Source organism: Micromys minutus (assembly GCF_963924665.1).
Source record: "Micromys minutus genome assembly, chromosome: 10".
Lineage (NCBI taxonomy): Eukaryota > Metazoa > Chordata > Mammalia > Rodentia > Muridae > Micromys > Micromys minutus.
Window position 1 is genome coordinate 54,984,056 of NC_137979.1, and position 134,044 is coordinate 55,118,099.

At 46.7% G+C, this 134,044-nt stretch overlaps 1 protein-coding gene across 2 annotated transcripts; it reads right to left on the reverse strand.

Annotated features, from left to right (window-relative positions):
* Positions 1 to 26,392: 26,392 nt before the first annotated feature.
* RGS9 (regulator of G protein signaling 9) lies at positions 26,393 to 93,134 on the reverse strand (the record flags this gene model as incomplete). 2 transcript variants are annotated; one of them, XM_080923294.1, is made up of 19 exons in its annotated part: positions 26,393 to 26,543; positions 27,810 to 28,294; positions 36,173 to 36,290; positions 39,246 to 39,331; positions 41,377 to 41,515; positions 42,063 to 42,150; positions 47,521 to 47,636; positions 49,179 to 49,292; positions 50,067 to 50,128; positions 51,068 to 51,097; positions 58,681 to 58,743; positions 66,646 to 66,727; positions 70,270 to 70,346; positions 72,478 to 72,536; positions 72,782 to 72,833; positions 73,035 to 73,141; positions 73,784 to 73,834; positions 78,127 to 78,223; positions 93,078 to 93,134. In XM_080923294.1, the coding sequence occupies 19 exons, from the start codon at positions 93,132 to 93,134 to the stop codon at positions 26,393 to 26,395; spliced, it is 2,034 nt and encodes a 677-aa protein (XP_080779420.1). The 2 variants fall into 2 exon arrangements, with proteins under 2 accessions (XP_080779420.1, XP_080779419.1); XM_080923293.1 differs by having other exon boundaries at positions 58,672 to 58,743.
* Positions 93,135 to 134,044: the final 40,910 nt, after the last annotated feature.

The following is a 134,044-nucleotide window of genomic DNA, read 5'->3' on the forward strand; positions in this document are numbered from 1 at the left end:
ACAGATGGACTGCTTAGCACATTTGCTCTGGGGATCCCTGTCTCCCGCTCCTAGGGGTTAAGTTTTTAGTAGGCCACCATGCCCACTTGGGAATTCTGAGGACCTGAACTCCTATCTCAATCCTTGTCCAACAAGCACTTGGCCCACCGAGCCATTTCCCCAGCTCTTACCACAGATTTTTAGTCAGAACTACACAACAAGAGGAGAAAATCCTTTCCCACAACTTGGTGGACAGTGGATGAGTTGTCTGACAGGTCCTGTCAGACAGCTTAGGGAACTGGCAAGGAATGGGTACCAGCTGCGCATCAGATCCCAGACCTCATAGCCACCTGGGTCATGTGGAGTCACAAGCCAGTACCTGTACCCTCAGCCCCAACTGCAAACTATATCCTATACATCTGCCCCGACAAAGCCCAGCCAGTGACAACAACCCACCCCCCAAAAAAAAGCTGAGCAGGTAAATTGGCCTTGAATGCTTCATGATTTGATGAGCCTCAAAGCAGTTTGATCACCAAACCTAGGCTTTGAAAGTATGTGTTGTGTATATTTTAAGAAAGAAAAGGAATGAGAGTTGGTATGAAAACATACACACACACACACACACACACACACACACACACACACACACGAGGGTGGGGAGATGGAGAGACAGAGAGACAGAGAGGGAGAGACACAGAGACAGAGATACAGAGACAGAATTCATATGCCAGAATGCAGGCATCTCATATACCTCATTTATAGCTGGTATCTCCAGGGTAAAAAATTTCCTGGGGTCCTCCCCTGCCCCATTTCCTTCATCCCCTCCCCCTTCCTCTCTCTCCTCTTTCCCACCACTTTGCTTCCTCTGTGAACCCCTTGAGCCCACCTGGCCTGGGTCCCGCCCCTGCAGTCTGGGCCTACAGCTGCTTGAAGAGCAGAGAGGGCTGATTCCATCCCATGTCACCCCCTGGGCAGTTCCTTGGCAGAGATTTGAAACATTTCTATTTAAATGACATTTGAACAAACGCAGAGGGTTCGGTTGCCCTTCAATCAAATTCCGTGGGATCCAGTTGGGAGCCTGGTCCCTGTGGACAGTGCGCAAGGGGTTCCCTGCGTTTTCTCATTTGAATTGCTTTGTTCTCCTTCCAGCGAGGGGGAAAGAGGGGGATACATTTGGCCGAAAATGAAACATTTCCCTTTTAAGTCAAAAACTTGAACGTGGCTTAGAGGAGAAGGTTTTAAACTCCATAATCCCTGGTCCTGAGCAAGGCAGAAACACGCCTGCCATTTCCTCTCTGGAAAAGGGAAGCCAGGGAAACAGCTACTGGATAGAGCATTCTGGACCACTTTGAGAGGCTGCGTTTCACGTGCTCAGGGGACACTGTTCAGAAATAGCATTCTGCGAGGTAGCTGGACTCTGCCTTTGGAAGTCTACCGGCTGTGTTTCAACTGTGGTGGAAAGGAAGAGAGAAAAGAGGAAAGGAAGTAGGCGAGAAAAAAGGGTAAAGGGAGAAAAAAGGGAGAAGAAGGGAGAAAATAGGAAAAGGACAGAGATAGGAAAAGAAGCCAGGAAATGGCAGAAGGTGGGAGAGAAAAGATTTGGCGACTTCATCGTCATTATGACACACTTGTGACGTTAAGCAGCTTGAAGGAAGCGATTGTTTGGATCCTCGTGGTTTGAGGCGACACGGTCCATTCTGGTGGGAAGGCGCGGCTGCAGGCGTATTTGGCAGCTGGTCACGTTGCTTCTGTAGTCAGGAAACGGATGCATTCTGTTTGCTCTCTCCTTTTCATGCTTTTATAAAGCCCAGGGATCTGCCTATGAGGCAGGGCAGCACGCATTGAGTCTCCGTTATGCCTCTTCAGTGAAACCTCTGAAAACGCTCTCACGGCACGTGTAAAGGGTGTGTCTCCTAGGTAACTCTAAACCCACCCAAATTGTTGAAGATTAGCTGTTGTAAAAGAAAACGTACGGGGAGGTGTGCTGTGCCCTTTCTCCTTTCTCCCGCTTTCCATGCCTGGGTGGACACCCACAGTACGAATTCCCACGCAAGCAACTTCCAATCTTCATCGGACCAGATGCCTGTACCTGTGAGTTTGGCCCACGATCTTCTTCGGTCCACGGGTTCATGAGCCACCACAGCACTGATGAAATGGTCACCACAGGAAGGAAGAGAACGGCAGGTCTTTAAGGAAATCCTCAAGTCTGGATTTCAGGAGGAAACTGAACCAGACCTGTTTTGAAAATTGTTTGAATCGAGTAATAGTGTTCAAAGGACTATTCAAATTAAAGAACTCAGATGGATTTCATCACTTTGCAAGCAAAAAAGAGGGCACCTGAATGAACCCCATCTTCTAGACAGAAAAGTGCCTTATCAGTTAAAACTCTCTCTCAAGAAGCCTTATACTTAGCCCTTAAACTCAGAAAATTTCTAATTAATAGGCATATGGATAGTTGGATGGATGGATGGGGGCTGGATAAATGGGTGGGTAGGTGGATGGATAGATAGATGGATAGGTGGAAAAAACTATCCTTTTTTAAGATTTATTTATTTATTATAAGTACACTGTCTTTAGACATACCAGTAAAGGGTGTTAGATCTCATTACAGATAGTTGTGAGCCACCATGTGGTTGCTGGGATTTGAACTCAGGACCTCTGGAAGAGCAGTCAGTGCTCTTAACCACTGAGCCATCTCTCCAGTCCAACACTATCCAATCTGACAACTATTTTCTATCCTCCTCAGCACCCACATCTGTTGTTCCTCCCACCCCCTCCCCATTCCCATGTTGAAACTATCCATCAGTGTGCCTGAGTTGGCAGGATCTTTGGGATGTATTGGGGTCCTGAGCATGGAGCCCTGTGGAATCTTCAAACAACAGCCCCTCCCCTTCCACCTCCACCATTGGAGGACAAACTTGAAATCACTGTGCACACAGCAGAAAGTAGGGTTACCACACACCAAACCTGCTGGGGCTGTGGTTTTCGACTGTAGTTTCCAGAACTGCCAGATGTGGTGACAGTCACAAGCTACGTGGTTTGTGGTATTTTCTTGTAGTAGTTGGAGGTGGACTGGGACAATCAAATGATAAAATGTATAAGAATTAACTGTCAGAAACAAAGCAGAACCAACCCAGGGTGCCTCATCTGAAGTCTCCATAAACCAGAATTCCCTTGCTTTGGGGCCCAGCCTTGGTTCAATTCATGTACTCAGAGGAGGAACACTCGGGGATTTTCATGTACTTAAAACCTTGAAAATATCCCAAGGAGAACATTGCAACCTCTGATCAACAGTCTTCACGTTAATGTCTATGTGTGCAGCGGGCTATATTAATCAGAGTGCTGTGGGTTACAGGAAATAACTCAGTCTTGCTGAAGCTGCATGAATTTATCAGTGTACGTAAACCAAAAAGCCCTGGGGTCAGTTTGCCTCCTGTATAGCTGAAATCAAGTCTATGAACATCACAGTCAGAAGTTTGCTCTCGTGGGTGGATAAAAAAAACAAGTTGAGTTTGACTGGTGCACCGTGTTTGCATATGTGGAAATATTCCACTGAAACAGATTGGTATGCACAACTGATGCTTGATAATAAATAATTAAAGAGCAAACCCTGGGGACTGGAGAGACAGCTCATTGGCTACGCTGCCAGGAGACTTGAGTCTGATTTTCAGCACCCACACAGTGGCCACGGCTGTCTATAACTCCCCTCTGTATTCTGACATCCTTGAACATCAGACCTGTAAGGACTACCAAAGCACCCATACTGGTGAAACAGAATTAACTTTCTTTTTAAAGTTAAAAAATAAACTGGCTCTTCTCCACTAGAGGATTGTTAAACAGGTGTCCTTAAAAAGATACTTTGTAGCAAATAGCACCAAAGCTTCTAGTCCTCTCAGCCAATGACCACTGAGGAAAATATAGGTGCCTTTCTCAGTGGTTTTCTGTCTCACCACCGATCCTATAGGCCTCGGTTGTGTCAGGTGCCCATTTCTGAGCCAATCACTACAAGGAGAAAATTGCAATGAATATTCTGATTGGTCAGATCAGATCAATGGGGACAGTTAAGAATGAACAAGGAGTAATTCTAAAGATCGGAAAAAGATGCTACATCCAGAAGGAAAAATATGGGGGTGGGGGAGGGAAGGCACAAAAATGCTTTTTCTGGCTACTACAGTCACTTAGAGACTGCCCCAGACCACATATTTCTCTCCACTTCTCCTTGGGTATCTTAGCTTTCATACAAACCATAAGTATGTAGGAATACTTGGGCTGAAGAGCACTGGGGATCTAACTCAGTGGTGTGATAATTGCTCGGTGTACACGTATGTGGCTTTGGGTTCAAATGCACACACAGACACACAGTCTACTAGAAAGGTAAAGAGTCCTACATACTGAAAATTGGCAGAGGAAGTTAACGGTGACACGGATGGATAAAATAGTCTGTGTTGACGGACTGGAAAACGTAGTATCATGACAATGTCCACGCTGACACCTACAGTGATCTCTAGATTCGGTGTACTCTTTGTCAAAAACTCCAATGGCATTTTCTGTAGAAATAGAAATTTAAAAAGCAATTATAGAATTTGATTGGAACCCCAAAACTCCTGACTGGTCAGAGGAATCTGAATGAAAAAAAAAAAAAGAGTAAAGCTGGTACTCAGTACAAAACTATATCGTAAAACTATAGTAGGCCAAGAGCATGCTTAGCTGCCCGTCATCACAAGGTGAAGGACCCTTTTGCTGAAGATGACACACAGTTTGCTTGAAGGACCTAGTGAAATCAAGTCCAAACTGACCTGGAAACTTTTCCCCTTCTGGCTAGCTTTCACAGAGCCAGAAGGGGTTCTGCAGCTTAGTAGGGGCGCTGTCAGGTCTTTCTAACACAGAGATGGACAATTCCAGTTTGCTATCTGCTGCAAACACACACACACACACACACACACACACACACACACGGATCAAGAGCAACCTGGACAGAAAAGCGTTTATTTCTATTTACAGGTTACAGCCTGTCCCTGAGGCAAGCCGGGGCAGGAACCTAGAGGCAGAAACTGAAACTGTGATAAAGCACTATGACTTTAGAGAAGGAAGAATGCAGTTTGCCTTACAGAAGGGGGTGGGAGAGGAGCATGCAGAGCAGGGGAAGAGCAGCTGTGGTTACCTGCACAAGACCTGCACAAGAACAAGCCATTCGAATTTAGCGTAATGGGGGAGGGGCACTTGAGGCTGACCTCCACCTGAAGAAAGGAGAATAACAGTAAGTTAGGTAGAGGAATAAACCCTGGTAGGTTTTCCTTACCCTGGTGGATAGTCCCATACCCATGTGTATGTGGGCAGCACATATCGGAATCTGTGAGTTAGAAAGAAAGAAAGAAAGAAAGGGAAAGCATGAAAATAGGAGGCATGTATAAGGAGCGGGTCTAGGAATTGGACACGGGATATGACCGAGATACACCATTACATGGAGGAAATTGTCAAAGAATAAATGAAAAGTAATAGTGATATTAGCATAGAAAAAGATTAGTAAGCTAACTAACTAAACAGAACAGGGACACAAAAAAAATCACACATATGTGGTTAACTGTGTTTTTCTTCCTTGGATTTTGTAGGTTTTTAGTTTTTTTGTTTTTTTTGGGGGGGGGGTTTCTTTTTTGGTTTTGTTTGGGGGGGTGTTTTCGTTTTGTTTTTGGTTTTGTTGGTTTTGTTTGTTTTTGAAACAGGATCTTACACTATAACTCAGACTGATCTGGTGCTCACTCTGTAGCCCAGGCTGTCCTTGAACTCATGATGATACTCCTGCTTCAACCTCCCAACTGATTTTTGACACGTTTGCCAAGGACGTACAATGAAGGACAATATGCTGAGAAGGCGGATATTCACGTACATGGCTACTGCTGAAATCAAGGCTTACAGAGAAATCGAAAGGTGTAACGGATGAGTCGGGGGCAGCCATGGAGAAACACTCAAAGAGAAGACTTTTCACAGAGACTGTGGGAGCTGCTGTGTGGTAGCATTCGGCCAGAGGGAGGAAAGTGACACCCAGTCACAGCAGCTGTCACATTCATCAGCTGTGCAGCTGACCACGGAGGTCTTCAGCTGGATGACGGAGCTGCTGTTGAAACACCTGGCAGACCGGAGGATGCTGAGACTCTCATGAGGCCTGGCTGGGACAGCCGAGATACCTCCTGTCTCTCTCAAAGATTGCCTTTATGGCCCTATATCAAACTCCCTTAACTGTGGTAATCAGAACGTACCCTATCTCCACACCACTCAAAGGGACCTGCTATGCTTTCATTCTGTTCCTCTGCTAGCATGAACAAGCTTAGACAGGTAGCTAAAGTCCTAGTGCAAAGGAAGTCAATGTAGACATATTGTACTTTAGTGAAAATGGGTAGCTGAGCTACTTTAGTTGGGGAGAAGAAGCGGGCTGGAGAGATGGCTTAGTACTAAAGAGCTCTGACACTTCCAAAGGACCCAGATTTGATTCCCAGCACTCATCCAAATTGACTGTAATTACAGTTCCAGGGGATCCAACACCCTCTTCTGGCTTCCAAGGATCTGGAATGTAACTGGTGCTCAGACATACATGCAGGCAAAAGACCCACACACCCAAAATCATATTTTTAATTTTTTTATAGTGTGTCTGTGTGGTGTGGTAGCATATACACTGTGGCATGCTGTGCAACTCATGGAACAACTTTGTGAAGTGGGTTCCAGGGAATCAAACTCCGGGTTGCCAGGCTTGAACTGACAGGTATCACTTTTACTCATGAAGCCTTGACAGTGATCTGATTTATACATGCACTTTTGGGCAAGGGGAAAAAAGTCACCTAGATCAGTGTCTTTAAAAAAAAATCAGTAGAGGAAGCAAAATTTCTACCGTTTAGGAAAGATGGTGGTAGCTATTGTTTAAAATAATATTGTCACAGGGTATGTGTCACACACCTTTGATCCCAGCACTCAAGAGGAAGAGGTAGTGGAGCTCTGTGAGTTGGAGGCCACCCTGGTTTACATTGTGAGTTCTAGGCCAGCCAGGAATACACGGTGATACTCTGACTCAGAAGTTTAAAATAGTGTTGTCTACAAAAGGCTTGCATAAAAAGAGAATGTCTAAGCAGCCAATAACCATAGCAAAAAAAAAAAAGTTATGTGTTTAAATTTCTTAAAATAATATCACGGGGCCAAAGAAGAAAAACCAGCTAGAAACCCACACACTTCGAGCTTGGTCTGATACTTTACAAAACCTTTTGATAGTAATGAATCATGTAGAACATATGTGTACCCCACAACAAAGCGTTCTGTTCCTCAGAAGACGTGCACAGATCTGTTCCCTAGGCAACATAAAGGGGGAGGGGAAGAGATGGATAGCAGAATTTGTAAATTTTATATTAAATTCTACTCTGATGTGTTTAAGTGTGTGCAGATGATAGATAGACAGACGGACAGACAGACAGACAGACAGACAGACAATTATCTGCTCACTGAACATGAATCAACATTCTATACATATATCATAAATAAATCTCAACAATGCACTTTTTGATCCATTTAGATAATATTCAAGAAGTCTCATCATCTAAAACTCAAAAACATATTAAATTAATCTAAAGTATTAGACACCAGGGTCATGGCTACTTTGTTAAAGGGAACATCACTGGGTAAAGACCCAAGAGAGTGTCGGGTGTCTCAGAAGGCTCACCGCCAGAGCAGGAAGGCCCTTACATGAGTGACTTCTCTTTGTGAAGGATCCACCAAGCTGTACCTTGGTTGCTCTACGCACTTTTTATTATCTTATTTGTGTCAGACTTCAATGACAATCTACCTTTCAAAAACTACTTACTGCCTGTTCAGAAAGTACACGGAGCAGACCAATGCTTCTGTGATTCATGTGCCTTTGCCTTTTAATGACAGTTCCATTCTTTCAGAAAAACGGTCCTTTCATTGCGACATCAATGTCATCCATCAGGCACGTCTGTCTTTCCCGCTGCACAGACAGCTGTGGCCTCCGGCCCCACGCTGACCAGCCCTTTGTGTGCTTTCTTGCTGTTTATCGTCGGGGCCAGCGCTGCTCAGAGCCTTTGCTCATTTGCAGCCTCTAACCCCTTCCCCAGACGCTTTGGCTAGTTTGACGTTCAGCAGATAAAGCTCTGCTGCTACACAGTGGATGAAACGGAAAGATCATAGGACTCCACAAATCTCATGCCTCCTGACTCTCGCCACCTTGGATCAGTTGTTTGACTTTTCCCAGCCTCCGATCTCTTAGCTATAGAACACAGTAATGGCAGCCGGCACCTACCCCATCTGAAGAGTCACGAGTTAGCACTGTTACTGTCGTCATCGGTGGAGTAGGAGGAGGAGAAGGAAGATTTTAATTTAGCTTTTTTTTTTCTCCAAATTTCGAATTTAATGTTATATTGGGGAAAAATATAAAAATATGTAAAATGTGCATTAAAAAACAACAACAGGGGCTGGAGAGATGGCTTAGTGGTTAAGAGCACTGACTGCTCTTCCAGAGGTCCTGAGTTCAAGTCCCAGCAACCACATGGTGGCTCACAACAATCTATAATGGGATCTGATGCCCTTTTCTGGTCTGAAGACAGCTACAGTGTACTCATATACATTAAATAAATAAAAAAATTTTTAAATGCAAGTGTTCTAGAAAAGCAAAAACAAACAAACAAACAACAACAACAAAACCCAAGAGCTTAAGAGACCACTCAGCTAATTAAGCACTTGCATCACAAGCATTGAGATCTGAGTCCAGTCCCTAGAACCCTCACAAACCACTGAGTAGGGTGGTGCACAGTCCTAACCCCAGGGAAGTAGAGGCAGGAAGATCTGTGGAGTGTCCTGGGTAGCCACACCAGCCTAAGTGATGAGCAGGGAGAGAGAGCTTGTCTCAGACAGGTAGATGGAGGCTGGAGAGATGGTTCAGCAGCGAAGAACACTTGCTGCTCTTCCATAGAACTGAGGAGTCACAAGGTGGCTCACAACCTTCTGTAGCTATAATTCCAGGGTAAATGACCCTCTCTATCCTCTGTAGGTCCCAGGCACATGAAACATACATATACACATATATACACATGAATACACATATACATACACATACACATACATATTAAAGGTGGACAATGTTCCTGAGCATACCAACCCAAGTTTGTCCTCTAACCTCCAAACATTCGCATTCACACCTTCATACACATGTGCACCTACATGTGTATGCATTTGCATACACACACACACACACACACATGCACAGCACTAGTCACTGTTTTCCTTGCATGTATGTATGCAGCTGGAGAATAAAGCCAGGAGAAAAGCTGGTAGTAAGACATGAAAGAAGCCAGCTAGTAGAGAGACACTAGCTGCCTATCCCCACCTGGGCTACATAGAACAGAGCATGCCAAGAAAAGCACATGTTATACAAACAAGGGAAGGGTGGGTACTGTGTCAGTGTCCTATAACTGGACATGTGGCTCAGTGCCTTTGGGGATTTCCTTCCCACCTACTAGCTCATGCCTATCCTCAGAGTGTGTCCCTTTCTTAATAAACTGCCTCTCTTTCCACCTCTAGCCATGGCTTCCTTGCTGTGAGTCACAAGAACCCGGACACTTTAGCAGCTGCCCAAGGACTCACATCCACACCGATAACAAGTATCTATGTGTGAGGCGTGCATATATGAATGTGTGCGTTTGCACATGAGGGAGGGCACGTCTGCCTATACGTGCAGGTGCATCTCAAGGTCCCAGGTTGGCTTCAGGAATGTTCTTCTGTGGTACTGCACCTTCCCTATTGAGGCAGTCTCTCTCAGTTGAACCACAGCTCACTCATAATGGTTGATTTAGCTAGACGGCTTGCTCTGAGGATTCCCTGCCTCTGTGTTCCAGAAAGGAGAATTATAGGCCGCTGCCACACACACACACACACACACACACACACACATTCATACACACATGGCACTTATGTGGGTACCTGGGAGTCAAACCCTTAGGAAGCACCTTACCCACAGAGACACAATGCTAACATAAAGCTCGAAGGCCTATGTTTTCCATCCTGTACTGTGCTATGAATCCATCCCTGATTCATCATAAAATCTTTATCAACTGCACATCATGACATTCCATAGAGGTAGTGTCTACTCTGCTGTGCTCAGTGTTGGAGAAATAGCTTGATCCCAAACCTCAATGGCTATAAGCAACACAGCGCCAATCAACATCCCGGTCATGACCTGCTCAAACGGTTCAGAAGCTCACGGGGCTTCAGTCTGAAAGCCTGAATCTAAATGTGATTAGAATCACATCCAAATGTGATCAGAGATGTCGAGAAAAAGACATGCTCGACCAAGGATGCTGGAGACTATTAAGTTGGAGAATACAAACAATAAAAACATGTTTTATTTTGCTCTTGAGACAGAATTATCCCAGGCTGGCCTTCAGTTTGCCATGGAGACTAGTTTTGATTGATTTCTTAATGCTACTACCTACAAGGAAGGTACCACTATGCCAGGGTGACGGCAGAACTTCTTTTAAACCCATGTATGTCTTCCTTGAGATTTAGGTTTACACTTTGCAGAGTTCTATGCTTGGCCCTCAGAACCTTTGTCAGCCTGCCTAGGAGCCCTCCCTGTTCAGGCTGACACACCATCTCCCAGCTGCTGTGGTGACTGCAACAGGCTCAGAGCAGCCCCAACTGTTGTCTGCAAAACTGTCATGGGCCTAAGGAAGCAGTTAGGTTGGATCTGTTTGAAATGTCAGTACCCCAGCACCACTAGTATATCCACAGCCAGCAGACAGTTGACACAGAATACATAAGACAGCTTCCTTACCCTCAATGGGACCACCATTCATACTGCAAAGCTCCCCTGCAGAAGGAAAAAAAAAAAGAGGCTTCCACAGAGACCTCTTCATCATCTGCTTCCTTCATGTTTATACAAGTTTCATGTCCAGTTTCTCTCAAACTGCTTGCATGAAGACCCCTGTTTTGAGTGACTCCATCCTCAGAATAATTCCTGGGGAAGTATCTGAGGTTAAAATGGCCCTCGTGTCAAGGAGCATAGCCCAGCAGCACCTTGGTGAGATATCATTGAAACGGGGTTGTCCATCTCCTAACTTCCTGCCTAGAAAACCCTCAAACAGATATGCATCGGGTTCCCTCATCCAGCCAAACAGGAGCTGGTGAACCACTTAATGGCCAACAGCAAGCCAACACTGGAAGAAGAATATGATGTTCCATGACCCTGCACAAAGAGAGGCCAAGCAAGCCACCTAAACAGGACCCGAGAAAGCCGAGGTGCTTTGCAGGGCTGACAGGCTACAGGCAAACAGAGATAGCATCAGGACAAAGTTCAACTCAGTGCCAAGGTGAAAAGTGAACTGTGTGACCTGGGTTCATAGGCACCAGCTGGACAAGGATATGCATTGATACTAGGGCCATCTGAGGCTTACAAATAATAATAATCAAAACACCAGGTACCGCCTTTGGGCAGATAAGCCAATGTCTTTAATCTCTTCCTTCCTTTCTTCCCTTCTTTTCCCCTCAATGACTGAAGTACCCACTCTGTGGGGCCTTCTGCTAGAGCCACACTGGTAATGGTGACAAGACTTTGATGTCCCCCTCATTCAACAGAATGTTGTTTAGTTCAAAGTGAGGAACAGAGGCAATTCTTTGCTTTTAAATTATTAGCTCCCTAAGTCTTCCATAATGATATAGTTTGACTGAAGTGTGCAGTTTATTAACTACATAAAGACGACATTATCAGAGCGGAGAAAGGCCGCTGCGAGTTTTGCCTTTCAGTCGAGCAGCAGGGGTTCCTGATACTTTGATCTCCATCAATGCTAAATGTCTTTGTAAGATGGAAGGAGCGGGCTGAAATTATCTTTAGCAGGGTGGTGGCATCAATTATTAAAGCCCTTTTCCTTATGAATTAAAGTGTTCTTCAACTTCTACCCCACTTGTGGGCTTGGGTGGGTACCCCCCCCCTTTATTGTTGTTTTTCTAGTTGGGAAAGGCACTTGGAATAAATCTCCAGGCAATAGCTAATCATACTCCGGCTGACCTTTGAAAATCCACATCTCCTCCTTCCTAATTGCTCTCTCCACCCTCAGTTCCCAGCCCCGGTCTTCTCTGAGGTGACCCAAAGGACTATTCAGAGAAAAGGGCACCATTGTCCCCGCTGGGCTTCATGCCAAAATGGTCAGCGGAGACCAATGAAGGAGCCTCTTGACAAGAAGTGTTCGTTTGAAACTCAATGAAGCAGAGGCGCCCACACGCCACTCGAAGCCCTTTCTGGATGCCCTCGGCGACTCACTGGCTCCCGGTGAACAGCCCCATTCTCAGATTGCCAGTGTGATCCTGAACTCGGTCCCCTTCAGGGATGCGATCTTGAAGCTGTAGACAAACATCCAAGCGTGAACCATCAAAAGGAACTAGGAAGGTATACTAGGGAAGGGAAGCCTGTAGGGGGAAGATGCTCAGCCATCCTTCAGTAGCTGCAGGGAACTGGTCTAGAACACTCTTTCCCCCCCTGCCCCGGGGTACCAAAATCTATGGGTGTTCAAGTCCCATATACACTTGCTATGATTCCAGTTTGTTGTTGTTGTTGTTTTAAATTTGTAAGGACTTGTTCTGAGCCCTGTCCCCTAAGTGAAGTAGTGTACAGTCTGCATGGAACCTTTACACATCTTTCAAAACCTTAAGTAAGCCTAACCCATCTCTAGGTTACTTCTCAAAATAATGATTTGTTTACTCTTTGTAAATCTCATACTACTGGAGTCCAGGAGTCACCCCCACACTTCACCCAAACACAGCTCTCAGTCAGACAGGAATGGTTAATTGAACATACACCTTAAGACTGATCGATCAGGGCCATAGCTCAGAATTCAGAGACCGAGGCTAAGACCCATTTTTTTATGTCCGCATATAAAGGCTAAAACCACAAACACCGCAGTGAGCACATATGCAGGTGCTGGAAGGGCTGCCCAGTGGTCAGCCCTTACTCAAGCCATTTTAGACATGACAGTTCGTATTGGCCTTTAATTGGATGGGTCATACTTTTTTTTTTTTTTTTTTTTTTTTTTTTTTTTGTGGAATTTCTGAAGACTAAGAAACCTCAGAACATACAGAACATATCAGGGTATGTGGTGAGCATGACCCTGCTCTGAGTCAAGTGATTTCTCCTGCATCGGTGACTGGCAGGCATATTACAGCAACAGTATGAAACAGCATGGGACCAAATGGCTGCAGCTATGCTAGAGGGCAGGCCTTAGCGATACAATATACTCTGATCTGATTTATCATGCTCACTTTGCGTTGCCTGACTCCTCCTGAGTGTGAGCCCTGCTCTGGCGGGTGTTACCACTGTCCCTCCATTGAGGAAAACTCCTTTTATTTTTTCTTTTCCCAGCAGGGATCAATTGTGAATAGCTTCTTGGCTGGGATGGGATTTCATCACCCACAGCCACACCCAACCCGTGCTGGGATTTTTATCTGGCTCGAGCGTGTTAGGGTCTTGCCAATGCTGTCCTAGTTTCTGTGAGTTCGTCTGCCCTGTTACATCTGGAATACACTGTTTTCATCCACACCTCTGTCTGGCTCACACATCTTGGTGACATCTCATACCTGATACATAAGTACTACCGAAGAGCTTGTCCTTCATGCTGCCTAGGGAAAAATGACAAAGAGGGAAATTCTCTTCCTGTTGAACAGATTCAATTGTTTTCTGAATGTTTTCCAGCTTGGGATTAGTCGAATCTACATATGCAGAATCAGCAGAGAGAGCTCCTCTGGAGTATGCATGGTTTCTGGATCACTAATCTTGTTCCATTTCTGTCCCTTCTGGTGTGGGTCTAAAGTTTAGTGAGGGGCTGAAGGAGAGGCAAAAAATGAGGAAGCTAACAAAGTGGGTACTGTTGTTTCCTCAATGATTAGGGGTCACAGAGATGAGTCCCACCAGGAACCCTTCTGAGACGCTATGGGCCATGGCTCGGAATTGTCTCATTGAAGGTGATTAAGCTGAAGTACTGCTCCTCAAACTTGGTCCTCTGCTGAGTTGGACCTATTCTAGGCATGAGGATGAGGGCCCTAGCTCTAAACATCAAAAATACCAAACATGAACACATGGTCAGAGATGGCCCTCAGGCAGAAAGATGGGGCACAAAGCATCCCAGTCATACTACAGGGGAGTGTCTACCACAACTCTGAGGTACACTGAGGGGACACATGTGAAACACCAACAGCACTGCTGCCCTTCGATTTCTCAATGGCAGTCAACAAACTCTCTCCTCTTGACTGTGGATGTGACCAGCTCCCTCAGGTTCCAGCCCCATTGACTTCTTCCCAGTCATGATAGACCATAGCATAGAACTGTGAACCAGACAAAACCCTTCCTCTCCTCCTTTTCTTTCTCCAGGGTATTTTACCACAGCAACTGATAACACGACCAGAACACTACCTGTCAGCCACTTAGGAGTCATCGCAGTAATCAGATTTGTTTTCCCAGTGCACGGAATTAAACTAAATCTCTATTTTTATCTTATAATGACCCTAACCTGTAAGCATCATGATGCCCATTCTCATATACCAAAGGGAAGCCATTCCTTGAAATGTCATGTTATGTGTGTGGCTCAGTTAGGATTTCCACTGCTATAAAGAGACACCATGACCAAGGCAACTCTCATAAAGGACAACATTTAATCTGAGCTGGCTTTCAGATTTAGAAGTCTAGTCCATTATTATCATGGCGGGAAGAATGGCAGCATCCAGGCAGACTTGGTGGTGGAAAGAGCTGAGAGCTCTACATCTTGATCCGCAGGCAGCCAAGAGGAGACTAGATTCTACACACTGGCATAGCCTGCGCATAGGAGGCCTCAAAGACTACACAGTGACACACTTCCTCCAACAAGGCTGCACCCACTAATAGTGCCACTCCCTGTGGCTAAGCACTGAAGCACATGAACCTATGAGGACCAAACCTATTCAAACCACCACAGTCTATATAACATATATAAAATAAAATAAAACATTATATTGGGGGGTATGGGGATATGGTCCGTGATGTCCACTATCTACTGATGGTCTTGGGATGTGTCCCCCACTGACAAGTGGGGTTTCTTGCAGTTAGGCCAGGGCATTTGCCCATGAAAATTTTTGTGACAGCAATGTCACCCCACAGGATACAAGTGCATGTTTTCCAACCACAGGTGAATCCCATATGCTCCTGAGCAGCACCCATACTCACCTTGTTCTCTCTGGCTCATGCCTCCAAGACTCGCCTACAGATCCTCTCTCCCCACACCATCAACCATCCTTCCTTCATGTCTCCTCTCTGAGCTCTCACAGGACTCTGCAGAGATGCCTGTGAGCTCTGCCCTCTCCCTTCTTCCTACCCAAAAGAAGCCAATCCCACCTTAAGCAGAAGGTCTCATCCCCTCACACACAGTAAGAGACAGTTACCCGTCCTGTTTCCCTTCTACATCTTCATCTCACACTTAACTCTTAGATCTTTTCCACCAAATTACAGGCAAGGTATTTTTTTTTTCTCTCCCACCTTGAAACCTCCCCTGTCTGGTTCCACTATCCTGTAGTCAATGGTCTCATTTTTCTTCTCCAAACTTCTTGGAAGTTTTCTTGATGCCCCGCCTTCTATTTCCCTCTCCATCTCTCTAATCAAAAAGTCCACTGGCCACTGCATGCCCCTCAGTCCACTGCAACTGCCATTATTGAGGCTGCCAGTGCCCTCGACATCACCTTGTTAGTCTTATCAAAAGCACTGGACAGACTCAAGGGCTTAGCTCAGTGCACAGAATACCTACTCAGAATGCAGAAAACCTTGGATTCAATCCTGAGCCTCCACTGTGGTGGCGCCTGCCGAATAATCCCAGCACACAGAAGGCCAACGTGTTAGCAGGTTGTTGATAAAAGTGTTGCAGTTTTTGTATGTTATCAAGCTTTAAGGGGACAATAACTGAGCAACACTACTCTACATTAGTCCTTTAAGCTAATCTGTCTTCTAGCCAAAATCCCATAGTGATTAGAGTTTCTTGGCTTTCTCTGCTCTAGGTATTTTTCTAATGGTATGTCTTGGACTCTCTTCTTCCCTTGGCTAATTGCCACTTCTCTCTCTCTCTCTCTCTCTCTCTCTCTCTCTCTCTCTCTCTCTCTCTCTCTCTCTCTCTCTCTGTCTCTCTCTGTGTGTCTCTTTCTGTGTCTCTCTGTCACTCCCTCTCTGTCTTTGTCTCTCTGTCTCAGTCTCTGTGTATGTGTCTCTTTGTCTCTGTCTCTCTGTGTCTCTCTCTCTCTCCTGCCCTCATCTCCTGGCTGAGAGGAAGTCCAGCCCTATTCTCTTCCCTGCTCAGTCATTGGCTGATCAACTAGCTTTATTAACCAATCAGGAATGACTGGGGAGCAATGTTTACACAACATAGAGAAAGGAGGTTCTCAGAATAAGAATTGCAGCCAGATATGAGAGCACAGAAATCAGCATTTGAATGATACAAGGATAACCTCTACACATGGGCACAATAATACGACACACACACCAAAGCATCAGAAGTCCAAAGTCAATGGTTACATAGTGAGTGGAAGGCCAGCCTGGGGCACATGAGATCCTGCCTTAAAAGATAAAAACGGGGGCTGGAGAGATGGCTCAGCGGTTAGAGCACTGACTGCTCTTCCAGAGGTCCTGAGTTCAATTCCCAGCAAGCACATGGTGGCTCACAACCATCTGTAATGGGATCTGATGCCCTCTTCTGGAGTGTCTGAAGACAGTGACGGTGCACTCATATACATAAAATAAATTTTAAAAAATGAAAACAATTTTAAAAGAGCATCGAACACAGGCTTCACTCTCTCCTCTGTAAGATACTTCCTTCTTGAGCCTCCAGTGCTTTGTTCTTGTGCCCCCCCCTCATCCATTTTTGCTCCTTCTCAATAGTCTTTGCTGGCACTCCCTGGCCTCTACAGAGTGCCTCAGGACAATCTTAAAGACCCTCTAGCCAATTGGCACTCGCTTGAGACTTTTAACTCAGTCCAAAGAGCTCCTGAACCACAGACTGATACTTCTATACTATACACTACTAGGTGTATACTAGAGATCTACATGTAACGAGAAATGCCTGATCGTCTCTTCTCAGTAAGTGCTCTCTCTGACCCACCCCCACCAACCACAAGGGGCCACATTGTCATGTGTGTCTGTCTCTCTGCTCCTCCCCCAACTCTTCAGTCTTTCTGTGCTTATGATTCATAACCAGTTCACACAGGGATTTAACATCAAAGCAAAGAGATGGGGGGCCAGCTCAGCGGGTCAATCACCGGCTACACAGGCATTCAGTCCCTCATAACCCATCTGAATACCCCAGTGTGGTGGTGCATGCTTTATATCCTTGGATACACATGTACACACACACACACACACACACACACACACACACACACTGCCTCTTTGCTCGCCCTGCTGCCACATCATCATCATCATCGTCATCGTCATCATCATCATCATCATCATCTCTCACTTTGACACTTGGCAGCCTCTTGGATCCATCCCTGCGTCCACTCCGCCTTCACAATCCAGCCTCAGCATGATAGCCTCAGAGAGAAGACAGCAGCCCTGCAGGTCAGCTGGTATAGCTTTCCCCAAAGAGTGTTCTCAATGGCTCTCCTCTCCTTGGGTCCAGAACATCTTTTCCTCAAATGGGTCTTCTAGGAGATGTCTTCCCAGGCCACTCAGCCAGACTCATAATGCATGCCCTCTTCTGTATTTGTCAGTTTCCTTCCGATGTTGACTTCAGGTCGGTACTTGGTTTCCTGGAATCCAAAACAAGCCACCTTCCTGCCATACTCCCCACCTGACGGGGGAGGGTGTCCCTGGCTGAGTTGCCAGTTCTCAGCTTGTACAAAGGAAATCGGAGGACTCAGCAAGTGAAGCGATAGGGAGGTTTGGGTGCGCATAACCAGTCCCCTTTCCCATCTCCATCCCCTTGACATCCTTGCCCTCTGGAGATGAGCTGTCATGCAAGGCCCGAGTGGGTGATTCTTGACTGAATCTTTGTGAGCTTCTCTACCGCTCATCTCTAACCTTCTTTGCATGGCCTTCCCCATCGGTGTTCTTCGAGGTCTGACTTCTGAGTGTCTTTGCTGTTACTCGGCTCCTCACAACCATCTAGTGACTCTCCTTTATTCCTTAAGTCCTCCAGTGTCCCTCAAGACTCTGACTCCAGCCTTATCCTCCATCCTGGAAACCAGTTCAGCATCCGCTAGCTCAGGTCGTGAACATATCTCCCTAACTTCCTCCTCTCCGTTTTCCTGACCCCTCGGAAGGGCAGCACGGCTCCCGAGCGGACCAGGCCTCGGTTTCATCTCTCGCTGACTTCATTCCTTCCTGTGAGCCATGTTCACAGAGTCCACACTATGCTTCCCTGCTCACCTGCCTCTTCCTTTCCAGGGTTGTCACAGCACCTGGTCCCTTCCGCCTTTGGTTCTATGAAGGTTCGAGCTTCTCAGCTCCTCCTTCATTCTTCTTCTGCTTCGTTCTTCTAGGTATGGCTCCAACCAGCCACTGCATGGCTCAAAGCCCCTTGTCACTCCTGGTCACCTGTGCAATCCAGTCCAGGTGGCTCTGAATAACCAGAATGCCTCTCTCTTCTCAAAGTCATTGATGCTTCAACCCAACTTTGCCTGTGAACAAAGCCACACTTGGGTGTTGGCTCCCCACGCTGAGTTGCTATCGCTTCTGGCAAATGATCATGTGGAATACTTTCTAGAATGCACTCTTGTTCTCCTGGCTACTGGGAAAGTCCTTGAGGGTTAGGGTCAGAACCAATGAGAGCCATTTGCATCCCCCACTACTGATCACATGATGTGTCCTTCACTGATGAGTATGGGATGAATGAATAAAGTCAGTGTGTGTGTGTGTGTGTGTGTGTGTGTGTGTGTTGTCTGTCTTCCTGTGCTTCTCTGTGTCTGTGTATGTCTGTATGTGTGTGTGTGTGTGTGTCAGTGTATGTTAGTGTTTGTGTGTGTCTGGATATGTGTGCGTCATGTGTCTGTGTCAGTGTATCTTTATGTGTGTATGCATGTGTGTTGGTGTATGCATGTGTGTATATGTCTTTGTGCATGTGTATCAGTGTTTATGTGTGACTGTGTGTCAGTGTTTCTGTGTCTATCTGTGTGTGTGTCTCTATGTGCATGTGTGTCTGTGTTTCTATGTGTATGTGTCTTGTGTGTGTGTGTGTGTCTGCATGTGTGTCAGTGTGTGTATTCCTATGTGTCTTTGTGTGTCCTGTGTACTCGTGTGTGCACATGTTCATGTGGAGACCAGAGGCTGACACTGGCCTTCTTACATCTCTCCAGTCAGATGTCAACTCACTCAACATCGAATCCACTGATCCTCCCAGACTGGCTGGCCAGCAAACTCCAGGGTCTGGAGCCCATTTCTGCTTCCCCAGAGTCTTTATTGCAGATGCCACCACATCCAGCTTTTGACCTTGGTGCTGGGACTCTGAATGTTATGACGGAGCCATCTCTCCACCGGGGCTGAATGATTAGTGATGGCAAGACTTGCTGAACTAACCCACATGTTTTTATAAACCTCCCTCTTCTTTAGCTCTTTTCCTCACAACCCACACAGACACCTCATCTGAGCTTGCCTCCTGTCAGTCTGCGTGTGCACAGCCCCTCATTAGAGAGCCATCTGACCTCTCTTCCTTCAACCCCGATCCTTGCCCTCAAGGGTTTTGAGCTGATCCTTCAGATTAGAATCTCAGAGTGGAGGCTACTTCTGAGAGTCTCCTCTGTCCTGCGACTTTCTGTTTCTGGGATGATCCTACCGCCCTGGAGCAAAGGCAAAGCTTGGTCCCAAGGCAGTGACCCCCTTAGAACCAGCCAAAGAGCAAAAGAAACCCTGCCTTTCCTGAGATCAAAGCTTTGTAAGGCAGGATCACCATGGCCTAATGCCATGCTGCTATGGCAACGTGAATTTTAAGCAGTCACCAACAGAACCCTCTCTTCAATCACAGCAGCTGTGGAGCCAGCCTCTCCAGGTGGGACTCCCTACAACAAGGGAAAAGGTGGGCCCCAGGCATCTGAAGCATTTTCTGAGGGCAGGCCAGCTCACCTTGTGGCTGACATCTGAGGCCTGACTGAACTGGGGAGGGGTAGCTCATTTATGTCTTCAGAGACAGACCATTACTAAGGAAGATACAGGGGCACCAGCAGCCTCAGAGGCAGAACCCGAGTGAAGAGACTGGTAGAGATGGCACCTCCCTCTCCTCAAACACAGGCTCCTCTGTGAACGTGGGTCGTCATAGTCTTCAACCTCAAAGACACAAACAGACAACGTAAGCGATGTCATATGAAGGTTCTCTAGCTGACAGTTCTGGGACCGGTGATGACAACAGCAAACCCACAGCCAGAGACCCACTGAGGCTGGGTCACTTCCATGGGCACAGATGCTCTTGTGGTTTGAGTGTAATATGCCCCCTATAGACGCATATGTTTAGCATGTGGTCCCCAGCTGGCTGAGCGGAATAAGAAGGGGGTGGAGCCTTGCTGGAGGAAGTACCATCACTAGGGGGTGGGCTCTGAGATTTTATAGCCCGGCCCCTAGTTCTTCTTCACTCTGTTTCCCTGCTAGGGAATGAATGTAAGTAGCCAGTTTCCTGTTTCTGCCGACATTCCTTGCCTGCCTGTCACCATGTCTCCCAGTCCATGACAGTTCTGGCCAAGATGTAAGATAATAAGTATCCATCATTGAGAGAATATTAATTAGTATAGATTTCCAAAGAGGCATTTCCGTGTGGTGGGTTGATTAAAATGGGCAGTACTTTTGTAACATGAATATCCCAATCCGTCTTTTTAGTTTCTGTCCCGGGAAGACGCAGAGGCATGCACAGGGATGCTTGTTGCTGCATTGTTAGTTTTCACGAAAACTTGGGAACAACCCAGCCTTCGCCTTCGGGAGGATGACGTCAATCCCTTGTGAATGAGGCATTCATTTCCCAGAACCACCCTAAGGTAGCATCACGAAAGAGGAGCAGGAAGTCACTGTGGAAGACGAGAGAAATCAAAGTGTCCATAGCCCCAAAGTGTCTTCCTGGCCACTGTGGTCTGACTTCGTCCGTCCCCATAAGGTTCCAGGCCTTGCTCTGATGACCCACCCTAATCTAGTGTGGCTCAAAGCTCAGTACCGTCAATCACTTTAGAAAGTTTTATTTTAAAAAACAGTGTCTTGCCACGTACCCCTGGCTGGCTTGGAACTTGCTACGTAGCACAGGCTGGCCTCAAATTCATGGCAATTCTTCTGTCTCCGTTTCCCAAGTGCTAGGACCACAGTTGGAGGTAAGATTGCCCACTGGTAAGGTTGGAGCCCACTGGGACTTTCTAGGTCTTGTTTCCCAGGACAATTAGACAAGGATCCACAGAGAATGATAAAATGATGCATGCCACCTCTCTGGCTGTGACCTTTATGGGACATTGTATAGTGCTCTAGCTATATCTGCATAAGCTCTTAACGAGTCAGCCTATGGGGGGGAAGGGTTTCCAATCTTGCTTCTTTTGTGTGTGAATTTCCATTCCTTTCTGCCCTGCTTTCCTGCCATACCACTATGCCTTGCTTAAGGACTTTTTTTAAAGATTTGTTTTTATTCCCCACCACCACCGCCTCCCCCCACCCCATGAGTGTGTGCTCGAGCACATAGGTTTGTGTGTGTGTGTGTGTGTGTGTGTGTGTGTGTTTGCTCTATATGTATGCAGGTACCATCAGAAGGCAGAAGAGGTGCTGGATTCCCTGGAGATGGGGTTGTAGGCAGTTGTGATACTGGAGAATTTCTATTCCTGGTGGTGATGGGTCACATTAGCGCATAAGAGCTGGGGAGGGGTGATATTATCCCACAGTAGATGGAGGAATAAATGTTGAGCGCAAGAATTCACCAAGAGCTCTTTCAATGAGTGTATAAGTCTGTGGGTGGCCAACTTCCTAACTCCCGGAGACCAAGTCCTGCAGAACAAGTCTACCTACAGACAGAGCTGAGGGGACAGAAGTCAGCAGATTGACTACTGACAACCTTTTCTACCCATTCTGTGCAGACAACTGCTGTCACCTGCCTGGGACTGGGCCACATAATGACAGGGTCACATCAGCTGAATCCCGGGGCACCTTAGCTACCTCAGCTACTGTGTTATCAGTGAGCTTCCCTCTGGCTCATACACCTAGATCTAGCTTTACTACTGAGTTGTGGTTGTCATCTGGGATTCTCTGGCCTCTCTAGAGATCATATGAATCCTTCTTTTTTTCCCACTGGGCTCTACACAGTGTCCCTGCTGATACCAGTACCTGCCAGGTTCACAGGCACACACTCCCATGAAAGGATGTCTATTCCTGCATATAGATGGGATATGTACGCATGGCCAGAAAGCCTGTGTACCTAAACTTCCCCTATGCAGGGGTTTGGCAGGGACTCTGAATTCTCCTTCCCAAGAACAGAAGACTAGTGCCTCCCCGGCCCTGCCCCATTCTCTTATACAGAGAGTCCCTCCCATCAGCTGAGAAGCTAAAAAGCAATTCTTGTTGCCCTATGCTGGCCTGGCTGACCTAGCTACCCCAGTTCCTCAGCTTCCTTCTCCACAGAAGAGTTCATGAAGCCCTCGGGCTGGAAAGTCAACCATGAATGAGACTCTGTTGGTCTTCAGTACAGGGTTTTCCTGCTGGACACAAAGAAGCATTACCCATCATTCCGAAGCTGGGACACTACTTGGCAAAGATGGAGGAAGTTTCCTTCCTTCTGGAGAGTTCCCAGCCTCTCTTAGAGGATCTGTGAGCCCGAGACTCCCCCTTCTGGTGAACTGTGAGGACAGACACCACCATGGCAGGCTGGGCCTCCGAGTCAGAAGTATTTAAGGATCCCCATTCCCCTCACCCACCCTCCGCAAACAATCCATCCAGCACCCAGAGACCTCCCAAACCATGGCCACCACGGACTTCATATTTCTAACAAATATGCCCACTATCCACTCAGCTCAAGGAATTCGGACTTTTCTATGGGCCATCCAAAGGTCTGATACCAAGAGGGCAAAGGGACAATTGCTTAGGGGTCCGTGGAGAAAGTTGCTGTGTTTGTTTATTATCAAGAGCAGGAAAACAAGCATCTCTCTGAGGCTCTGGCAAGTGGGATTAGTTGCTGAGATCAAACTCTGCCCCTAGTTCTGCTGTGACCTAAAAAAGCAAAAACACACGGGAGGTAACAGCTACCCGTTCCTTAATGGGAAGGCCTAGCCAAGGTGAAGGTCTGGAAGTCACTCGAAAACTCATCTACTGAGAAAGGGGAGCTCCACTCTCTCTTACAGAGACCATTTATGTGCTTCCAAGCAATCCCAGACACAACACAACAGAGCAAAGTGAAAGAATACCCTCTGCTGGAAAGAGGTCAGACCCTGTGTTCCATCAGGGACCCAGTTCCTCAGCTTACTCCAGAGCAAGGAGAGCAGCCCCATTCCTGGGGTTAAACTCAGAACCTCTCTCAGGGTTTGTCATCTTTTGAGATCTTATGCAACTCAAGCTAGTGAGAAAAAAAAAAAAAAAAAAAAAAAAAAAAACAGCTATGCTGGTTAGTGTTTTGTCAACATGACACAAGCTGAGTTTCTTCTTTTCCTTTGACCCTACTTGTCCTCGACCCTCCCGTCTTTGGGCAGCTAGCTACATGTCTAAGATGGAAACTCTCTGGACATGAGCCGCTTCCTACCTTCTGAGTTCTGTTTCTTACTGAACTTTAGACTAGACTTTACCACAGGTGCAATCAGTGGATTCCAGAGCCTTCTATGGTTAGTTCTGAGGATCCAGAATGGCTTAGTTCTCCTCAGGACTGTGATGGCTTAAAAGTATTGTCTCATAAGAACAGATAGTCAAATCTATACTTGAGAACTCCCTTGTTCCTGGACACTCTGGTTGGTGGTAGACTATGGGTCTGGGTTGGCTTCACCTACAATCTCATTTTAAGGTGATTCTACAAATCAGAGTATCAGATAAACCAGCCCCACCCCCTTCACTTCACGATTTCAATGACAGAAGATGAGGAGTGACTGTCTTGTGGGTCTGGAGGCTGAGACTTGGTAGAATTTAAAGTGAGCAACGCCTCTGAAGAGATGAAGCATTAATGGGTGCCCCGCCAAGGTTGGCAAGCCCAAGTTTTGCCTCACACACTTGTCCAATAACCATTTTTAGAAGTGTGTGTGCAGTAAGATTACTGAGCAGCCCCACTCTTTATGCCTCAAGTATGATAAATTGTCAGAGACTGAAATCAAGCCAGGAGCTCTTATCTGCTAATTGAATTCCGATGCACTTAAGGGCTAAGAGGGAGCAATGGAATGGGTGATTTAATAAAGCCACTGGAAGCTCTTCTCCTTCAAGGACTGTCCATGTGAGCTCAAGAGCTGTTTTATTCGGCATTTACCCTGAGTCTCTGTCCACTGAATTATGGTCAGATCCCACCACCATCACTGGACAACCCAGTGGGGTAATACTTTAGGGTTGGCAGAAACCAAAGTCAAGGGTATAGCCCAAAATCCAAGTTTGTTTGTTTGTTTGGTCATTGGTTTTCTTTTCTTTTTCTGTTGAAAAATATAATTTTAAAAAAGAGACTTATTCAGTATGGTCATATTAGGAAGAGGGACAAAGAGACTGTGCTGTGGCGTCTCTTCCTCACCATTCAATAAGAACCAAGATTTCTCAGTAGTGGTGCCTCTCACATTTTGGACAAATAGTCTTTAGCTAGGAGTTTGGACATCACACAGCATCCCTGACCATTACTTACTGGCTTCTGGTAGCAATGCCCACTCCCTGTCCCAATCTTAACTTTCTAAATTGTTTCCAGGCACTGCCCAACACACAGGGGGGAACAAAATCGACATGGTTGAGAACCATTAGATGAAACCATGGAGCCTTACCGTTATCTCCTCAGACCTGGCCCAGTGCCAGGCACCCAGTAGGAGCTCAGTTAGCAAATATCTGCTGCATGAGCACCTGTGGGGAAGGTGAGCAGTGCATACTAGGTCCACACCTCCAGCCTGATGCAGCAGAAGAGAAAAATGACCAGCACACCCCGGCTGCAAGGGGTAAATGATTGAAGATCTGGTTGCTGCAGCATAGACCACTCCAACAACCCTGCAGGTCCCAGCCAGTGACCATGCACAGCTGAAGACTGATGTAGGACCATTCGAAGTCTCCATGTGACTTCTTGGACAATGACTTTGATTTGAGAGTGCCCTATGGGTGGCCTGGTTCATCCAGGTCCCACTCTGGGATGGTTAACCTGCACTGTCAATTGGATGGAAAGCCTTCCTCTACATCTATCCATTTCCCAAGAAAGCTGAACTGAGCAGGGAAGACCCATCCTGAATATGGGTCTTCATACGAACAGCACCACCCCATTGGCTGGGATCCGGGACTAAATAGAAAGAGGGTGCGCCAAGTGCTACCATCCAGCTCTCACTGTAGATTAGATGCTACCAGCTGCCTCAAACTCTGGCCACCGTGGTGTCTCCAGCACAAGCATCTACAAACGGTGAGGCAAAATAAACCCTTGTTTTTGACGAGTGTTTTGACAAAGCAGCGGGAGTAGAACTGGGGAGATGGTTCAGCAGCGAAGAACTTCCAGAGGCCCCAGGTTTGGTTCCAAGCATCCGTGTCAGGCAGCTCACCAATGCCTATAACACCAGATACCGGAGATCTAACACCCTCTTCCGGACAACTGCAGGCATCTGCACTCAGATGTGCACACACCCACACAGAATCTCACACAGATGCACATAAGCTTAAGAAAGGAAAGGTAGAAGAAAGGAAAGTAGGAAGGAAGGAAAGAAGGAAGGACGGATGCATGCTTTCCCCTCCCTCCAAACAAACCCTGTCTTGTCTCTTAGAAAATACAGTGTTCCAGGTGACCCTTGGCCTAGCTATTGCCCTTTCTGGGTGATGCCACCCTGAGGAACTGCCACCACGCAACTCAGTTAATAAAACATCCTGTCCAAAGGAGTTCAGACAGCAAGGGACTTCTTTGAAGTGACTTTGGTGCTCCTTGCCCACAAAACTGAAGTCATGAGCTTAACTCACAAGTAATAGGTTATGAACACTAATAAACCCAGGATATGCCAGTGCCCCCAACCCAAGAAAATCCTCCAAATGACCCTTTTATTAGTTTTAAGGCAGCAAGGGATATCTTCTGGCCCACATGCCTGTCTGGCCAAGCAAGGGAAAGGCAGGGAAAGGGGAAAGGAGGCCGTTGGGAGTCAGCCAGAGCACAGGTCCCTGTACTCCACCCCATTCGATTTTTCCAGTCCTCTGATGCCATCCTAATGCACTTGGGATTGAGAGCAAGTGTGCCCCAGGTCTGATGGGGTCTGCCAGGACCATCTTCCTGGCGCAAGGCCCTGCTCAGCCCGCCTTCCCTTCTGCCAGGCTCTCCCAGGGGCAGATGACTTCCTTTTCTGTGGTCTGGTCACCAGACTCTCCTGCTCCGGGGTCATCCGAGTCCATCAGGCAGGGCCCACTGTCCGTAGGCATTTCCATTTTGATCTGGAAAAAGCTTCAGACAGAAAGGAAACAAGTGAAGAAGCTGAACGGCAGGTAATCCCCCACGTGATCTCGAGACAGCAGACAGTCGCGCCCATGAGATCGGGAGAATCCCAAGGAAGGCATGCCACAGACACTGACCCAGAGTGGCATGTGCAGCCACTGGCTCTGGGGACTCCTTCGACTGGGGTTTACATCATTTTGTTGAATCAAAGACAATCCCAAATATGCCTCAGATTGGTTTTTCAGTCCTTATGATTTGGATTAAGTTAGCCTGTCCCTGTACTGTTGTCATACCAGCGTGTAATTCTCAACCCCTTCAAGCTGTCTCTTGGGGACACTGGAAAAGAAACCTTTTCAAGGCCCCCATGTCCACATATGAAGTGGGACAGTAGCCTCGGAGCTAGAACATTTTCCCCACAGGGCCAGCTGAGGAGAATCAACAAAGCCACCTGATCATTTCATAAAGCAACAGAAGTAACCTCTCTTCCTCCCCCACCCAGCCAGGGGCAAGAAGGGGACAGTAGCCAGTAATCCCTGCTGTCCCCACACTCTCTCTGGGTCTCCATAGCAACCCAAGGCTCCCACATAGCATTTCTTTCTCTGGGCCCAGGTAGGGCCAAATGTAGGATTGTGTTGATTGGTTTAGGGGTGCCTCTGACTGTCCCCTCCCCCTCCCCCACACTCCCTCACTTAGCTGTGGATCCAGGTTTTCCCAAACACCCCTCTAGACTTCTGTTGTACACACAGTACCGGTTGCCTTGGGGCACTTGGGTTCTCAGATTTCAGACTCGGAAGCTGACCCTCCAGATCTTAAACCACTACAGGAACAGGTATCTTTTTAAGGCCCTTTAGGAGAGCAGGCAGGTGTCAGTGAGGACCAAGGAGACCATGACACCTAAGCTATGGGAAAGGACTGGAGTACCTGGGGACTCATGTCTTGGGACTAGTGCTGAAGCCCGTTTCAAATGCAGTGAATTCACTTGACTAGCCTTCTTGGGATGGGGCGGGCTTGTGAAGACTAAATATAAAGAAAAAAGACTCCTCCCCTTTCCCAGTTCTAGAAGAGAGAGAGAGATGATGGGACTGGGTTGTGGGGGGGCATTTGTTCACTTAGGGATATGATTAGGCTACTTGTGACTGGTCCCCACAATCCTCATTTCAGCCCCATCTGTCCACCCTCACCACGAAGTCACAATCCCCACCCACACCCTTACCCTCATCCACACCCACACCCTCTGTCCACATGCACACAACACCAGTCCCTTCAGCTTCTTACTTGGCTACTTTCTTGGGTTTCAGCCTGGGCAGCTGTTGGCCCATGTCCCCCAGAGGCTGTACCTTCCCGTGTGACACAGAGGGGCACTTGGGTGACAGCCTGGCAAAAACTGGTGATGCCAAACAGCCCCGTCTCAGAAACCTGCCAAGGGACAGAGCTGCCCGGGCTTTTTGAGAGGCTCTGGGCTGGCCTTGTGGTCTTGAGTGCTCTACCGAGGTCTCGCTGTTCTCAGTGACCGGGGGCCCAGAGTTGGCACCAGACCAGCTGGCTTCCCCCTTGGGCTCCAGTCCTGAAGAACCCTCCAAAGCCACTCGGATGGGCGAGGGGCAGATGGCAATGCTGGGCCGCCGGATAAAACGACTTGGGGAAGCAAAGGGCTTCCTGGGGGAGCGGCAGGATGGTGAGAAGGGGCTGGAGGGAGAGGGAGGCACGCAGGTCCCCGTATACACGGCCAGGTGAGGGCTGGGAGCCAAGTGCTGACCTGGCTGTGGGAAAGGAAAAAAGGAAGTTCAGTAAGGAGGCATGTCTCCAGCCACCAGGGCCGACGGGCTATCCTCATCTAACCAGATCTCCTTCCAGCCACCAGAGCTGATGGGCTATCCTCATCTAACCAGATCTCCTTCCAGCCACCAGAGCGGATGGGCTATCCTCATCTAACCAGATCTCCTTCCAGTGATGCCAATGTGTTCTGGATGCCTCCAGGAGGGACTGATTGAAAAAGTTACCCTGGGGTACCTGTGATAGTGGTACTGTGAACCATACAAAGACCTCTTGCCAGGATCCATCTGCCACAAACTGACTTTCTTCCAGACCTGGGATGCTGGAGTGCAACCCTTGATAAACTAGATTTCCCCCCCCCCCAAACAGAGATTTTTTTTGTCTTTCCTACCTCAGGTCACCTCTTCATTGAACACCATAGGTTTAGACCTGGAGTGTTTGACACTATTCTGTTGTTGTTTGGTGTGTGTGTGTGTGTGTGTGTGTGTGTGTGTGTGTGTACACACTGCTGGGAATTAAACTCATGACTTTGCCCATGCTAGGCAACTGCTTTCTCACTGAGCCATCCCCATCCAGACTTTTAACTTCAACAGTTTAACTTTAACTAGTCATTGCAAATGGGGAGACCAGCTCAGCCTCCGTGTCTGAGACCACACCCACCCGTGTCCACACTGGCAACCAATCCTGCCCAGGTACCTCTTCAGACTGGAAACAGAGGAGGGAAATGGCTGGGTGTGGAGCCTGAGGAGCTCACAGGAAAGAAGCAGGTCTTACAAGAAGACCAGCCAGCATGGCCCCAGAGTTCAGAGTATTGTACAGAAAGGGTTGGGGGCGTGGCATTTCTTCAGCTCAGGGAACCTGCAGGAGCATTTTCCAAGTTGAGCAAGGAAATTAAAGCTGGGATTTCGCTAAGCTCTTAACTGTCTCTCTTCCTTTGTAGGCCACAAGGGCCGACTGGTGTGGGCTGCTGGGTCCCTTCTGAAGGCCTGCCATAGGCATTTACCACAGGAAAACCTGGCATGGGCAGAGGTCCTGAGGAGAGGTGGGTGGTGTCTTAGGGACAGCTGAACCACTACTGCTTCCAAGAGAGGCCTATGGAGAACTACAATAAGGAACAGAACTTCCCTGCAACAACCACACAGCTGTCTTGCTCAGACCCCAAGACTGAAGGAGGGCTGCCTGAGCCCTGAGCAGGAGGCGACCGGCTTCAGAGTAAGACCTGGTCTCAAGGTCATTAGAACAACCCGGAACCAGTGGCAAGTCAAGACTGAAGGACAGCTGAGGGGTATGAGCTCATTTGTAACACAGCAATAGAAAATTAAGACAGTGACAAAATGTACTTCTGAGCCTAGGTGTGTGACCCAAAAGCCCCTGCTGTTACTACTAACACAAGTTGCCATCAAACTGCCTGAGTGGTTTCTATGTCCTGGAAAGTGAACTAATGGGGTAGGGGTAAGGTACCTACTAGGTGCATTTGAACCTCTCTGCCTTGGATTGTGTCGTGAACTCCTGAGACCACCCCACCATACAGACAAGAAGTCTGAGGCTCCTGGAGATAAAGTAACTTAACCAAGAGTATATGGCTTGACTATTCCTTTCTCCTCCTCTTTCCTTCCCCCTCTCTCTCCCTTCACCATCTCACCTTTTCTCTAGAACCTTCTCCCTTTCAGGATGAACAAGCCTGGTAAGGAAGTCGGCCACTGTCTTCCCTTCATCACCTACCTGGACAGAAATGGTCTCTTCTGGGCCAGTGGCCACTTTCCTGGTTGGTTCAGGACAGTTTTTTTTTCTCCCCTAGCTCTTTCTCTGAGTGTCCACTCCATTCCTTCCCATGGAGGCCCGGGCCTGCACTCAGTAACCCAACCCTCCAGTTCCTGCGCCTCCTACCAATGATGTGAGCAGCAAAGCAGCGGCGTGCAAGACAGGTGGTGCAGACGGCAGAGACAGGACACAGACGAAGAGAACCTGGTTTGGAACCGGTGTGAACAGAACTTTTTTTTTTATTGTTATGCAAGAGAGAGGGATGGCAGGAGCGTGAAATGAGGAAGACACAGTCATGGAGTTTTTAATGGAAGACGAAGCAGATGGTTCAGCGTCTCCACTCATTCTTGTCCCGTCAGAATCTAGCTGAGAAGTCAAAGACCAGTGACCATGTTCAGCGTGCAAGGACCCAGCCCCCCTTCAGTCTCTTCCTGTCGGCCCCTCTCCCTATTCTCCAAGAGCAAGAAAAGCGGGTCCCGTAAAAGACAGCTTAGGTGACCACATTATTTCTTCGGCTAGCCATCCTACCAAACACAGTCTAGCACAAGACCATCTTAGCCAGGACTGACCCTTGCTTCAGCCATAGAAATTGGTCCCCACATAGTTACTGAGTCCTCTCTTAGAAGCCGTCATTAGAGGATATTATACCCTCACACATGATGGAATGCTGTCTAGACACTGAGACAGCAAAGAGCTAAGGTGGTTTGGGATGACAGTAATTTAAGTATGCCTCCGTTTATAACTGAGTAAACCAGAAACAACACTAACAGAAGAAAGCAGCTGCTCACTTCAAGACCATGAAGCATATAGGGAGCGTAATGAGGATGGAGGGAAGAGTAGTGGTGGTGACCATGGTGATGGAGGTGGTGACAGTGCTGCTTCTGTTATGGGGGTGGTTGGTGGTGGTGGTGGAGGTAATGATGGTGAAGATGGTGGGAATGGTAGTGGGGAGTGACGGAAATGGGGATTGTTACTTTGGTCGTGACGGCGATGGTGATGACAATGATGACCATGATGGTGATGATGCTGGTGGGGCCGATGATAACAGGATGATGGGGATGGGGATGGTGAGCATGGTGGTGCTGATGATAACAGGATGATGGGGATGGGGATGGTGAGTGTGGTGGTGATGATGATGACAAGATGGTGATGACGGTAATGGCCGTAAAAATGATGTTGGCAGTAGCGATGGTGACTAGCCGTGATCAGTTGCTGAGCGTTTCCCATGTGCTGGCCATGATTCTAAGTGCTTTACCCTTATTTTCCTGCCCCTGGCTCTTGTGTCTTTTACTTAATACGCATAATGAAAGCAGTGCTTTCTGCAAAAGTCAAACAGGAAAACAGAATTCCACAGAGGACATCCCATAACCTTAGAAAAATGATATAATCTAGCCTAGTTAGCCCCCGTGGGCAGAGAAGCTTGTGATGTGGTTAAATTCCTCCGTTAATGAGATGGTGTCTGAGAACAGGACACAATCAATGGCCACTGTAGTGATTTAAATACAGTAATAACATTACCTGAGTATGTGCTACTGGAGATACAAATGGGCCCCGAGGGGCTGCTGTTAGCTTTGCTTTTGGTAACAACTTAGCAGGAGCCATTGACCCCATTAGAGCTGTGACAGCAGCCCCAGATGCTCTTTAACATCTAAGAATTAAAAAGGAACATCTGGCCCCTTTGCCACCAAGCCTGCGAATCTTCTTACAGAACTTGAGACAGCACTGTCAGACTCTGACACTGAGGTGGGGTAGGAGTGAGAGAGAAGAGCTGATGCTTGGAGTTGAGGTTCACGGAGGCCATACAGACATACGAAGTCCAGGTTACCCACTGGGACACGTACACCAACTACCTGCCTTAGGGACCCTCTAGTCACCTTAAAGCTTTTACTCTTCCACAGGCTAGTGGTTCCTACTATGACCTCCCAAAGCATCATGGGGCTTATAACTCAACTGCCCACATTCTTGTCTTTCCTGTTATCTGTAAGTAAGCAAAGGGGACCTCTCTCTTCTCCTCACCCCTGTCTCCTGTCCCCAGCCCCTGACGGCAGCACCTGAGTGGCTGGAACACAGGAGAAAGATGGTGCTGGCGCCCAAGCCTCTTCATTGTTCGTTCTTTGTGTTGGCTGAGAAAGGGTCTCACTACGCATCTCTTGCCATCCTGGAAGCCATGTGAAGAGCAGACTGGCCTCTCACTCATAGAAATCTGCCTGTCCACCGCTAGGTTTAAAGGTGTGTGCCACCATACCTAACCTGAGCCTGACACATCTTCTGATCACACAGCTTCTGGAAGCTTCTCTCAGGCCAAACAACTCCCTCCTTACTCTGGCTTAAGCTATACACACAGACAAGTCTCTAATTACACTTTGGTTTATGGTACAGCTATTTGCACCCACACATCATTAACCCCTTGAGGACCAAGACCACTTTGCATATTGTTATCCCTCATAATCTTATGCTGATCCTTATTTTTAAAAAAGCTGTTCTTTAAAAGCTACCTGTGGTGGTACATACCCTTAGTCCCTGCACTTTGGAGGTAGAAGCAGGTGGCGCTCTGTGAGTTCAAGGACACTCCATTAGACATAGTGAGTTCTAATCCAGCCAGAGCTACATATTATGACCTTGTCTCAAAACTAAATTTTATATATATATATATATATACATATATATATACAATGTAAGTATACATATATGTATATATTTAGTCTCTATTTGCATACATTTTCTCACCCCCGCCTCTTCTCCTCTTCCTTCTCCTTTTCTTCTTCCTCCTCCTCTTATTGTGGGTTGCTTCTGTCTTGTATCTCTCCTTTGGATAATGCTCAGGCCTCTGTACCTTCATTCACTGTGTAGAGAATGTTCACCTACTCTACTGCCCATGACTCACTGATCCTAGGACCTTGTACCTCCAAAGCTGAGTAGATTCCCACGTATGTGGGAAAGAACCCGACTCTGTTGTCATCCGGAGAATGACAGGTTCGAGAAGCACAAGCGTAGGGAGCAGGGTGGCCGATGGAGAGACCACAGATGAGCCGGACCTTGGCAGCGGTGCCCTGAGTAGTTCCTGACAAACTCATTGGTTCCACCATGCTGCTGGCATGAGCTCAGCTCATGTGGACTGATTAGAGGGAACAACAAACACTCTCTGGCTTCTAGCTTCTCCAGCTTCCCCCACTTAAGTAGGCCAAACAGCAGGAGAGCTGGGTAAACACGCATCCCCCAGGAGTCTTAGGGGGGCAGCTCCTGAACCTGCATAGCCAAGCATGAAATGACTTTGATGTCTCCAATGTTAGCCTTAAAAATTCATGTGCATCTTGCATTCTATTTCATAATATATTTATGGTTGTCTTAATGTAAATTTTTAAAAGTTACCTAAATTTCCTCCTCCTATTCTAAATATTCAAGTAAAATTGGTATCCCAGTTTTGGAAGGGATCTTGAGACAGTCTCTCTTTCCATAAATGAGTAGAAAGCAGAGAGGCCCTGTGAGTTGCTCAGGACTACATGGCTTGTGTTAAAACTGGGACCAGGACCCAAGAATCTTCCTCAGAATCCAGAGTTTTTTCCATCCATCCATCCATCCATCCATCCATCCATCCATCCATCCATCCATCCAACCATCTATCCATCCATCCAACCATCTATCCATCCATCCAACCATCCATCCAACCATCCATCCATCCATCCATCCATCCATCCATCCATCCATCCAACCACTCACTCATTCATTCATTCATTCATTCATTCATTCTTCATTCATTTATTCATTCATCCATACATCCAGTCATGTGCCACACATGTATAGAACTTGCTAGATCTTGGGCATTAGACTCTAAGAGGGGGGCTAGATTTCTGTCCCCCTCCTTATATCACTAGGTTTATAACCTGAAGCTTCTTCTGGGAAACTCCAATATAAATATCCAAAAAAATATTTTTAAAAGACATGTCTCTTGGTGACATCTCAGAGTAGCTTGTGAGCTTTGGAAATGCTTGTTCTCCCCTTTGAGGTCGGGATTATCTTGCTAGCATGGAACCAATGATTGCAAACTACTTGTATTGGCTAGACAGTCTTGAGTGACCTGACCCGCCCACTTCTCAGTCCGGTCCATCTATCTCCTGGTACCATTTCTTCCTCATCCACCAGACTCCCTCCACCTGGCTTCTCAGTTCACCCTGAACCATTTCCCACACCTGGGCTTTGTCCTTACAGTCCCTCTCTCTCTGTGGAAAGTTCTTGTTTGGTTCACATCCTGTGAAAATTCTTTCTCATCCTCTGTTCCTTAGCCACTGTTTAAAAGAGGCATAAGTCTACTTGAACACAACTTCTTTATCATGATATCATACCTGTTTCTTTCATAACCTATCAACAGGTTTTATCCTGTTTTGAGTTAACAGTTACTACAGTGAACTCGATTCTATACACGTCCCATTATCCACGTATTTTTCAATGGGTCTCTGACATATTTTTACTAAAAATAAAATTGAGTCTATTTCCCTACTCCTTTTCCCTGTTTAGACACAAGGTCTCATGTAGCCCAGGCCGGCCTCAAATTTATTATGCACATAGGAATGACCGTGAACTCACAATAGTCCATAATAGACCTCCACCTTCCGAGGTCTGGGATTACAGCTGTGTACCACCATGGTTGGTTTTATATGGTGCTGGGGATTGAACCCATGACTTTATGTACACAAGGCAAGCACTCGACTCAGTCATCTGCAGCCCTAGCCCTGTTTCCTCACTCCTTTAACCTAGGAGGCCTCTGTGACTTTCTCTGTCCAGGAAAAGATAGATGAGAAAAGCCATAGGCATGCATCTCTACTTTGTCCATGGTAATCCTGCCGCCACCCTAAGGTCACACCTAGGCGGGGCTGTTGGAGGATGGGTTACATGAAGCAGAGCAAACAAGTCCTGTTCCTTCCAGCTTAAGCTTCTGTAAGCCAAACTCCAGACATAGGGAAAAACCAAGCCATAAAACCAACAGGGCCACAGAGATGACCCCATCCATTTGAGCAATAAATGCTCATGTCGGCAAGTTTGTGGCCCACTCCTAAACCACAAAGGCTACCTGAGAGGTTAACTTCTTTGGTCAGACCCGGACCACAAGCCCTACATGAGAAGAACAGTGTTGCTTTTGTTCACCCAAGCCTTGCACATAGTAGGTACTCAATGAGTGTGTGGGATGTGTGAGTGTTCCTACTTTAGAAGACTGTTCTCCTACACTGGTCTCATTCTTCTTTGCAGTTATCTTTGAAAACAACCTTGTGGGACTCGAAGTCATGGATTGAGCTGCTTCTCCAGAGTGCTGAGATGGTATTGTCTATAGCTGTAGAGAAAGGTAGCTCCAAATTCTAGAAAATATTGCCAGAAATATATCTGACATCCACCATTCTCCCCCCACGCCCCCCCCATTGCAACCATCATTGCCTTTCTTCTTTGAACAAAAAGATACCCTCAACAGGACACTTCTCCTAGTCTCCTCTGACCTGTGTCTTTCATTCCTAGAAGTTATTTATCCATACATTATGCCTAAGGGGGATGGGAAAATAGAAAGAAAAGAAGCAACCATGGCTAAGAACAAGCTCTCTAGGAAAGGTATCTCTCCCTAGGCAGATGTAGCAGGGGAGACCAGGGAAGGGCCTTCAAAGTAAAACGGCCATGTGGAGGGATCACAAGTTGCTTCAGAAGTGGCATCTAAATTGGAGAGATGGTGTGAGGAGCTTCACACAGCTATTCTACATACACACTTCTGGAAAAGTAGCCTTGGAAGATGAAGGGTCAGTTTCTTGAAGGTAACATACAATGCCTTTTCTCCTACACTTCTAGAACACAAGCTCCCTAAAGCAATGTGGGCGGGCACTGCTACTAACTTTGTGACCTGGAGTAGGAAAACAAAGCCAGGTAACTCTTGATCTGGGAAGTCCCCTCTGAACCCTACATTTTGCTGACAAAGAATGAATTTTCTAAACTCGAATCCTTTTGGTGGGGGGGGGGTTGTAAGTGCCTCTCCTAAGTGCATGACTCCCACCCCATCCCCAGAAATCAGACGTTCATTTAGGAGGCAGCTCCTTTTTGAGTAAGCTCCTGCGGTCCAGCTTGCTCATGACCTGGGTGATATCCACGGTGTTGGCTGCTTCTCGAGCTTTCTCTTCTTCTTCTAGCTGACGAAGAACGACGGGGCTTGGGCTGGAGCGTAGGTGACGCCTCATAAATGGGAGGGTGGAGCTACAGAGAAAGACAGGCGAATGGTTGGTAGAAAACCCCATCACTTGCTTAGTGACAGCAACACACCTGGGGGAGGTTGGGCTAGAAGGTTAGAGTTTGGACATGTCCTCTCATTTTCCCAGTGACCTTCCAAGATCTCCAGAACCATGGCTCAACAGTTGGAACCATAGTGAAGACAACAGCCACCAGACTTCAGGTGAAATACAAGGAAGACTCTTTGGAGATGATAATGGTTACAGACACACCTTCTACTTCGATGAGTGATCAGTTTGTTCTATCAATACAAGATCTTCAAGATCTCAATGAGATCTTTGAAAGATCTTTAAAGAAGAGGGCATGGTGGGGTTGGGTGATAGACTCCTGGAGTCTTGAGGAAGAAGGCTTCAGAGCACTTGTTTTAAAAGCCAAGCTCCAAGGGTGTGGCGATAGCTCCCTTGACAGCCAGAGCTTGGTCCCCAGACCCATATTAAAACAAACAAACAAACAAACAAAACCAGAAAAAACAACAACAAAAACCCAGTGTAGTGGTTAGTGTTGTGTTTTGTAAAAAAAAAAAAAAAAAAAAAAAAGAAGAAAGAAAGAAAGAAAAGAAAGAAGCCAGGGATATATTTGGTGAACACACAGTATGATGTGGGGGAAGGAGGTGCCTCTGTGGGCCCATGCTGGGGCATCCTTTCCCCGAGGGACCAGACACATGATGGTATAGTATAGAACAGAATTTATTTAGGGCATGGAGAGGGGAGTTGAGGGAGTAAAGACAGAAAGGCAGCGAGGTGGGGAAGGGGCATGAGCACATGGAAAGAGAGGGGGATGGGAATGGAGAGGGGGAAAGGGGTAAGGAACAAGAGAAGAGACAAGAGAGAGGAGGGGATGAGCAGCCCCTTTTATAGTGAGTCAGGCACACCTGGCTGTTGCCAGGTAACTGTTGCGAGATAAAATGCCAACAGGTAGATTAGAAGGGGAAGAGAGAAGAATGCAGAACACTGGGGTGCTTGTTAGCTATCCAGCCTTACCTAACAAATTAGCTCTAGGCCAGTGAGAGGCTCTATCTCAAAAAAAAAAAAAAAAAAAAAAAAAAAGAATAAAAGAAACAAAAGAGAAAAGTAAAAAAAGAAAGAAAAGAAAAAAAAATTCCAACAAAACAAAACAAACAAACAAACAAAACAACATTAGAGTGGGAGGAATAACACCTACAGCTGTCCTCCGGCCTTCACACACATGTGCAAACATGTGCAGAAGTAAAGAAAGCTGAGCTGTCCCACAGGGCTGGGCTGAAGTGCAAGTTTCCTTAGAGGTAAGTAGGTAAGAGGCTGCAGCCACCCTTGCCCCGTGCCGTATCTCGGGATGTATTAGAAATTTATTCCAAAGCCAATGTGGATTCCTATGACCAAACTGGCTACCACATCCTAGGAACCAGGGCAAGGTTTTAAGGGCTTAAAGCATGGAGCTGAGACATACAGTCTCAGGGACCCACATAGTTTTGGGGAGCTAGCATTTTTGCAGCAACGACAGACTAAAGATCCAGGACCTACCCCTAATTTCTAGATTACTTGAGCCCCAGATCCCTTGTCTTTACATCACGGAGGTAGGATGCTCATTTTAAAAACTGGGCACCAGCTATGCTGACAACTCTGCCAAAGAGAAGGTCTGCACCTTAACTTCTAATAGATTTCCTCATACCTGTGAGCCAGGGGACAGATTCCCACCCCCTGCATCCCCACCTAGACACGAGTCAAGGGTCATACTGAATGAGCATTCACACTGTTCTCACTCACAACAGGGATATCGTTCTCAGACTGTGATGTCCAAAATCAAGTGCTCCAGTAGGGGTCCCTGACACCCCCATCAGTCAAGGGCCCAGCTGTGCCCAATAATAATCGTCTCTGAATTTCCATGCCTACCCCAACTTAGAAAACATTAGGACGCATGAGACAACCAGTCCCCTAGCCTGTCCCCAGCTCATTTCTGTCAGGATGTCTGGGCTGTTGTGGCTCTCTGTCAGAGTTTCCAGCACACTAGACTTTGTTCCTTACTCTGTAACCCTAGAACACTGCTACAAGGTCTGTCATCCTCAAGGACAGAGTGGCAGACATATTTGCTCATAAACTCCTTTGATGGTCTAGCTCACTCCCACCCCACCCCACCCCTGCCCCGATTTTGAGTTGACTGAAGATGCTGGAATTGGCCTCAGCATCAGTTAACAAACAGGGCGATTTTAGCCACAGGGGATGGGGAGGAGACATGGACCACAAATAATTGTGTTTTGAAAAAATACTCTGGCAGAGTTTCACGGTTTTGTTCAAGCTATTATTCCTTATTCTTTAAATCTTTAAATAATCCTTATATCCCCCCCACCCAAAAAAAAAGAGTTTAATTTGTGCCTCAGAATATGGTACCATCCATTCTTCTGATGTCTCTGTGAGGGGACAGAAATTTCCAACTAGTTAAGGGACTTCTAAAAAGTAGTCCCCAGAGGCACCAACACTTGGAGAATTACTGTTTGCTTCTCCTGCCTCGAATTTTCTCTCAGTGTGAAATTCCCCACACACCCCCTCCAGTCTTGAAACAACAGAGGTACAAGGGCATGCCTTAATTAATTCTTATTCATCGGTTTGGTGGTAGAGGTTGAGGGTAATAAAACAAAACAAAACAACAACAAAAAACAACCAGAAGTTCCATTTGCGATGCTTGTAGATGACTGTAATTGTAATTTTCAGTCTGATAACCAGGGCCCTACAGAGAAACGTGACTTCATTTACCAGAGGCAATTACTGGGGGAATCTTGCTGGAGGATATTTCTAAGCAAATGAGGCATTCTTTCACTGCACAAGTCTTTCCAGCCCCCAACATTGTCATCAAGCAAATCCGCTCAGCTCTAGCCATTTCCTGCAAAAGAGAGTCTCACATCTCTCAAGTAAGCAGCAGGCAGCCAGCGATTAAAGACTTTCCACTTGCCTTCTCTTGGTGGTTTCCTGTGGCTCGATAGCTTTGGCCAGCATTTCCTTATAAATCGGAGATTTCAAATAGCGAGCGTAGGAATCCTGGTGGGAACAAGAGGAGAGCAGCGGCGATGAGCCTCTCTGTTTGGACTGTGTCAGGCAGGCACAGTGTGCTCCCATTTCTGAGCTCTTCCCCTGGTAGGACAGCCACGTGAAGGGAATCTGTCCCCTTGAATGTGGGGTGTTTGGGGAGGTATTGAGAGCATTGGTTCTCAGGTATGGTCCCTAAGACCAGGCAATATCAAATTCTCCCAGAGAACTCCAAGGCACATTCTCGGGACCACCTCTGTCCTACCTAATCACGAATCTAAAGGATAGGACAACCATCTGAATCTTCAGGACCACAGTTCACCTCCATTACCCCAACACTAAAATCCCCCTCGGAGCTGTGAGCCGGTGCTGAGGCTAACAAGAGATAAGATGGCATTAACCTCCCACCCTTAGTTGCCATGGAGATGAAGCCCACTTCTAACACCCATTAACACCCATTTCTTTCTGGTGTTTGGGGTAGAAAGGAAGCTGCTACCATGCAAAATACTGAGAGGACCAGGGTTTAGGCTGTTCTTGGGGGGGAGGGTGCTTCCTAGAAAATCTGAGGAGGGTAGGGAAGTTGCTCCCCAGTTGTCTGGAACCTCCAAGGCAGCTGGAAACTCCAGATAAGATGGGAAATGCCCACTACAGCAACCCAGCAACTGAGAACAGTCTCAAAGGTTTATTAAACCCCAGAGACTACAGACATATACAGCATTCCTTTCACAAGTGCCTCGGCCTCATCTCAGCTAGTCCACATGTGCAGAGTGTGCACGTCTGCCCACATGTGCAGTGGTCAACACTGAGTGTCTCCACTTTACTTCCGAGACAGGCTCTTGCCTCCATGACGGCTACGCTGCGAGCAAAGCCCTCCAGATCCTCCCGTCTCTGTCTTCCTTGAATATGGTTCTGGCAATGTAAGCTCTAGTCCTCACGCTTGCACAGAAAGCCCTTTACCTACTAAGCCCTCGCTCCAATCCCTGCAAACTATGTTTTAAAGAACCAAAACAAAAAAACAAACGAAAGCAACCACAACAAAAACATTAAGGAAGACTATTATTAAAGAAACCTTATTATAGATCTTCTAGTTAAAAAAAAAAAAAAAACTCAGGGAAAACCCACTGGTGAGAAAAGGGGGGGAGGGGGAATGGCCAACGTATTTGCTGAAAGTTGTAAGTGACGATGATTTCAAAACAAACGCATCGCTTTATAACAGGAAGAGACTAGGTACAGAGAAGAGACGGTGATAAATACTTAACCGTTCCTACCCATCTATATCATGTGACAAAGCTGTTGGAGATGCCACAGGGGATAAATTGTCATAATGGCAAGTCAGTGAAGTGCGCAAAAGCCCTGTCTTGAGATTTTGTGTGGCCAGCAAGATGTCACATTTAGTAAAGATGCTTACCACCAAACTTCATGACACACGTGCGCACACTCGTGCATACACACACACACACACACACACAAAATCATGACAAATCTTTGGAAGTCCTCACCCCATTTCCACTTCCCAATGATCCAGAAGCTACCTGAATTCTCACAAGGTCTACCTGAACTGAACAGTCTAACATCAAACCCTCCAATATTATGTTTAATCAGACCCATGAGAACTGTGAAGTAAAGACCAAGAGTCAAGCATCTATCTGATCTGTTGGAGCAGGGACTGGCATCCCATCTCCACCCATGCTGAGACCTGACTCTGGAAGAGCCTCCCTCAGGATCTTTTTGAGGACAAATGTCTTGCTTTACGCAGAGACTCTGCCCCATAAGCTCTCATCAACTATTTCAGTCTGTCTTACTGTCACAGATACTGCCTGCAACACTTTTACAGCCGGAGGAGCCCATAGATGCAAACAGCTTCTATGGGGGTTTCCAAGGAAGGTCTAGGCTGGTTGGTGGGTGAGAAACTGCGGGCAGTCCTGTCTCATGCTACTAGCAACAAAGTATCCACATGTATCCACATGCCACCTCCCCTTTCCCACATCTAAGGAGCTTTCCTGGTAACGGAGTGGGGCTCCCTGGCCACTGAGCATCCTCAGCACAGGCCTGCCTACCTTCTTCATGAGCATGTAAATGTGGGTCTGCGCTGCGTCCAACACATAGCGGTGGGGATGCCTCAGCCCCTTCACGGTGATGTCCATGGTTTTACCGTCTATGTTGATCCATCGCCTTGCACCTGGTGCAAGGAACAGCCTGCAGAGGATGGGAAACTTCCGTCAAAGGAGATGCCCGAGGCACAGAGGTGCAAAGGGTAACAGGCCCAGACATGGGCCTCGGTTGGTTAAGAGACGCTGAAGGCTTTAAACTTTGGAGAGGTCAATGAGCTTTTCCCAGATGCTAGAATATGACCACAGCAGACTTGAGAATGGAATGTTCAACTTTGATGTTCTAGGAGAGCAAGCCAGAAGCTGGAGGGGTAGATGGAGGTGACACACACACACACACACACACACACACACACACACACACCACTAACTACACTGCAGTTCAGGGTGGCTTGCTCTTATAATCCCTGGACACAAACCAATGGGAATAGGAAAATTCCACCATCCATCTCAGTTAGCTCCCTTCAGAGAAACCCTCAAACCTCCCAAACAATAGGGAGGCATTTATGGCATGGTGGGTCCAATGACTGATGCTGCCCAGAGCCCAGCCAGCCACCAGGGGATAAGACCTCCCCAATCCTCATTCCGTCCCCACACATGAGAGGGAGCTTTCCCAGGACTCAGCCAGGACTTACTTGTAGATCTCCTCTGCTTTCTCCTTGACCTTGGACTGATCACCATACTTCAGATCCTCACAGGCTTCCCAGAATCCTAAGTTTTCCCCTGCATGAGGAAGACAGCCCAGGAAGATGACAGCCAGCAGGAAATGAGTGGAGAGAAGAGGAGATAAAGATCAGGTGGGCTACACTCACTTGCTGAGCATCTTCTTCCAAGACGAGTCACTGAGCACCAGGACATCAAACTATTCCATGTCGATGGAGAAAAGGGGACCATGTCTCACTTATGGGATATGGGAGTTGTTGGGTACCAGAAATGGTTTGGCTCCTGAGTCTACTCTGCCATAAACTGGATTGGCTACCACCATGCTTAAAGCACTTATCCACTAACTATGTGGATGCTGTTCTGCCCTCCAACGATACATAGGGCACAGCTCCTAACAACCACTCCTGTGGGTCCCAGGGATCAAACTGAAATCACAGCAATGGCCTCTACCCACAGAGCCATCTTACCAGCTCCCCTGTTCTTTCTGGCTGAGAACTTATCTATAGCAAACACTTCCTGAACGATTCACACAGGTTCTTGGGGATGTATGGCTCCTCTCTACGACTTCCTACACAGTGCTTCTCCTCATGCCCGAGTCCTTCTGCCTGCTTCAGTTGGTTGTGTGTAGAGACCCCTCACCTTCTGTACATCCTTATCTGCCTCTTCCGGCCCAAAAGTCCTTGGAATATTTGAAAGCCAACAGCAGATGCTTAGAAGATACCTGGCTGTTGGGAGAACTTAGTGTCATAAGAACCAGGGGGATTTTGTTCCTCTGGACTGAGAGAGAGTAAACAAAACAAAACAAGAGGACCCCCAAAATCCTTACTCTCTTCCCAATTTTATATGCACTCCCCAATGATTGGCTGAACCCAAAAATGCACCAAGATGCATTGGTATGAGGATTCTAATGATTCAATGTGTCAATATTTCCTGAGAAAATAAAGATGGTGTCATCAGTAAGCAAGTAACGGGGTGTGTGTGTGTGTGTGTGTGTGTACATACACTGGTAGAGGCCACACAACTTCATCCTAGCTAGAGCTCATCCCGTAACTACTGAGACAGATAGTCTTTGGCTAGAAATCGCAGGCCAGTGATTTTCTTCAGTAATCTATTGATCTGAATCCACACCCCTTGCTTATACAAAGTTAATCACTTGTAACTAAATTAAATAAGCACTTGTTCATCAGAGTCAAAAGGTGAAAAACAACTCAAGATGGCACAGAGGGCAAACACCTGTGGCGTACAGACACGTCCTCTATGAAAGAATCTCTTAGCTTCAGCCACCAACGGGAAACAACCCAGAGCTATCTGAGGGAATCTCAGGTCAGGAGGGAAGGGTTGCCTCAGTCAGGTTGGCCTGTGCTCCATCTGTGGGCCATTTTCTTGATTGATTATTTATAGAAGAGGGCCCAGTCCACTGCGGTGGACCTGGACTGTGTCAGGAGTGTAACTGAACATCAGACTGGAAGCAAGCCCATAAGCAGGGCCTCTCCATGGTTTCTGCTCCTGCCTGAGTTCTTGTCTCTGCCTTCCTCAGCCATGGACTGCGAGCTGGCAATTCGAACCAAATAAACCCTTCCCTCCCCAGGTTGTTTTTGGGTGGTGGTGGTTTTTAGCACAGCAACAGAAAGCAAGCTACGTGGACAAACCTTGAAGGCGCTTTGGTGGTTCGAATGAGAATCTGTCCCCTGCCCCTCATAGGATCATAGATTTGAAGACTTGGTCATCAGGGCATTTTGCTATTTGAAAATATTAGGCCATATGGCCTTGTTGGAGGAAGCGTGTTGGTGGGGGGGGGGCTTTGAGATTTCATAAAGCTCATTTCACACCCAAAGCAGCTCTCTTCCTGCTGACTGTGAATCCAGTGGCTGACTGAGCTCTTATCTGGGAGAACTGGAAGCCAAGTCTCCAGCACCATGTCCGCTCACGGTAATGGACTCAACCTCTGGAAGCCGGCGCCAGTGAAGTGCTTTCACCGCTTGGTACGGTGTCTCCTCACAGCAATCACATGCTGAGTAGGACAGGAGTTCTATTAAGTGAAGCAGCCCACAGAGGGGCTAATCCTATGGTTACACTTGCACGAGGAACCTAGAGCCATCAGACACGGAAAGGCATGCGGGGAAAGGGTGGTCACCGGACACTGGGAGAATGGGGGTTAGTAACGAAGTGCACAGTTTCAACTTGGGGGAACGTGGGTACACTTGTTCACTAAACAGTGCACTCAAAGGGCTAAAATGGTAACATTCTGTGTTATATAACTTTTGCTAAGTATAAATCAATCAATCAATCAATCAATAAGGTGGCCGGGGAGCCTGCCTGTGATCCTGCCCTTGGGGAGGTAAAGATAGTAGAGAGCCAGGTTAGCCATATTGGTAAGACCTGGGTTCAATTGAGAGCTCCTGACTTGATGAATAAGACAGAGAAAGACCAAAGCAGACTCCTGGGGTCAATCTCTCAGGCTTCCAAACATAATGGCAGACATGTGTTCAAGCACCCAAAGTATACATGTATGCACACACAGGAGTATTTGTGCACACTCATATTGAAGCGTTAAATAAACAGATAAGACACGGATAAGAATGTTCACTGCAGTATTCATAAATCCCGAAGCCAAAACAATCCAAAGACCTGGAGAGATGGTTCTGTTGTTCTTTCGGAGGACCCAGGGTCAAGTCCCAACACCCATGTGGCGGCTCACAACCATCTATAAGTCTAGTTCAAGAGGACCTGCTCACCTCTTCTGGCCTGCACACATAGAACATACATACCTGTCAACCAAACACCCATGCTCATACGTTTAAAAAAAAAAACTAAAACCCCCATGAACTAACGGACAGATGAATACAGGTGGTAAGTGCATACAATGGGGCCAACGCAGCTGTGCAGGAGGAGTGTAGAATGCTGAGTAGGAAAAGGCCACACAGTGCCCATCGTGAGAAGCATGCGGGATGCCCAGATCCAGGGGCTGAAGGAGAGGAGTGGGCAGCAAGCCTGGGCAAGGACAAAATTGGAAATGACTAGCGGTGGGGAAGGTGTTTCTCCCTGATCTATTGCAGAATTAGCTGGTGTTGGCAGTTGCGAGGCTCAGCAAATGTGTAAGACCAAGCAAGACAGCAAAACCACTGAAGTGAGCCCAGCCTGGTAGGCTACACAATTCCAGTACTTCAGGAACTGAGGCAGGAGGATCACCACTTTGAGACCAACCTGGGCTACACAGAGACCTGCTTCAACCAGAGACCTGGTTTTAGAACCAAACAACAACAACAAAAACAAAAAACACTTGGAAGACAGAGGTAGGAGTTTCTAGACAGCAGGCTCATTGTCAGCAACACAGTGAATCTGAGGTCAACCTGGGTTGTATGAAATTATAATTTAAAAGCGGGAGGTGGCTGGGGAGGGGGGCGTGAATCTCTTATGGGTCACACCTAAATTTTAAGTTTTTAATTAAATAATAATCTCCTCAGGAGACTGACTGTGTGATATAGTTTCAGAGACGCAAGGAATTTTGTTGTAGATGGTTGCTACTATCAAGGGACAGGTGGCCAAAGCTCAGCATGCTATTTTACTTACTGTCCACTAGATGGCACCATTTCTACTTAATCATTGGGTGCTTAGAAGCCCATTCCTGTTCATCCATCTTTTTGAGGCTTATTACATTTATGCAGTTAGGCTTGTTTAGAGAAAATGATTTACAGCAAGCCATGTTCTAATGCAATTCTCTGTGTCGGGCCGCCATCCAGACTAAAGCACGTCTAGGATGATTTGCTTCAGGAGCAGGTCCCCAGACTAACTGCTTTAGGGTAATAAGCCTTGGAGTCTCAAACCCAACCCTGAAGCTCCCCAGTGATGGGACTGGACAGTCAGATAAATAAATCGCATAGAAGCCAATATGTCGGCAAAGGTGGCAAAGAAATTGAATGTGTAGTTGGTTCTACTCTGGCCTTATTATGCTCCTGGATGTTTCACAGTGGAAGAGACACTCGGAGACAGAACTCCTCCACTAAAGTCCACATCCTCTGAGGGGCCAAAAGAACCCAGGGCAAGAGGTAACAGTCCAACCACCCGGGGGGCTTTCAAGACCACAGCGACTGCAACTCAATGCAGTTAACAAGCCATCCCCAGACTGGGTCCTGTAAGAATGAGTTTAAACATATCTATGCAGGGCTGAGAGATGGTTCAGCGGTGAAGAGCATCGGCTCCTTTGCCAGAGGCCCTGGGTTCAATTCCCAGCAGCCCTATGGTTGATCACAACCCTTTGTAACTCCAACTCCAGTTCTGGGGAATATGATGACCCCTCTGGCCTCATATTTCAAATGTTATCCCCTTTCCCATCCCTGCTCCTATGATGTTCCCACTCCCACCTCAACACCCTGGCATCCCCTACACTGGGGAAATGATCCTTCACAGGACCAAGGGCTTCTCCTCCTGTCGATGCCAGACAGTGCCATCTTCTGCTACATATGTGGCTGTAGCCATGGGTCCCTTCTATGTACTCTTTGGTTGATGGTTTAGTCCCTCAGAGCTATGGGGAAAGGTCTGATTGGTTGACGTTGTTCTTCCTATGAGGTTGCAAACCCCTTCAGCTCCTTCAGTCCTTTCTCTAACTCCTCCATTGGGATCCCCATGCTCAGTCTGATGGTTAGCTGCAAGCATCTTCATCTGTATCAGTAAGGCTGTGGCAGAGCCTTGTGCAGAACTTCTAAGCTAAAGGCAGCAGGGCTTCCAATGAAGCTGGGAAGCTAGATTATTTACTTGTTCAGCTTTCTGACCTCTGAAGCTGTGCTTATATGAGGGTGGAGGACCAGAGGTCACAGAAATGGGTTAGAGGGACTCTGGCAATGAAACGAGGGAAACCAAGAAGGGACGGAGCCGTGGAAATTGTGAGGCTAAGGAGATTGTAGAGAAGATACAACATTCCCCTGCCCCCCCATCTCTACCCCAGAATGCAGTGGCTTTCTGAGCCTATGGAAAAGAAAGTTCCTGGGCCCAGGTTGGATTCTTCCTCCTGGAAAAGCAAGAGACCCTGTTTTAAAAGCCTTAACAAGGTATGGAAACACCCACTTCAAAACTCCTAAAAGCCTAGGCTGGCCATTAAGGGAAGAATAGCTTAAAAAATAATAGTGTTGGAGAGACTGCATAGTCCCTGGAGTGTTTGCTGAGCACTCACCAAGCCATGAGTTTGACCTTCAGAGCCCTATAACACCAAGAAGAGTGCCCCATGCCTGTTGTCGTAGCACTCGGGACACAGAGTCAAAGAATCAAGAGTTGGAGACTACATTCAGCTGTATAGAGAGTTCAAAGTTAGCCTGGGATACATGTAATCCTGCCTCAGAGAGGAGGGAAGGGGAAGGAGAGAAGAGAATGAGGGAAGGGAGGGAGGGAGGGAGGGAGGGAGGGAGGGAGGGAGGGAAGAAGGAAAAGAGAACTCACCACTGAATTCCTTCTTGAGAAAGTACTGGAAGCTCTGCCGACCCTTGGGGTCTCGAATCAGTTCGCTGAAGTTGAAGGCCCATCGTTCCACCCGCATCTTGGTTGGGACCTCCACCCTGTAAGGATGTTGACTGGTGAATGTGACACTCCTTGGGAGACAGGGGCTGTACTCCGCACTGGCCTGGATGATAGTGAGACAGGTCTACCAACCTTCATGAGGTCTTTGGCCAATGTCTCACCTGATCTCAGTTTTGCTCTCCCCCCTAGCCTCTGCATAGACACAATCTAAGTCACCACTTACTAAGAGGACACAGCCTCCATGCCTCCCAGAGCTGAGGGGGAGTCCCAACCCAGTAGATCCTATCCCAAAAACCTTCAGGGGAAAGATCCTGGTCCTAAAACAATCTGCTAAGGGTCAGACTGCCACCTTCAAGCCAGGTTAGAGTTCCAGTGACATACTGGCCACTGGATGCTGTGGTCACAGTTACCAGTCAGCACCTGTCACTCACCAAGACTTCCCTTTCATCCTGAACGTACAGGAATGTTTCTGACAGCATTGGTCATGATAGTTACCACTTGGGAAAAGCCCAAATGTCATTCCACAGACAGATGGGTGTCACACAGGGAGCTTTGTTTATACATAACAAACAAAATGCTAACTTCCGCTACAACGTGGATAGACTCTGAAAGTTTAACAGGAAGTGAAAAATACCTAATGAAAGACCACACATCCTACGATGTCATTTACAGGAAACTTCTAGAAGAGGAGAATATAGATAATCGGAAAACAGTTTGACTAGTGATCACCTTGTGGGGGGAGCTCAGGAAATAAAGATTTGGGGTCACCAACAACTAAAGGATCCAGATTTATTTTGAATAGTTGTAATAGAGATTACATTCCTCCATCAGTATACCAAAAATTTAATTGTACCCTTTAAATGGGTAAATTGTATGACATAGTAATTGCAACTCAAAAAAAAAAAAAAAAAAAAAAAAGGAAAGAACAGAAAGAACAGAAAGAAAGCCTTCAAACTTGAGATAGGGCCTCATGTATACCAGGTTGGCTTTGAACTTGCTATGCCGCTCAAGAGCCTTGGATATCTGATCCTCCTGCCTCCCAGGAGCTGGAGTTTTAGGTGTACACCATTATATCATATTGGGGGTCAAATCTGAGGTTACATGAATTCTAGGCACTCTACCAACTGAACCACAGAGCACCCTAAAATAAAGCACATTTGGACTAGGGAGATGGCCCAGTGTATGAAGTGTGAAGTAAGTGTGAAGACCAATTGGGGTCTCCAGAAGCCATATAAAAACCTAGCAGATGTGGTAGCCACATGTAATGTCCTCCCTCAGGAGGCAGAGACAGGATCCCTAGGGAAAGCTAGCTAGACTCTAGCCAGACCTGGAGAGCTATGGGCTCACGGAGAGACCATGACTCCATAAAGAAAGTGTATGTAGATGGGAGGAAGACACCTGATATCACCTGACAGCTCAAGGCCCCCATACACATGAACACATGTTCCCACACACATGAAATCACTCATACATACATGCAAACACATCACACACATACGCTTGCCAAAAAAAATAAATAAATAAACCACCCAGATTTGTTAAAAAAAATAAAATAAAATTCCAACATTTGAAATACATACAACTTGGCATTTAAATCCCAGAACTGGGTGTCGTCCGTGATCCAAGGGTTACTCGGAAGGCAGCCAGACATGATGGCGTCGTTGGACGAGAACTGCTCACTGTATTTGACAATTCTGGAAAGCAGATAGAAAGGGGGGTTTCTAGAAGCTCAACCCAAAGAGACCAGATAACTGCATGACACAACTGGCCGCCCTGTCCTCTCTGGTATCGATTTAGTTACATGCCTATTACTGTCTCCTCAGGGAAAAAAAATGTGGGACAGCCCCTAGGATGGGAAGTTATTTGGAAAGATCTGTCCTAGTATACTTGGGAAATAGCTCTGCTTTCTCCCAGTCCTGCCAATTTTCCGTCCCTAGTTCAAACGTGGCTTTGTCACATGTCGTAGGAAGATTGTACGTTCCAAAGTTGACTCATCTGTCTGTGTCTTAGAAGCTGCAATTGCTGCCGATGAGCCAAGGCCTCTGATCTTCTGGATTCCACCTCTGGAATCAAGAATGCCCGTGTTTGGAGACTTCAGTGCACTACCGGAACCCTTGGGCCTCACGCTAAGTGAGACCCTCTCAGTTAATGCATTTCCTGACGTCTGAAGGAGAGGCAGGGCTCTTATCTGTATGTGAGGAAGAACCACGGGCTCCTGTCATGAATTCTGACCACAGTCACAGGCATGCTTTTAGGGAAGATGCTCACTTTCAAAAACTGTTAATTTGGGAAGGTATAAAGGCTACCTGATTTTTTTTTTTATGAGTTCTAACCTAATGTTGGAAGTCAGCAGTGACTAAATGTGGTTTAAAGTCAGTCTGCATGTGGCTTGTCACGTTTGACTTAAAGCAGACATTCTCTTACACACCTATTGCTCATGGGTTTAGCAGGACAAATCAGGGACATACCCTCCAAGGGACACAGAAGACTTCACTGTGGACCTCATTAAGGCCTGTTGATAATACATGATCTAAAAAGAGAGATGGTTGTTAGAAGATAGCTGTGATTATTAATCATGACTCTCGACTTGATAGGTTCTAGAATCACTTGGCAGACAGAACTCTGGGGGTGTCTATATGGGGGTTTCTAGATTGGGTTGTGATGGGAGGATCCACCCTTAAGGTGAGCAGCACCAGGCCATAGGGTTGAACACAAAGAGGAAAGGCATCTGGGCAGCCGCTGCATCTGTGTCTCTCTCTGTTCTTGACTGTGGGTGCCCTGTGACCAGCTGTCTCATGCCATGCTGCTGTGACCCATGCTCGCTCCCATGGTGAACTGTATCCCCTAAAACTGTGAGACAGGATCAACCCTTCCTACCAGTTGTTTTGGTCAGACAACAGGTATGTAATATGACCTCTAGCTCCCCCACCCTGTGTACGATTAGCTCTGATATTACACGGGGATCCAAGACCACAGGCCATTTATCAATGACCACAATGTAATCTACATCTTCAAGTCAGGGCTCATGTTCACACCTCAGACTTCTAGTCAGTATCTTCCTCAACCCATCATGTATCAGTTTGAGAAAAGCCAACAGTTGGGAGACAAAATGTCCAAAGGAGTATTGAAGTCCTGCAGAAACAGGCCAAAGTTGATAGCTTGTCACCCTGTTCAGATTCCAAATGGATTTGTAAGGACAGGGTCCAGTTTAGGGATGTACAGCTTTCACTCCCACAGTCCTCCCTGACCATCCCTCAGATATGTGGCTTCAAGGGACATTTCACATCCTGAGCCTCAGCATCTGCTCCATTCATACCTTACCTTTGCTGTCCATTAATTTGGAAACAATTGTCTGAACATTACACATGGATTTCATTTCCTTACTGAGTATGAAGCATAAAGCCACAGTACGCATAATTTGTTAGAAGATTTTAAAACCAAGCTTCACTGAAACTGGGAGACTAATTACCTCTTTTCTGACAGCAGTGACTGTTTGTTTCTGTAAAACAAAGAAGAAAAACCATTAAACCGGTGCCATTAAATCCTTACAGTTCAAATGTCCTTTTGAGAAATAAAAGATATTTCCTGTGAGAAAACTGCTGGTCTACTCATACTTAAAAAGTGGGATCCCCTCCAGCCACTGTCTCTACCACCTCTCCCCTACTCTGTGCTTCCAATGGAGACTAACAGCAAAATGAGTGACCAGGGAAGAAATATAATTTACCACTATAACTTTATTCCTAAAACCCAAGGTGAATTAAAGGCCAAGTTTGGAGTTGGCCTTGCTCTCCCTTCTGTCTATTGAATGAGCTGAAAATGGGAGATAAAGAGGGTAACCTGGGCTAAGACAATGGCTCAATAGACAATGGCTCAGTAGACAATGGCTCAGTAGACAAAGACTCAGTAGACAATGGCTCAGTAGACAATGGCTCAGTAGACAATGGCTCAGTAGACAATGGCTAAATAGATATCAGCTAAGTAGTGCTTACCACTGCAGGCCTGACAACCTGACAGTTTGATCCCTAGAACCGACTTCACAAAGTTGCCCTCTGACCTGCGTGTATATATACCATGTGTTTGCTTGTTTGTCAGCTTGACACAAGCTAGAGTTATCTAAACAGAGGGAACCACCACTGAGAAAATACATCTATACAACTACCCTGTAGTAAGCCTGAAGGACATTTCCTTAACTAATAATGACTGATGCGGAAGGGCCCAGTAATCATGGGCATTGTCACCCCTGGGATGGTGGTCATGGGGTGTATAAGAAGTCCAGCTGAGTAAACCATAGGAGCAAGCAAGCACTCACTCCTCCATGGCTTCTGCCTCCATTCCTGCCACCACATTCCTGCTTTGCTTTCCCTCAGTTATGAGTTGTTGACCCAGGAGTCATAAGCAAAAATAAGCCCTTTCCTTCCATGTTGTTTTTGTTTTGTTTCGTCTTGTTTGTCATGGTGTTGTGACACAGTAATAGGAACCCTACAATACCGTGGAGAGTGTACATCAACACACACGCACACACACACTAAAGATGGATAAAAACTGAATAACTGGAAACCAACTCTTCCTGATACATAGCAGGAAGGACAAAGATGTCTACTTTGAGAAACCAGCATGAACCCTGAACATATGTTTCTTTTCTCAATGGGAGGAGCTTTGAATAGATTGTGAGATTCACCAAGGCATTCATAATAATTTGACTGACATCACAAACTGAAAAAGAAAAAAAGAAAAACATAGCCATGTTTCTAAAACCAAAGCACAAGACTAAAAGTAAAAATAAACCCCACAACCTGGTCTCAAGAGTTGTAGTAATATGGGAAGATCACACTGAGCCCCAGTGTGATCAGAAGCATGTTCTATCAAAAGCATGTTCATGTTCACACTGGGTATCAGCCATAGGATGTCCCCTCTCTCTGGACTTTATGAATAAATACAAGGAAAGGATGGCCCCAAGGCAGGCTTCCCTGTCTCTCCAGCCAAAATCTCCCAGGCTACAAGACACAGGAATGGACTTTCTTGGGTCCACCTCTCTGCCCCATGCAATACATTGAGGTTGGGGCTGTGAGAATTCCAGTCTTGGTTTTCTAAGATGTGGTTATGTCCAAGGGATGCTTGGTGCTAACTCTAATCCTGCAAGTGCAGCCTCATGATTCCTGCCTAGCTAACATTGATGTTGCCAAGTTAACGCAAATCTTCATTAGGAATAGGGTCACATGTGTTGGAATGACCCTGCTTCTCCTTAGACATCGCAAAGGGAGCCAGTATTCCATTGGCTCAGAGGCACTGGTGCTCCCAGGGGTCAATATGGGAAGTCAAGAACACAGTTTCCCTCTCGTTCATGCAGAATATTGTTTTGATTCATCAGGCTTTTAGGCCCTTGCTTTTCACAGGAAATCTATGTATTATTACTGCAGCAGCACAAGGGGTGGGGGGTATTTGCTGCCATATCTGACCTTCTCTTTCATAGATCATCACAAGTCTCATTTACATGACAATCCTTTACAATGTAAATGGCACCCTCGGAACACAGGCACTTCCTTTAGAATCTTGGCAAATACCAACTTGATGATGGCTCCAGTGTGCTTGGGAGCTTAGAAAGATAGACTATTTATAATCTTCCTCTTAAATATCTAAGAACACTCAGCAGACAGCCTAGAGTGGTAGTCGTCAACCTTTCTAATGCTGGGACCCTTTAAAAATACAGTTCCTCATGGTGTGGTGACCCCCCTACCTCCACCCATAAAGATTTTGTTGCTACTTCATAACACAATTTTGCTACTGTTATGAATTGTAATGCTAATATCTGATATGCAGGATAACTGACACTGAACCCTGTGAAAGGGTCATTGGACAATCCCCCTGCAAAGGGGTCACAACCCACAGGTTGAGAAGTACCAATGTAGAGTCTTAGTGATCACACTTATCCTTGCCCCATTCTCTCTCAACACAGTGTTTTGTTTTAGAAGCCATATATTTTAGATAGAAAGAGACCCTGGGACCCTGGGACCCTGGGACCCTGGGATCCTGGGGCCAGAGTAGACTTACACTCAAATCTAGCATAACCAGATGCCTCTGTTAGAGTTCTGCTGAAGTAGATACTCAGAATAGTATCTAATGACCTAAGATCTGCTGAAAGAGGAGTCTGACTCTCCCACAGTAATTACCCCTCAGCAAATGCAAAACAATTTACACTTCCTTTGAACTATTAAAGAGCTTAAAAGGAAAAGATTTTATGACTGATCCTATGCTGAGATCAAAGCCCTGGCCGGTTGTTGGTATTAATACCCTACCACGGAAGCTTCTGGGCCATCACTGGATTAACCAAAACTCAAATGCACCTCTGCAACAGGCAAGGCATGAGAGACTAGCCAGAAAATCAATGTATACTTCATCTATACCTTCTGCACAATAACCTGAACATAATTTTACAGGATAGTTTTAATAATTTTGTGCATAAAACAAAACAGGATCCTATGATATATCCCTGGCTGACCTGAAACTTGCGGTTAGACCAGGCTGGCTTTAACCTCGTAGGGTGCTGGGATTAAAGGACATGCATGACCATGTCCAGTCCAAACAAAGCTTCTCAGTGTAAGCTCTTTAACCTGTGGCACCATGCTGGTACTCTATGTTTCAGACTTGGAAGAGTTTTGAGTTGGGGATACCCAACAGAAGACAGGGTCTAGCTGAAGCCCGGGCATCCTAACTTCTATCTCGGCTTGTCCATGTAAAACCTCAGCTTTTACTTCTAGCTCTACACATACTTGTCCATGGGATTAGTAACCTCAGGAATGACACACATGTACCCTGTGTGCATACTGAGGCATACCCATAATGAAATGCATACAAAATGAGGCAGCGCTGGGAAAAGGTTCTAGACTTTTCTAAAGGGTGGATCTGACTTGTGAATGGGAAAAACCCGAGGAAGCATGTGGGCTCTGGGTCCAGAAAAAAGTTAAAATCTTGTTTTTGTATGTTACTGGCTTGAACAAGTGGGGGTGGGGGTTGGCATCTTAAAGCCCTTTGTTTCTTATTTATGAAAGGAAAATGAAGGGGTGGTTGGTATACTGCAGAGACTCAGTGTATAATGGCCGTTAATTAGGGTTAAACATACTGTTGCTGAATATAAAACAAGCAGGGATGATGTCAGCTCTCACTGAGATAAAATACTGTTCCAGCCAGTAACCAGAACATAGTTATACTTAAAGACATTGTCACGATTGATCTGGAATTCAAAGTTAACTAGGAATCGTTTTCTGTTTGCTAAACTTGCAAACCCACTATCAATATTATTAGTCATCCAAAGGGTCATAAAAAAACCATCACGCTAAAATTATTGGAAATATACACGCCCACACACTCTGCGGCTTGGGGAAAACCACCTGGTGACAGAATGGGACGAACTGATCATTTTTGCCTAACCCTGGAATTCAGTTGTCTCTTGGATATGGGCTCTCCTAGAGAGGAGCCATTTCTATATTCCCACTTAAAGGGAAATCCTTCCCCGCACTAAGAATATTCTGCCTGAGGACTCTCCATTCCTGAAATTCTAACAATTTGTTTTCCTGTGGGGATTTCCCAAATAGAGACAGACTTGTTTACACAACTCGTGTCCCTCAGAGGCTGGGAACAAATTTTCAAGGGAGATTAGAGCAGTCAGAGCTGTGCCTAGGAAGGGGCCCTGCCAGATGGAAGAGAGGAGGCCAAAGTTAGACAAGCAGAGCCCTAGGGGTGAGGAAGCCTGGCAGGAGTGTGAAAACAGAAGTGATGTGGAACACTGGCCAGGAGGATGCTGAGGACCCCAGCCAGGCACTGGGGGGTGGGGTGAGGAAGAAATTGCAAACTTCGGGGAAAATCCAGACACTGAAGTTGTTAGTGCAAAGGTCACAGAAAAGGGGAGAGAAAGCTGCTGTTGGAGAATCCGTGATCTGAGGCAGTGATCATCTGAGGCAGACATCTGCCTGCCTGGTACTTCCTGAGCAGCGGGATAACTCACTCACAACTTGAAGGGCCAAGCGCAAAAGTAAGAATGCTTCTCCAGGAAAAGACTGTAAAGAAACTACTATGCGCACGCGCATGTGTGTGTGTGTGTGTGTGTGTGTGTGTGTGAGAGAGAGAGAGAGAGAGAGAGAGAGAGAGAGAGAGAAGAAGAAGGAGGAGGAGGAAGGAAGGGAGGGCGAGGAGGTAAGGAGGGGTAAGGGAAGGGGAGAGGGAGAGAGAGAACCAAAGGTCAACTTTAAGTGTCATCCCTCAAGGGCCATCCAGCTTGATTTTTTTTTTTTAAGGCAGGGACTTTCATAGCCTGGCTGGCCAGTGAGACCCAGGACCCCCCTGTCGCTGCTTCCCTAGTGCTGAGACTACAAGCACACACCACGCTTGCGCAGCCGAGCACCTCTCCAACCCGGAGACTAAAGAACTTTAAGACGGCAATAGAACATTGAATCAGCCAAGGCCCTTCTGAGAATGAGAACTTTGGAGCTGGCATCAGGCACCCGACCTATGGGTGATCTTGGATCTAGATTATTCAGCTAGAAGCAGAGAGGATGGAATAGTTTGACTTTCCCCTGTGCCTACCCCACCTCTTCCCAGTTTAGAAGCATAAGAAGGTATAAGGACCGAGTGTCCTAAGTCCATCCCCCAAATAGGGTCAGAAGTCTGTAAGGACATGAAAGCACAAAGGGGCACTATTTGGTAGAGGATGGGGACCAGTAAGAGATGGGCAAGGGGGATGGGAGGGTTGGAGAGGTGATGTATAAGAACACAGTATAAGGATATATATCATATGTGTTTGTGTATATGTATATTGTATATATATAATGCATATGTGGAAGTGTCATAATAAAACCCATTGCTCTGTATGCTAACTTTAAAACTTAACGAAAACTAAAAAGAATAATAAAGACACAGTAGAAGACAAGACACCATCACCTATCTCCCTCATAATACAATGACATGTTCTAATGATAACAGTGACGGCCACCCCCACAGCAAGGGTCTCACACATCGTGTATTGTCCTGGACATTTCTACACATGCTCCTGATTAGTCTCCTAAGGAACTAACACTAGGTGTAGGAACTGAAACTCAGGGCATAGGAAATAAAAAGAAATATATTAGGACACTCAAGTTCTGAAAGGCTCGTGGGCTTGTCCGACCGTGGTAAAGCTAGGCTGGGTTCCTTCCTAGGGCCTTAGCTCACTCTCTGTTCAGCATTAAGTGGTGCTTGCTCCTCCTTGTTAGGGGTCGGTGTGACCCGGCCATGAGTACCACTAGATGGCAGTGTAACCTGACTCGGAGTGGCGGAAATGGCTCTCAGTCCAGAAGGAGACAGCTTACAACCAGACCAGTGCCCAGCCTCTATCCAGGGTTCTCCTTGTAGGGCCGAATAGACAGGGTGGTGGGGTGACATACACGTGGCCTTTTGTACACCCTCAAGATATAGGCATTGGAAAGAAAAATACATACTAGGGCTGGCTCCCAGGTGAGACTAGATCCTGCCAGGGCTGGGTAGCCTTACCAATCAGTGGCCATTGTCTGGTGAAGCCCGAGGCCCTGGACATCTGCTGGCCTAACAGCCTCCATTTTGTGCTCACTGGGTTTTTGCCTCTGTTTAGGGACAACAGGGGTCAAGAATTTCCTTCCTCTCAGTAGTAACCGTTCTCCACTGTGAGTTCTCTGAACTGAGACACACATCAAACCGTTGCCTTCCTACGGGCTCATGGAAGATGCTCCGAGCTCCCTGTGACCCTCTCCTCTCAGGGCAGGAAGAGGAAGAAAAAGGGTCTCCTGGCTGTGAGAAACTTTGCCATGACACTCAGCCCCAGCCCCTTCCCGCATAGGGGATGTGGTGGGCACTGTGCCGCCGGTGAGGGGAGGGAAGCTCGCATGCTGTTTCTTCTTTCTGCTCCACCATGGCCAGTGTGCACACACACAGGAGAAAGAGAGCTGGTGAGAGAGGAAGACAGAGAGAGGAGAGTGTACAGCGAAGGTGACACAGCCCACACACACAACCCACCACCGCCTGTCCCCGCTCTGCCTCGCTTACAGTCTATCCTCTACTTCCCTGTTCAGAGCATTGCCAGCAGCTAGCAGACCCAGAGTTTTGAAAGCTAGAAGGCAAAGCTGCCTCCTTCGGGGTGGCCACGGGGGCATGAAGGTGCTCCTCGGAAGTCATCCGACCACAACACGGGTGGAACAGTATGGCTCTATGATCACTCTCCCAAACTGACTCAGCGAAGGTTGCTCTAACCTCCACACACCCCACGTACACCCAGCTGAGCCTCAGCGGGTCCCCACACCCCACCCACGTCAGAGCCAGTGACGAGCGTGCTGCCTCCACTTCCTGCCCCTCCACAGGAGAGAGGTTTCCATTAGCCATTAAAAAATAAAATTAAATTAAAGAAACCCTCTCCCACCCGGGTTCTGAGTTTTACTCGATGATTCTGTCTCCATAGCAACTGAGCCGACAAGACCTTGGCACTGCTAGGCTATCTCACAAGAAAGCGGGGAAGAGCCTGCTGGGAGAACAGCAACTGAAAGCTGGCTGACGTGCCCTAAGTGTGTCAAAGGAACGGTCGTTTTTTTTTTTTGGTTTTTTGGTTTTTTTTTTTTTTTTTTTTTTTTTGGACAAGAGTCCTAACAGACTGGTGATGCTCTCTGGAGATGCTAAGCCTCTCTTCACACTATAGTGCTACTCTGCCAGCCCCATCCTGTTCCTTTCTCTCCTCAGCAGTTCCACCTTCCCCCACACCCAGACAGACCTTCCAGGTCCCCACTCCTGCCTTGAGGCCAAGCCATAACAATGACTTACAGGGTAGAGAAATCTCATTAGGTTTTCAAAGTGGGAAATGACTCAGACATCACATGGCCTGCCCTACCCTTGTACACTTATCATTCACTCACCGGGAAAACGCTCTCTCTACTCAGGACCCTTGCCATGGCCTCCTCTTCCCCTGACCCCGATGCCACAGACCGTGATGTCAACAGCAGGCTCCAGGGAGGAATAACATTGCCTCACATACCTAGCTAGACACGTGGACGCCTTTCCAACCTCAGAATGCAGCAGACATACCTGGTTTACCTTGACTTCGTTTGGATTGGTCACGCGGTCCAGGCCGTAGTCTAACACGTTGTTCACTCCAGGCTGAACGGAAGAATAACAACATAAGGGTTACCATGGGGAAGTCTCTAGCTTCTGATCAACTTCCATCAGATCTGGTCAAGCTGCCAACTGAGAGATCAAGCTGAGAAGGGCTTGTGGTCTAGCCCACAAAGAAATGTGAGGGAACAGATGGGTGCACTGTGGACAGACAAATGGATAGATGGATGGATGGATGGATGGATGGATGGATGGATGGATGGATGGATAAAATTAATGGATGGATGGATGGATGGATGGATGGATGGATGGATGGATGGATGGATAAAATTAATGGATGGGTAGATGGATGGGTGAATGGGATGAATAGATTGATGGATGGATGGATGGATGGATGGATGGAAGGATGGATGGATGGATAAAATTAATGGATGGATGGATGGATGGATGGATGAATAAATTAATGGATGGATGGATGGATGGATGGATAGATGGATGGATGCATGGATGAATGGATGGGTGGGTGGATGGGATGAATGGATTGATGGATGGATGGATGGATGGATGAATGGATGGATGGATGGAAGGATGGATGGATGGATGGATGGATGGATGGATGGATGGATGGATGACAGATATAACAGACTAGATGGATACATGGCAATGAAGCCCAGTAAGACTTCACTGCAGTTGATACACGGGACTCCTGATTCTTCCAACAGGTCTCATTCACCACACCCTTCAGTCGCTGCCTGGGCTGAATTAGAAGGAAGCCAGCTGTGCTTCAGTCATGCACTAGCCCATCCCTGCCCTGATTGCGATGTTTTGCAGATGCTTCTCCCTGTCTTCACTGACCCAACCACCTGAGAAGCAGAGATGATGCCTCCTATACCAGACGGGCACTTCTAGGATTTAGCAAGATGGAATACGACCCTGTCATCAGAGTATAGCTATCACTGAACAAGGGCCTAGGCTCATTTAAGGTCATGTGTGCGTAGGTGTAACCAAACCTGCGCACATGGGAAAGTACAACCAAGCCTGCATCAACTATCTTTGTCAGTTCCCATTTCTGCCGGTTAGCCCCACCTGGCACCCAGTCTCCGTTGGCCTCTCTCGCCTACTCAAGGCCAGCAATTGAGGTTTCTCACTTCCTGTGTACAGGCAAGTGTCGCCACCTACTATCAATAAGGCTGACTTCACAACAGCAGAGACAAGGCTTTCTCCCATCAGATCCAGTCCCATTGGCAGCGCTGAAAGCAAGCTCAGTTTACAGATAGGGCTACTAGATTAAAATCTAGGACATCTGGCTAACTTCAGATAAACACACACAATTCATCTTACATATTGTTCTGGAGGAGTTAGGATATAAATCACTAGGTTGGTGGGGTTTTTTTGTTTGCTTGCTTGCTTTGTTTTGTTGTTGTTTTGTTTTTTGTTTCCTTGGGGGTGGGGAACAGAGTCTTTATTTACCAGGCTTGCCTAGAACTCACAATGTAGCCCAAATCGGTCTCGGAATCCTACTGCCTCAGCCTAAAGTTCTAGACTTATGTCACCATGCCCAACTCCAATAGGTTGTTGTATACTTATACTAAAAACATAAAATAGATTTGATAGCAAAAAAATCATGATACAAACTATTTTGTACAAAATAATTATTGCTGAGAGAAGTGGCTGAGTGACAGCACTTTCCACACAGCCTGACAACCTGAGTTCAATCCCCAGAACACAAGCGAAAAGCCAGACACTGTGGTGCACATCTGTAACCACAGCCTGGTGCACATCTGCAGTCACAGCCTGGTGCACATCTGTAACCACAGCCTGGTACACATCTGTAACCACAGCCTGGTGCACATCTGTAACCACAGCCTGGTGCACATCTGGAATCACAGCCTGGTGCACATCTGTGATCATGCCCTCCTCCAGAGAGATGGTTGGCAGAGACAGGAGAATCAACCAGAAGCTCACAGGCCAGCAGGCCTAGAGTACTCAATATGGCTACAGCAATGAGAGACCCTGCCTAAAAACAAATAGGTGGAACCAGCTCTATACACTGTCCTTTAACCTCTATGCTCCTTATGTGGCGTGCATGCATGCATGTGTGTGTGTGTGTGTACTCACAGGAAGTTAATTAATTCATTAAAAACCTGGTGCCCTGTATCTGGCTCGCTAAATATGACATCCTAGCTCAGCAGGCTACCATTAAGGCAGATACTGGGCCTACAGACCACAAAAGGAAGAGATGAAAAGCAAACCAGGAGATGCAGGAGAGGAGGATGAGGAGAGCGAGTTCCCATCCTCATTCTAACTGTTACCTGTGGACCTCGCTCAGTACCACACATGTGCTAGACACTGTGCTGAGTCTTTGGAGACTAGTCAAATACAATGTGAGACTCCTGCTTAGAGGGCACCCCCAGAAAACATAGGGAATCATTTCCAGTCTTGGAGGGAACATCCCTTGGTAATCACAACAAGTGTGAGGGTGAACATCATGAAGAGAAGTGCAGATGTCCCAGGCAGCCCTCAAAACAATCTAACCTCATGTGAAAGAGAAGAGATGGGTGTGGCCACCAGACAAATGCTTTCACCTAAATGGGGCTCTAGGCATCCCCCCCCCATGTCTGCTACAGAGTAAGCCGCACCAGCATAACTGAAAATGAACTTCTCATATACACAGACATTCGCGTTGTGTTGTCTAACACACCTACCTACCCTCTCAACTTACGAATGCCTACTCATATACACATAGACACTCACATGCTCCCACACATTTACACGTATTCATCCATGCTCACCGCATACTCAGACACTACCCAACCCCTCCCATCCCCAACCCTCAAACCCCCCAGTTTCCTGCAGCCATTGTTCAGCTCCTTTTACAGGCACTAGCTGCCTGAGAAACTCGGTGGAGTCACCCGCTCTGGGCTTGAGTCGGCTGTTTAGATGTTCCTTTGACCTGGCCCCAGAGACTACAAAAATGGGGTGTCCTGGGGCTCAGTAGTATTATGAGCATAGTTGAAACCAATTCCAAGGCCACCTCTGCTACCCAGACTCACAGTCACCTCTGAGCTTTATTGTTCTACTATGCTCTCCAGTTCTAGCTCACTACCACCACCTGAGGATTTCCTCACCAGCTCTAGGGGATAGCCCTACACCCTCCTCTACCTGTGCCTTCATCTTGGCCTCGCTGTGGGTAGCAGCTCCTTAAGTCCCGGTTGAAGGAGCTGTAATCCCAACCACTGTCCTGTCCAAAGTCCCCCAGCTGGTTTTAAGCATGAGAAATTCCCAGGTTCGTTCATTCGTTCATTCACTCACCAGGTAATTAGTATAATCTTTATCCTACTGTGATAACCACCAGAGCTACTGGCCCACAAGTGAGTACTTAACTGAAGATTACCTAGATTGTCATTGCACAATAAATAAAGCTAGCCAACTAAGGTGCAGCCCGCAGATGCCTTCTACCCTGGTGTCTCCCCAGACATATGCAAGCTATGAGCTTCCCTCCTTCCACTGCAGAAACCATGAGCACCAGGGCATGACGCCTCTTCACATCCTTTGGGCAATAACAAAAGAGGTAGTCTGATAGTGACGTCAGCAGGAGCCGGAACGCTAGGGTGGCACCAGCCTACCGGTCACAGGATCCACTCTCTAATCCTCTCCCTGGTCACCACTCTGTTCCCCAAAGCATTAGACCCTTTGGCCCGTGGGTCACAGGATGAACAGAGCACTACATTGTTTTATAAACATGATAAAATGAGGAAAGGGAGGGAAAATGAGGCCGAAACAAGGAGACGATTTTAGGTTGAAGAATTAGAGTCTGTTCCAAGCACAGTTCGATGTGAGTGTCAGCTCTGTGAGGAGGTGTCTCCTGGCGCCTGGTCTGAAGCAAGATGCTTTTCTTCTACAAGACTGTGTGGCATTCTGTTTGTCATTCACTCATTTGCATAATGGTTTGGCTATCCACTCCTATAATAAGTTCCTTGAGATCATGAACCGCGTCTGTCCCGGCTCATAAGTACCCCCATTGCCCCAAGATCATCGAATATAAAATAACCATCTAAACGTTATGCTGATTTTGTTTAGTTACCACCAGTCTCTGTCAAGGGTCTCATACTGCTTTGTGAAACAGCACTACATTCCAGACTATTTTCTAGGTTAATGAATAGTCTTTTTCCATATCGTTTTAAGGGCTTCGCAAATGCCTATCACATCTGATTTAAGTTATGTTGCCATTCTCCACTGCGGGGCATTTAGCACAACCTCAGCAGGAAGTGGAGAACAGATACCTTCTTTGTTGATGTCTCTGTGTATGGCTGTAGTGAAGAGTGCTTAGTGTACATTCGCTTGACCTTAGGATACGAGGCCTGAAAATACCTTCTTCCCAGAAAGCCGTGGGCTGGACCCTAAGAAGACACCAAGTCACTGGCAGTGCCAGCGGGACTTAGGTCTGTATTTTGATCCATTAGAGTCAAAGAGTACTGCTCATGTCTGAACACCTTCTACCGGTGACGCTTTTCTGGATACAGCATCTTTTCTTTCAGGTGCACACACAACACAAACTCAGTGTTGTCTATCTGGCATTATGTGCCCAACACACTTTTCCTGGCAATCAAGGCTCAGCGAGAATCTCACCGATAAGAATGAGACAAATGAGCAGCCTCCGTGGTTAAAGCTCTTGCTATGCAGGCATGAGGGGTAGAGTTCAGATCTCTAGAATGACATGAATGACAGATGGCTTGTAATAGCCGGCCTGTAATTCCAGGCATGGTGGTCACCAGAGCAAGCTGGATAGTGAGACTAGGCATATCAGTGAGCTCGGAGTTTGACTTTGAGAACACACCTCAATGAATAAGGTGGAGAAGCAAGGGAGGATGTCTTCTGACATCAACCTCTGGCCTCTACATGCATACAGACACATGTGTGCCCCCCAAAAGCAAACATACATATATACAACACACACACATATACACATACACACGCATGCATACACACACATATACATGTGCATACACACATGCACACACATACATGCATGCATGTACACACGTATAACACACATGAACACATGTACACACATACACACATGCATGCATACATGCATGTATGCATGTACACATACATACACATGCATGCATATGCACACACAGATACTCACGTGTACACACACATGACAAATGAACAAGTTAGCAGATCATCTGGTAACTGTGACAACGTCACACTCTAACAGGTGGCCACAGTGGGTCCACAGAGCTCCTGTTCAGCATCCACAGAACCAAATGCTTGGCTTGCTGTAGTTGGCTCTTTTCCCACTGTGCTGAGGTTTGTTTGGGTCTCCTGGAGACAGTCTGGCAGTCTGTGGGCTCCAGGGCTCCCTAAGCTTGTCAGACAGATTGCTCTATTCCAGGGGAAATGTTCCTTGGACAGAAAACCATCTTCCCTGTGCTGGCCAGAAAGAGGTGAAGAGTATCCGAGAAGAGTAGGTGACAGCAGCCCTGATACAGTCCTGCTTTGTTCCTGATGCTACCTGGGTTTCAACTGAGGAGGCCAGACAGGTGGGACAGTTTCATGTTCTCTGCATTTTAAAACTGCCCCCAAGCCTTTAAAAACTTCATTCTAAACTAGTCCCCGCCCCCTATGCTATCAGAGCAGCCAAGCTTGTTTAAACACAAATACTTATGTTTACAGAGCATCGGTGACTCAGAAGGTAACAAACAAACTAGAACACATGAGGACATCGGGTGACATTGTCACAGTAGGCAAAAAAAAGTGTAGGGACTAAGAGAGAGGGCCACATAGTTAAAAGTGTGTGGGTTCAGATCCTCTGACATGTATGAGATGTGTAGCTGGGTGATTTACAGCATCCCTGGGTTCCAGTGGGTTTGTCAGTAAAGGAACACTGCTTTCTACAAGGGACCGCAAAGGGGAAATAAAGGACGAAGAGCAAAAAGCGTGAGCTTTCAACTCAGGTCAGACATGCTGATGACAAGTAATGATGGCGGGGGGGGGGGGGTGATGGTGGTGATGGTGATGGTGATGGTGGTGGTGGTGGTGATGATGGTTGTAATGGTGGTGGTGGTGATGGTGGTGGTGATGGTGATGGTGATGGTGGTGGTGGTAGTGATGGTGGTGGTGGTAATGGTGGTGGTGATGGTGGTGGTGATGGTGGTGGTGATGGTGGTGGTGGTGGTGATGGTGGTGGTGGTGATGGTGGTGGTGATGGTGGTGGTGGTGGTGATGGTGGTAGGTGGTGGTGATGGTGGTAATGATGGTGATGGTGGTGGCGGCAGTTGGTGGTAGTGGTGGTAATGGTGGTATCAGTAGTGAAAACTCAGCCACTCCTCCCAGTGGAAGCTAAGGGCTTACACCAGGAAAACTAAGGAGAATCTGGGTGGTCCACTCCACATTTCCTTTCTCTGGGCCTTCTGGATAAGGCATTAAGGCAGTGGGGGAGTCCTCGCAGCTCACTGAGCAGCCCAACAGTAAGGCTGGCAAGGACGGCAGCCACATGGATTCCTATCATGGACTCCGCATGCACCATGGGAAGCCATTCTCCACTCTGGAAGAATAAAAAATGGCTCTGCTTTGGTGCCAAGGAGCCAAGGGCCATCTCAGAGAAAAAGTGTGAAGGTACATTTCCTCTCAGCCTCAACAAGCTGCTTCTAGAACACACCAGCAATATAAAATTCACAAAACAAGCTCTCCCTCAAAGCTTCCACCATGGAGGCCCCAAAGCTCTAGGACTCTGGGCTCAATCTGGGCCAGGAACCTAAAGATTAGTGTTTTTCCTAAAGACGACCCCTGAAGCAAAGATAAACTAATCAAGCTATGTGGGAATCAAGCCCAGAACTCTCGCTTCAGCAACACAACATTCAAATCATACACCTTATGGTGGCTACACCTTAAGAAAAATCTGTTGGAGATATACAAAGACGAGCAAGCTGGCCAGACGCTGACGGGATGGTGGTCAGTCTTTAATACCATTCCTGGCTCAGTTCACTTCCTGTTCTGAGCACTTCCAGTAATAAAAGAGGAGGAGAAATAGTGTTTTTAATGTTTCATTTTCTTGAGTCTCTGTCAACTCTCACGCTTCCTGTAACCCAGAGGGAAACTGAGGCAGCTGAGGTGACTCTAGTGGGATGCTGGGAAATCTGCCAATTACCAAGCTGGGATAGGTTACATCCATTATGGACAGCCTGTCTCTTGGAGCCCAGTTGGCGCCATCAGAAGTCCCCAAGTTGGGTTGTAGAGATGGGTCAGTGGTTAGAGACGGCTCAGTGGTTAGAGATGGCTCAGTGGTTACCACTGCTCGTGCAGAGGAGTCCAGTTCTACTCCCAGCACCATATACAGGTGTGATCCAGAAACATCTGTAACTCCAGCACCAGAAGATCTGACACCCTTTTCTGATCTCTGGGGCACCAGGCACAGACCTGGTGCCCATACATGCGTGAATGCAAACCATTCATACACATACAACAAAAAAGAAGTCCAGAAGCTAAAGAAGTAAGGTGCTCCAAGCAATGAGAAGCTTGCACGCATGCTCAGCCCTTCTGTCTTCCTTCCTTCCCGGCTGCTGGCCTGGGCCAGGGAGGAACAGATAGAGCTGGAGATGCGCAGGCTGTCTCTGTCTGCTCTAGGTGTCTTGGTTTTTCTCATTAGGGACCTGTGTTCCCAGACCTTTCTTCCCCCCAAAGAAAGGAGCCTCGGCAACCAAAATCACAAACCCGTATGAAAGACGAGTCGATTCCGGTTGCTTGGTACTTAACACTGACAGAACAAGCTGCGAGGACCCGGAAGACACAGTACAAGGCAGCCCACACCAGGCAGATCCTCCAGCTAATCCAGCTCTTGTTGGTGACAAGAAGGTGGGAAGCCAGAGGCAGCTGTGATGAAGTGAGTACAGTATGGGGAGGGGTGGAGGGCGGATCAGGAGAGAGGGGAGCCATACTCACAGGGCTTCGGTGCACCAGCCAATACGCCTTCTCCTGGCAATCCAGCGCATACCTGTCTGCTTTGTTCCTTTCCTTTCCGGTCCTAAAACAAATCAAAGGCGATGTTCAGGGCCAGCAGCGCCTCACATCTTTAGGTCTAAGATGACCCCCATTCTTGATGACCTGGACCTCTTTCCCCACCTGCTCAAAAAATGCAGACATCCCATAAATGATAACAAATACCGAAAATACTGCCAGCACATCACACTTCTGCTCCGGGTGCAGTTGCAACGTGTGTAGACTCATTCAATCCTAGTTAGCTTTCCCAGGGAACTTCCCAACCCCACAACTTGGTGAGGTTCCTTGTCTTGTTGGGGTCCTTACAGCTTGTCTATCACCGTTTAGTATGAAGGGTGAAACAAGAGGCAGAGTAGAAGGCCCCGCCGGGGTTACATTATCTCTGGGAGTTGAGGGTGTGTTCCATTACTCCTTCATGGTACTAGGCTATGATGATTTAGATGGTGTCACCATGCCCAGCTCCAGAATCAGATCTGTCACCAAGAGTCACTATGGAGGGAGCAGACATGATCATTTAGCCTCCCTGGCTTCATACTGGTTTTCCTGCTTTGGCAAAAATACGATCAACATCTGGACAGGCAGGTTATCAATCCACATCAGAGCTGTGCTGGGGCACCCAGGGTCTCAGGAAGTCCTGTTTTCTCCTGTTTGTCCTTCTCTGTCACAGTGAGGTGGTGACAAGTCATAGCTTTTTCTCGGTCCTGCTGGGGACTATAAAAGGTTCTCGTGTTTTGTCTAACCGTCTCCCCTTTACCACCTCAGGAGGAAGTGATGCCGGGCCTCCCCCTCCAGAAGGGAAGAAGCACTCATTATCATGCCAAGGGTACCATTCAGCCCCACCTCCGAGGCTAGCTGTGCCCACATCTATTAGCGCCTGTTTTCCCAGGCAACGGGCAGAATGAGATGACGCACACCCTCCTCACGACAGAGCCGGTGGATTTATTTCCCCATTAATGTTCTGTGAAGAACATAATCGCATCCAGAGAGCCAGATGGATGAGCAGCACCGTTCCAGGAGGGTGTCCTACCAACCTCCTCTGGAAATTAAATAGAAGCACTGTTGCCCCCGTCCTCCCTTAACAACCTAATGGATTTCCCACCACCTTAACCATCCTGAGTCCTAGGGAGGATGGACCACAAGCACCCCGAGGTCTGCTTGGTTTCTATAATTCGAGTCAGTCTTGTAAATAGGGCCAGTGTTTAATGAGCCCAGAGGGCCTTTCTGGGTTTACTCATCAGCCACTCCGTGCAGAGGGCAGGGGAGCTGTGACAGATGCAATCCCAAATAGCCAGTAAATAAGGAATTCATTTAATTGCTCATATGGCTTTTTGTTCGAAATCCCATTTGTTTAATCTTCTGTTCATTCATGGATTTATTGATCTCCTACTATGTTCCAATTACTGGGAGTCAAAACATAGCCCCAGCCTTGGAGTGGCTCTTAGTCTAAGCATTACATGGGTACTCAAGTAAATAGACTTGTTTATGTTCATACTGAGAGGAAACAGTGTAGAAACCATAAAGCAAAAACAAGGATGGTCTCTGTAGCAATTCTGATATGGGTCTCCATGCCCTTCCTGCGGATGGAGGGCCCTGTTTCCCCTCCCCCTTCGAACCAGGTGGAGTTTTGTGCTGACTTCCACCACTAGAGTGTCAGGCATTGCGTGTGAAATTTACGAGGCTGGACCACAAAAGAAAGAGCTAGTCACTTAGCCACAAGAGGACGAAAAAAGGAAGAGTTAAGTCAGGGAGTTAAGGGAAAACTGGTGTTTCAGAAGAGCCTTTTAGGAATCTCCTGTTCCACAGCACCTGCATTGCGGGGAGGGGAGGGGTCTCCGAAGAGTCTGGGTACTCAGACTTATCTAGGGCTTCTGGCAAAGAAGCCTGAGAACCACTGAGAAGGCTCTGAGTGGCAGCTCCTGGAAGGGTGATGTCAGCGTGTGTGGGTGACTGGGATTATCCCACTCAGAGCACAGAAGTAGAAGAGGGCATGGAGGGGTTGGGAAAAGAGACACAATTCCATCTCTGTGCTCCTGGGCCCAACTTAGGGCTGGAACCCACCAGAATGCAAAAGTGCTGTGCTGAATAGAATTTAATCATTCTATTCAACCAAGTGACCTTGACCAAGTAATTTTAGCCTCTCCGAGCCTCAGTTTCCCAACTAAAAAGATAAGGTGGGACGATAATTATGACCTGAGCGCTTCTGCCACGCCAAATGAAGATAAGATGGCACCTGTGAACACCAAAGGAAGTCTGTAAACAAATGTCAGTGGCCTGTTAGAATGTTCCCTTCACATTGCTTTGTCAGTCAGCAACATGTTAGTGACTAAGAGAGCATTCCAAATCTCTTACCAGTGCCCCCACAGGAGCATGACCGTCAGTCTTTATTGTCTACTTGACTGGATTAGAATCACCTAGGAGGCAACTCTCTGGCCATGGCCATGAGGGAGTTTCCAGAGAAGTTTAACTGAGGTGGGACAAACCCTCTCGAGGGTGGGATGCACCATCACTGGCCGGTGCAGATAAGAACCGACAGGGCCAGCTGAGTGCCAGCAGTCATCTCTGCTTCCCGAGGGTGGCCGCAGTGGGACCGGCTGCCTCACGCTCCTGCCATGGTTTCCCTGCTGTGATGGGCTGTAACCCCAAACTGGGGCCAAAATAAATGCTTCATTTCTGTGCACTAGGGTCTCGCTTCAGTTCCTAGACTTGCCGTTCTGGGTCCTGAAGTAAGAGAAGGCATGTCAACACTGCCAATGGCCTACAGTAGACATGATACTAGCAAAAAGTGAACCATGTAGGGTCTGTGAGGTGTTCAGGGGAATAAGGTGTTGATCAGTTTACACTTCATACTCTGCTCCAGCCACAGAAGATGCCCACACAGGACACTCTCCTGTCTACTTAGTTCTACATGCTTGGAACATCCTCTCTTTCCTCCTCTTCTCTCTTACCCACCACCAACAACTTCCATAGCTTACAGATTTTATTTCCACAGCTCCTGTGTTCTGCAGAACCGTGTTCATGACCCTAATCTCATGGTACCATGTGCTGGCCTGTTCCTCCGTCTCCCTGACCTGCAGGACTGTGGCCTTTGTTCCCTGACCCTAGCCTGGAGTCCATCACACAGATGCTCATCATAGGCTGATTGGAAGCAAGGGAAACAGAGGAATGGGATGCTTATCAGTTGGCCAAGTGTTCGCCTCCAAAGTATGAGAACCTGAGTCTGATACTCCAAGAGTCCACATTAAAGATAAATTAATGTTTTAAGCTAGGATGGTTTTATATACTTGTAATTCCAGCAATGGAGAGGGAGACACAGACAGATCCCTGGGGTTCTCTGGCCTGCCAGCCTGGACTACTTAGGACTAGAAAGTTTCAAGTCAATGAGAGATTCGGCTTCAAATAATAAGGAAGCCGGCACCTGATGGATCAGTAAAGTTATCTTCCAGCCTGGGTCCACACAGAGACAAGCACAGACACATACCAAAGATTTAAATTAAATAAAACGATGGAGCCAGGAAGGACAGAGGAGGGACTGCCACTCGAAAGCCCCTGTGCCCACTTCCCACTCACCGGTACTGCTCTTTGGCCTGCATGATGACAAAATCCCACTTGTAATTAATCTTTTTGTTCAAGAAATCATAATTTTCCTAGAGTAGAAAAACAAAATGAGACAGTAAGCTTCACAGGACAAACAGCAGGGCAGAACGCATCAAGTCAGCAAAGGATACCCACGGCACCCCACGGCCCAGCAACTCCCACGGCATCAAAGCAGCACTCACTAAGGGGCCAGACAGAATTCTCAAATGCCATTGCAGCAGGTCTCATCTGCTTTGTTTAAAATAACTGTATCCCAGGCCTGACTGAAAAGAAAGGAGGTGGAGGGTGAGGGTGGAAACTGTATTCAACAATGGGGCTCAAGATTCTAGAGACAGGCCTGGTGGGTGGCAGAGGCTGAGACAGGAGGATCCAGTCTGAATAACTGGATAGTTATTCATAGTGAGACCCTGTCTCAAAAAAAAAGTTTCTAAAAGAGCTGAGGGAATAGCTCAGAACACTGGCCTACTAGGAAGGAGGTATGGGGATACTGGGGGTAATAGGAAAGGAGAGGAGGAGAATTGGGGAGGAAGAGTGTAAGAAGGCCTTCAAAGTGTGTATGAAACCATCACAATACAATATTTTTCCCTACTAACATATGCTAATAAAGAATTCACGAAGATTAACCCTGACTTGATGTAATGGATGGATGTGGACAGGTGTGGACAAGTTTTAAAGAATTAAAACCCATAAAGATTATTGCCCTCTACCAGATATGTCAGCTGTGTGTCCTGGTTAATTTTTGTTGTCAACTTTATACAACCTAGAGTCACCTAGGAAGAGGGGATCTCAGTTGATCATATTGGCTATGGCGCATATCTGTGGGGCATTGCCTTCTGGGATTGTTAATTGATATAGGAATCCCAGCCCACTTTGAGCAGTACCATTCCCTAGGCAGGTGATCCTCAACTAGGTAGTGATAGAAAATCAGCTGAGCATAGCCAGTGAGAAAGCCAGTAAACAGCATTATCCCTCCATGGTTTCTGCTCCACTCCCTGCCTTGGTGTCCCTCCCAAGTCCCTTGGGAACTGTGATTGGGAAGTATAAGCTTTCTTCCCACAGTCATGTTTTGTTCATGATATTTACATAGCAATAGAATGAAACTAAGATACCTTCTGAAGTTTCCAGCAAGTCCTTCAGGAAATCTGATTCACTCAGCCAAAAACATGTCTTTCCTATTACTTTCACACCACAAATTTAAATTTAAGTATGTTAACTCCAGGGCTGTGTGTTATTATCTATATTAAGTTATCTCAATTGAGTGCAACAAAAGGACCAGGATAGAAACAATATCCTCAGTAACCACCAAGGCAAGGGCTTAAGTTACAGCAGAGAGAACTGAAGCTATAGATAAAAAAAGCATATGTTTCAGTAAGCTGTAAACAAATCAATGGATAGGTAGATGGATGGATGATAGGTGGGTGATGGATGAATGGATGGATGGATGGATGGATGCACAGATGATAGATGTAAATTAATGGATGTGGATGGACAGACGACAAATGGATTGAATAATGGGTAGGTGGATATATATGGGTAGATAGGTGGATGATGGATGGATGGATGGATGGATGGATGGATGGATGGATGGGTGGGTGGGTGGGTGGATAGATAGGTGAGTGAGTGGATGGATGGATGGATGGATGGGTGGGTGGGTGGGTGGATGGGTGGGTGGATGAATAGGTGGATGAGTGGATGGATGGAAGGATGGATGGATGGATGGATGGATGGATGGATGGATGGGTGGGTGGATGGATGGATGGGTAAGTGGGTGGATTGGTGGGTAGGTGGGTGGGCTGATGGATGGGTAGGTAGGTGGATAAATGGATGGGTGGGTAAATGGATGGGTAGGTGGGTGAATGGGTGGGTGGATGGATGGATGGGTGGGTAAATGGATGGGTAGGTGGGTGAATGGGTGGGTGGATGGATGGGTGGGTGGGTAAATGGATGGGTAGGTGGGTGAATGGGTGGGTGGATGGATGGATGGGTGGGTGGATGGATGGATGGATGGATGATGGATAGAGGATAGATGAATGGATAGATGGTGGATAATGAAAGAATGGAGAATACATAAATGGAAGACAGATGGGTAGATAACCGGAAGACATACAGATAGATGTAGTAATGTAAAAGAGAGAGAAAATATCTCATGACTACATTCTACTCCATTGTAAAACTTTGTACCTTTTCATATTCTTCTAAAATTCCCTTCTTCTTGATATTTCGCTTGGCTAGATAGATGGCTGGGGGAAAAAGGCATTTCCATCATTGTCAAATTCCAAGTCCCCCTAGGCAGCCAGAAAAGGCTGTTCAGCCAGCTAGGTTCCCTCCCTCTCCCCCAACCCACACCTCTGGGGACACTTCCAATACAGATGTGAGCTGACATAAAGGTCACAATGACAGCTAGACAAATTTCACCCAGATGAAACACACAAATAAGCATTGTGTTGGGCGAGAGCAGAGGCATATGAGCAAGTGAAGTATTTACCATAGTCTGTGTCTTCAGCTGGCCACTGCTGAGTGGGCCAGAAATACGGCGTCTACAAAAGAACACAAGAAACACATGGTGATCTACCAAGCTGGGAACTCTTGGATCCCCAGCCTGGGATGAGAAAGAACCCTACCTTAGACCTCTGTACCATTTCTAAATTCCTGACCTGTGAGGATGTTAAGGCCAACTAGTTAACTTTCCAGGGAAGATCTACCTCACATTATCATGTAAGGTCAAGATTAAAGCTCACCTGAAATCGGTAGAGACTGCTGTCCGGCTTGAGGATGAGATTCTTGGGGTCTTGCAAAGGATAGATATACCCGTACTTGACAATAAAGTTGCCCAAGTTCTGTGCCTCTGGGGAGAAGGAGTTTCCACATAAAAGTTAAAAATGGAACCAAAGCAAGAATTTGCAGTTCAGCCAGTGACCACCAAACTCCGAGGGTAGCCTATCCTTACAGAATAGGTCCTGCGAGGTCTGGGACAGGGGTTTTTCTTTTCAAAGGCTTGTCTGATTTCTTATGTGCACGTACATGGATGTAATGTAGTGTATGAGTTTGTATGCATGAGCATGTGTGTGAGTCAGAGGTCATGTCCAGTGTCTTGATCTCTCCCCACCTTATTTTTTCAGACCAGGTCTCTCACTGAATCTAGAGCTCACTGTTTTAGCTGGGGTGGCTGGCCGGCGAGCCCACAAGATCTCTCCTGACTCATCATCTACTCCCAGTGCAGGGCTAACAGATTTGTGCTGCCTTTTGCTCGGCTGCTAGGAGTTTGAACTCGGGTCCTCACGTTTGCACACCAAGCTTTTGACTTTACCCATTGAGCCATCTCCCCAGCCCATGCCTTTGCTTCTGACTCTGGCTGCTTTGTCCAGGAAGTTCCTGTCTCTTCAACTGAGATGTGCTTTTCTTGGTGACTCCTGTAAAGCCTCCTTTTGCCTTTCCCCTTTAGTACCGGATGCGCGGCAACCAGTAACTGCATAAGCAAAGGCCTCACCCAGGTTGGAGATCCACAGGCGCTGGATGATCCATTGCAGAACATCACCTCCTGCAAAACGAAGATGTATCTGGTCATAACCTCTTAACCTAGCCCAGGACCGCTATGCCCTCCTCCACAAAATACATCTTAACTGTTTCGTGGTGGTCCTGTCCCTGGGTGACTCCACCCATTCACTCAAATAATTCAAGACAGTTAATATCCACTGAGACATGGCCCCACCAGATCTGCAGCTGTTCCTCCACTATGCACTGCCTTTTGTTTATAAGTTTGTTTGGTGCCTGCTTGCTTACTTTTTGCCAAGCCTTATGAAGTTGCCCAGGTTGAGCTTCAAATCACTCTATACGGTCCAGGTAGTCTCGAACTCATAATTCTGTTTCCATCTCTTGAGTAGAGCCACACTCAGTCTTGACCTCACTCACTGTGTTTATCTTTTTACCATAAAAAATGGTTTAAAACCACTACCCATCAAGTAAACAGTAAACAGACTGCATCGAAGCATATATTAAAAACAGAGTCTAGGCCAGCTAGGGTTCTGAATGGAGTTCAGACACATGGGAGTGAACCAGAATGGAGGATTGGAATTAAGGGAGGTCTGAAGGTGGAGATAGTTCTCTTGTATTTAAGTCTCCAGGTATGACACTCAAGAGCCAGAAAACTCTAAATTCAAACCTTACAGCTGCTGCAAAGGTACTTTTATCTGAGTGGAGGAGGGAACCTATTTTAGTAACATCTTGTAGGCTGATACAAAACTTTGGAACACAAAATGTAGGCTCCCTTTGTACTTTCGCCTTCGGCCTTGCAAATCATAGGTTCTGGCCGGCGAACTGCACAGACCTAAGACTGCATAAAACGAAAGGCAGGAGAGGCGGGCAGGGGTGAGTCAGGAGAGACGGTGCACACAGCAGCACACATCCCTGTGCATTTATGTTTATCTCAGGGTGGAGACAAAATAAGTCCAGAGACATCTGAGGCTACTGTAGAACATGTGGGAGTTCTGAGCTTATTTCTCAGCCTGAGGCCTCTGGCCTCACAGATGCTTTCTGTGCAAGAGCAATGGCGTCTCTGAAGACAAGATGCCCAAAACCAAACTCCCGAGCTTGAACAGCACCCATTAACAGCAATGGCCACACTCCCCACATCTTCAGCCTGATTCCAAAGGCAGAATCTGGTCCCCAAAGCATGCCAGAGAAGGTCACAGCTTGAGAGCCTATCATCTGTATCTGTGACTATAGGTCCTAAATGACACTTCCCTCTTTGGAGGCGGAGAAAGAATATTTCTTTTGTAGCCCTCCAAAGAGATTGATTGTGTACTCCTTACATTCCCTGGACATAATTACCTGATTCAGCTATGGCTAAGTATGAACAACCTGTACCCCTTCCTTATGTATTTTGTCGGCTGAAATGGGTGATCTGCTGCTGTCTCTGTCGGTACCTACACGCCACGCACTACTGCTCACAAACATCCTCACCTCCTGTGCTTCAGCTTTGACTCAACCTAAGTTGTTCCAAAGCAAAATTCTCCATCTACAATCCTGCTGAAAATCCCAGGCCTGCGTGTGTTAACCAACATTCCACGCCACATCTCTCTTTAAAGGCATGCAGCTTGCAAGACCGCCTCAGGCAGACATCAAACTGATTAGTACTCTCCACTGAGGAGCCCAGGGCTTTCTCATCCACTTAACTGCTTCCTGAAATAGACCAAATGAATTCACAGTGCCACCAGCATCTGCACTGAGGGACTGTGCCTGGCAGCGTGGCTGGCTCTTCAGACTCCACAGCCGACTGTTCCTGGAAGCCCTGGCTCCTGCCGTTGAAGAAGCTGTATGCATCATGTTTTCTATCATTGGCTCTGCCTTAGCAGGAGGGAGACTCCTTCCTCATGGTGTGTTTCTACAGAAGGTGGAACCCAAGTGAAGACAGGGCAGATGGACAAGTCTCTCCCAATCTCTCGTGCATATGCACATGCACACACACACACACACACACACACACACACTCACATGCACTCATACACACACACACACCACACCACACACACACACACTGACATAGGACAAGATGGAGTCTAAGTCCCAAAGCCAGACTCAAATTCCAGGTCACCCCTGAATGGGCTCAGTACCAGGGGCACTAGTTCTCAACCTTTTTACTGTTTCAATACCGGAGACTGAACCTAGGGCCTCACGCATGTTGAGCAAAGGCTGTACCACTGAGCCACACCCACAGCTTGGACGTTGTTATAGATCTACAGTCCCATCTGTAAAACAGGGGTTGTCATACCTGCCCCTAACTTTATCCTGGGTATTGTCAGATACAAGAGAAGGCACTGCCTGCCAACTTTCATAAGCTGTGACACATCTGCCACTAGGAGCAGGAGCATGGCCTCTTTCATCCCTGCCACCTTCTTCCTAGACCGTGCCACTTTCCAGTGAGAAAATGAGGTCAGGCTGGGAAAGAGGCACTTGAGGGATTAGGCCCCAGGTGTTCCACTCCTGTCTAAGGCTCTTGGCATAGCTAACTCAGAACTGATTCACCTATTCATATAACGAAGTTCTTCTTAGGTATCCTTATGCCCACAGTCACTCTGAGCAACATAAAAACCTCCCACTGAAGGGCCCTCTAGTCCAGAGTTAACAAATTCAGAGCAGAAAGGACAGACAGCCACCAGGATGCCTTCCAGGACAAGCTGCCTCTTAAACACTGAGAGAAGCCTACCCATAGGTCTCCACTCTCGGGATGCCCAGGGCCCCTTTGAGTCCCAGTCTCCCATGTGTCCCTGAACCTCTCTGAAGCACTCCGATTAATTGCTGTTTTGCCCTCCATGAGCCAGAGTGGGTCTTCCATTAATTGCGCTGGAGGAGCCCTTGATATGCACTACCTTCGTCTTAGTTTTCTCACTGTTTGAGAGAAATGTTGCAGGGGGTGAATGAACCTGTGCTGCTCAGGGGCCAGGCATGCAGCAGTGGCTGATGGGTAGTAAATGCCTGAGTTAGCCCTGACCATGTCTGTTAGCACCTGTAAGAAAGTCGGGTTTTTATTTTATACAGTAACATATTCAAAGCAATCAGAAGGATGATGGGAGACAGACAGTCTGTCTCTGCAACATGAGACACCTTGTGTGAAAAAAAAAATGCATAGTCCAAGTGCTGTGGACTGCTCAGTTGCTAAAATGCTTTGCACATGAGCTTAGCAACCTAGGGTTTTTTGTTTGTTTGATTGATTGTTTTGTTTTGAAAGCCAAGTGTGGCAGCTGGCATGCTGGGGAGACAGATGGACAAGCTCAAGGGCAGTTAGGGTCCCTGTTTCAATAAACAAAGTAGACATGTAAAGAGCAGCGACCAAGATTGACCCACTACATACATGTGCAGAGTGGGGGGTTGGGAGAGCAAGAAATACAGTGAGGTCATAGGTAGGATCAAGAACACAGGCTCACAAATCCCTGGTTCCGAGAAGCTGTTTGCTTCTGCAGGTAACAAGCCTGGTCATGACACAAAGGACGGGTAACACCACACACACACACACACACACACTAACATCCCCAAGTGATAGTCTGGAGTACTTTTAAACGCTCACACAAGGGGGAACTAAGGATTCTGCTCCATAGGGAAAGCTCGGGGTCTGAGTGTGGATTAAAAGAGCGGAAAAAAGACAGAAGCCCCGTTTCCCAGCCAAACCGCAGTAAATATTTTACTTTTGTAGACTTAATGCTGTCTGAGCACAGCCATATATCTCAGCCCTGTAGCTGGAATGACACAGCAGCCACCGATTACACGTAACAGAAATAAAACCTCACTCACAAGTGCAGGCAGGCTGTGGGCGGTTGGGCTGTGTCTTGGTTAGCTTTCTGCTGCTATGATAAAAGGGAGGACATGGGTTTATCTGATTGATGGATCTTATGTCGTAACCCACTGAGCGAAGCCAGGACAGGAACCTGAAGGCAGGAACCGCCGCAGGAGTGCACCGCTTACAAGCTTGCTCCTCGTGGCTTGCTCAGCTAGTTTTCTTATACGACTCAGGACCCAGCAGCAGCGCTGTCCCCCTCCCTGGGCTAAGCATGCCCACATCAATCACTAAAGAAGAAAATGCCCTATAGACTTGCCTGCAGGAGGCATTTTCTTAATTGACTTTCTTTTTTCTAGTTAAGTCTAGCTCAAGTCAACTTGACAACAACAACAACAACAACAACAATAATAATAAAGCAACCAGGACATCCTGTGTGCTCAAGTTTGCCAGTCCTCCCGTGTATGTGTGTGTGTGTGTGTGTGTGTGTGTGCATGCGTGCGTGCGTGCGTGCGTGTGTGTGTGTGTGTTTCACATCACAACCAAGCCATAAGCCACATCACCTGTCATGGCGTGAGGGACACTGGTGACCAAGACTCTCTGGTTCTGCATTCTGACACCCGTCTCTGGGTTCTGCATGTCCTTCACAAGTGCTTCAATCTGCAAAAAGAAAAAAAAACAGAACAGGAAGAACCTGCTGAATGGAACTGTTCCAGAAGCTTTCCACAGCACAAGCAGGATCCAAAAATACAAAGGGGACCCAGGGGCTTCTAACCTGGTGCAGGAGCCAAACACACACTAAGGAACCATGGCACAACCAGAACCGTGTGTGCTCTATAGGTAGATGTCTTCCTGGCCGGCAGGCCCCAGAGAGATGGATTCTGGCCCGGGGAATGTGCAGAGGCTCAAGAGCAAACTGCCCTCAACAAGAAAGATTTTGATGGACAGCAAATGGGAGAACGCCACAAGCAGAGGCCATGACTTTGAGAAACGAAAGAGATGAAGTATTATTTGAAGTAAGAATGACAGGTAGAGACCCGGTCAAAGTGGTCTTCACATGCTACTCCCGAGTTAGTCTGGAGTTACTGGACAGCAATGTGTCCATAACAAAGACAAGGAGGCAGAAAGAGGTTTTCCAGGTAGAAAAAGGATAAGATGTTCCCTGATTCATTCAGAGTTACTGCAACCATCCAGGAAAGAAATCATGGGGCTTCCTCCCCCGCGACCACACCTTCCTCGAGCTGTTCCGGCATAAAAGCTGATGAATCCACTAGAATGGTTCCTGTATTGAGAATTCTGGAATCTTGATTTCTTTAACACACACACACACACACACACACACACTGGGGGGTGGGGCAGATTATAAGGATGTGGTTTGTTTTAATCCCAGGTGTAAGGACGTGGGGCTGCTTTGAACTGTCTGCAGCGGCTGACTGTGATTTGCCCCATGCTCTAGCAGAGGCTTGGTTTTGCCAGTTGCAGCCAGTTTCTGCAATTGTGTATCGTTTGGAATTCTGGAAACTTTTCAGGCATATATAAATGCTAGGGCCCCCGAGAGGTGGGTTTGGTGGTTGCTGGTCACTGGGTAAGGGTGTAGAGTTTGGTTGTGGTTTGTTAGTAGTCATGTTCAAAGAAGAAACAAGAAGAAAAAAATAGGACTCAGGTATCTCTATCTCTCTCTCTCCCTCCCTCCCTCTCTCTCTCTTTCTGTCTCTCTCTCTTTCCATCTCTCTCTGTGTCTCTGTCTCTGTCTCTGTCTCTCTCTGTCTCTGTCTCTTTCTCTGTCTCTCTGTCTCTCTCTCTGTCTCTCTCTCTCTCTCTCTCTCTCTCTCCTATTCTATCCTTTTTTTCTCTCCTATCTAGTGATAAGGGTGATTAAGAGTGAGAAAAAGAAGAACCCACAAAGCAGCAAAGACCAGCTGCAGGTTCCTAGGATTTCTTTCTCATCCTTTTCTCTAATATTCCAGGAGGCCTACCATGAGCATCCTACTCAAAGCTGCAACTTCAGCACCCACAGATCTCCTGACCCCTGGTTGCTTTTCTATAGCATCCAACCTCCAACACACAGAGCAATTTACTTCAGTTTCTGGTTTATCAGGTGTCTCCCCTTTGCACCTGGACATTCAGTTCTTGGAGGCTGGTCTTTCCCTGCCAATGCTTCCTGCTGTATTTCAAACCCCTGAAGGAGCATCTTCTACAGAGAAGGTGCTAAACAAGCATTAGACATATAAATTAATAAGCAAATAAAGGCAGTGTGAGGCAAATGGAAGGTAGATGGGGCTCTGGACACTCCATAAGTGAAAACTAGCTACATTTGTAGTGATTGGATAGTTGAGTGGGAGTAGCTAGCTTTGATATCAAGGTTTGGGTCTTACCTGACCAGAGCAGTTAGTTACCAGAAAAAGAAAATTCCCAAAGAATGGCTGGGAATATAGCCCTGCATTAGAGCATTGCCTTGTATGATGGAGGCTTTGGGTTCAACCCCAGTGCATAGACAGGGCGTAGAGAGAAGCGAGAAGAAGGGGCCATAAGGAAAGACACTGGGCTGCTGAGAGAATCTCACTATGTAGAGATGACTGCCCCCAGTACAGAAAAAGCAAGAGTCGGGAGACAAACGGTAATGGATAGCCAGGAGAGTGTGGAAGCCAACGAAAAGACAACAGAGTCCAAGGAAGCTGGAAGCAGGGGAAGAGATGACATCACAGGAAGATTACCTTAGCCTCACTTTTGTTAAAAGGACTCTTTTATCTTCTGCTCTGCAAGTGTGAAGGTCTGTCTGGCTTTGAGCCTCAGACCCCTCATAACCGTGGGTGGAGAGAACCAGCTCTACAAAGTTGCCCTCTGACTTCCATGCCTGCACTGTAGCACACATACCAAACACGCCAGCACACAGACCCAAAGTAATAAATAACATGTTTATGGTCGTAAAAGTCAACATAATAATATTTTCCACAAGATATGGTGACATGTGACAATAACCCCAGCATTTGGAAAATGAAGGCTGCAGGGTTGCTCTACATTTGAGACCAGCTTGCTCTACATAGTGAGTTCCAGGCCAGCCAGGGTTACATAGTAGGACTTTGTCTCAAAAAAATAAATAAAAATAAAAACCATATAACAACAACAAAGTAATATTTCCACTTGGAAAAAAACTAAATGGAAATAAAACAGGTAAGAGATAGCTTTAAGCAGAATAGATGTTTTGTAAGTGCAAAAGAAATAGATGTTACTATTGATGTTTGGTGTTTATGGTTGATACTAAGTCTCATGTATAGGGATACTAAGTCTCAGATGTCACCTCCTCAGAAAGCTCCCATTAATAGAGAGACTATCACAGTCCCTCACTAGACCATCAATGCCTCCAGTGGCCATCATTGTTTTTAACAAGCAGGTATATCCTGGGGAATCCTGGGAAACCAAGGTCCATAAGCCTGAGATTGCATAGGTACAAGCATCTCTCCATCCTCTGGGAAGATGCTGCAAGATCCCAGCAGATGTTAAAGCCACAGCTAGGACTACCTCCAGGATATGTTAATTCACCCTCAATATACCTCGCAATGATAAACTTTAAACTTATATATAATGCACAGGAAATATTCTGGCTCGATTCTGGTTTGGCTTTGAGGAGGAAATTGGATCATGAGGATTCTGACCAATAGGTTAATCCATCTACGAGGTCATAATCTGACAGACTGTTGGGGGTGATGGAAACTTAGGGGGAGGGTGGGAAGGAGTTGGAGAAGGTAGGGTCCATGGAGATATGTCCCTGCAAGCTACACCCTGCCTTGCCTACCCCTCCCTCTTTCCTACTCTCTCTTTCCCACTCCCTGTTTATAATGTTTGGACTGAGGTTGATCCCAATTTAGGAATGGAGAGAATTGAAGCTGCTGATAAGGAGAAAATGCTGTAACAAAATATGATAAAGACCAAGTCCAAAAGCTCGTGTGAACCCCATCCCTTTAGAGAGCTAGGGAGGCTGCACTCCCAGGGAGAATCTTGGAAGACACACAAAAAGTGGGCAATAGGAAGATCACAAGAAAGATACAGTGTCTAAAGGGCAGTTAGACCCACAGGCTCAGGACCTGAACCAACAAATGAGAACAAAGAACCCCCCTCTGTCTTTCTCTGGTTCACAGCTCTATCCTGAAGTCTGTGAGCTGCACATGCTTAGACATACCCTCAGGGATAACCTATACCCATCCTCAATAATACTCAAAGCAAGCAGCTTCCCAGTTACTAGCTTCTTCTCATTTTAACAAACTTGGTACTATCACAACGCCTCTGACACTGTGTGGCCGCTCTGATAGACAAGTCCTTTTGCACCTTGCAGGTGCTTATGGTCAGAAGCAAAATGAACCCTAGGTCCCCAACCTGCCTCCTGGCATTGCTTTCTCCCTTAACTGAAGAACTTGGGGCAGCCCATTTGAGCTCATGGGATCTCTTTCGTCTTCTCCAAAATGGGGGCCATGGCAACATGTGTCTTACTGACTTATATGGCTTGGTAATAGCTTGATATCTAATTAAGCAATTGTTAGAATGCTTTATAGGGAGGGGTGTGTGTGTGTGTGTGTGTGTGTGTGTGTGTGTGTGTGTGTGTGTACTTTTTTATTGTAGTCTCAGGATGAAACTCAACAGGCTTCTTATTCTGAAGGCTGCTATGCCTACACCCCTTTATAATAGTAGCATGCATGCAATTAATGCATCTGTGGAACTCAGCAACAGGTCTGTTTAGACATCTGTGGGTGAAAACCCAACCCCATCACTGCAACAAATTCAGGTACTGGGAGGGTATAAAACAGTGAAAGATACACCCGTAGTCCTCAAAGATACACCCTAGTCCTCAGACATGTACTCCTAGTATCCAGACACATGCCCCCCAATGCTCAGAAAATCGGATGAAAATTAGCTAACATAAAAGCAAAGAGTCTGGGTTCTGGGAAAACGCAGTTCAAAATTCTGCTCCAATCTAGAATCGGGAAACCTTAAACTGTGAAAATTGGGGGCAGGTGGCATAGCTCATTGGAAGAGCACAGCCGTAGCATGCATGGAGCCCTTAGTTTTACACACAGAGTCCAAACAAAGAAACAAGGAGCTGAAACTGAATATTTTATCCATTCGTTTGAATTCCCATAAACTAGAGCTTACGGCCTTTATCATCACGATGTGGCTGCGCAGATTAAACATGAGATTAAAGCATCAAGATTCACCCTTGTACTTATGAGACCAAAATTACACACTGAATTGTAATAAAGACAGTGCTTGTGATATTAAAAGCCAGAGGAGGGAGATGACGAAAATAACCCTAAAAATTCTGGGAAGAGGGCGGCTAGAATGGCCCATGGCCGTGAGAGACGAACTGTACCCCACAGGTGGAGGTGTGGAAGAGTGCCTGGCCTCTCCACACGGGGAAGTAGGGAGGGTGATGCTCGTACTCTTGTATACACAACAATAGCCAGTATATAGACATTGCTCAACGAAGTTAAAACTCAACTTTAAGGGCATCCTGTGTGATCTGACCCCCAGGCGTCATGTAAAGGAGCTGAAATGGGATCTTGGGAAGAATGTGCACCCACACACATTTGACTTGAGTTAACCCCAACATTATTCACAGTGGCTAAGGTGCAGGAAGAATGTGTGTAGCCATAAACAAGTGAAAAAGATAAGTAATATGTCGAACGTGCACACACACACACACACACACACATACGCATGCACGCACTCAAGCACGCACACATGCATGCCAGAAGACAAGTCTGCAATATTTAAAACTACGGATGAGCCATTCGGACATAATTCCCTTTGGAAGAGGAATAATTCAGACACAGTAGAGAGAGCGCTTATGTGAAGAGCTGTTTAAAAGGCAAAATCAGCTTAAAGAACGTTGTTTGCCGGGGGGTCGGGGGAGACTAAGAGGAGAAAGGGAGATTTGCTAATTGAGAGGTATAAAATTTCAGCTAAGAGGACTAAACCCTTAGAAATGTGCTCTACAATATTGGGTTGATTCGGGGAGAGGGGTTGTTTTTGTTTTTGTTTTTAAGTTAATAATGCTGGGCCATACACTTAAAAATCTAAGTTAGAACTCATGTTAAGTCTTACCACAATAAAACTAAAGGAGAAACTAGCCCAGTTGCAGTGGGGCCTAGAGATCACTCAGGGAAGCCCTGAACTGAAAGTTCTACCTGCTGTCTCCCTCCCACTTAGCTACCTTGCCTTGAAGCTGGAAGGTTTCCACCTTCTCAGTAGTGTGGGCGCTGTCCTCATTCAGCACTGGGTACCCAGTAGTATTCTGTTTGTTGGGGAACTAGGGTTTGCAGCTAAGCCACCATCTCAGGATCCAGGCTGGGATCCAGGCCACTCCCACACACAGGTCAAAGGTCAGCTTCTCCCACACACAGGTCAAAGGTCAGCCTGAAGCCAAGACCCAGCAGCTCCAGGAACCCTCACTTACTACTCAGAGCTGTCTTTGAAGAAACTTTTCCAGGTCACATCTGAAACAGAAATTGCATTCCAGGGTCTGGGCTGGTACCTCAGTGCCATAAAGTGCTAACCATAAAACCAAGAGGAGAACCAAGGCCAATGCCCAGTACCACACCACACACGTAAAAGTCAGGGTATAAGCCATGAAATCAATCCCAGAGCTGGAGAGGAAGATCACTGGCCTATTGTAATCCCCAAGTCTTAGTGAAAGGCCCTGTCTCAAAAACAAGATGGTGTCTGAGGGGTAACACCCAAGCTTGGCTTCTGGTCTCCATACACATATGCAGATATACAAATACATAAGCAAATACACACACGCGCACACACACACACGCATCTATGGATTCAGTATTTTTGGCCTTCTGTGAAGCTTTAAAATGTCTCAGGTCAGAGATCTCCATTGGGTTAAGTAGCAGAGAAAGAATCAAAAAGCCCAGTAGAGATCAGAGAGGAAGCTGGGAGACAAGGAGCTAGCCTAGGGATCAAGGATGCCAAATGAATAGGAGGAAGCAAGTATTTGGGAGGGATCATCACATCAGGCCCAATACTCTTATTGTGCCAACATGCCAAGACTTCTTAGCTCTTGTGAATTCCGGAGACATAGATATACCTGACTTTCTGAAGTTAAAGCCAAGACTCCTTTTTCTCATGTTAGCTGCCAAACTGAAAGGATAAATTCACTTAAAGTGTGTGTGTATGTGTGTGTGTGTATGTATATGTTGTATGTATATGTGTATGTGTATGTTCATTTGTGTGGGTGTACATATGTGTATGTGTATGTGTATGTATGTGTGTATATGTGTATATTGTATATATGTGTGTATGTGCATGTGTGTATGTATATGTGTATGTGTATGTATATGTATATGTGTATATTGTGTATATGTGTGTATGTGTGTATGTATGTGTATATGTGTATATATGTGTATGGGTGGGGTACTGGGGGACAACTTTGGTTCTTGTCCCTCAAGCCACCACCTTGTTTTTGGGGGTCCCTCATTCAGCAAGCATGTTGAGTACATTGTCTGGGAGTTCCCCCCTGTCTGTGCCTCCCCTGTACTGGGTTTACTAATGTGTACCACCACACATAAATTTTTATACATATATATGTATATATATGGATTCTGGGCATTTTACTGAGTTATCTTCCCCACCCTCAAAATTGTTTTATTATAAATAAAGAACTGTTTTATTAGATGAAACAAAGTTGTTTCAGGCAAATAAAGGCCCATATGTTGGAGAAGAGACCAGATCCCACCTTAAAAGTTAGAAACCCTGAGTTTCCCCAAGAAAAAGTCAGCAGATTTGATTCCTTGTCTTTGCAATTAAAAAGAAAAAAAAAACTAGCTATTAAGAATTTGAAAATAACCTCCAGGGGAGGAATAATGAGAGTTATTTTAAAAATTACAATGAGGAGTCAGATCCCTTTCTAACAGGTGTGGCAGCCTTCACAGAAAGGAGAAGCCTGTGGGAGGGGGGTTCATCACACTCACCGCGGGGAACATTGTGAGGGCGTCGGCACATTGGGATTCCAATCAATTTTTCTCAGGCTTCCCCCCCCCCATAAATCCCTCTGAGGGGTCTCCCCAGTCACTTAAAACAACGGATGCTTAGTTCATGATGCCATCTTTGAAAGACTGTTATTGTTTGAAAAGTGTACCCCAAATTCATATCCCAGCCTCAGAACCTCTGAAGACGGGTGTTTAGACTTTAGGTCTTTAGGTAAGAGCCGTGGGGAGACATGCATGTATTCCTACCAGCTGCTTGGCAGCCAGAAGCCGGAGACATTCAGTAATAGCCTGAATTACACAACAAGACCCCTGTATTCAAAAACCAAGGGCTGGTTCTGGCAAGAAGGCTCAGATAGGTAAAGATGCTCGAAACTGAACCTGCCGACCCAGGCTTAATCTCTGGGAGCCACGTGTTGGAAGGAGAGAACTGACTCCCAAAAGTTGTCTTCAGCGTCTACACGTGTGCGGTGGGCAAGTGCACATCCCCAAATAAACTTAAAAAAGTGAAATTTTGAAAAGAGCCTTTTTAATGGAAAGAACAAACCAAGAGCCGGTGGTAATTAGAGCATGACCTAGCTTTCATAAAATCCCCAGGGACCACCCCACCCACACACTCACTCACAAGCATGCAAACACAGGCAAGCCAACACACACGCACAGGCACAGTACACACACACACACACACACACACACACACACACACACACACACCTTTATGAAAAGAGAATTAGGTTCTAGTTGAGATGATGCAGCTATCTACAAACCAAGGCTTCTCTGGAACCCAACCCAGCTAAGGGCTGAGCTCAGATTTCCATGGGGGGGCGATGACTATGAGAAAGTGAGTTTTTGCTATTTAAACCACTCATCCTGCCTGGGACTTCTGCTGTAAACCTTAACACTACCCATCATCCCTAGAGAAAAGATAGCTACAACCATCTCCACTCTGCTCCCAGGAAGACCAGCTTTCAGCTCCTCTCAAATTAATCAGCCCGGTTCCCAGGCAACACAAAAATGCCATAAAACCAGGCCACTGCTGGGCCCTGGATGACCCCGTGTTGCCCTCCTAGATGCACAGGTTCGAGCTGAAACTTGACTCCGGGTGAACTGGGGACCCACAGCCTCATAAAGGGATCAGATGAGATGGCTTTGATGGCTCTGACATCCCACCTACCACACCCACGCTGCTCCCCAAATTAAGGCGCTGTCACTCATAGTGGAAGATCTCAAGGGCTGGAATTTTCCTTAACACTGGAGAAGGCTCCCAAGGGGACAATCATAATTAGTGCTTTCCTATATTGAGATGGGGCAAGTGACCCAAAACCACAGGGTTGTTTTTCTAACTGAGGCACTTGTGACCTTGCAAATAAGCCATTGTCAGCTCAACTGGATGGATTAAAGACACACCAGCACTCTGTGCCTGGCCACTCCGTGGTGGCCTTGCCCTAAACTCTGTTCTCTCCACCCTACTGTTAGTTCAGCAAGGCCTCACAGGCATCCCCAGCTAAGGACAGTGGCTAGCTTCAGTTGATTCTGCTTTTGTCTTGCACATCACATACCTGGCCACTAAATCCTGTCCCGCTGGGAAGTCCGCCAACCCACTCTGGACCACAGTCTCTGCCTCGGTTGGTCCACACAGTTCAGTGTGTTCTCCAGCCCATCCTCCTAAGTGATGAATTTAGCATCCACTCGCCATGACTATACCACCCCTTAAATTAAGAAAGAGTGCCCTGTGGACATTTTGAGTGGGATCATTATTTGTCACATGGTAGAGTATTAATTAGTATTCTGTTGTCAGTTAAATTCTCAGTTGGGTACCTATAATACATACAATTTTTGCCCAGTGTCCCCAGAGGCTATTGTTCCAAATGTCTACTTAAACCACCTAATGAGCTCTTCCAGAAAAACTAAACGCTTGGGCAGAATGTAGCTTAGGTGGTAGTGTGCCTGCCTGCCGTGCATGAATGGCTTAATTCCCAACAGCCCACAAACTGGGTATGGTGACGCATATCTTCAGTATCAGCATTTGGGAAGTAGAGGTAGGAGAATCAGAAGTTGTGGGTCACCCTCCACTGCATAAGAATTTTTAGGCCAGCCTGGGATACATCAGACCCTGGCTCGGTACCATCGATTTCCAAAATGCAGCCAGTATCAAGAGGCTTCTCACAGTCTCATCAGAGCCACCCCTGTAGCATGTAAACTAACCCACGGCATTCATCCCTGGTTTTAAAAAACATCAAACCGCATCTCATTAAACGCAGAAAGCATCAGACCCTTCACCGAATCACGTGAGGCTCTCCAGCAATCAGCCCTTCTTTTACCTCCGGCCTTTCCATCCACCCACCTCAACACCCACACCCTGCCCTCTCTCTCTCACAGCCTGCCGATTCAGACTCACGGAGTCTTCCATATTGACAGACTATTCTACACGTATGTATTTTACATCAGCCAGAAACGTTACTCATCTTCCCCTCTTCCCGGAAAAACATCAATGATTTTCCGTTACTCAGTTACAAGCCTCCTTGTGAAACCTTACTCCTCCGATGAGCACAGCATACTTCTCTCTCGCCAGATGCATCCCCCAACAATGCCTGCCACAACCGCATACCGGTTTACCCAGTATGTATTCCCCGACGGTCTCCAAGCTCCTTGGTGCACCTGGCACCCAGCGCTGCATTTTGTATACCAAATAAAGAGGATGGTGTGAGAGAGTGATCCCTCCCTCTGTGCCAAGTCCCCTTAACATCGCTGCTTCTCAACTGCTGTCGAAGCAGAAGGGAGATGCCATAAGCCACACAGAAAAGTCAAGTCACCTAACAGAGGGCTCCTTCCTATGACGGTGAGAAATCCCTGGGGCACTGGTAAGTTAAAATGACCAGGATGGGGACAGGACGGGGACTCTGTTATCACTGAGATATGCAGACCGGCACCAGAGGAAGGGTCCATGAGCTCATAGCTACTCATACACTCTCTCCGGTTCACCATGTGTCACCAGCTAATCCCACAGTAAAGTCCTGGCAGATGGGTCTCCACCTTTCTGTCACACTTGTCTTCTTGAGCCAAGACCTTACACTCAGTATGTAGGTGTAACAGCTAGGCTTTATGTCAACAGTACACAAGCTAGGGTCATTTTGGAAAAAGGAATCTGAATAAAGAAAAGGCCAGGAAGGCAAGAACCTCCCGGGACCCCACGAATATGACATTAGCTGAAATTCTTCCACTAAGGGGAGGGAAAACCTGTAGAGACTATTCAGAGGTTAGGCATGGCCCCCCAGTTGGGGGATGGGGCCACTCACCCATCTCCAAAATTTTAACCCAGAGTTGTTCCTGTCAAAAGGAAATACGGGGACAAAGTGTGGAACAGAGACTGGAGGAAAGGCCACCCAGAGACTGTCCCATCCATCTGATCCATTTCATCTGCAGACACCAAACGGAGACACTATGCTGATGCCAAGAAGTGCTTGCTGACAGGAGCCTGATACAGCTGTGTCCTGAGAGGCTCTGCCAGACCCTGACCAATACAGATACAGATGCTCAAAGCCAACCATCCATCGAACTGATCACGGGGACCCCAATGGAGGAGTTAGGGGAAGGACTGAAGGAGCTGGCATCAATGGGAGGGAAGGCCCTTGGTCCTGTATAAGCTCAATGCCCCCGTGTAGGGGAATGCTAGGGCGGTGAGGTGGGAGTGGGTGGGTGGATTAGAAAGCACTCTCTCATAGAAGCAGGGTAAGGGGGGGTGGATAGGGGACTTGCAGAGGGAAAACTAGGAAAGGAGATAACATTTGAAATGTAAATAAACAAAATATCCAATTTTAAAAGTGCCTCAATAGGATTAGCCTGTAGGCCAGTCTCTCGGGCATTTTCTTGATTGAGGATTAATATGGGCAAGCTCAGCTTACTGTAGGCAGTGCCACCACTGAGCTGGTAGCCCTGGATCCTATCAGACATCTGAGTGAGCAAGCTCTGGGGAGTAATCCAGTGAGCAGTGTCCCTCTATGGCCTCTGCTTCACTTCCTGCCTCCAGGTTTCTGCCCTGACTTCCCTCAGGGATAAACTGCTTCCTGGAAGTGTAATATAAGGCACTCCCCCAAGTTGCTTTTGGTCATGGTGTTTATCACAACGATAGTAACCCCAGCTAAGATAGCAGACAAGGATGGCCTTGTGCTTCTGCCTCCCAAACACTGGGATTACAGGGATGTACCACCGTATCTAGTGTGTGTGGACTAGGGGATGGGGGGCTGAAGCCAGGGCCACTAAACAAGCAGGCTACTGAGCCACATCCCCAGGCCTCAATATATTGAACAAGCCCCGACATTCCAGATGAATAGCGACTTGGCTGAGGAGTATTCTCTCCAGACCCTGCATTGAACTTGAGGTGGAAGCCTGTGATGGAAACACTTTGACTCACAGGAGACAAAGTCCTGCTGAACAGCATCGGTCTCTCCACCCTTGGGAAGAGCCTCCATCTCCAGGGTGTCTGGAGTAATGGGACAGGTACAGGAGACCCTTAAATTGACTTGCTGGACCCAGGAGAAATGAAGATAGCTTATTGTCCATCTGGCTCACCGTCGTGGTCATCTTAGCTTACAACTGGCCACAAAGTGGTCCAAACTTTGCAATCATTCCCTAGGGTGGGTGGGAGATCAAACTGCCTTCGAGGCATTCTGGGGGCTCATTATTGCCTCCCCTGCCCTCCCTTCCTTTCTGCCTGTTTCTTGTGCTTTGAAATGTCTACTAAGGGCCAACAGAGCCTCAAGTCTTCACACCTCTGCACCTGGGCTCATGCTGTCCCCTCTGCCAGCAGTCTCTGTCTCTCTGTCTCTATCTCTCTTCCTTCCTCCTTCTTCCTCTTCCTGTTCTACCTCCCTCTCTCCCTCCTCCCTTCTTCTCTCTCTTTCTCTCTCTACCTCACTCCCTCTTCTTTCCTCCCTCTTTCTCTCTCTTCCTCTCTCTTTCTCTCTCTTCCTCTCTCTTTCTCTCTACCTCACTCCCTCCTCCTCCCTCTCTCTCTCTCTCTCTCTCTCCCCCCCACCTCTCTCCCTCATTCCCTCCTCCTTCCCCCCTCTTGTCCTTCAGTTCTCAGACCCGTGTCCCCCAAGCACACAGGCCTTCCCTCTCTTTCTCTCCACCTCTCTCATTCCTTTTCCTTCCTTTCTCCTCTCTCTCTCTCTCTCTCTCTCCCTCTCTCTCTCTCTCTCCCTCTCTCTCTCTCTCTCCCCCCCACCTCTCTCCCTCACTCCCTCCTCCTTCCCCCCTCTTGTCCTTCAGTTCTCAGACCCGTGTCCCCCAAGCACACAGGCCTTCTCACAACCCTCCTCACTTATCCTACACCATAAGAAAACTGATCATTGTACCACACTTGCACAGACAGGGCCACGCCTGATTGTTTCCAGGTTCCACCTACGCTTGTGTGGCTGGCAAGTCGCTCAACCTCTCTGAGCCTCAGTATCCTTCTCTGTAAAGGACAACAGCAACTGTCTGTCAAAGGCAAGATGCTGCGTGCAAAGCCCCGCCCACCTTGGGCATTGAAGGAGTGCAAAATGGTGCCTGCACCTGGGTCTGAATTCTGCCTGTCCAAGCCTTTTCCTGGAAGGCTGGTAATCTAGCTCAGGTGGGTAATTGCTGAGGCTTTTCTACTACAGGCTCCTGGGGTTCCATAGACCTCTGTTCTGTCCTCCGACCTACAGGGTTCTGTGGTCCTAGTTAAGACCCCAGAGGGCACAGAATGGGATGCACACAGTATCCTTACCAGGAGGACGACGAGGCAGCTAGAGACAATAATGTAGGTGAGGAAGACAGAGTCTGTAGACCTAGGGAGGGAAATTGCTCTCCCAATGGAGTCAGAAAAGCCAGCTTCATCAAGGAGCAGGAGTTTGGTAGAGGCTGGGGGCGGGTCTTTCTGAAGGGCATGGGGTCCTAGAGTAATGAGGGCATTCTGAGTGACAGCTCGGGGTGCCTGGGCTGCTTTGTTCTTCTCCTTGAAGGGCAGGAGTAGGTGGTGAGTGAGAAAAAGAGCCGGGGAGATGGTGGGAACCGGTCCCTGAGCAGCCAGGCTACAGAGGGTGGACAGTGTCCTGTGCTCCTAGGAAGCCAAGAGGAAGGGGAACCTCCTGTGAGAGAGCCCACTCAGTTTGGGAAAGAAAAGCAATGTGTATTAAGGGTGTCACAGAGGGGGGGAGAGGCATCGAGGACCATGAAGTAGGGTGAGTGCAGGGACAGGGTGGAGAAGGGGAGGCTGGGGGGTGGGGTGGAGCTGAGGTAGAGGTGAGGAAGGTTAGGATGGAGAGGAGAAGAGGACAGGCTGGGGAGGAAGTGAGGGGGTCCATGGAGGAACTGAGGGGCCTTGGGAGAGCTAAGGAAGATTGTGTGGAAGTAACATATGGGGGGAGTAGGGGGCAGCGATGGGGGGGTAGAGAGCAAAACACCATTCAGATGGCCAAGGGAAAGGATGCTTGGGCGCTCCAGATAGCTACTCTAAGCCTCCAAGCCAGGGCCATCCTGCGGGGCAGGAGAAGGCTGTTCTAGACACAATCTGAAGATGGTGTTTTACTTCTGACCACCAGACTTGAGCAGTTTCTTGTCCTTTTAGGAGCAGGGAGCGACACCGTCTACTGTTCTGAGTGAGACAGCGTCCCTTTCTGCACACAGCATGCCACCCACACCTCTTCTACCTGGCTTCTTGAGGAGATGGCCAGGTGTGATAAATGTCCTGGTGTGCCCAGGTTTGTCCAGCTGTTAACATCTTGTAGATTAGGACAGTTAGTCACCAACTGCACCCAGCTGCTAAGCTCCAGCTGCTCAAGGTAAGGCCCAGCTTGTCACAGAGCATCGGGCTAATTCTCTTCAGCAGAATAATCCTATGAAAAGTGACATGAGCCAGAGGGGGTGGGGGGCAGCCAAGTGACCTGAGACTTAATCCCGTGAGCGTCTCTTCCCACACGTTCTGACTTAAAAGCACAGAACAAAATGAACCACTTTGTCCCCAGACATGTCACCCCATAGGTGCATTCCGCCTCCCACATGTCCACCGGGAACAGACACCCTGTGCTGGCCATCAACAAGAAAGGTTCTAACTATACAGAAAATACACAAATTGTCATGGGGGGGTGTCTTGATCCCACAAATCGCATTTTTCTGGTCTTTTTACACACACACACACACACACCACTCAAAAATCCTTCTGTTTGGTATTAGGGGAAACGTTCAAACTGTTCATTTAATAGCCGATTCCTTGTAACAACATCGGCTGTCTCAAATCTCCGCGCAGCTTCAAGCACCCTCCTGAGTAACAGGTTGTTTTTGGCCTCCAGCAGATCATCACGGCTGCCTTCTCCACTATAAACAGTTTACGCGAAAGCCCAATCATTATGGTTTTTAGACACAACACATATAGCAACACAGAAGTCGTTTAGCAAAACTGGGCAGCACGGACCGACCCTCTGCCCCTGCCCAATCTTCCCTTTGAGCACTCCACATTCTGGGTCCCCGCCCACTTGCCAGGGTCCAGCTGGGGACACCCGGGGTACCTTTTGGAGAAATGCCATCCTCGGCCTGTACTGCTGGCCTTGGTGTCGGATCGTCATTCTGGACCCTGGATGAAGTCACGACCACAACACGAATGGGAGCGAAAGGGAAAACCCCCAAGTTCACCAGCCAGCCTGGTCCGCCCCAGCCTGGGCGTGAACCGGGAGGTTCAGAGAGCGGAGCGCGCAGGGCCCAGAATGCCGCCCGCCGCCCCTCGACTCTCTCGCACCCGCCGACATGCAAAGCAGCTGGAATTCGCGCCAACCAATCAGCGAGCAGCGCCGCGCGCTCATTAGCATGCACTGCGCGGGCTCCCACCTACCACCAGGGGGCGGCGTCCGGCTCCACCTGGACCAAACCTCAGGTAGGAAGTCCGAATTAGGGATGCTGAAGCTATAGCATCCGCCCCAAGGTGTGTGTCAGTTAACCCGGGAGAAGCTATATCCAGAAGTGAAGTAGGGCTCAGCGGGAACGGGGCTTTCCCATGCCAGCTTGCAGAAGAGTTGGGCATCTTTGGATAAGTTAGCGCTAAGAATTTCTTTAATGAGAGAAGTAAAAATTTTAAACAGTTTTATGATATCCAATAGAGATGTCCATCAAGCTTCTAAAAGATAAATGAGCAACGCTGTGACTGTTCTTAAATGGATATTTAAGGAAAAAAAAATACCAGACGCTGACTTTTATTTATTGATGTATTAAGTGGACTAATTAGTAAGATGTGGGTTTCCAGAGAGGAAAAAGTGAGGAAGCCTGTACACACTGTTTGGCTAGCTGTGTGCCCTTAGGCAAATTATATTTTACATTTTTTCTTTAGTAGACTCTTAAAAGAACTTTTTAATTGACCTAAAAATTGGGCAGATGGAACAGAATAAAGGCCTCCAGAGTGTTCACTCACTCCACACACTCATAAACCCCCGTCTATGGTCAACCTGTCTGGGAAGATTGCTATACATGTTACCAATTGGTTGACATATATCTAGAAAAAGGGATGAAGCCCAGCACTTAGTCTACACAGACAGGAAAGATATGCCGTGTAGTATCTCACATGTTTAAGTTGAAAAGGAAAAAAAGGAATTTGCCTTACTGGTACTCAGTCAACTTGTCTACCTCTTAAAGTATGAGCTCTTATCCACTATTTTGTTTACTTTTAGGGAATATTTATAATCCGTTGAATGCTGTGGGCAATCTCAGAAAACATGCTCACATACATGTTCATGTAACACTAACTCACATTTGCAAGCGATGTCAGCGTGTTCACGATTGGTTTCCTTTGGGCCCCATTCAGAAGCTCCTGTATTACAACTTTCAATAGAAAGGATCTGAACTCTCCAGTGATCAGTTGGTGCAGAGGACCAGAGTTTCTACCAATCAAACCAGACCGCTGAGAAGTATGTTCTGTATGTGAGCCCCAGCTCACAGGAAAGAACTGCACTATCTTGATTTTTCTTCATGGAACAATGTCTGGTTCAGTGTTATACAGAATACACATGAGCAAATGAAGCCAGAGCACCAGCATTCCTTAGCGCTATACATTCTGAGTAGAGAGAAAAAGGGTGACTTCCTGGGGTGGTGGATTGGAAGCTTAAATTATTCAGCAGTGAAGAAAGGCAAAAATGGGGATGGAGGGATGGCTTTGTGGTTAAGAGCACTGACTGCTCTTCCAGAGGTCCTGAGTTCAATCCCCAGCAACCACATGGTGACTCACAACCATCTGTAATGGGATCTGATGCCCTCTTCTGGTGTGTCTGAAGACAGCTGCAGTGTACTCATATAAATAAGATAAATAAATCTTTTTTAAAAAGAAAAAGAAAGGCAAACGTAAGGAATTGTGCTCAGCTCTAGAATAGGAGCTGAAGCCTGCTGTTCCCTGCCATCTCGCCAAGCTTCCCTGTGAAGCAATCATATTTCGGAGGATCTTCCCTTAGCCCATTGGACCAGGGATGCTTGGTAAGTGTACCAGAGGCCAGTCCTCGGCCTGTGAGGTGGTTCCACGAGGCTTAGGTTGAGCTTCTTTGAGTATTACCTTTGCAAATGTCAACTAGAACCAGATAGATAGGACGTGGAGACCAGACGAATCTGAGGTGAACTGCAAGCTGAATTCAGAAGGAGGGAGATATAAAAGCCGAGCAGAGGAAGCCAGAAAACATAGAGAAGACATGAACTGTACAGGCGGAGAGCCACAGGAGCTGCAAGACAGGTGTGAGCCCCCTGAGGCTGGGCTAGGGCCTTCCCAAGGCGAGTGTGTCTCTGTGAATCTCCCACAGAGTCTCTGCTCCTTCCAAAATGCTCCAATATGTAATTTGATATAAAAGGCTTAGGTAGTGTCCTGGGAAAGAAATTGATGCCGTTAACCTATTTCAGCAGCAATTACGTTGTATGCCAAGCATTGTTCCAAAAGGCCTGGAATTCAGAACAGACTGTGATTCCATCTCTGCCTCAAGGAACTTTACAGTTTCATGGAGGGAAAGAATGATTGCCCAAAGCCAGTACAAACCACAATACAGATATGTCGAAAACCAGACAGCACAACATGGGACTTTGGAAAGGTCTTTTATCTAGTCTGAGGGGATGGCAATTGTGATGAGGAGGCATTATGGGGTCTTGAAGGAATAGGGGGGAGTCAAGCAGGTGACGCAGGCAAATGGGGGTACAGGAAGAAAATGAGAGAGGACAGAGAAGCAAGAATCAGCATGATCAGAGGGTGGCGACAGGGAGCTCACTGAACACCACCTCAAAATGATGATGCGGTTTGGAGGGGCTGGATCTGTGAGGAAACGGAAGCAGGTAGAAGGTGAAATTTTGAGTGATAAAAATGTTCTGTGTGGGGGAGAGGACTGTGGGTAAAGGACCTGCTGTGCAGGCCTGAAGACCTGAGTTCAGTCCCCAGAGCCCCACTTTTCTTTCTCCCGAGAAAAAAGGAACATTGAAATACATTTCATAACTCCAGCACTGGGAGGAGATGGCCGGATCCCTGGAGAGGCCTAACCGTCCAGCCCAGCCTGTGCAGTGAGCTTCAGACCAACGAGAGACCCTATCTTAAAAAGATACAAGGCAGCTGGCACGTGAGGACAAGGTTGTTCTTCAGCCTCAAAACCCACACACGTGAGCATGACCATCCACCCTTCCCATGCACAGACATGCACCCACACCAACATGCTTACCCACACAACAAATCTTTGTAAGGGTGCTTAGTAGGCATGGTGATTACACTAGCAAATTCATCTCTTGGCCCTCAACTACGCTGCTCGAATTAGGTGATATACCTCAGCAGAGAGACTGATCCCCGAATGCCACTTCTCTTGTCCCAAGTCAGAGGAACAGTGCTAATAGCTAATCTTCCTATGGCTCGGTTACAATGATCCCATCCTCATCCTCTTTGTCACAAGCATCCCTGTGTTCTTGTCATCATTAGAAGGGTGTGATTCAGAGCCTAAACTTAGATCACAGCCCTACATGTTATGCAATGCAACTTACAGTGCCGTGCATCTTGGCCCCAAAGGATAAAATCTGTTTTGCGTGTGATGCGGTACCATTCACACCAGCTGCAATGTCCCTCTACACCCAGGGCAACTGTCATCTCATTGGAATGTCATACCTTCTGCAGTGCAGTCCACTGTACCAAGGACTTGGGGGTACAGAGTTTAAAAGACCTGTCTCCCACCCTTCTGCTCCCTTTACATTGTGGAAGGGAAGGTGGGCCCTCAAGGGGTTAGTTTCCTCGTGGCGGATCTATCTGACCGCTTTGAAGCAGGAAGTTCCACGGAGCAATTACTTAGAAATTGGCCGGTGCTAAAGGAGTCGCCAGAAGGTGTGGGAAAGTCTGGGGAGAAACAAGTGTAGAAAAGTTATTCCCGTTAACAAAGCCCAAAGGAAGGAGAGCTGGTTGTCTGTGGAGAAGACGGTCGTCTCAGAGACATCCGTTGCCAGGACAGAGTTCTTGGAAATTCAACACCAGATGTCTCTCTTCCTGCCCTCAGTCTCCTATGTGTCTGGCCACCGTTCTAGTCTGCTGTAGAGAGGGCAGCTCAACCGGGGTGAGGTGAATTTTTAGGGTCAGCCTCCAAGAGCAGAGTCTGGCAGAGCAGCCCAAATGACCACGGGCAGCATCACAAGAGGGGACAAGCGTCTCTGATATCACAGATGACTAGAGATGCCTTCAGTGCATCGAGCATCTTCAAGCACTTTAATCGGCTCTGCAGCACTCACTCCTGTAACAACTGACCGTCTTCTGCCTTCGATAAAAACGGAGCTGGATACACCTGACTCCCTGGGTCACTCCTCACACTGTTCCCATTTGCATTCATACGATTCTGCGGTGTGAGTTGCCACCAGTATGTATTACATTTCCAAATGTAAAAATAAAACAGAAACTTGGGGGGGGACTTTCTCTTAGATGATGAGTATTTCTCGCCACTCCTGTTAGACAAACGACACCTCCTGGAGACCTACGAACACCTAATGTCCCACAGAGGGACCACATGGGGCCAGCAGGCACCTCACTGGTCAGCTGCAGTTCGGCAGAAGGGAAGTGGGGGCTGAGCACACCGTCCTCCAAAAAGAAAGTGAGATGGCTAGAAAGCATCCACTCTTGGCATGCTGCGTGTTGGCTCGGAGACGGGGAAAGGGGGATTGGAACTTTCCGGAAGCATCTTCTTCAACCAGGGCTTATTCAGAAACTGTTTAAGCCCAGTGGTAACCACCAGCTACAGCCACAAAGCTCGATCCTGTGTTACATACTCTGTCCATTTTGTCTTTATTGTCCTAAAGTAAATTTATTTGGGCATGTGTTCTATAAGCACATGAAATGAACACAGGAAAAGAGGAGAAAAGATTACGCTTCTGACCCTTCCTCCTCATGCTCGGCAGAGTGCGCTTATATCTCCCCACCAGACAAGTCACCTTGGAACTAGTGACATCCATTCATTCGTCTTTCTTTAAGGGTGTTATTGATTTCCATTCTAGGAATTTTGGAAGTATAGAATTTTTTAAATGTTTTTATTGATTTTGTGTGTGTGTGTTTGAGTGGTTTGCCCATATGCCCAGGCACCGTGTGCATTCGGTGTCACTGAAAATCAGAAAAGGATGCCATATTCCTGGGACGGAAATTGCAGGCAGCTGTGAGCTGCCACATGGGTGCTGAGGAGAGAGCCCAGTCCTCTGGAAGCACAACCAGTGCTTTTAACTGCTGAGCCATCTCTCCAGCGCCTCTATAGAATTTTTTATTGGCACTGTAGAAAGACACTATTTTTTACAATGTAAAATAGGCTTTGATTTAAAAATTAAAAAAAAATACCTTGGGGTTCATAGGAAGACGGGGAGGCCTCAAGACACAAAATATGTGCTGTAGAATCCTTGCTCTGCCTCCGACCGAATAGATAGAATCTTAAGTCCCTTTATCAAGATATAATTGGTATACAACAAACCACTCACCTTTGAATTATATAATCAGGTAAGTTTTAACATGTGAACAAAACAATATGCACACAGCCAAGGTAAGAAATATATCAATTACCCTGAAAGGTCTTCTCGTGGCCTCTTCCACATGATCCAGACCTGCTTTTCTTGTTGCTCTGGATTAGTGGATGGGTAACTTCGATCAAATTACCTAATCTCTTCCTCTCACCAGTAACAGCAAGAATCCAGACTTGAATTCAGTTTTAAAGTCTGTGATGTCAATATTCTAAGTCAAATTCTTTTTTTTTTTTTCAATAAATCAGCCCCAAAGGGCTGGTGGTGACATGTAGTCTTCCCTATAAAGTGAGCCTCTCTAAACTCATACCATAGAGGATGTCACAAGTCAGACAGGCAAGAGCTGAGCTCTAAACTGAGTGTAGGGGAGCGTGCATTTAATCCCAGGACCCTGGAAGCAGAGGCAGGTGGATCTCCATACATTTGAGATCAGCCTAGTCACATAATGACTTCCAAGATAATCAGAGCTGCATAATGAGACTGTCTCCATAATCAAAGAGGGGAGAAGTGAGGCACTACCACAGGCATAACCCAGTCAAGCCTGCTTTCATAGTCACAGAGGGATGGGCATAAGGAAATAGGTAAGAAAGACCCATTTCAGAGAAAGCGAGCCCCCCCCAAAAAAAAAACTATACTGAAACCCTTTTTTTGGTCAGAAGTGCCCAACCTGAAAAGTGTGTCTAAACAGTATCTATACTAGCAAAGAGTCTGTGGTGACTAGCTTAAATTGTCAACTTAATCAGAAAGACTAATACCTGAAGATTTGCATACACATGTCTGAAGGTAGCAATGATGTCATTTCTGAGAGACAATAAGATCATTAGTGTTCTGACCTAATATACGAATGACTCCCATGATGGCTTCATAACATGACAGTTGGGGCTGGAGATGGACCATTCAGTACAGAGCTTGATGTGCAAGAATGGGAATCCAGGTTGAATCTCTCAGAACTCATGTTACTAAGAAGAAGAGGAATAAGAGAAAGAGGGGAAAGAAAGGAAAGCACGGTGGTATGCATCTATAATTCCTGGGGAGAAAGAAAATGGAAGATCCCAGGGGTTGCAGACCAACCACTCTACCTGAATCAGCAAGCTCTATGTTCAATGAAAGACCCAGCCTCAAAAAATAAAATGGAAAATGATTAAGGTATACACTGGATGTCAACTTGTGCTCTCCTCCAAATAAGTAGGTAGATAGATAGACATGAATGAATTAATTAATTAATGCATGCATACATAAATCATACATTTGATAGCATTACTGGGAAGTGGTGAAAGGAAGTAGCTGGGACCTTGTTAGAAAAGGCCACTGGGAGCATGTCCTGGGGACTCTATCTTAGCCTGACCACTTCGTGTCCTTTGCTTTTCTCTGTTTCTTAGCTTCCACACTGTGAACATCTCTTCTCCATCCACACACTGCCACTACTACGATTTTCTGCTCAAGTGTGTGGAGGCAAGTGAACATGGATTGAGCCCTCTGAATTCATGAGCTAAAAAAAAAAAATTCTTCCTCCATCTAAAGCTATTTATGGGCCATAAAGATGGCACAGTGGGGGAAGACACCCCTGCCATGTCTTAATGACCTGAGTTGGATCCCTGGGGCATACGTGATGTAGTGGAAGAACTGACTCCCACAAACTGACATCTGACCTACACATGTTTGTCATTCTAGTCTTGAGTGCATGTGTGTGCTCAGGCACACACATGTGCACATGCATATGCAGACACATACATGCACTAACACATGAACACACACATGCTTATGCACACACACACACACACACACACACAAACATGCACACACACAATCAACCAATGCTTTTAAAGGTATCTATTACAATGACTTCTCATAAACTAACCCTAAAATCTACCTAGGAACTGTGGGGACCTTGATGTTTTTGTGACTCACACATACTCCTCAAAGCCACCATCTTCTTTTGTAAGGAGCTCTGGTGGTTTGGATGAGAATGACCTCCATAGGCTTATATGTTTGAATACCTCTTCTTCAGTTGGTTGCTGTTTGGAGCATCAGGAGATTTTTTTCTTGCAGAAGGAAGTATATTACCAGGGACTTGTTTGGAGGTTTCAAAGGACTTGGTTCCGTTTTGAGTTCCATCTCTGCCTCCTGTTTGCAGAACAGAATGTGAGCTCTCAGCTGTTCCTCCCACTGCACCCTGGGTCTACTATTGTAGACTCTCGACCTCTGAAACTGCAAAGCCCAGTTAAATGCTTTCTCTTCTACATTGCCTTGGTCATATTGACTTGTCACAGCAATAGAAAAATCATGAAAACAGGAATCAATAGTTTTAATTAACAAGTGTCATTCTGATGACTTCCCAGAATAAGGGAGCATCCCCAAGTTCCTGCCTCTTCAGTTCTTTTTCCTTTGGTTTCATGGGAAATTGGAGGGAGTGTGGGGAAAGTGTGTATCAGTGAAACAAACAGAAAACATTAAACCCTGCAAGAATTACCTCCCCTCGTTTTGTTTTTGAGACAGGGTCTCATGTAGACCAGTCTAGCCTGAGACTGGCTTCCGAGCTAAAGATAACTTTAGACTCCCGATTACTCAGCTTCTGACTCTCAAGCTCTGAGATCTCAGGCGCGTGCCACCGTGCTGGCTTCTCACTGGTGTCTTAACCAGTGTTCTATTGCTGTGAAGAGACACCACGACCAAGGTAACTTTGGTAAAAGATAGCTTTTGCCTGAGGTTTTGCTTAATGTTTCAGAGGCTCAGTCCATTGTCATGGTGGTTGGAAACATGGTGGCACACCGACGGAAATAATGTTGGCAAAGTAGCTTCGGGCTACCTCCTGAGCTGCTGGCTGAGAGGGAGACTCTGAGTTTGATATAGGCTTTAGCGACCCCAAAGCCCATCCTCCTCCAAAGAGCCACACCTACTCCAACAAGGCCACACCTCCCAGTCCTTCTCAAGGAATGCCACACCACGATGCTAAGCGTTATATGAGCCTCTGGGGGACATTCTTATTCAAACCATCACAACTGGTTTGTTTCTAAAGACAGAGTCTCACTTTTTAATACAAGCTTGCTTGAAATCCACTGTGTAGCCTAGGCCGACCTCACACTCATAGTACAACTCTTGTCTCAGCCTAACCAAGTGCTAGGACCCATAGGCATAAGCCACCTTACACACACCCTACAAGAAAAATTTTGACACCTCTTACCTTACACTGAAGTTAGATGTTTCTGAAGATCAACTCCCACTTGTGCTCTTTCCTTTTGATTCCATCTAACGTTGCTTTCGGTCTGTCAATCATCTGTCTCCTTATCTGTCTCCATCTCATACAGCTGCTGAGCCATCTAGTTAAGGGACGGTGAATCTGTGGGTAGAAAATCTAACTGGGCCAGACTAGGAAAAAATTAACTCTGTATTAGGGGAGGTAAGTGGGAGGCACTGAAGGCATTTGAATAAAGAGAGGCGTAATAATAGCAATCCTTCAGGAAAGTTGGTTCTCTGGGACTGTGCTTTTAGCCTGATTGGGCAATACCACCACTGGGTCTCACTTCCTCTTTCTCACCTTGATTGCCTTCTGGGTTCAAAATTCAAACTATCTGTCAAACACCAAGTTGACTATTTTGTAAAAACAAGTACCCTTTTAACTGCTGAGTCATCTCTCCAGCCCCATACCAACCCTCAAGAGAGAAGATGGTCGGGAACCAAAACCTAACTTAAGTGTTACATAAAAACCAATTGCAACTCTTTTCAAAAATCTTTCTAGTAGCTATAATTGTCCCATAAACTGAACAGTTCATCTCAGGACCAGGGAAACTGGGTGTCTTTGGGATAACTGTAGTCTTGGTGGCAAAGAATTCTAAATGAGATCTACACTGTGAGTGTTTGCAAACTAATATTCCATCTTTCCCAGCTATACAAATTTTTGACATGGTCCCAAGGAAGTCTGGTATGGTGGAGAAATGGGTGCCAATTTCATTTGTTCAATATCACCATCAGAAGACAACCATTTACTCATAGAAAGGGCTTCTGAGCTAGCCTGACCTTATTCACTTCTTAGGGCACCGAATGAAGAAATTGTCTGCAGCACCTTAAGACTCCTTGCAGGCTGGGAAGGTGGCTCAGTGGGGAAAGTGACTGCTGTGTAAAAGTCAGGCATAGTGGAACAAACTGTCACCCCAGAGCTGCAGGGAAGATAGAGATAACAGAACCACAGAGCTCACTAGACCTGTCATTGACTTCTGGCCTCCACACATGTGTGTTTGTATACATGCACATGTACACATGTGAATACACAGACACATAGACATACATATGTGCCCGCATGCACACACGCGCGCACGCGCACACACACACACACACACTTACACATGAGGGAGGGAGTATAAATTTCTGCACTTGAGTTATTGGGCACAATGAGAGCTGATATCCTGAGGGAAAATTCGATCTCTTTAAAGAGAATGGCTATTTCATAATAAGGTGTTAATCCATGTGGAAAGAGCTCACCTACAAAGCAGGAAAAGGAAGCAGTAATTTAGAAAGTGAGTCTTACGTATAAGTCTGTTCCTGGAAATCATGTGATCACATATAGCAGTGAGTTTGAGACTTTTTAAAAAGAGTTTTGCAATCCCCATATATTAACTACATTTAGTTGGTTGGTTGGCTAGTTGGTTGGTTGGTTAGTTGGTTGGTTTTCAAGACAGGGTTTCTCTGTGCAGTCCTTGGACTCAATTTGTAGACCAGGATGACCTCAAACTCAGAGATCGATCTGTCTCTGCCTCCTGAATGCTGGAACTAAAGACATGTTCCACCATGCCAAATAACCACTTTTTACAAGAGAATTTAAAATTCCATATGGTTATATTTGCTTTTTTAAATATTTGTTTATTTACTCATTTAATGTGTGTGTGTGTGCACATTTGCCTTCATGAGTTTATGTTTACCATGTGTGTGTGCAGAAGCACACAGAAGTCAGAAGAGGGTATCAGAACTACTGGACCTAGAGGCACAAGCAGCTGTGAGCCATCATGGAAGTGCTGGGAATCAAACATGGTCCTCTACAAGAGCAGCAAGCGCTCTTAACCTCTGAGCCATCTCTCAGGCCCCATGTTTACCCTTTTTTCTTAATTGCCAAAGTGTAAGTTACATTTTTTCAAAAAATTTCAGCTTCCCTGCTATATTAGATTTCAAATTTGTTTTTAATAAAACAATGGAAGGGCACCATCTCTGGAGTAAAAACACTATTCATGACACAAGGTTTAAAAATATAAAGACATACTCCTGATCTCAGAATATTTTCAGTTGATAAAAGACATGAAGCAATTCTCAGGACAATACAGTAGACAATATTGGAGTATGTGAAAAAAGAAAAGGGAGAAAATCAGAGTGAAAAGGGACATGGGAAACACTGATCAAATAAGGCCATGAAGGTAGAAAATAATAATGGCACTTAGGCATTCCACCTGCTTCATTAGCCCACTCTACAACTCCACAAAATATTCCTTACTAACAAACCAATCCACTGACCTAGAGAGGCTATATAACAATCCACTTACCTAGAGGCTACAATATAACAATCTGCTGACTTAGAGAGGCTGCATTGTAACAATACACTTGTCTAGAGAGGCTACAATGTAACAATTCACTGACCTAGAGAGGCTATATTGTAACAATTCACTGACCTAGAGAGGCTACACTGTAACGATTCACTGATCTAGAGAGGCTACAATGTAACAATTCACTGACCTAGAGAGGCTACACTGTAACGATTCACTGATCTAGAGAGGCTACAATGTAACAATTCACTGACCTAGAGAAGCTACACTGTAACATTTCACTGACCTAGAGAAGCTACACTATAACAAGCTAAAATTCCTGATCTTGCTGAGCTGCAGAGACAGAATTAAGCCCCTTGTAGCCTGGCTCTTCACATCCTGCTTTAATGTTATTCTGTGCTGGAAAATTCTGATAAAGCAGGCCTGGGGCATGTGCCCATACTACACATGCATTGGTAGCTAGCTATTTTCTGACAAGATGAGGAAGCATGAGGGGGAGGAGGAGGAAGAGGAGGAGGAGAAAGAGGAGGGAAGAATCTTCTGTGTTAGAAATCAGGAAAAATTAAACTGAAAGCTAAGCAATCAAAATCAACACCTGTCCGTTGTAAACATTACTTCAGAAGACTGGAAAGGTAACTCAGTAATTAAAGGGCACTGGCTGCTCTTCCTATTTAACTGGAATCTAGTTCAATTCCCAGCATCACATGGTGGGTTATAACCTAGCATAATTCCAATTCCACAGGATCTGACAAGCTCCTCTGCCTCACCTGCACCAAGCCCACACACATAGTGCACAGACATGCACACAGAAAAAATAGTCGTGTGTGTATGTATACATATACATATATGTATACACATATATAATACTTTTTAATTACTTCAGAAATGTAGCTTTCCCTTTCTCCAGTACTGTTTGCTCAGGCACGTGGGACACCATAAGTAAGAGTGGTGAGCTCAGTAAATGGCTTTGCTCTAAAACACCAAGCAGCTCCTCAGTGGGTTTGTACACAATGACAGTCCACCACTCCAGATGAACTAATGTCACCACACTCTTTCCTGTATTAGATGTTACACATTATTAAACCTAGACAGTTCTTCCCTCCACCAGATTCAGCGGTTATAAATGTGTTCAAATTTCACTATTTGAACAGAAAATACAGAATAAGATAGAGCATCATAAAATAGACTAAATAATCAATCAACACAGAGCAGAAAATACAGGTAAGACAGTGTGCCATACAAGCTGGCTAACCTGGAACTGGGAATCGACAGATGAGCCAACCGGAGTCTGAGAGGGAAGTAGAGGGACGGCTATGGCTGCTCATGCCCAGGGTATGAAGGCACAGAAAGCTGAAGTACAGCACCAGCCTAGGTTCAAATGAGAGAGGTTTCACAGATGAAACCATTCCATCATCATCATCATTTAGAGTGTTTTCCTCTGTGTATTGCATGAAAAATAGACTCAGAATATGTATATATGTGTATAATTATAATATAATATATAGTATAAATATAATACTATATACATAATACTATATAAATAATGTAGTATAAATATAAACACACACACACACATACACACACACACACACAGTTGGCTCAGCTGCTAAGAGTACAGATCGCACTTACAGAAGACTTGAGTTCCATTCCAGCACCCTTATCAGAGTGACCCACAACGACAAATAACTCCAGCTCCAGGAGATCTGACAACCTCTTCTGGCCACCGGGGGCATCAACACACACAATAAAATAAAATTTAAAGACACATGTGTACATATACAAACATGTCATTAAATATTAAACAATAAAATTTATGCACGTAAACGAACACATAATTTAAATAAAAATATTTTGAAAAATATGTGTTCTATGCTGAGGGAATAAGGGGTGGGGAGCTGATGACGATTTAGGTGGTACCCTTCCGTGCTCCGGTGTCATCGTTGTTTATTTTATTTGAAGCAGTAAGGCAGTGGTTTCACTAGGTGGCTCTGTCAGCCCCAAAGTTAAGAAGTGTCCTAAAAGCTTGACAGGCTCCCTGCTCCCTGCACTGGACCAAGAAGATGCAGAGCCCTCCACACTCCTAGAGAGGAAGCTTAGGCTCCTGCAGAGGATTTCCGCCCGCAGCTCACTTCCGGCCCCACCCTACCGGCGCTGGTTCCGTGCCTTCACGCTCTTCCTCGCAGCGCCTTAATGCTTTGCTAGGCTCTCTTGCCTGTGGTTGTGGGTCTCGCCTTCTCTGCGGAGTCTGCATCTGCACCAACTGGTGCCTACCACACTAGGCTGCTTTTCTCTCCGGAGTGCCTTTCCGGTACCCCAAGCTGTGGCCCAATTCCCTCTCCGGAACCGGTCACAACCAAATAGATTATAGAAAACAATAGTGACAACTCAGATTTTAAACGATGTGGCTTGGGGTTTGCTTTTTGTGAATCTGAGACAAAGACTAGCTTATCCATAAATAAATATCAAGTAACTAATAATATACTTTAGTTGTAAGTGGATATGTTGGGTCAAAGATGACAAATTAGAAGCCCTGAAGAACTGTGCGGACCCGGAAGTCACAGTGCCCTGAAGCTATGGGAGATGTCAAGTCCAAGTCTAGTTTAGGGAGCGAGTGGAGATATCAAATTCAAGGTCTCCATCCCTAGGAGAAATGCAACAGCCATTACGTTGGGTTACTTGGCTAGGATACTTACCTTAGATCTCTGTTCCCCCACAAGCAGCCACTTAGCTGTCTACCAAACCTTCGTGAACCTGAGGGTCTTCTGTTTGAAGTAAGGTGATCTGTCATAGCCCACCATGCATGATTGTACAGGGCTACAGGTTTATTGGTACTCCGATGGTTTGTGAAGACTTTGCTACGGTGTGGTCCAGAGAAGAATGAGAGATGAACCAGTAGGTCTGAACTGGAGTCTCCACACAATATCACTAAGAAAAGACTCCTGGGAGACCTGCAGGAATTAGGACTTGCTCATCTTTGTTTAGTCTGCTGAGCCCCAAGCTTTTTCACCACAAACCTTTGAGCAAGACCTTATTAATGTGGCTCCATGGTTTTGTTTGTTCCGGGAACTTATCTTGGGAGGTGCTGATATATATAGAAATAAGTCACCTGGGCACTGTCCTGTGCAGAAGGCTTTCTCACTTCCCATAGGGCATTTCACATCTACTTTTTGGAAATCATATGACTAGGTTTCCGTAAAGACGGCTCCGAGTTTTATAAACATGCAAGGGAAAAAGCACCACAAGCCATAAAATATTTAGAAAAGGAAATAAGGGGCTGGAGAGAGGGCCCAGCAGTTCAGAGCACTGACTGTTCTTGCTCATGATAGATCACAAACATCTGTAACTCTAGCATCGGGGATCTTCGGCTCTAAAGAGGGCTTCTGCGGGCACTGCATGGGCATGGGTGCACATATATACGTACATGCAAGCAAGCATACGTGCATACATACATGCATACATACATGCATACATACATGCATACATGCCCCCACACACTCATTCACATAAATCTACAAAAAAAAAGGAAGAAATGAGCAAAGTGTCTTTGTTCCTCTTCCTCTATCTACACCAGATAGTATATGTCCAGTGTTACTAAGAAAAATAATTATTTTGTGGAAATAATGGAAATAAGCTGGGCTTACAGTTGAATCAACACAAAATTGTACTGAAAAAAAATTCTAGAATAAACCCCACTATTTTCAAGGATACAAGGGAAAAAAAAATGTTCCAGGAATGGTGGCACATGCTTTTCATCCCAGCGCTCAGAAGCAGATGGATCTCTACCTAGTGAGTTCGAAGTCCCCTAGGGCTACGCAAGAATAATCTGTCTCATGGAGAGAAAATGTTTGGTCCAGCCCAATGAGGGCTACATTTATCGGAAGGCTTTGATGGAACTGGAGAATCCACTTCCAAGACAGCGCCATCACATGACTGTCGGCCGGAGGACTCACTTTCTCGCCACACGGTCATCCTCATCAGATGCTTCAGCATTCTCCCAACACAGCATCGGACTCAGCTGGACAAGGTGATGGAAACAGAAGCTGTAATATCTTTTATAACCTAGCCCCAGAAGACACACATCACTACCCCTGTAGCTTAGTGAGAAGGCATGGACATGGGGTTCAGGGTCACTGGGAGCTGTCATGGAGGTCGATTATGTTTAAGGACAAGCCAGTGAGGCCCTGCCTCCAAATAAAGAAAAAGAAATCAGTGGTGTACTGACTGGTTTTGTGTGTCAACTTGGCACAAGCTGAAGTTATCACGGAGAAAGGAGCCTTCCTTGAGGAAATTCCTCCATGAGATCCAGCTGGAAGGCATTTTTTTTCAATTAGCAATCAAGGAGGGTGCAGCCCATTGTGGGTGGCGCCATCCCTGGGCTGGTAGACCTGGGTTCTATAAGAAAGCAGGCTGAGCAAGTCAGGGGAAGCAAGCCAGTAAGCAACATCCCTCCATGGCCTCTGCATCAGCTCCTGCTTCCTGACCTGCTTGAGTTCCAGTCCTGACTTCCTCTGGTGATGAACAGCAATGTGGAACTGTAAGCTGAATAAACCCTTTCCTCCCCAACTTGCTTCTTGGTCATGATGTTTTATGCAGGAATAGAAACCCTGACTAAGACAGATAGGATGGGGAATGAGACATTTAAGCCAGGCTGGTTTCCAAATATGTCTGACATGCATGGAGTTGTATCTGAGTCGGCACCTGGAGGGAAGATGGCTTGATAAACAGACTGCTGCCTCAAGGACTCCCGGAGAAACCGATGCCTAAATCTCTCTGACATCAGTTTCCTGTTCTAGCATCTTTCCAGGGAAATGGATGGCAACTATGGCTTCTGGAGATGATGCCTAGCGTGTATAAATGGGAGAATATTCTCTGCTGAGCAGCAGAACTCAATGTCCCACTCACCGAGAGAAGGGTGGATAGAACAGACCCACCCTTCGTGACAAAGTGAGTCATAAAGCTACTGGAAAGTATGAGATTTTGATGGGAGAAATCGTCACAAGGCGTGTGGTATGTGCAGTGTAAAGTCCCAAAACAAGCCAGCTCGGTGACTTTTATGGAGGATTCAGTATATAGTCATTTGTATGGCTATGATGTTACAGTGAAAGAGCAAAAGCGAACTTAACAGTGAGGAAAGGCACACAGAGCCATCTAGTAGCCATCTTGGATATGAGCTTCCAAGAGTCTTTGCTCAGTGGAATCAGGCAAGATACAATTCAACCTCCAGCCAATGGGTCACATAATTGTGAAATGTCTCTCTATGAAAGGTTTTCAGCATCTCTGGCCTCAGTCTCACCAGGAGATGACCACGAAGGCACAGTGCACATGCCATAAGACAAGACTGCAGAGTCCCAGAAGGAAAGCAAGTGTTCAGCAATCTACTAAAGGTCTACACCACCATGAAATGCTTATTGGAGGCTCAAGGTACCTCCTGAAATCAAAGTGCAGCCTACCTTCCTATGCACAGCAGGAGTGGCTGGCTCTGAATGAAAGCAGCTCGGCAGAGACTAAAGAAAAAAAATGATGCTTGGGACTAATCTGAAATACCAGAGCTAACTGGATGCAGTGTTGGTACACACTGATAATCCCAGCACTCATGAGGAAGAACCAGGAAGGTCCGAAGTTAAAGATCTACTACATAGTAAATTCAAGACCACCCTGGCCTAAGATCCTATTGGTAAGAAAGGGGAAGGGAAGGAAGCAAAGAGTCATGAAAAGATGATCAAGAGGCTTTCAGCAGAGGGAGCCCCAACAGCAAAGTCAGAGATGCAGAGGCAACGGTGCAGAAGCTGGGGTTTGGAGTGGTTGAAAGCAGATGCGGGGGGGGGGGGGGACAAAAGTGAAAGCCCAATTTGATGATGTTTTACTATCTACCAGTTTTTATTTTATCTGTAGAGCCTTTTCCAGGTACTGTGCATAACAATACACCAAAATAATTTCCCTCCAGCCATTTCAAAGTTCATTTGCCTGGTCAAGTGGGCCCATAACATCACAGTACCTCTCTCATCACACCACTTTTGTGAACTCTCATCAGAGCACAAAAGGTGTTGTGTAGAATCGCCTGCTGCAAAACTAAGCAAAGACCAATTCGTTCTGAGCAGGTTTGGTTCTGTCCCTGGGCCTCGGGAGCAGATGTCCCTGAGGCCTCAGCATTGCCACATTGACTCCATGAGTGCCAGAGACTGGGAGAGACAAGGTCACCTTAAGGACGGCGAAGATTAGCATCCCTCAGGAAAACAGGTGCAGTCTCCTGGGTTCACCATGAGCCCGAGACAGACTAGAGTCTGAAGCTGTTGATTACCAGAGAAAGCCAACCTCTGAGACAAGGCTAACACTTTCATTCCTTTCTGTCACCACAGGGGTGGGGACAAGTGGGAGAAAACCGCAGGCTAAAAGTTGTGGTCAGACCTGAGCACTTCAGCTTGAAAACCAGAAACAACAACTGACAATCTGAGGTGAGAACTATTCACCTTTCTGGGTAAGGGGGTGGGGAAAGATGAGGCAGGGATTGATAACTTGAGTAAGCCCACGGGAAGGCTAAAACCGCATCACGGGAGAGGGCAGCCATCAAGTGAAGAACAGGACAGTTGGCAAAAGAATATGCAAACTGAACAGATTTAAGCACAGGCTCTGTTACTGACTGATGGGTGACATTGGTGATGTCACTAAGCTGCTCCAAGTCTTGGACTCTTCATCAGTAAAATAAGGGGTGTCGTCTGAGCATGCTCCAAGGTCCTATCCAGTTCCTGTTCCTGCAGAGAGATGGAGAACTACCAAGCCAAAGCATCAGCAGCAGCAGCAAGCTTAAAAAAGGACATCAGCCCTAGAGCAGAGAGCAGGAGTGAGACCTGGTCCAGATGCTCTCTGCACTTCCTAGTGGGGTAGCCATGCACACAGTACTTCTGTGGGTTTTTCTAATGAAGACCGGGAGCTGGAAAGATGGATCCAGAATTAAAGTGTTCTCTGTGCGTACAAGAATGAGTTCAATTCAGTTCCTTGCCCCTCCCCCACCTCGTGTAAAAAGGCATGTGCAGGGACTGAAGAGATAGCTCAGTGGTTAGGAGCACTTGCTCTTGCAGAGGACCTGGGTTTAGTCCCCTGGTACCCACATGATGCTCACAACCATTCGTAACCCCAATTCCAGGGGATCTAACTTTGTCTTCTGACTTCCAATGCCAGCACACATGTGGTAAGCACACACATTTGCAAACAAAGAGTCACACACGAAAAATGAAAATAAGCTGTTTTGTTTTGTTTGTTGTTGTTGTTTTGAGACACGGTTTCACTGTGCAGCTCTGACTGTCCTGGAACTCACTGTGTAGACCGGGCTGGCCTTGAACTCGTGGAGATCTACCTGCCTCTCCCTCCTAAGTACTGGGGTTAAAGGCATGTGTCACCAAGCTGGGTAATAAATATGAAAAATGAAAATAAATAAACAACACTTCAAACAAACCAGGCACGGTGGCATGCCTTTATCGTCCCAGCTCTGGAGCAGGGCTGGCAGACAGATCTCTGTGGCCGTCTGGTCAGGCTGTGTAGCCTAAAAGGAAAGTTCCAGAGTCCTAGTGAGAGACCTTGTGTCAAAAACCAAGCTGGGGCTGGAGAGATGGCTCAGCGGTCAAGAGCACTGACTGCTCTTCCAGAGGTCCTGAGTTCAATTTCCAGCAACCACACGGTGGCTCACGACCATCTGTAATTAGATCAGATGAGCTCTTCTGGTGTGACTGAAGACAGCTACAGTGTACTTCACATACATAAAATAAATAACTCTTTAAAATAAAAACAAGCTGGGTTGCTCAACACACAGTTGGCCTCTGGCCTTCACAAACACACATTTGGAAACACCTATGCGTGTGCACACACACACTCATACCAGTGAGTGAGTAAAGCATAGAACTGGAGAATCATAGCATTTTCTTTGCAGACACATAAAGATGAATGAGGCATTCTTTAGGACCCTCCCAAGGAGACCCAACAACAATAGGTGCTTAATGGTTGCTAACTGCTCAGATTTTATGTTCAGTCTTCCCTCCAAAACAGTTCAAGCTCCAGTTCCCAGATCAGGCATCCTGCCAGCAGCCTCCCCAGGCCTAATTAGTACAGGACACCTCGACACAGCCAGCAAACAGTGCCATCAGAGGGAGGCCCTGTGCCACGCACAGGCACTGTTCAGCGTAGCCAGACTCCCAGGCTCCAGACCAGCTCAGAGAACAACATTCGGGAAGACAAACTGATAAAGGTCATAGAGAAAGGCCTCAGTGCTAAGAAAGCCAGAAGCTGGCTTGGAGCCCCTGGCTCTGCTTGCCTGAACAGTATTGAATTGAATTGAGCTGGCACCTTGGCAAGAAGAAAGAAAGCAGACCACAGACGGGGCAGTCAGGGAGGTCCAATGAAGGGACCACATAGTGAGAAGTCAGACACATTTCTTTAGAAAGTCATCTGCTTGGATGGTAAGTAATTTTGATTCTTTGAGTACAATTTAATGTTTAAGGTACACGTGTCACATTCTGTTTGTAAAACTCTATTAGCATTTATATTTTCTTCTCTGAGTGAATCTAATGTTTCCGTGTGTGTGTGTGTGTGTGTGTGTGTGTGTGTGTGTGTGTGTGTGTGTGTATTTAAAGCAATACTGAGAAACCATAATATATAGATATAGATGCATTTATATTTTCTTCTCTGAGTGAATCTAATGTTTCCGTGTGTGTGTGTGTGTGTGTGTGTGTGTGTGTGTGTGTGTGTATTTAAAGCAATACTGAGAAACCATAATATATAGATATAGATGTAGATATAGATATAGAGGTAGATACAGATATAGATATATGAGGGAAATAGATGATAAATAGATAGATATATAGATAGATAGATAAATAGATGATAGATAGATAATAGATAGATAGATAGATAGATAGATAGATAGATAGATAGATAGATAGATGATAGATGGTAGATAGATAGATGATAGATAGATGGTAGATAGATAGATGATAGATAGATGATAGATAGATAGATAGATAGATAGATAGATAGATAGATAGATAGATGGATGCATATGTTTCTGCCTTACCTTCATTCAGTAATTTCAATCAGTGTTTTTCCAGCTTTTTTGCTCTCACCCTGAGATGTGGTGCTGGTCCTCAGTTGAAACTACATTGACAAGCAAAGGGAGAAAAGAGATTTTATAAAACAATAAGCAATAGTCTTCAAGATAATTTCCTAGTCACAGATATGCATAATAGAAGTGTGTCACTCTAGACAGAAACAAGGACATGCAAGAAGGACAAGTACCAGGAAGGACCGAGTGTAAGCACTATGGCATCAGCCAGCAGTTATGACACCTTGTAAAGTTGAAATGTGGGCATAGACACAGGACCATGTGACAACAGCACAGATGAAAAAGGGACTAAAGAAGGTGGTTTTAAGCAATACTGAGAAACTAAAGGATGTAATCTTCTATATTAGACAGAAATAAGTCAACATTGCTGTAGTGGTTTGGCGGAGAAACACCCCCTACAGGCTCGGGAATATGAACACTTGGTCCTCAGTCGGACGTGCTGTTTAGTAGGTTTGGGAGGAAGTACATCACTGGAGGGCAGGCTTTGAGAGTTATACTTTGGTCCCACTTTCATCATGATCTCTGCTTCATGCTTGTGATTGAAGATGTGGGCACTCAGCTTCCTGGTCCAGCCACCACGCCTGCCTGCCTGCCTGCCTGCCTGCCTGCCTGCCTGCCTGCCTGCCTGCCTGCCTGCCTGCCTGCCTGCCTGCCTGTCTGCCTGTCTGCCTGCCTGCCTGCCTGCCTGTCTGCCTGTCTGCCTGCCTGCCTGCCTGTCTGCCTGCCTGCCTGCCTGCCTGCTGCCTGCCTGCTGCCTGCTGCCTGCCTGCCTGCCTGCCTGCCTGCCTGCTGCCATGTTTCCCTGTCATGATGGGGTCTTTCTGCAACCATAAGCCATAAAATCTTTTGTAGCCAGTCTTTCCTACTTTGTGGGTTCTTCTTTTTATCATCACCCTTTATCCTCCCAGTTTCACCCTCTAACATTAGATAAAAGAGAAAGAGGAGGAGGAAATCCCTGATTCTAATTTCTTTCTATTTCTTCTTTGGCTACAGCAACTAACAAACTACAACCAACCCCCCCCTTAGTAAATGAGCAACAACCCCACACCTCCCCATGCCTCTTAGGGCCCTGTCATTTAGATATCCATTGAAAAGTTCCCAGAATCCCAAATGTCACACAATTGCAGAAACTATCTGAAGCTGGAAAACCATGCCTCTGCTAGAGCACAGGGCAAATCATAGTCAGCCACTTCAGACCCTCAGAAGCAGCCCCACCTCCCTACACCTAGGATTACAATGAAGGTACATTCTATTGCTACCATCTTTCTTCTGCATGTAGGTCTTGGTCATGGTATTTCATCATAGCAACAGAAGAATAACCAATACAGTTACATAGTATCTAATTGTCAAGATAATGGCTAAAGGAAAAACAAAAATGAGTGAGAAAAAGAATAAAACACTAGGAAATGTTGATCCAAAAGAAGGAAGGAAAGTAGAATAAGGTAGATGGATGACAAAGAAAATAGTGAGAGTTTGCCCAACTAGGGGCTTGGGTTACATACAGCTCAATGGGAGTGCATGTGAGAAGTCCTGAGTTCAATTTGTAGTATAAACCAAACAAGCATGTTACATATGCCCAACCATACCTTTACTTTTTCATTTAAGTCAATTAAATAATTTAAATAAAAGACCAATACTATGATAATAGATAAAGAAGTAAAATCCACCTTCTGAGAAATTACATCAATAAAGAAAACCTCTAGAAATTTCAGAACACTGAAATGATTCAGAGAATGTTTTTTGACCAATATGAGATTAAAGCTATGAGTCATTAATCAAGAGATAATCTCCACTATTTGGAATGTATATTTTACATACTTACGTAATTATATATAATTTGTATATTTATAACACTTTAAATTCTAGTATTTTAACATTTAAAAATATTTAAATTATGATGCACATAATTTATAAAATTTACAATGCTAAATATGAAATTGTAAACATGGTTACTAAACATTAACTGTCAACTTTTCAAAAACTAGAATCACCTGGAACCTAGACCTCAGGGCATCTTGATTTTGTTAACAAAGGTAACTACTTGCATAGTACCTTTCTCTGGCTGGAAGAATGGGGTACCAGCAGGGGGGCTCTGTGCCCCATCCTCTATGCCATGTGTCCTGCATAGCTTCCATTTGGCTGCTCCTAAGTTGTTCCCTTTATAATAAACCAGCAACTAATAGTAAAGTGACCTACAGAGTCCTGGGACTCGTTCTAGTCAAACCTAAAGTGGGGTGTGGAGATCCTGGATTTATAAGCAGTAGCTCAGGAGTATGAGTTATCCAGGACTTGTCGCTGGCACCTGAAGCAGGTGTCAGTCATGTTGGGCTGGGCCCTTATGCCTACCTAAGCTGATGCAGGCTCAGTAGCATCAAAACTGAACTGAACTAAATGGTTTCCTAAAGGAGGAAAAGTAGCTTTTGCTTCTGAAAGCAGATGCATCTGAGTGGGGTGGGACAAGCCCATATTCCATCACTGGGAAGGGAGACAAAGGCAAGGGGATCATCATTTTAAAGACTGAGCTTCAAGCAAGCCAGGACTTCAAAGCAAGACACTGTCCCCCACTAACACACACACACACACACACACACTCACACTCACACACACACACACACGCATGCACGCACACACGCATGTGTATTAATGGATACAGATGCAGAATTATAAATAAAATATTAGTGAATAAAACCAAGCAAACATCTAGGCTGTAGTCCAGGAATGCAGCAGCAATTTAATATTCTAAATTAAATCAAGCTGTGCCGGGGGTGCAGTTGAACCACACAGAGCTTTTTGTGCACAATGAGCCCCGAGGTTCAATCTCCAACACTGAAGAGAAGGAATTACCCGAATTAATTCATCACACTAGTAGAAAAATAAAATCGTAAGATCATCCTGACGGGTGCATAAAAACAATGGGGAACACGGTTTTCTGGAAACAGCAGGCAGCTCCTCCCCCCTTCAGAGTGTTCTGCCCCTGCAGTGAGAATTAATTTTCAGGAGAAAACTGTTTATCAGGCTTACCTAAGTGACAGCCTGGTATGCATATAAGGACCCCTGGTTTCTAGAACCTTCTAGCTTTGCACTGTGACATGTGTGGCTGGGTGTCTTTTTTAGACACCTCATTTTCAAGGTAAAACACAAAGAGTCTGGCAAGCAAAACTCAGTTATACCACATTGGGTACCCTAGTGAATCCTGGGGTGAGGAGGGTGGGGGAGGAGATGGAGGAGAGCCAGGTGGGGTGGAGTGGGTTTGTGGAGGGATAGGGGAAGGTGAGGTAAGGGTGGGTTAGGTAGAGTGGGGGTGGGGATGGGAATGTATGGAGTGAAATTGGGATGGGGGTGATAGTGGGGTGGAGTGGGGTGAAGTGTAACTTGCTGAAGGTCTCAGTGATGCTAACCAGCAGGACTGAGCTGTGAAAACTGTCAGTCTGGCTCTAGGAGTCACATCTCTGAACCATTCTGTTGCTGTGCACACAACCAACCATCACACCAAGCATCAAATGTCAAATGGATTTAACTTAGACACACAACAAAAACCAAAGAGAAGAAATTTATTCTTATGAGGGAGGGGTTGGTTTTGAGAGGAAAGAAAGGTAGCCTTCGGGGACCTGAAGAGCCTGCTCAGCAGGTAAGAGCACTTGCTGCTCTTACAGAGGACCTAGGTTCAGTTCCCTCACCCATAGCATGTGGCTCACACCCTTTCCAGCTACTGGAGATATTGTTGTTAAAAGGTGATATCCCGGGTCTCGGCACTAATGTTAGAAAAAGGATGAAGAGAGTGGGGGGCGGTATGGCCCATGGAAGTGTGGAGTGGCCTGGAGGCTAGAGATGCCTCTGGGGGATCCATGTTGGGAATCCCTTCCCCCTGGGGGATCAGCCACATGACAGTATAGTACAGAATAGAGTTTATTCAAGTCATGGGGAGTTAAGAGGATGGTAGAGGCAGAGAGAGAGAGAGAGAGAGAGAGAGAGAGAGAGAGAGAGAGAGAGAGAGAGATTGAAGAGAGGAATACAGTAGAGGCCGGCCATGAGCACGTGGAGAGAGAGGGGAGAAGGAAGGGGGAAGAGGAGGGTTAAGGGCAGGAGAGCAAGAGCAAGAGAGAGAGGAGGGGGCAAGCAGCCTCTTTTATAGTGTGAGGTCACTGGGGCGGAGCATACCTGGCTATTGCCAGGTAACTGAGGGGTGGGGTATACCTGGCTGTTGCTAGGTAACTGAGGGGTGGGGTTTACAGAATCCCAACAGATATGATGCTTTCTTTCAGCCTCATCAGTATGGTGCACATAAACACATGCAGATACACAGATATAATAAGTACACCTTTTAAAGATGACATTTAAGCAAGACTTTAAAAGACAAAAGGCTTTCTTCACTGTTTTTTCGAGATGGACTCTTTCTATGTAACCTAGGTTCTCCTGGAACTTACTCTGAAGCCCATCCTGAGTTTGCCCCAAACTCATGATCCTCCTGCTTCAGCCTCCCAGGTGCTGGCAAATCAGGTATGCCCCTCCCCCGCTGCCACCACCACATCCAGCTAAAGGTGGCAATTTTAACTGGCAGAAAACGAGAGCCCCTCGGGCAGATCAGATCACGATGTGGTGACACAGCTGAACACCACAAAGGTCAATTTCCCTTTTGTAAATGCTAATCAAGCTCAGCAACATCCAGGTCCCTCCCTAGACTTCATGCATGACTCAGCCATGCAGCCGATGATCCTCTGTGGTCCCTCATTCCAGTGTGTGCTCCTGATCACAGTGCTAGGGAGAGGGAGAAATATGGAGAATCTGCAGCGAGAGAGAGAGAGAGAGAGAGAGAGAGAGAGAGAGAGAGGGAGGGAGGGAGGGAGGGAGGGAGGGAGGGAGGGAGGGAGGGAGGGAGAGAGAGAGAGAGAGAGAGAGAGAGAGAGAGAGAGAGAGAGAGAGAGAGAGAGAGAGAGAGAGAGAGAGAGAGAGAGAGAGACCTTCTGCTTAGGATTCTAAAAGAGAATAAGGAGAGTTGGGTAGGGATGTCTAGCCTCTGCTGCTGTGGAGAGAGCCCCTCTAAACTGAAGAGGACATCACACCCTAGGGCATGATGGGATATCAATGCATGGTGTGGGAAAACAGCCACAGATTGGTACACAGCAGGATTCAGGGTTGTTTCTCTGGCAACTGGGAGCTGAAGCAGCGGGGATGGGGCACCATAATCTGCCTTTTTGTTAATGCCCTTTTTATTTGTTTTATCTTTGAACACTGAAACCGAATCTCAGCTATCCCAGGTTGGCCTTGCGTTTGCCACAGATGACCTTGAACATCTGATATTTCTACCTCCACTTCCCAGGGACTGAGAATACGGTCACGCATGCTCATTTCTGCCGTTCTCAGTCACGCATGCTCATTTCTGCCGTTCTCAGTCACGCATGCTCATTTCTGCCGTTCTCAGTCACGCATGCTCATTTATGCCGTGCTGGAAATGGGACCAAGGGCCTCCTCGTGCATGCTGTGCAAGCATTCGACCAAGTAAGAAACAGCTCCAGCCCGTGGTTTGCCTGGCTTCAGAGGATTCTAGAAAGTAACAAAAGGGAGAGTGTTCAGAAGTGGCAGACCAGAGCAGGTTACGGGAACAACGCGGGTGGAAAGGACTAGAAACTGGTGAATGATGCTGCGGTCTGGGGACATGGAGATGTGGATGGTCTTAGACCTGGACACTAGAGATACTCTGGGGAAAGCAAGAGGACACAACTTCAGGATAAACTGCCACCCTGTCAAGCAGCCAGTGGTAACAGCAGCCTGAGCAGGTTACGCAAGAAAACCAGCCGGTTTGGAAAGAAGTGCCCTGTTGCTGGGACGTGTCTGCAGAAATGTCTAGGAAATCTTACTAGAAGTGCAGCTTGAGTTCCTGTTAGGGAGGAAGGGACGTCCAGGATGACACAAGACACCCAAAAGGATAAATGTAAGTGCAATGGAAGGGCATGAGGAAGGACAGTCTCCTTGCACATGACCCCAGTCCTATCCACCTTCCCTGAGCCACTTCCTGAGGCCCAGTGCCTGTCTGTCTGTCTGTACCTGTGGTACAGGCACAATGGCTGGTACGGCACATGCTCCAGGACCGAGCATGTACGTCACTCTGTAGGAACGTCTACACATGCATGTTGGAAGCATCTGCGCACGGCTCACGGTTTGATTGTTCTGGGTTAAGCTTAAATCGAGATGTCACCCAAGTGGATGAGAAGGGATACGAGGCTAAGTGGCGTTAGTGTTTTCGAGCCTTCCCCCTGCTATGAGGAAGGAGGTGGCTAGATAATAGAAGACCAGACCTATCAGACCAGGGATAAGACTCAACTTTGAACTGGTTCCTTGTCTTCATCCTGGTTCTCTGCTGATTTAACCCTGGACTCCCAGAATGCCAGCTCCTCTAGTAAAACCCAGCTTAAAGATCCAATTCCTGGTGTGTTTGATGCATGCGATCTGCATAAGCTGCTTCTCCCACAAGGGCCCTTCAACTACAGATGGCTCTTGGCTCCTGTTAACAAAATGTAGAGTTACTCAGATAAACTCCTCCCTCTGATTTCACTGTAATAAGCTTTCCATCTCTTTCTGTCCCGCTGTCCTTTCACATAGTGCCCCAAGAACAAACCTTTTATGCACTGGATTTTTATAACATGCAGGCATGCACCTGAGATCTAAATAAAATCACTGCTTTCCTAGCTTCAGTGGGGCAGAGAAATACAAGAGTGTCAGTCACGTGACTACTCCGAACCTCAGTGTTTGCATCTAGTTGAGGGGAGGGGGATTTAATGCCTACCGCGTTTTTAAAAAGTGGCTGTAAAGAACAAATAAAAATAATAACAGTAGCTAGATATGATAACAGGAGGCTGAGATGGGAGAGTTGGGGGCTGGGCCCTGCCTGAGCTACAGAGTAACACCCTGAGCTACACAGTAGCACCCTGATATACATAGTAACAACTTGTAGGGCAGGGAAAGAGAGGGGGGAGTGATGGGGAAAGAAGGATTGAGGGAGGAAGAGAGAAAGGAAAGAGAAGGGATGGACAAAGGGAGAGGAGAAAGAATAATAGGGGAAAGTTTTTCACCTAGGTAACCTTATCCAAAGAAATTTAACCCAATGCTTCTTATGAATTCACCGCTGGGATTGCTGAAAATGAGCAACAATGTCTGTCCTCTCTGTGCTGGGATGGCAAAGCCTAAGGGCAGAGACAAAAAACTGAGACCAGGCACGAGACCAAGGGCACCCCCAGGAGCCATGCGGTCCCAGCAGGCCATGCGAATAGGATGGTCAGGGAGCACTCTGAGGAGGACTTCATGGAGAAAGTGGATTTAGAAGGCAATTCATGAAAGGAGAAGAAAAAGGAAGGAGATGTGTGCTGACCCAGAGTCAGAAGGAAAGAGCAGCAGAGAGCTTAGTGGGGACAAATCTCACCTACCCCCTCTGCCTCATCCCAGCCTGTTCCTGAGGCAGGAAAGCACCAAAGAGCTGGGTGGCAGGGGGGGTCGGGGGGGGGCTTTCCCTAAGTCAGCACTAAGAGGTATGAGTTCTAACCTCAGTATTTCCTGTCAAACCAGCATTTGCAGCTGACTGCAGTCTTGAGAAACCATCCAACATCATATGCACAGAGAAAGCTGCAAAGGACAGCCACCCACTCAGACTCTCGGACACAGCACCAGCCCCTCAGATGGCACGCAAGGCCTGGCCGGCTTCCTTGGGCAAAACTAACTACATACTTTATCTGCAGGGACGCTTTCTTGGCTCGCAGGATTGTTTGGTACAGAAGCTGTTCACGGTGGCTCCATGTGGTCCTTGGTCTTCTGCAGTGCCCGGGCTCATCTCAGGCTACTGAGTTGGCCATGGGCTCCATAAAAAAGAGGGCACCATTGTTGTTGAAGAGTGCTTGTGCTGTGGCCACTGCATCTGGAGTGCCCAGGGGAAGCCACCCACTGTGGGGTTACTTCTTCCAATGCAGCCCTCTATCCCTGCCTCCCCAAAACAGACAGAAAGACAGACAGAGTGTGCACATGTGCGTGCACACACACACACACACACACTAAATAAATAAATAAATAAATAAATAAATAAATAAATAAACAAATGTAATAAATAATGCTGGGCATGGTAGTTCATACTCTATTTCTGTAATTCTAGTATTTGGAAGGTGGAGATTGAAGGATAAAGAGTTGAAGGCCTGCAAGATGCTCAAATGTTGAGAACACTTGCTGCTCTTCTAGAGGACCAGAGTTTGATCCCTAACACCCACATTTGGCTCACAATTGTCTGTAACTCCAGCTCCAGGAGATCTTCCACCCTCTCTGGTTTCTGTGGGCACTGCACATGCATGTGGTAGACAGAGACACATGCGGACAAGACAACCATATTCATAAAAAAACGTTAAGAGTTCAAGGTTCATCCTTAGCCCCATATGAAGCTCATATAACCTGAGTTACATGAAACCTTGTTATAATAAAAAGGAGGAGGAGGAAGGAAAGGGGGAGGGAAGGGAGAGGAAAGAGAGGAGGAAGAGAAAAAGTGAGGAGGGGGAGGAGGGGAGGAAAAAGGAAGAGGGGAAGAAAAGAAGGAGAAACAGAGAAGAAAGTGGCAATAGTAGTAGTAGTGGGGGGTGGATGGCACAAAGATCAATCAAACTACAATACATCAAATGCAAAATACAGAACAGCCTCCTCCAGTCTGAAGTGGTCTTGGCAAGATGACCTTTGGTTTTAAAGCTCCCAGAAAAAGGCATGAGACACAGAGTCACTTCCCACATGCCTCCACACAGTTGTCTCACGCCCGTACGCCACCTCATTCATGCTTAGTCGATTGCAGCCTCCTGATCTTGAATTCTCCACAGTTCTTTTCAAAAGCCCCGACAAATGGCACAAGTGAGTGATCATCTGACAACCCCCCGTGACTCTACTCTATGCCTAGAATGTCCTGTCCCAGCTCCCAGCTGACCAAGGACAATGATGTACATCTAAGATCCCAGGCAGTACCCAAAACCCTTCTTTCTGCCCCATGCTTACAGCTGCTTTCAGATGAGCTGTCACTCTCTGCAAACCCCCAAGGACTGGAATTTCTATAAACCAGAGAAGGTTCCCTGGGGGACCATCGCAGTAATGCACTTGGCAGCAAAAAGATGTTTTTAAAAACCCCACTGTTCTCTTTCCTGGAAGACACACACCCCATCACACCCCATCACTATTCATGGTTCACGTGCCCAAGTCCAGTAGGGCCCAGAAGCTGCCTCTTGCCTAAAACATCTGCCATTTCTGCTGCATTCTCAAGGCAAGGTTAATGTCAAGTCTTCCAGAATGTTCCTCCAAAAACAGCACCACCCATGGGACAGTTCATGGTTCCAAGCAGGAACTAACCCAGAACAGGTCTCATGGGACATTCATGGCTCTCCTTCATGTCACCTTCCCTGACTTCAGAATACCCTCACACCCTCTAGGACCCAGTGAAGCCTCTTCTCAACCCCTTTCCAAAGCCATTCTTGGCAAAAGTATCTACACACAAGCGCCACCTCTATCCTTGGAGCATCCACGGTGGCACCTTGGGTTTGTTTGTGTTTTCAATTTGATAGAAATTGAATTTACCTGGGAGGAAGGGATCTCAACCGAGATTGGGTTGTGGGTTTTTTTTTTTTTTTTTTTTTTTTTTTTTTTTTTTTTTGATGGTCGATTGATGTGGGTGAGCCCAGTCCACTAAATGCTTCCTAGGAAGGCCACCTAATAGGGTAGGAAGTTTTACATTGTTTCAGTAGCTCCCTTCCAGCTCATTTGCAGGCTGACCCTCCTTGATAATCTCAGTCCTGTTCCTGGGACGCTCGGGGGGGGGGGGGGCAGGAGGGAGGGTTCAGGGCAGATGCTAACAGTATCTATACGGCTGGCTGGTCCACAGAGCCTGGCTCACCCACAGACCCAGCACATTAGATAAGGGACACCTAAGGGTCTTTGTGGCTGGACCCAGTCCGCAGTCTGTCTACATTACTCAAGGCTGGGCACCTTTAAGCTGCCTTAGATGGGTCGCGTTCGCCTGGGATGTCATTAATAAAGCAGTTACAAACCTTTCGCTCCTCACCGCCTCCCTGTTCCGTGAGCACACGGGTTAACTGTCTAAGAGGAAATAGCACAGGATGAGGTTGGTACGAGGACCTGACCTTTAGATCGAGCCAGAGAAAGATGATGACCAGACTTCTAAGCTGTGTGGATATTGTGGTCAGGGTATGAACCGTGTTTTTACTCTCAAATATCACACAGCCAGAAATGGCAACACATGGGTGCTGTGAAATTAACACATGGGTATCTGGGTACCTGTCTCTGAGGCTGGCGGCAGGCTCTGTCTCTTCCACATTCTGCCCAGCAGGTCCTGATTCTACAGGACCAAAAGGCACCTTTGGAAACCTACACAGTGTTTTTATCGCGACACTACCAGTCAGTGCCACCAGGCAGGGAGGCCCGACCCAGAGGGATGCCCTCTGCCCTAACCCAGTCTTTCTTGGGCATTCCACGGAGTGGATCCCCGCCCACCTGCCAGGAAGGCCAGGTGAGGACCTCTCAGTACGGCCACTTTCGAGTGTCTTGATCGTCATCCTGAATCCTGGATGAATTCACGAACACAACCTGAATAGGAGAGAGATGGGAAACGCTCCAAATTCACAAGCCAGCTTGTCCCGCCCCAGTCTGAACTTGAACCCCGAAGGGCAGGGCTGTGGCTGCCGCCTGGCCCTAGCATCTGCACTTTCAAAGAACATGGAATCCACACCAACTAATTGGCTAGCGGTGCCGCGCTCTCTTTAGCATACCCTGCGCAGACTCAAACTACCACCAGGGGGCGGCATCCGACTCCACCTGGACCCTGTAAGGGAGCAAAATAGTCCAGATTGAATGTTTAGCGCCCCCCACCCCCCCACCCCCGCCACTGAAGTCTGGGAAAGTGAAAGCGACATGTGAACCGACTCTGGATCCCTAGTGAACCTGTCCCCAAGTCACTGAGTGACCTTTAGCCATTACTTAGACGTCCTAATAGTTTGTCTCCTCTTCTAAACGGAGAAAAGTAAAGATATGGAAATGGCACCTGACTGCCCTGGACCCCTGGATTTACTACCTGGGTACTGGAACGCCATCAAGGATCACGAATGACAGCCGAACCTTCTGGAAGAGGCTTTGTTTGGTCCTGTTTTGGAGCTCACCGAGAAAACGTATTCCTAAACAGAAATATGCCCGGCACGTGCTGAATTCCTAGTACTATTTGTCCTTTAGCTCTCGGAGCCCCTCCTATACCTCACTGCTGCCCCACCCACCCTCACACTACCTCCCGTCTTACCCGGTACTAGGGACTGAACCTAAAGTCTCTTCCATGCTAAGTTCATGCTCATCAACGGAGCCACAAAGCCACACTCCCAAGCACCTTTTGGGAATTTTCCCCCTCCCACATCCTTCCCCCATGACCATGAGTAATAGTCCCCCCACTCCCCCCACATACACACACTAATATGAGAGCTTCTGGAGTAATAAGTGAAGGTAGGACTATAGGTTCTACCATCATCGGGTTAAATCTCAGCTAATTTTTACTCTCAAGTCTGTGAGATTTGGGCTAATTAACCTCTCTGTGCCTTGATCCCAATACCACAAAGTAGTCAGCTGAACATATTGAAGTATATCTGTATCCCAGCACTTGGGAACTAGGGACAGGAAGGACAGGAGCTGAAAATCAACTTCAGCTACATGGGGAGTTTAAATCTAACCTGGGCTACATAAGACCCTGTTTCAAACAAACTAACAACAGCAACAACAATAAAGACCTTAAAATAAAATAGAGCTAATTAATTAATTAATGACAGCCTTATAGAGTAATTAGGGAAAGATAAATAGGTTATAAATAGATTCAATAAATCTGAGTTATTACTACTATTAATATTAGAACCACTAAAGGGGGTATAGGAGTGCTCACAGTTATAACACTAGCTAGATCTCAGACACAAGGAGAATTCCCTAGGTCTAAGGCTATGATTGTTAGGGTCAGGGATATGTCCACTTTTCATTGCCAGAGATGAGCACTTATGTGGGGAAGACACAGCTGATGTGGGAAGAGGGTTGGTGGACATTTTCCCCAGGAAATGGATATCCTTTAGTTTATCTGGATCCCACTCCAGGGCAAGAGCCAAGTTCCTGCCCAGCCCCGGTCCTTCGTTGCAGTGTTGGAATAACAGTCTAGAAAGCCGACTCAGAAGCTCGGTTGACTCATAGGGAGATGACTTGGCAGACAGTCATGAGATGGCGCTTCCAGCTCAGCTACTGACCTGCTGTCCCACAGCCGGGGAAACACCGTTTCACCCAGGTTTTCAAATGTCCTTGAATTCAAATTTGAACTCCTTCAGATTAGGCAATGTCATTTTGAAATTACTTTAAATCTGATAGTGTGAGAGAGAGAGAGAGAGAGAGAGAGAGAGAGAGAGAGAGAGATAAAGAGAGACAGAGAGAGAGACAGAGAGAGAGAGACAGAGAGAGACAGAGAGAGAGAGACAGAGACAGAGATAGAGAAACAGAGACAGAGACACAGAGAGCTTTTTGCAACCCCTGTTCTTTTTACTTTGCCTACATTCCCTCTTTCCACCCCAATTAATTTGTTTGCCACTATTTTCCACTTATAATGAGGCCCTCTGAGCTCCTTTGATGGCTTTTGAAACAGGATGTCACTATATAGCCCAGGCTTCCAACTCATAATCCTCCAAAGTATTAGGATTACAGGAAGTATTAGAACTTTTAGATCATCTAGCTCTTGAATGGTAATACTATCTAAAATGGTTAAAAACCATAGTGACACCCAGTTGTAATCTCAGCTACTCAGGAACTTGAATAGAATCAATAAGACCAAAGGGCAGTTCGGGAAACATAACCAGACCCATCTTAAATGAATAAATAAAAACAAAACTAACCAAGGGCTGTACAAGAAAAGCCTTCAGGCGTATAGAAGGAACAAGCAGTTGTATCAGGTGGCACCCATGGTCCTAGTAATTAATAACATCCCCTTAGCTAGGGATGATGGCACAACCCTGTAATCTCAACGCTTGGAGGCATGAGTCACAAGAGTTCAAAGTCATCTTCTACTTCATAGGGAGTTCAAGGCCATCCTGGATTAATGAGAACCTGTCTCAAAAATAAATAATATGCCCTCGTGCCCTCTTGAGAGTGACTGTTCACATGATAAGTCATATAGCCACCCTAGTCACATGTCTTCGGCTTGTTGTTGCTGCTGCTGTTGTTTCTTTGTGTATTTGTTTTGCTTTTGTGACAGGGTCTTGCTACATTCCCCTCGACTATATTGCCTTTGCTGTTACCATATCGAGCCTTAAACTCACTTCATTCATTTTGATCCTTTGGTCTCAACTTTCTGAAGCACAGGGATTGCAGGTGTTCCCTGCCATGAACACTACCCCCCTTCTCCCCCTGTTCCTACCCCTCTAACCCCCCTCATCCCACTCACCAGCAGAGCTTCAAGGCCCTCCCCAAGTAACCCACTTTCTCCAGTAGTCTCTGTCTTCTAAAGGTTCCAGCACCAGACGCCAATGGGGAAGAGTTCACACTCAAACCACAACCCTGCAAGCGACAGAAGCCTTCGGTAGAAAGAAGCAGAAAGAAGCAAGAAACAAGCAGAAGCTTGAAACAAAGCAGAGATGCCCTCAAGAAGAATTAGACATGGAAGTGAGGCCACAGAGAGCAGGTTATATCCTGGGATAGCTCTTCTAAGTGGTGAGAAACCACAGGCTAGGAAATTGCCATAGCAACAGCCAGCAAGGTCTTGTCTCAGTAAGCCAAATGTGGGCCGGACAGGGGAGGGGACAGGGGGGTGAACTGTCATCTCCCCTCCAGAAAGCACAGTGCCAAATCACAATCAATCTGAAGAACAACAGAGTTGAAGAACAATCATATCTTCATTCTGAATAACCTTACCCTAGACTCATTCTGTTCTTGATCCCATATTCAATTGATTAACTTTATTTTCTTTGTTCTGGGTATTTTTTTTAATGTGCTTTGTCTTTGTGTGTTTGTGTGTGCTTGGCTCATCTATGTGAATGTGTGTGCCCCTGGCCTCTGCAGGCACCTGCACGCTTATGTGGTTACCCACACAGAGACATTCACACATATAATTAAAAATAACCCAAATCTAAAACAAGAAAGGAGCGGATCAAATGCCCGTGCTGAATCAGCATCTCTGGGCTAACCTACCCTGATAGGGGACTTCCAACTGTCATTAAGCATCTTTATTAATTTCGGTCCAGTAAACTCTTCTTGGGAAAAAAAAAAAACTGTTTTGACCCAAAACAACTACCAAAACATTTGTTTATTCTATCTGCTACCAAAGGGAATTTTTGTTCAAAATCACACATCAGTGGCCAGCCAGACGACCCAGTGACTTAAACCCAGTGACCTGCCACCAAACCGGAAGACCTGAGTTGTATACCTTGGACCCACGTGGTAGGGAAGTTGTCCTCTGACCCCCACACACATGCTATAGAATATGAATGTGTATGTGTATGCACATACAGTAAGAACATACATTTAAGTTTAAAGATAATTAGTACTGAGCAAAACTTACTGTTCCCTTTCGAAGCCCACAGGTGCCCTTTTTCTAATCAATAGATGTGTGTATATTCTATCTGGGAATATTCTATATTCCATCATAACCTTCGGAGCTAGCATCAGGCCCTGGAATAACTGGGATACACATTTGATTTCTAATCTCTTTTTTCCTGTGCTTTTCTCACATTCATATTCAATGAATATTCTCATATTCCTTGTCTGGGCTTTGTTGTTGTTGTTATTGTCGTTAAACCACAGCAACTTCTTTTTAAAATTACTTTGGAATATGAATAAATTGCACATTCTATTCGAGCGAAGAGTAGCAGATGCTTTGCGAACTGGGCAGAGGGGAGAAGCAAAGGAATAGCTGAGGACTCTCAGCACCATTTCAGATAAGTGACTCTATTTACTGGTGCTTCGCAGCATTAACTGTCAGCTTCACACAACTAATCGCCACTTGAGGGAGAGTCTTAAGTGAGGAATTAACTAGATCCACCTGGCCTATGGGCATGTCCCTGGGGGAGTGTCTTGATTATTAACTGATGTAAAAGGACAGGGTGAGTGGCACCATTCCCTCAGCGGGGAGGGGCGCTGGACAGCGTAAGAAAGGAGAAAGCAAGCTGAAAGCAAGCAAGCTAGGATGTGTTCACCCTTTCCTCGCTCTTGACTATGGATGTATTCGATGCGACTGGCTGTTTGGATCCTCATCTTGACTTTCCCGACCTGATGGAACCCCTTCTCCCCTTGAAGCTGCCTTTTGTCAGCAAACTCATCACAGTTACCAAAATGAAGCTAGACTGGCTGACGTGGTTTTATATTTTGTTTTCATTTTTGGTTTTTTTTTTTTTTTTTTTTTTTTTTTGAAGCTACATTGTTTTATATTTCCTTCCCTGAGAGCCCTTAGAGGGAGAAGAGTATGATGAAATGTGTTCAAGTTTGATAAATCCCCTCTCCATCTTGCTATCTTTATGAGACAATTGCCTGGAGCACCCTGATCCCTCTAAGTTGATGAGCCCTGCCTTGCAGGGAGAGAATGTCCCTGCATCTCCAACGTGGCCAGGCCAAGTGGGCAAGTGGGGAAAGGTGGGAGCAGGCAGGTGAGTGAGTGGGGGGCAGGGCTACAGAGCATCCATGAAGAATGGTCTCACCTTCTGAGCAGTCCCTGTAAGAAGGGCTGCTTTGTTCTTAATAGTGGGGTCCCTGCAATGAGTCCAGGGCACAATTTCCAAGAAATGCTTGTCAGAAACTATCAAAGGCAGATATGATCATACTTCCTATTTTCCGGTCATTCTTCTGATGGAATGCCACAGTTTGCTTCCCTAAAGTACAGCCACATGGGTTTTATTCAGTAATATTGAATATGTATCTGTCTTTACAAAGTTCTTGTGCTCTCTACAAATGCTGGTGTTTCCAACTGAAACTTTCAAAAAATAGATACAAGCTATCTGATGTGGCTAAAGAGGCTGAAACTTAATTTTCCAGTAATTGAGCAATTACTGGGAACGGTTTAAGTCAGAGTCAGACACTAGCAGTATGGTGTAATGTGTCCTATGACTACCCACAATATTCTCTGATAATGATTATTTCTGACATGAAAGGAAGGGTTAAGCCAGGCACACCTGCTCTGCTGACATTCTGGGATCACAGAATGGTTAAAGCCAGGCATGGTAGCACACACCTTTAATCCCAGCACCTACAAAGCAGAGGCAGGTGGATCTCCATGAGTTCCAGGCCAGACTGGTCTACATAGTGAGTTCTAGGCCAATGAAGCCTCCATAGGGAGACCTTGTCTCAAAAAGTAAAAACAAAACCGACCAACCCACTAAACAAACAAACAAAAAGCATAATATAATTAATTAAGCAGGAGACAGCACTGAGCCTAAGACTTGTTATGTGGTCTAGGATGGCCTCACATCTATACAAATTCTTCTCAGCCTCTCAAGAGCCAGGACCACACTCTTGTACCACCACTCCCAGCTTTGGGTTGCTATTGTTTTGAGAAAGGGTCTTGCTCAGTAGCCCAGGCTGTCCTCAAACTCACAGCTCTATTGCCTCTGACTCTTGAGTGCTGGGTTTTCAAGTGTGCCATTTTTTGAGTTGTCTGATCCAAGATAAATTTCACAGCCTATCTACGTCTCAATGTGCCCAATCTTTAAATTAATATGAGAGCAACTGACAAACTGTGTGGAGTTTCTATTACCATCTTAACTGTGGCCTAGCCTACCTTTCCAGCTATATCTCATACCGCATGCAAGCTGTCTTCTGAGAGTCACACGTGCAATGCTGTCTACTCAATAATGTCATGATGTCATACGTCATTTGGAACCTCAACCTTGTGATGCCCAAAGTGGACGGAATAATCTCTATACACATCCAACCTCAGCCTCCTTCACTGTCCCAGTCAAATGCCCAGTCAAATATCACAACCTAGAGGTTGGCCTACTATAAAAAATTTTAATCCCAATCTGGGGCTTGTAATTCCCCTTTGATCATTCAGTTTCTGGATGGCAGATATGCAGGAACTTTCTATTTGTAAAAAGCCTTTATTAGCACTAAGGCTGGGCAGATATCTATCCTCTATTAAAAATATTTCCTATCAATAACCCTGAGTTAATACTGTGTTTCATCTGGGCTGCTCTTAACTCCAGTTGGCCAGCCCTCAGGGCCATGCATTCTTGACTCCTAACCCATGGTGTCTTTCTTCTCTCTCCACCTTCTTCTCTCTCTTTCCTCCAGGTCTCCTCTGACCCCAAGGCCTGAAACATTAAGCCCCGCCTATCTCAATTCTGCCCAGCTATTGGCTGTAGGCATCTTGATTCACCAATCAGAAATAACTTGGGGGTAAGGCCACATAGCATCACTTGGGTCTACATGTGGACCCTATTGTCTCTGGGCCTTCTACATAGGCCTGAGGATGAGTTTGAATCCCCAGCAGGCACACAAAAAAACAGGCTTGGCAGCATGTCTGTAACCTCTGTGGCTCTGTGTGTGTGTGTGTGTGTGTGTGTGTGTGTGTGTGTGTGTGTGTGTGTGTGTGTGTATGTGTGTGTGTATGTTTGTTTATGTGTGTGAGTGTATATGTGTATATATGTATGTGTGTAGATGTGTGTGTGTGTGTAGACAGACAGATCTTTGGAGTTCATTGACCAGCAGCCTAGCTGAATCAATGAACTCCCAAGTTTAGTGAGAGATCTTGTTTCAAAATAAATGGCTAGGTATAGTGCTACATGCCTTCATCCCAGCACTTGGGTAGCAGAGGCAGGAGGATCTCTGTGAGTTCAAGTCCATATTGCAAGCTTCAGAATAGCCAGAGCTACATACATAGGCCTGTCAATTAATTAATTAATCAAATGAAAAACATCTGACACTGACCTCTGCCCTCCACAGGCCTGCATACTTCCCCATGCATGCACTCGTGAATATCCATACAGTTAACTCCCTGTCACATGCACACACACACACACACACACACACACACACACACACACACCTCTATATTTGGACTTTTGCTCTTCCTAGAACTCTCTAATTGCTTACCATAACTCTTAGGGGAAAGCCGATTTGTCACTGGCCTGCCAGAAGCCATTGGTAGCATGCAGTGCACCCTGCAAGCCCACCTGTGTCCTTCTCTTCCTTCCTTCCTCTCGGTGCCTTAGTCATAGCAGCCCATTCCCATTCCTGAAATAACCCAGGGCTCCTCGAGCCTCAAGGCTGTCTGTCCCATGTGGCTGAAACACATCTTCCTACATTTAACCTAGCTGACTCCCTATCTTCTGAGCTGCTTCCTGTGGGGAATGCTCTCCCAGCACCTCCTCACTGCCAGCCAAGATCCTCCCATTTTGCCTCTCCAGAGGTCTTCTGTCCACTTTCCATAATTGTAAGGGTCTTTTACTTGTGAGAGGAAGAGACATGTGCACCCTTATCTCCAGCAGCTTTTCACACTAGGCCAAAGGGGCAAGCAAGAGCACCATTCATCATGAAGGATGAACAGAACACGAGGCTCGTTCCTACACTGCAGTACCATTCTGCTTTAGAAAGAGGATTCTGAGGGCTGCAATGTGCTTAGTTAGGATGGATTATCTCTGCTCTCTGTCTTCCCCATTGTCCAGAGCTTCTTACAAGGCAGGGCATTTGATTCCCTTGGCCTTTGGATCTGTGCCTGGAATAATCCAGTCTCTCAGTATAGAGGAGAAGGAGATCCTGGAAGAAGGGGAGAAGACAGATTCTGGTCAATTGGCCCCAGGAGCCTGGGTTGTTGCCTGTTTAGCACCAGCTTCTGAGAAGTGCAGCTGTCTCTCCTCTTTGTTGCCTAACCCAACACAGACTTATGACTGAGATTCCTTTACTTACCGTGGCCTGGGTGTTCCTCTTCCTTTAGGGCTGCAGCTTTGACTTCTCCGTCTTCAGCAACCCTTGAGACCTCTTGGCCAATCATAATGCACGCTCTTGGAGCCAACCTTTTGAGCTAGCCTATGCTTTGAGAGTTTTTAAAGACCTTACATGATCTTCCTCACGGTCGGGTGACATTGTGACATTGAGAATCAGGAGCATCCTTGGGGAATTTAGTACAGAACTGGAAGACAGTGACGCCTACATTCAAATCTGGGCAACCCAGCTGCAAAGCTCAACCACAGAGCTGCCTTGTTGCTTGCTAGCCCCTGGGGTAAGCGTCACCTAAGGGCTTGTGACACAAAGACAGAAGAGTGTTGGAGTAACTGAGCATGCTCTCTCCCACCCCACTGCCCTGGAGGTGAGCCTCCAGGTAGTGGAGTCACTCACTTGTGTAGAAGATTTGGAAAGTGCTTTGGCTTATTTTGCTCGAAGGCATTGAGCTTCCTGAAGCTGCTCTGCTGGTCACATACCTCCCCTGAAACTCCCCATCCTGGGGCCATCACCAATCCAACTTGGAAGAAAGGTGTCCTCTAGGCTGACTTGTCAGAGACTCTAGAACTTTCTGGGAGCCCTGGGTACTAAAAACAGAGGGGTACAATTAGTTCTAGGCTCCTCTGACCCGAGACACCACAGGCTCAATTCTTTGTAGCATCCACCCAAACTAGGCCCACCCTTCTATCTCTGTGAGACCTCCATGTCAAGACATATATCCCCTTGGGGTGCAAGAATAGCCCAATAATATTGTATGCACACATACACATACACACACACATACATACACACATACATACACACACATACACACACACACACACACACACACACACGTCCACGTATGCCTCGGAGCCATCTCCAGGACTACAGCCTGTGTTCCAAGTAAAGAGGGCCCTGGTAAGCTTCTAGGGTAAGTTTTAACCTCTAATCTGTAGAACCCAGTTTGACTCTGCTGCTGCTGCCTTTAGCCAAGGACTCCTAGGTCTCACTGTGTGCATGAGGACACTGTGAGATGTCAACAGCCCCACTCCTGCCCCACTCCCAGTCCTCTGCTTTGCTAGGTGTGCTGAGCCCCTAGTCCCAGGCTGGCTGGTTCTAGAGTCACACTAAGCTCAAATGGAGAATGCCATCTGGTGTCTGCTTCTCCCTCGGGGTAGCCAGGCTCATTGCACACCAAGCTGGACTAGAGGCAGGAATGCTTAGCAGGATGCCGGCCGGTGGGTGCAGTGCAGGATTGCATTTGTTCTGGCAAGGAACACACCCTGGAACAGCTTTGGACATCTGCTCATTTGTTGGGGGGATTTGTGCCTCTGGGGGGCGGGTGAGTAGGGCAAGGTCTGTATGGCCGTGTACCATTGACCAGGTAAGGGATATTGGAAGATGCTTCAACTACATATTCGGGGGCCCTAGAGTGTATGGGGGGGACCTTATAAGGTCAAACAATGAATTAAGCCTGGTAACTGACATCATAATACTAGGGTTGAAGGTTAGGGGGCACCAGAGGGGTGGGGGGAGGTAGCCGACTCCTGCTGTCCTCATGTTTGAGGTATCCAGGATGAAAGCTCTCCTGACCATACCTCTATAACCCTGAGCCTTTACAGTCCTGCAGGGGAACAGGTGATGTCTCCCAAGGAGTTCTCCTGAGGGAGATGGCCTTCAATATCCTAGTGTTATTGTGACAATGCCCACACCTTCTATATAATTCATATAAGGAAGGCCTTTGGGCAATGCCGGGGTGGAGTACAACAGGAACTCATCCCTCCATAAACCCTGGCTTGTTTTAGCTGCTGTCACCGTGTGCCCAAGGCCTCCCTGCTGTCTGCTCTAATATGGACAAGGCCTTCCAGAACTCCCAGCCCTTCTGTTGCTCTCTCTAAGCACAGAACAGAAGCAGCTCAAGTGTGTTCAACTT